Source organism: Echeneis naucrates, chromosome 24, assembly GCF_900963305.1.
Source record: "Echeneis naucrates chromosome 24, fEcheNa1.1, whole genome shotgun sequence".
NCBI classification, from domain to species: Eukaryota; Metazoa; Chordata; class Actinopteri; order Carangiformes; family Echeneidae; genus Echeneis; species Echeneis naucrates.
Window position 1 is genome coordinate 1,564,060 of NC_042534.1, and position 105,007 is coordinate 1,669,066.

The 105,007-nt window shown below is 44.2% G+C and overlaps 9 protein-coding genes across 11 annotated transcripts; all 9 read left to right on the forward strand.

The window, feature by feature from the left end:
* The first annotated feature begins 8,163 nt into the window (after positions 1-8,163).
* On the forward strand, positions 8,164-17,041 carry LOC115037328 (NACHT, LRR and PYD domains-containing protein 12-like). Its single transcript, XM_029495779.1, has 12 exons — positions 8,164-8,284; positions 10,108-10,192; positions 10,285-10,389; positions 10,828-10,938; positions 11,326-11,436; positions 12,099-12,177; positions 12,318-12,534; positions 12,822-14,610; positions 14,710-14,883; positions 15,247-15,420; positions 15,506-15,552; positions 15,875-17,041. The coding sequence occupies exons 2-12, from the start codon at positions 10,122-10,124 to the stop codon at positions 16,447-16,449; spliced, it is 3,453 nt and encodes a 1,150-aa protein (XP_029351639.1). The 5' UTR covers positions 8,164-8,284; positions 10,108-10,121; the 3' UTR covers positions 16,450-17,041.
* A 2,155-nt stretch (positions 17,042-19,196) lies between these two features.
* Positions 19,197-34,744, forward strand: LOC115038197 (uncharacterized). Its single transcript, XM_029497070.1, has 19 exons — positions 19,197-19,337; positions 20,856-20,999; positions 21,499-21,601; positions 21,797-22,174; positions 22,273-22,348; positions 22,847-23,051; positions 23,155-24,940; positions 25,040-25,213; positions 25,913-26,086; positions 26,246-26,419; positions 26,497-26,543; positions 26,866-27,387; positions 27,962-28,022; positions 30,591-30,922; positions 31,019-32,831; positions 32,924-33,097; positions 33,257-33,430; positions 33,746-33,792; positions 34,162-34,744. The coding sequence occupies exons 3-19, from the start codon at positions 21,513-21,515 to the stop codon at positions 34,716-34,718; spliced, it is 6,783 nt and encodes a 2,260-aa protein (XP_029352930.1). The 5' UTR covers positions 19,197-19,337; positions 20,856-20,999; positions 21,499-21,512; the 3' UTR covers positions 34,719-34,744.
* Positions 34,745-34,887: 143 nt separating this feature from the next.
* Positions 34,888-39,483, forward strand: e2f6 (E2F transcription factor 6). The gene is made up of 9 exons (XM_029495780.1): positions 34,888-35,506; positions 36,131-36,406; positions 36,619-36,665; positions 36,791-36,846; positions 37,002-37,188; positions 37,663-37,818; positions 38,074-38,188; positions 38,522-38,684; positions 38,944-39,483. The coding sequence occupies exons 1-9, from the start codon at positions 35,390-35,392 to the stop codon at positions 38,958-38,960; spliced, it is 1,134 nt and encodes a 377-aa protein (XP_029351640.1). The 5' UTR covers positions 34,888-35,389; the 3' UTR covers positions 38,961-39,483.
* A 480-nt stretch (positions 39,484-39,963) lies between these two features.
* tiam2b (TIAM Rac1 associated GEF 2b) lies at positions 39,964-70,171 on the forward strand. Its single transcript, XM_029496766.1, has 25 exons — positions 39,964-40,045; positions 50,863-51,045; positions 51,963-53,063; positions 53,981-54,449; positions 54,657-54,829; positions 56,243-56,467; positions 58,106-58,291; positions 58,365-58,511; positions 60,330-60,389; positions 61,554-61,619; positions 61,868-61,940; positions 62,021-62,110; positions 62,204-62,422; positions 62,666-62,724; positions 65,173-65,361; positions 65,502-65,570; positions 65,642-65,767; positions 65,852-65,960; positions 66,039-66,218; positions 67,171-67,289; positions 67,371-67,479; positions 67,571-67,629; positions 67,712-67,802; positions 67,894-67,981; positions 68,241-70,171. The coding sequence occupies exons 3-25, from the start codon at positions 51,969-51,971 to the stop codon at positions 68,788-68,790; spliced, it is 4,551 nt and encodes a 1,516-aa protein (XP_029352626.1). The 5' UTR covers positions 39,964-40,045; positions 50,863-51,045; positions 51,963-51,968; the 3' UTR covers positions 68,791-70,171.
* Positions 70,172-74,685: 4,514 nt separating this feature from the next.
* LOC115037877 (claudin-20-like) lies at positions 74,686-77,071 on the forward strand. The gene is made up of 3 exons (XM_029496638.1): positions 74,686-74,729; positions 74,985-75,029; positions 75,417-77,071. Exon 3 carries the CDS (start codon positions 75,492-75,494, stop codon positions 76,311-76,313), a length of 822 nt encoding a protein of 273 aa, XP_029352498.1. The 5' UTR covers positions 74,686-74,729; positions 74,985-75,029; positions 75,417-75,491; the 3' UTR covers positions 76,314-77,071.
* A 2,357-nt stretch (positions 77,072-79,428) lies between these two features.
* On the forward strand, positions 79,429-82,351 carry LOC115038026 (interferon-induced protein 44-like). The gene is made up of 8 exons (XM_029496839.1): positions 79,429-79,597; positions 79,790-79,872; positions 79,968-80,001; positions 80,135-80,333; positions 80,683-80,832; positions 80,942-81,113; positions 81,250-81,350; positions 81,479-82,351. Exons 2-8 carry the CDS (start codon positions 79,791-79,793, stop codon positions 81,653-81,655), a joined length of 915 nt encoding a protein of 304 aa, XP_029352699.1. The 5' UTR covers positions 79,429-79,597; position 79,790; the 3' UTR covers positions 81,656-82,351.
* A 2,274-nt stretch (positions 82,352-84,625) lies between these two features.
* On the forward strand, positions 84,626-86,317 carry LOC115038198 (interferon-induced protein 44-like). The gene is made up of 6 exons (XM_029497071.1): positions 84,626-84,646; positions 84,786-84,980; positions 85,347-85,496; positions 85,607-85,778; positions 85,915-86,015; positions 86,141-86,317. The coding sequence occupies exons 1-6, from the start codon at positions 84,626-84,628 to the stop codon at positions 86,315-86,317; spliced, it is 816 nt and encodes a 271-aa protein (XP_029352931.1).
* Positions 86,318-88,311: 1,994 nt separating this feature from the next.
* On the forward strand, positions 88,312-92,859 carry LOC115037316 (interferon-induced protein 44-like). The gene is made up of 9 exons (XM_029495764.1): positions 88,312-88,453; positions 90,335-90,472; positions 90,589-90,631; positions 90,727-90,760; positions 90,894-91,092; positions 91,455-91,604; positions 91,714-91,885; positions 92,021-92,121; positions 92,247-92,859. Exons 3-9 carry the CDS (start codon positions 90,592-90,594, stop codon positions 92,421-92,423), a joined length of 873 nt encoding a protein of 290 aa, XP_029351624.1. The 5' UTR covers positions 88,312-88,453; positions 90,335-90,472; positions 90,589-90,591; the 3' UTR covers positions 92,424-92,859.
* Positions 92,860-93,041: 182 nt separating this feature from the next.
* Positions 93,042-102,627, forward strand: LOC115037317 (interferon-induced protein 44-like). Of its 3 annotated transcripts, XM_029495766.1 has the most exons (9): positions 93,114-93,283; positions 100,101-100,238; positions 100,355-100,397; positions 100,493-100,526; positions 100,660-100,858; positions 101,225-101,374; positions 101,485-101,656; positions 101,792-101,892; positions 102,021-102,627. In XM_029495766.1, exons 3-9 carry the CDS (start codon positions 100,358-100,360, stop codon positions 102,195-102,197), a joined length of 873 nt encoding a protein of 290 aa, XP_029351626.1. In that variant the 5' UTR covers positions 93,114-93,283; positions 100,101-100,238; positions 100,355-100,357; the 3' UTR covers positions 102,198-102,627. The 3 variants fall into 3 exon arrangements, with proteins under 3 accessions (XP_029351627.1, XP_029351626.1, XP_029351625.1); XM_029495765.1 differs by lacking the exon at positions 100,101-100,238 and having other exon boundaries at positions 93,115-93,283; XM_029495767.1 differs by lacking the exons at positions 100,101-100,238; positions 100,355-100,397; positions 100,493-100,526; ... (3 more) ...; positions 101,792-101,892; positions 102,021-102,627 and adding an exon at positions 93,943-98,276 and having other exon boundaries at positions 93,042-93,283.
* The last annotated feature ends 2,380 nt before the right edge of the window (positions 102,628-105,007 follow it).

Consider the following 105,007-nt stretch of genomic DNA (forward strand, 5'->3'; position numbering starts at 1 on the left):
ATTGGAGAAGAGAAACTGGTGACTGTGTGAATTGAAACAAACATGGAACATCGGAAATGTTTCATTTTTCCAGGAGGAGGCGGCGGCTCATTCTACTGTGGAAACATCACACAGCTGGAATGAGATCACAGAGAATATTTTAGCATCTCAAACAACCGTAAAGTTGCAGCAATTAAAGAAGGAAATCAGCTGCTGAAGGGCTGAAGCTGACGAGGACGGCGTTCTTTCTTTGTGTTTACAGTGAAATGTCTCCGACTCAGAGGCGTCTGTATGAGCAGAATAAGGTAGGAGCTGATTTTAATGCTGGGAATCTGGACTTTTGGACCTTTGAACCACGCTGGTGTCAGACTGGAGTTCATCTGGGGGACAACGACGTTCTCACTTCTTGTTGCCCAGCGCTCCTCTTGGTTCCTTTGGATTACTTTAAATGGAAAACCTTTTGAGAGGCTCCGTCTGGTCTGGTGGCTTCACTTCTGCTGCTTCTCTGGCCCGGCCTGTCTTTCTGTTTTTAATTATAGTAATTAGTTTGGTGTATAATCATACTCCTCTGCTATAGTCCTTTATTTTGGGCCTTGTCTTGGACTTCCTCTCCTCATATTTTGGCATCTTTGATAAACCAGAAAAAAAAGGACACACTCTAAAATCATGAGTATTTTTCTTTTGCGACATTTTCTCAAACAAACTTGACACTTCTCATAAACTGTCATCCTCGTTTTGTTCTCTCTGTCTGCAGTTTCTTGGCACATTTCAGGGCTCAAAGTCAAAGTGTTAGATATCAGAAGATGAGCTCTATTTATCTGAGTCCGGTCTCAGAGTAGACCTGTCTGGAAGAGCCTTAGAGCTGCATTCCCCCGAATGACCACTGGATGTGAGAAAGGGCAGATTGTATTGAAGTCTATGGGAAAAAGGCCCTAATTCTCACTTGATGTATTCTCCCGGTAAACAATTTCCTCATAGATTTATGGTTTCAGCTTTTAGTATGAAATCTATTTAATTTTAAAATGATTTTGTAAATTACAAATGTCAAACTGGAGGCTTTAAAATGGGCGACATCACCACGACAGTCCTGGACTGACGCGGCAGCATTTCTTCAGAATGATTAAAAAACTACATGTTAAATTTGCTGAGACGTGAACAGCAGCAGTTAAATATTTGGACCTGTCCTCTGGGGAAGGTTATTCCAAACGTCTGACTGCTGCTGAATATCATCGTGTGTGCTCAGGGAGAGAGCAGCTAACAGCTCCTCTCACCGCTGTTGGTTTCAGCAGAAACTTCAGGGTCAGATTCTAAAAATGCATCAGCATCAGTTTAGCAGTGTGTGTGACCTCTGCAGGTTTATGCTTCTGTGTCTCCAGCTATCCATCTCCATCTTCCTGTTTAAATAAGCCTCCATCTCTTATTCATACAACAGACCTTGCAGTCTTCCAGCTGGCCTTCTGCCATGAACCCCCACCAGCAGACTTTTCTCATAAATAAAAAGAAGAAGTTGGAGCGGGGTGGAGAGGGGGGAAGGTTGGGAAGGCCTAAGAGTGGCAGAAACCGGAGACACTCTGACGAAATATGAAATGATAAGAGCAAAAGTCCGGCCTGGCTCCGTATCGTTTTGACAGACTTTTACTTTCCGTGAGTGACTTAATGCAGTTTCAAAATAAAGCTCCTGTATTGGGAGCTGCACAGTTCAGCGGCTACCAAGTTTTGCAACTCAGGGCCTGTTTGGAAGTCTCAAAAAATACCAACGTGCCCAATCCGCCTCCTCAGAGAACTGTTGTACAAATAATGAAACATTCAGAACCAAAAGAGGCTTCACTTTATTTTGTTACCCTCCTAAATGCTAGCCAGCTTCTCACATTCCCATTGTAGCTGCTCTGGTTGGGAAATGGTTCTGGACTTCGCAGTGAGATACAAACAGTGTGTGAGTCTCCTCGAACCTCCGAGGATATGAAGTGTAAAATCATTCTTCACAGTTTCATAGTAAAGTGACTTTCGGAGGATGGTGGAGAATTCTCCATATTCTCACTGCAGGTTTGCACTCTGAAACCTGCCACTTCCGATCTCACATGGCAGGAAGCCATCACAACGATGGGCCCTTGTAATGGCAGGCTGATGTTGATCTGTGTTTGATTAAACAGCTCAGCCTGCCCGAATCAACAGGATACACATCGAGCTTTTATATTTTTAATAAACCTCACCTGGAGCGTGCCTTCATGCATGACCTTCTTTACACTCCGATAACTGTTTCATTTTCAAATGGAAATTGAAACAGAACACTGAAAAACAGATGAGCAGCAGAATATAAAGCAGCTTTCACCATGAAGTTACCTGGAGTCATCTCATGGAGTAACTCAAACAGGGCAGACTGTCGGAGGAAGAGCTGCAGGTCTGACACTCACGAACGTGGAGGATTAGTGGCAGTTCTACTGCACTTTAGACAAAGTAGCTGCTCAGGGAGGGAGTCAGGGATTACATCTGATCAGTTTATCTGGCTCTGCAGCCTGATTATCATCATCTGCTGAAGTAAATAATAAAGCCACTGTAAACCCAAAAGCAGGAACCAGAAGAGACTAAAATAAGTATAAATGTTTCATCATACAGATCGTTAAACTGAATCTGCTGTCTCTCAGACAGGAGGATCATTAACCAGCGCTGGCACGCTGACTCAACGAGCATCTTAACAAACAGAGATAATCCCATCTATTCAGGCACGGCCCCAACCTGCACTCATCCATCCCTTCTTTATCACCTCTCTGCTTTAAACCCTCACGTCCATCTGCCACCAGGTGACAGATTCTCATTCATTTAACACTTCCGCTGATGGATCACCCTCAGAGGCCCATCTGCACTAAAAAGTGAACTAGAAACATCATTGTGGTTTCTGCTTCTCCGTGATTCAGCGTAAGTGTCTGAAGATTCAGGTTTTTAATTCTTAAAAGAAGAAACTAAAAGAAAAAGCCCAACGTGGATGATCATTGAGCGTCACCATCACTCAGCGTAGACGGGTGCTTCCCTTTCTGCGAGCTGAGGACAGTTAGAATGAGCCTGACATATTTGGCATCTCTGCACACTTAAATATATAATAATGAGCCTCAGACGCTGAATGTAAATAAAAGATCCATCCGGCTGCTGGATCTCGAGGGATTTATTTGCAGGTGAGTCTCTGACTTTCATCAAACTGATCTGAGGAGAATCCAGCTAATAAAACCTTCCACAGTCCGAGCTCACCTCCTGTCAGACTGCAGTTCCTCTGACTCCATCAGTGAGTCGCAGCACAATTAGAAATTTAACAGCTGATTTACAACTTCGACGGACTTCTATGTTATTCTTTTTCAGGCTTAAAGTTCTACACGGCTCGGCCCATTTTTGGAAGACTTATTTGGATTCAGGTCCATCCATTTTTAAATATGGTCCATAGTGTGAAGGTGCAGTTGGAAGTCCTCGCAGCGATGATGGGATGGTGTCCCGTGGAGTTTGGCCTCATGAACACCGTATCAGAACAACACATACTGCGTTTGAGGCGATAAAATGATCTGGAATTTTTTTTTCCCATTTAATTTTTACCTTCCTATCTGTCAGGCTCGTGAGGGGTGCTGATGTCGATCCCAGCTGGCAGAAAGAAAGTTAGAAAGTGAAGAATAAAGGCTGGTATTTTATCTGTCTGTTTATAGTTTCTGTGTGTTTTAAGCACAAACCTGCAGCTACAGGCAAGATTTTCTGTCTGAGCATAAACTACAAATATTTGGGAAATGAGCCAGAGCAGTGTGGGAGGTTTTGAATAATGAATGGAGGCTGTGCAGTCTGGGTTTGAAGCTGCGCTGACACCGGTTGGTCTGAGCAGGCGGTTCCTCCGAGACCTGCACATTTCACTGCACACATCGAAGCCAGCTTCTCCGGGAAACGTTTGTTTGTTTCTTTGTGAAGAAACGCAGACACTGCTGCACCCGTGTTCTGGCTGTGAAGTGTTTGTTTGATCATATGTTGACCACACAGGTCAAGTTCAAACACACAGTCATCATCACATGATTGCTTCTGAAAATGGCTCCTTAATAACCCCTCTGACCGGGTCAACCTTCTGATCAGAGTCCTCATGTCCTCAAACTCACTCATCTGGCGTGTTCTCTCGGTTTTTCTGTCCCCATCAGCTGCTGCACTGATGCATGGATCGTGGTTATGAAGGAAGAACTAGGCAGACAAGTAAGAAGCATCGTTAAAGTTGTGCAGGCTGTGAAGGGAAACTGTTATCTGCCGACCTCGGGTGTCTGTCGTCCATCTCGTCCTCTCACTGCACACGTCTCCAAAGAAGAATCTGAACCGGGTCCAGCCGTCATTACAGCCTGACTGTGCAGCAGAGAGGTAATCCCTGCACACAGCAGCAGGCCAATTAATTAAGAGTCACCAGCTAAGCGAGGCGAGCATGGTAACTCCACACAGAGAGCCCTCAGGATCACTGATGGGACTCCTGCTCTTTTTATATTCGTCGTGCGTCTCTAAATTCAGACTGTCTGGGAGTGTTTGTGTGATTGAATCACATCTCATCTGCCAAAAAGCATTTTGCATCATTCATTCCCTGGACTAAAGCATTAACCCTCTCACTGAGTTACTCTTTCCTCAACCTGCAGCCAACATTTGATTTGTGACATCATCTTCATTTGATCTGAACTTTTATATGAAAAACTGGAGGTCCATCCCTCAAACTCACCGTCTCAGTATCTAAATTTCAGTCTTCGTTATCTTATTGTGTTGTTCCAACCTCCGGCCACCAGGAGGAGGACTTTGGCTCAGCAGACAGCTGTTTTCAGCACAGCTGACTGAGCTCTTATGGAAGCAGTCGTGGTTGTACCTCCATCTGCAATCGCTGCGTGCAGGTGCGACAAAAAAATAAAAAGAACAACCTTTCAAGTTAAGTCATGACAGTTTTTGTTGCTCAACAACATGATCGGTTTGTAGCCAGTTCACATCAGTAATCATGCTCCATCTTGGCTGATTAAGAGCAACATCAGACTTGAACATCTTTAGATTTGGTGTCACTAACACATTCCAAGGCGTCATTACCTCAAAAAAATAAAAAGAACAACCTTTCAAGTTAAGTCATGACAGTTTTTGTTGCTCAACAACATGATCGGTTTGTAGCCAGTTCACATCAGTAATCATGCTCCATCTTGGCTGATTAAGAGCAACATCAGACTTGAACATCTTTAGATTTGGTGTCACTAACACATTCCAAGGCGTCATTACCTCCGATCCAACAGAACTGTGACAGTTTTCTGCACATCCACGATAAAAGCTCCATTTATTTCTGATGGCGCCACTTTTCCAAAACGTTCTAAAAACTTTGATAGCGTTTAGATTTAGTGCTACTTTTGGTTCAAGCAGCCAGGAGGTGCAGTCACGTCACGTGTCCTTGCTTTTTCTATGGAGGGTCTGTCCAATTTCTTCAGCTCATACAGCCATTGTAAAGGAAATATGAGATTCAGGCTGAAGGTACAAAATCTTCCCACTCGCTCACTAAAGTGCGTGTAATAGTAATGAGATTTTAGCAGAAGGGTGAAAAGAGGTGATCTGGCAGGTAAGAGGGAGAACGTTTCCTCTTCCAAGGACAGACAAGATGAAGAGCTTTTGAACAAATGCAGGCAAGGGCCTATTTAGGAAGTGTCGGAGTGCTGGAGGTCAGGGCCGGAGTTTCGTTTTCTCTGACAGGAGAGGAGGCTGCCTTGGAGAGACCGCCGCATCATCGCAGTAGAGTTACAGTCTGAGCTGTGTTCCTGACAATATACATCCATATTATTTCACTTTCATTCTCACCTCATTTTAGGTGTTCAGCACATTTCACAATCAACTCACAGCACTCGTTCATATTCTGTTCATGCAGACGCACACACGTGCAAACATTTCTGCAAACTGACAACAAACCTGCTATCTGTGTCAGTTGAGATTAAAGGAGACAAAAAGGAGAAGGAGAATGTGACACACTGAAATTGAAACGGGAGGGGAAAAAAGGGAAAAGATACCGAGACGAGAAAATTAAAAAGGCTGATTGAAAGTCATAATGTGACAGAAATGCAAAGGTGGAGACAGACAGGAAAAGGACGGTGAGAAAAGGAAAGCGAATGGATCAGAGAGCTGCAGCCTGAAACCAGACAGACGGATCGTGTTCAGATCTACAGTCACAGGAGGATATTTTCTCTTATTTGAGTCCCACATCTTCAATATGTCTTTTTCACCCAGCTGGTTGATGCAGAAATCTTCCTTCGTGTGATGTCAGACTTTGTTCAGCCTTTTTAACAGGTGTCAGGAAACACAACACAGGGCCCACATGAGGCGCTGCTCACAGAGATTTAGAGAGTCTGGATCTGGGCCACGATTTTATTTCCATCTCAGGCCGCCAAAGTCAAAGATTTGTGTTTAGGAAACTCACTAAGTTACAGACGCTGGTGAAGAAAATTAATGTTCAGGCCTCGACAGAAGAGCAGAGCAGATGTGATGCAAAGAAATGTTTTGAATTAATATGCAGACCACAGTGGATGCTGGGAAAGACACAAAAATGGAAATCAGAAGAACGACATGAATGCAAAAGGGAGATGAAAGGCGAAAGGGACATACAGCGTCTGAATGAGGGTGTGTGGTTCAGAAGTGATAATGCTCCGGCTGCCTGGAAAAATCATCTTCACACGTTTCTGTTATTGCTCAAAGTGAATGGTAAATATTCTGAAAGGATTTTTTTTTTCCACCAAATGGCTGGAAAAAAGAAAAAAATCCAGCGTTCAGTCAGAAGCAGGAAAGAAAGACTGACAGAAACCAAACTGGGGAGAGCAGGGACATCAGAATAAAGTCTGTCCGGTTACTGAGAGCAGAGAGAAGACTTTAACAGCAGCTGCTCACTCCTGGGAAACTTTTCTTCTGACAGATCACAGCGGCCTCAGATAGATAGACTGAATCAGTACCAGACCGGAACAGGACGTTTTGGGTTTCTGAAGGATCGAACGCAGGATCGACATACAACCTGTGTGAATGAAACCAAAGCTGAAGAGCCTTCAACCTGCATACCTTGTCCCATTTCCCATCACTCCCCTAAATTTATCAATTTAAACGGTCCACAGTGTCCTCACACGTGTATGCTGTGTTCCTTTAAGCTACCAAAGTCTGACGAGATGAGCTGTTTGCTTACAGACTGAGCTTTTGTCTCTTTCCTCTGGACTCTGATGGTGAGTGTGTAATGACTGGGAGGTCCACGGTTAGGTACACACAGACACACACAGACACACACACATCCAGTCTGAGCTGATGGGTCTCTGCTGCCACCAGCTGATCAGCTACATATTTATATACACACACTTCAAACTCCTTCCTGTTTACAGACTTCCTTCGCCTTGTTGAAGGAGGCTCAGCTACTTGAATTAGATGAAGGATTGTTCATCAGCAGTTTCAGCAGCGTAATCATCATTCATGATGCTACACATGCTTTTCATTGCTGAGGCGTCAGCTGGGTATTTTCCTGGTGAATCATTTGGTCTATTTAAAGTCAGAACAGAGTGAGATGTATCATCCATCATCATTCTGAGCCCCATCCAGTATTTTTCTTTAATGAAAGTTTAGTGTTTGGTGCAGAGCTTCAAGAGGCTGGAACCAAATTACCTTTAATACTCAGGACCAAAAATTGGCTGATATCCATTTCCTGAAGAGAAGAAACAGACAGATCTGCTCTGATGTCCTCAGTCACTCTGTGTGTATGCGTATGTAACATATAGAAATCTCTCTCCTCTTCCTCTGTGACAGTCTCAGATTGAGACAACATTAATTTGGTCAGATTTTATCGGGCCAAGTTCTGGACTCAGAAGAACCTCTGATGTTTACAGAAAAATACGGGCTGAAATTTTAAGTTTGGGCTAAAATGTTATTTGATGCAAGTTTCTGAGCTCTGCTGTTGGTCAGAAATTACAGAAATAACAATATAATAATAATAATAATAATAATAATAATAATGAATGGGTTCAACTCAGATATTCAGTGCATTACATGTTTAGTTTCTACCATCTAGTGGAGAAAACACAGAACTAACCAAAGATTCCTCTGGCACAGATTTGGTTTCTGACACAGGTGAGACCGGTTTTTACGTCACTGTGGTTTATTGTTTTATACGTCGACTATAAAGTTATGAGGATGTGGCTCACCCTCAGATCAAACTTTAAGAGAGGACTGAGAAGTGAGAACGAGCAGCCTCCTCTCTTCAGATATTTTCTTCACACCTGAAGATGGAAAGTGTCTGCAAGTCGACCTGAAGTGAGTTCAGCAGGTGAGAATCTGTAAATGTCTGAACAGGATCACTGTGATCACATTGTGTTGTTTCACTGTTTGACAGGACAGCAGAACTTTCCTTGATGCTGATTGGATAGTTTAAGATCTGTCAAAATATTCTTAATGTTCTTTACGTGTTTTGGAATCACAAATTTTGAAGGAAAACGACGTGAGGATCATTTGCATTAATGTTGTTGGTTCAACAAGTCATTAATGTTGAGTCTGAGTGGAGAGAGTTTAATGACAGAAGTGGTCAGACAGCTCAGATAATGACTGGGGCGTTGTTTCTCTTCCGAGAACAACAACAACAACATCAATTATCACTGATGCTAACTTTATCTGAAACTATTTTGTTTCATGTCTCAGTATCAGGGTAAGTAAAGTTAAATATATCTATCATTTTCTATCAACACAGTTGTACTGGTATTATAAAGAAATATAACTTTTTGCATAATTCGAACACATTTAGGATTATAAATGAAGAACTAACACATTTTAGAGCTGTTCTCACAAATTAAGATTTTCCTTGGCACCTATTTCTTCCATGTTGATGAGGCGTAGGAGAACTGGTGTGTGTGATGTTGGACGTTAGTGAGAGTCGGACAAATCTGACCATCGCTAATAAAGATGATCACACTGTGAAACTGTAAACTATGTTGTACTTTTGCGCTCTGTTCGAGGACAAAAGTATTCCATGTGAGTCTTCAGCAGTTGGGTACAGATCATTACAGGAATATGTAGTTCGTCACAACTTGGACCATCTTCACTGTTGCTATTCCAAGTATTTTGTACCGTGTGACGACAATAATTGTTGATGCACAAACATGGCCTCCAATTGCCTGGAGGCAAAATTAGCCTTTTTTTCTTTACCAATGATTTTTCCCATTTCATACAATCAGCACATGTATTTAAATTCCAGGTATGAGAAAGGAAAACTGCCTTCAGCCTGATTCAGTAATGCTGAGCATTAATCTGGATCATTTATATTTCAGCTCACTAATGTTAGCCAGCTGATGGTGCTCCTTCTCATTTTCAGTGTTGGCGAGGTATTGTGTGGTTTCGTTGATTTATTCTTTCACCTTTTTGATATGATTTTCATTCCAAACATCTTATCATCAAACATCAAACATCTCTGACTGAACAACATTAACGTGCATGTGAGCTGAAGTCGTTGTATAAGTAGTGAGTAGTAAAGCCATTAGTTCTCCTGTTGAAATTGTCAGGTATTTGTGCATTATTGGAGTGTTTGTGTTTCTGAAAAGATCACAGAGTGACTGCAGCAGTCAAATTAAAATCAGGGTTTATTCCAGCAGGTCAATCAAAACAAAGAAACAAATCCAGTTTCTGTTTGTTATTACATCACTCCAATTAAGTTATTCTTCATTGGTCGAACAAAATGTCAATCTAAATTAATAAAATGAATGCATGGCTCCTATTGGCCAGCCAGAACAAGCCCCGCCTCTAAAGTTGACACATCGACTGCAACCAAATTAGCCGCGCTAAAAGAGTGAATTTTCAGTGAGATGAGGAGAAAAATGTCGTATGGATAATAAAATTACCCCAACAGAGCGTATTTTCGGGGACAAGCGGCGAACAGAGGAGCCAGAATTTATTCACCTTTGGCGGCGCCAAAGTCAGCGAGTCAGCGGAGTCCGTGCTAACATAGCTAGCGACGGTTAGCTTCCGTTAACAAAGATGGCGCCCTGTCAATCGTGTGTGTTCTTTTATATTCTGACTATTCTGAATAGTTTATAGTTGGACTCGTCTTACTGACATAGCTAATGTGTCCTGTGATGTAACTCTTGTTGTGTTTGTGTGAAGGTGGAGGCTCAGCTATGGATCAGTGTGAGGTCGGAGTGGAAAACAATCTGTGGGGGAAACTTGAGAGTCAGGATGAAACTCAGAGGTGAGATGAGGACCTGTAGCTGTCCACGACTCTTCTCCAGGGCAGTAGGAAGGTTAGAATAAACTTTTACATGTCTCCTTGGTCTGTATCAGAGAACAGCAGCAGAGCCCAGACTGTCCTGGACCCAGCAGTGAATCCATTAACAGTGAGGGGTCACTGCACTGTGATCCATCCTTCAAACATCCTACTGATGAAAGGTAAGACTGCCACAGTCCATCCTCTGTCAGTCAGCCCGGACCAGAGGCTCGAATCTTTGACAACATCTTTGCCTCTTTTGTGATTTAACAAATCACTGAAATGTGAGACTACATGAGTCATTTTGTCTGTAATGTCAGAAATTTAGGTGCAGCAGTTGGTTCATAATGTGGCATTTTGGATATGTTGGATTCAGGGGAGAGGGCAGAAAGTCTGGATGTTAGCAGAGCTGTCAGGTTTTTACAGTTCTACTGTCAGGAATTGTCTACAGTTTGCCCCCAAGAAGAGAACTGAAATGAGAAGTAGTGATTTTCACCATCATTTGGGTGTTCGGTGAACTAAGAGCCAGACAGATTAGTCAACTGATCAATTAAGATGAGGTCAGGTGAGGTCTGTTTTTTAGGTTCAAATTCTTTTTATTTCTCATTGGTCTGTATCAGAGAGCAGCAGCAGAGACGAGAATGTCCTGAACTCAGCTGTATCTCCATGAAGACTGATGGGTCACTGCAACGTGATCCATGCTTCCAATCTAAACATCCTACTGATGAAAGGTAAGTCCATCCTCTGTCAGATCAAATCACTGAAATTTGAGACTACATGAGTGATTTTGTCTGTAATGTCAGAAATTTAGGTGGAGCAGTTGGTTCATAATGTGGCATTTTGGATATGTTGGATTCAGGGGAGAGGGCAGAAAGTCTGGATGATAGCAGAGCTGTCAGGTTTTTACAGTTCTAGTGTAAGCCTGTCAATGTTAAAAGAATTGTCTACAGTTTCCCACCAGGGACAAAAATAAAATGAGAAGAGTGATTTTCACCATCTTTTGGGTGTGCGGTGAACCAAGCACCAAACAGATTAGACAACAGATCAATTAAGATGAGGTCAGGTGAGGTCTGTTTTTTAGGTTAAAATGATTTTTGTTTCTCATTGGTCTGTATCAGAGAGCAGCAGCAGAGCCCAAACTCTCCTGGACCCAGCTGTGTCTCCATGAAGAATGAGGGGTCAATGCAACGTGATATACACGTAAACTCAGAACAACCTGCTGATGGAGGGTAGGAATTTAAAACCAAACTTTAATATCTGACTCTGGAGAAGATGAATCATGTTTGGGACTCTAATCATCTGTTTCAGCACTTAACTGCCTGTTTGTAGTTCTTTACCTTCCTGTCTAAAGAGAACTGGACTCCACAACAGTTACAGTATAAAGAAAGTCAGAGGGACATGAGGGCAGTGAGGCTTTATACAGGTCAGGAAGTCTCACTTCTCCACAGCGGTTAGCTGAGTACTGACCTGCTGAATAATTTAATGAACAGCAGATGTATTTTACTGTGGTCAGAGATTCAACCAGAGCTCCTGACTGGTTGGTCAGACACATGGGATTGGGTGCTATCTAAAGAGAAGTGAACATTTACCATGTGTCTGTCCATCAACAGGACCACAAGGCTGGTTCTTACTGACTTGTTGCTCATCCTTGTCCAAACCCTGGACTGCTCTTGTGTGGTGAGGTTGATCAAAGTCCTAGTTGGGGCCTGTTCCTCATTGGCTTTGGTGATAGAGCCTCTGCACTGTCTCAGCTTTGCCATCTGATTTAGCCCATTGCTGAAGGGGACACTATAGACATAGTGTCACTCTGAGGAGGAAGTTTCTGTGTTCAGATTGAGGTCTTGGATCTCTCAGGAGGTCAGTTTCCTTAAAGTTGAATTTTTCTCCTCAGACTTAAAGAAGAGAGCTCAGAGGTCCACAGTGATCAGTCTGCCCAGCAGCATCAACCAGACCTGGACTCCGTATTTATGGTCTGTACATGAACTGTTAAACTCCATCAAACACAGATTAAATCCAGACTTTACTTTCAAATCCTAACAGTCTTCACACTAACATGTGAATCACATGTTATTCACTTTAAGTGAAATCTTAAATTTATTATCTGTTCCAGCTGCTGGAGGAGAACATCGTCACTTTTGTGAAGAACGAGCTGAAGAGAGTCCAGAGGAACCTGAGACCAGATTACCCAGAATCCTTAGAGAGACGGATGGAGGATGAGGACTGTGAGGATGAAGAGCAGAGGAGGAGCAGAGAGGCATTTCTGAAGATCACAGTAAACTTCCTGAGGAGGATGAAGCAGGAGGAGCTGGCTGACTGTCTGCAGAGCAGTAAGAGGATTTAACATTGTGGATTAACTTGAATGCCTCAGGATCCCCCAGTCAGAGCTGGTTGATGTGGCCGGGAAAGGGAAGACTTGTGCTTCCTACTGAAGTTGCTACTCCCACGACCCAACCTCGGATAAGCAGATGAAGATAGATAGATGGATCAATTTATTTAGAGATTGTCTAGTCATATAATACTCATTCTTTAAGGGATGAAACATTGAAAGACCATCTTTGAAGTTATTTATTAATGTGCCTGATGAGTCTTTTTGTTGTTGTTGCTGGTCTTTTAGAAACTTGTGCTCCAGTTTGTCAACGTAAAGTCAAATCTAACCTGAAGAAGAAGTTCCAGTGTGTGTTTGAGGGGATCCCTAAAGCAGGAAACAGAACCCTTCTGAATCAGATCTACACAGAGCTCTACATCACAGAGGGAGGAACTGGAGAGGTCAATGAGGAACATGAGATCAGACAGATTGAAACAACATCCAGGAAGCTGAACAGACCAGAAACAATCATCAGACAAGTAGACATCTTTAAAGTCCCACCTGGAAGAAGTGGACCAATCAGAACAGTGATGACAAAGGGAGTGGCTGGCATCGGGAAAACTGTCTTAACTCAGAAGTTCACTCTGGACTGGGCTGAAGACAAAACCAACCAGGACATAGAGTTCACATTTCCCTTCACCTTCAGAGAGCTGAATGTGCTGAAAGAGAAGAAGTTCAGCTTGGTGGAACTTGTTCATCACTTCTTCACTGAAACCAAAGAAACAGGAATCTGCAGCTTTGATCAGTTCCAGGTTGTGTTCATCTTTGACGGTCTGGATGAGTGTCGACTTCCTCTGGACTTCCACAACACTGAGGTCCTGACTGATCCTACAGAGTCCACCTCAGTGGACGTGCTGCTGACAAACCTCATCAGGGGGAAACTGCTTCCCTCTGCTCGCCTCTGGATAACCACAAGACCTGCAGCAGCCAATCAGATCCCTCCTCAGTGTGTTGACATGGTGACAGAGGTCAGAGGGTTCACTGACTCCCAGAAGGAGGAGTACTTCAGGAAGAGGTTCAGACATGAGGAGCAGACCAGCAGGATCATCTCCCACATCCAGACCTCACGAAGCCTCCACATCATGTGCTACATCCCAGTCTTCTGCTGGATCACTGCTACAGTTCTGGAGGAGAAGTTGAAGACCAAAGATGGAGGAGAGCTGCCCAAGACCCTGACTGAGATGTACGTCCACTTCCTGGTGGTTCAGTCCAAACTGAAGAACGTCAAGTACTTTGGAGGAGCAGAGGCTGATCCACACTGGAGTCTAGAGAACAGGAAGATGATTAAGTCTCTGGGAAAACTGGCTTATGAGCAGCTGCAGAAAGGAAACCTGATCTTCTATGAATCAGACCTGACAGAGTGTGGCATCGATATCAGAGCAGCCTCAGTTTACTCAGGAGTGTTCACACAGATCTTTAGAGAGGAGACGGGGCTGTACCAGGACAAGGTGTTCTGCTTCGTCCATCTGAGTGTTCAGGAGTTTCTGGCTGCTCTTCATGTCCATCTGACCTTCTTCAACTCTGGATTCAATCTGTTGTCAGAAGAACAAACAAAGGTGTTTAGAGGCTCATCTGAACCTCTAACTCTCTACCAGAGAGCTGTGGACGTGGCCTTACAGAGTCCAAATGGACACCTGGACTTGTTCCTCCGCTTCCTCATGGGTCTTTCACTGCAGACCAACCAAACTCTCCTACGAGGCCTGGTGACACAGACAGGAAGTAGCTTAGAGACCAATCAGAAAACAGCCCAGTACATCAAGAAGAAGATCAGTGAGAATCTGTCTGCAGAGAAAAGCATCAATCTGTTTCACTGTCTGAATGAACTGAATGATCATTCTCTGGTGGAGGAGATCCAACAGTCCCTGAGATCAGGACGTCTCTCCACAGATGAGCTGTCTCCTGCTCAATGGTCAGCTCTGGTCTTCATCTTACTGTCATCAGAAAAAGATCTGGACGTGTTTGACCTGAAGAAATACTCAGCTTCAGATGAGGCTCTTCTGAAGCTGCTGCCGGTGGTCAAAGCCTCCAACAAAGCTCTGTATGTGCCGATAAATCCATCTACATCAACTGAATCTTTTTCTTTAGCTGACACCAAAAACATGTTTTTATAAGTTTTATTTCTCCAATTCCTCTTCAGACTGGGTGGCTGTAACCTCTCAGAGAGAAGCTGTGAAGCTCTGTCCTCAGTCCTCAGCTCCCAGTCCTCTAGTCTGAGAGAGCTGGACCTGAGTAACAACAACCTGCAGGATTCAGGAGTGAAGCTTCTGTCTGATGGACTGAAGAGTCCACACTGTGAACTGGAGACTCTCAGGTCAGGACTCAGCTCTGTGTTGAGAGGTCCTATATTTTTTCATGAGCTTGTATTAAATGAGGTAATAATGAACTGAAAAGGTTTGTATATTTGGGAAATCATCAGAATAAAAATCTGCTGCAGATTGAATCACTGATTTAATGGAGAACACACTGAGGTAAACAAATTAAGCACACATCATGTTGCTCAGCCAGCAATTAATTCCTGCAGATCATCAGTGCTTGCTGTTCCTGCTGCAGCATCTGTGGACCTGATTATATGTTATGGATCATTTATTTGAGTTATTTCCTGTTTCCTGGTTAACTGTAGTCGAAGGTGCACTGAAGAAATTGGTTGTATTTTTCATAACGTGTCTGTCTTCAGTCTGTCAGGATGTCTGGTCACAGAGGAAGGCTGTTCTTCTCTGGCCTCAGCTCTGAGCTCCAACCCCTCCCATCTGAGAGAACTGGACCTGAGCTTCAATAATCCAGGAGACTCAGGAGTGAAGCTTCTTTCTGCTGGACGGGAGGATCCAGGCTGGAGACTGGACACTCTCAGGTATGGACAGATGGACAGACAACAGCAGCTCTCACTCTGTTTCTCTGTCTCTCTGACTAACTGAGGACTCTGTTTCTTCCTCCAGGGTGGACCATGGTGGACCACAGAGAATGAGACTTGGTCTGAGGAAGTGTGAGTGTGTTTTCACTTTGATTCATGTTACAGTAGACTGAAGTACAAAGATGAATTTCTCCAGTTTCATTCAGCATCAACACTCCATGTGTTTATTGATGTGGATCTCCATCAGCCGTCATCTTTGGCTCCACAGCAGAAACAAAGCAGAACATTGCTGCCATCTTGACTCTCATGTTCAGTAATTGTTGATGTTCTAACTGGGTTTTTGGTTTTAATTTTAATGTAGTCAAACATTATTCACAGCTGATGAAATGGAAGTTTGAATGATTCACTGATAAATCAACAGATGATAAACTGAAGCTGTTGTTCTCTCCATCAGATGCCTGTGAACTGGAACTGGATACAAACACGGTGTACAGACACCTGAAACTGTCTGACAACAGGAAGGTGACATATGTGACAGAGATACAGCTGTACCCTAATTATCCAGACAGATTTGACTTCTGGCCGCAGCTGCTGTGTAGAAATGGTCTGACTGGTCGCTGTTACTGGGAGGTCGAGTGGAGCGGAGAAGTCCGTATATCAGTAACATACAAAGGAATCAGAAAGAAAGGAGGCAGTAAAGACTGTGTGCTTGGAAAAAATGATCAGTCCTGGAGTCTGAAATGCTCTGATTCTGGTGGTTACTCTTTCTGGCACAACAACAAAAAAACCTCCATCTCCTCCAACTCTTTCCCAAACACAGTAGCAGTGTATTTGGATTACCCAGCTGGCTCTCTGTCCTTCTACAGAGTCTCCTCTGAGTCACTGATCCACCTCCACACCTTCAATGCCTCGTTCACTGAGCCTCTGTATCCTGGGTTTGGGTTTGGTTACTTCTCACCAGGATCCTCAGTGACCTTTTCTTCTCTGAAGAAGGCAGCATCTTTCAGAAGACACAGCAATCTGCAGTGACCAAGGTGATCTGCTGATATGCTGAAGATGTGTTTCACCAGATAAATTAACAATTGTTATTCCAGATCCATATGTTAGTTTTATACTGCCATTTCTAATCTTAGAATTGTATTTATTCTGTAGCTCATCTTCATATTAGATGGAAATATAACTTTAAAACTGGGCCAATGTGTAACCATAGTGTCTAATAGTATAAAAAAAAAGGATAATTTATTCTGTCTGTTTAATGTATTCGGTCTGTGATAATGTATTCGGTCTGTTTGTGATTGACTTTAATTCATTCCAAAGTTCATAGCTGTTCTGGTATCAGATTTTCCGATCAAGTAATTCTCAGTTTTACACAGACATCTGAGACTTTGTTTGGATCAGCAACTTTTTAAAAGCTCCTGCTGTCAGAGATACATGTATATATTGTTTTTAGTTTTTTCATGGATGTTCACCTTCACTCATCAAATTCATGAAGATTACTTCATTTTTCAATTATTCAATCATCAGTTAATGTAACCACCTGCTTTCATCATGGTTGTCAGTGACTGTTTAACTGATTTAAAAATTGTGATTGTAAAGCCAATAAAATGTAAATATCAAAAGATTTTGTTGTATTGATGTATAAAATACTCAGCTTCACTCCTTCTGCCTCGTAAAACTAAAAAAGTGACTATATATAATGGGATATTTGAAAACTGACAGTTTGATGCTCATATCTGGTGTCTTGATGGTCATTTTCAAACAAGAGGAGCTAACTGAGATTGGCTCTTTGATGCCATGTCAAGAACGTGAGATAAACAAAATAATAGAAACACAAACTAGTTATTTCTGTTCAATGTTAACTATTAAATGAAATTGATGTATATATTTAAATGTTGCAGTCATTTAATGCTTTAAAGATGAAGATCATTAGCAAACGAGCTAACAGCTCACTGTTCAGTTTCCATAAAAAGATGGTCTGTTATGGACGATGTGGTTTATTAACAAGATCTCTGAAAATGTTTGTGATCAAGACATGAACTCTTAGAATCACTGTTGAAAACATCTGCATGATTCGATATTTTCAAGATTAATTTCTGCTAGTTAAAAGTCAAGTATTTAAGTATTTATTTCCTCTTTACAAGACATTGTCCTCAGATAAGAAATTAAACATGAGACCTGAATGTTAAAATAATGAAATCAGTTCCAAGTGACATAATGCTTCATATGAGTCAAATGAAAAACATTCAAACAGTCAAAAATTATGCTTATCCTCATTTAAAATAATACATAAAACAAATAAAAACACTTCTGATTCTTGACTAAACTCATAAAAACTTCCATATTTTAATTAGTTTTTCTAAAAAATATTTTCCCGCCAGTTCTGTTGTCTGCAGAAACCGGAAGTAGCAGATTCTCCTGAGCCAAGCCAAGCTGATCTTATCACAGAAAAAAGGGAAAAGCTGATGTTTTTGTTTTTTTTTTTTGAAATGGTAAATCAACCAGAAGCCAAAGTTTGATATTATGATTAATTTATTAAAAAAATACATATATTTAAATTTCTATTTCGACGATTTTTCCCGAATCTCGCGTAACCTCGCAGACTCCTGCCGGTCCCTTCGCGGTCAAGATGGCGGCTGAGCGGGAAAAGGTGCAGAGCAGTCAGTCGGTGAGTCGGCGAGTTTTAAAACAGAAAGTTTTAGTTCGGAGTGTTTCCGGCTCCATCAGCCCGACTCCGTGTGTGTTTGTCCCGGGGCCGGTCCGGAGGAGAAGCCCGAGGCTGAGTTAGTTTCCCGGTCCGACTCTGGAGCCGACACCGGTCTGTCTTCACCGGGCGGAGCAGCCTAGAGCAGCTAAAGGGCTCCATTTGGACTCCGGCCGGACTTCCTTCAGCTTCAGCTGCAGTGAAACACTGACTGAGGATTTCCCTCCACATCTGGACCATAAAGCATTAATTCACCGGAAGCAAAGCTTCTAATAAATAAACCAGATGAATGATGTTTGGCTGCAGGCTGAGGTTCACCGGGCCGTTTAATTGACCCTGTGATAAGATTTTAATGAATTATTCAGATCAACAAAGACAGAAAAAGTAAAAAGAAATTGGCCATAAATGACTGTAAAGGCATTAGATATGTGGGCTGCTCACTCTGTTTTTCAGGCAGGTGCAGGATGAGTTGATGTTTGTTCAACAGCATCATCTGCTGGAAAAGCTGCAGAACAGCTTGAACCACGGCGGCACGGTGGATCAGTGGTTTGTTCTGTTCCTCACAGCCCGAGGGCTTCCTGCAGGTGAGACAGTGAACAGCTGTTATGGACACTGACCCATCCACGGTGAGCCGGTCCTCTCCAGCCAGGACTGGGTCCAGACCCCTGCAGGTATGAGCAGCACAGATTATGATCAGTGGATGGATGGATGGATGGGGACCAGACTAGTTTGGCTGCTGTGGAGACAGATTCCAACAACAACATCATTCCTGCTCATCATTTTATGGCTGATCAAGCTGACCGTTCACAGCAGAGGACAAAATGATCCAGTTCTCTGTCACTGGTCCTCAGTCTATAACCGGTTCCTACAGTTATCAGTCATGAACCCGTTGATTGTTGTTTTAAATTTCATCAACACTTATGAATCTACAGAGCTACACTGAAGGACATTAGATGATTTGTTGCTCCATCTGGTGGACAAACAGCAGAACTAAATCATCTGATTTTATGTTCTGTCACTGACTCGGTTTCTGTCCAGGTCAGACCGGTTTTGATGTCACTCTGTTTTTTTATAGTTATGAGGATGTGACTCTTCTTTAGATCAAACTCTCAGACAGGACTGAGGAGGGAGAACGAGCAGCTTCCTCTCTTCACATGTTTCCTGAACACATGAAGCTGAAAAGTGACTGCAAGTCAACCTGAAGTGAGTTCAGCAGGTGAGAATCTGTAAATGTCTGATCAGGATCACTGTGATCACACTGTGTTGTTTCAGTGTTTGACTGGTGAGCAGAACTTTTTTACCTCCTACCTACTTTCCTAGCTTTTGTCTTTCCTTCGTATTTACAGACTTGTTTTTCTAATCTATCGTCATTAGATCCAGAATCAGTACTGAATAGTTTTTTCACTTTGCTCTTGTCTCTGAGTAAAGATGCAGGATATTTTAATAAGATTTAAAATAAGCAGACAAATAGATTTAACCTTTTTAAAGGTTTTAAATGGTCACTACATATTAATCTTGACTGGAACAGAAACACCTTAACATTAAAAATGAAATATTGTTTGGTGATTTCCTGGAACAGGTGTGCAGAGTTTCTGAGAAGTCAGAACAAAAATAATCCAGAACTGGTCTGACGGGTTGAATTAATTTGGCTGAATGAATTTAACTCTCACTTCTAATGGTCTCAGTATTTCCTGATACAGTGAATCATAATAAACACAAATTTGGAAATCATGAAACAAATGTTTTAAAATCCATCCATCCATCTTCATCTGCTTATCCGGGATCGCAGATGTTTTAAAATGTTTAAATAAATGAGTTTGTGTCATTTTACTGACGGAAATGAGAATCTGAGCAATTCTTTTATCATTGTACATTTTTAAGTCTGTTCTTATTTAAATGAATGCCCTCTCTGTCATGGGACAGGTAATGTGACACTGAACTTCCTGACAGAAATTTGAAGCCAACACGAGGGTGGACTTCAGTGTGTTTAGCTTCAGGCTCAAATACAGAACTATTTAACAGAGAACAGTAAAAGAGAAATCCTTCGATGGCCACGTTTGATTAATAATGTGACACACATTAAATCGCAGCTCCATCAACACATCCCACCGTGGATGGTCAGTGAGCACCACTGAGTGTTCAGAGGGAAGAAGCAGATCTGAGATAAATGTCAGACTGCTTTCTGAGGAAACGCTGGTGTTTTTTAGCCTCTGATGTTATGAGGCTGTGACCTTTCCTGAGCTCAAACTCTGAGAAAGGACTGAGGAGGAAGAGTGAGCAGCTTTTCTCGTCAAATGTTTTGACACATGAAGCTGCACCCTCTGATTTTTTTTTAAACAGGTTTATCTGGTTTTGTGGTGGCTGATGTTTACTTTAGATTTGGACTTTCCGAAGGTGTGACATTTTCTTCAAGTAAACATCAATAAAATGTCTTAAAATTCCCCCCCTGAATCTTCCCAAACTGATTTTGTTATGATTTTAACTGTAAGAATTTCACAGTTCTGCTTTCATCACAGGCTGTATGTGATGGTTTCATTTTTATAGCACTATGTACAGGTTAAAGGCTGCACTCCTTCTTTTACTGACATAAAATCAGTCACCACGAGGATGTTTCAGGGTCAAACATAGAACTATTTATTAGATACAGTAACAGAAAACTGTAAATTTTCACATTCTGTTTGATCAGGTCATGAGATGCTGATGTTGTTTTGTTTTGTTTTGTTTTTTGACTCAGAACTTTTGAGGATGTGATTCGTCCTCAGATCAAACTCTCAGACAGGACTGAGGAGGGAGAACGAGCAGCTTCTTCTCTTTAGAAGTTTCCTGATAACAAGAAGCTGGAAAGTGACTGCAAGTCGACCTGAAGTGAGTTCAACAGGTGAGAATCTGATCAGAGAAATCTGTATATTCCATTGTGAAGTTAAGTTTCTGACTTGATGTGTGGATCAAAGAAGCTGTTTCAGCTGTACCATCTATTGGACTAATTCTTTTTTTTTTTTGTGATCCTGCTCCGTTTTGCCATGACTAATGTTTTTATTTAAACTTTCACTCTGAATTTATTAGGTTGGAACAGTTCCTCAAATTAAGTGTAATGTAAATGTTTAACAATTTCTTAAACTCAGATTTTTGTTGGATCTTAAATGTATTTGAGCTTCACAGTTCAGATATTTTTCCCATTAAATGGATGTAATTCATAATATAGTGTTGAAGTTTCAGATTAATATGAATACAACTGTTTTTAATATTTTCTCTGGTGTCAGTCAGAATCTGTTAAAATGAAACAGTTTTTTGTTGTTGGCAGTTAAAGGGCTGAAGTTTGTGACATATTAGTGACAGTGATGAGAAAGAATGTGTCCTGTTGTTGTGTTTGTGTGAAGGTGGAGGCTCAGCTATGGATCAGTCTGAGGACAGAGAGGACGAAGGCCCCCCCTCTAAAACCAGTCTGAGGGGGAGAAGAAAGAGTCAGACCAAAGCTCAGAGGTGAGATGAGGATCTCTAACTGTCCAGGACTCTTCTCCCTGTCAGAGCTCAGCTCTCAGATCACTGCTCCATCATTATCCACACTCACTCACACTTTTACTTGTTGCTCCTGAAATATTTCTGTTCTAAAATCTGGAAGTTTCTCCTTGGTTCCCTGTTCATCCATTCTTTAACTGTCAACTCTGTTTCTACCAGCAAACTGAAGGAGAGACCAGATCCTCCTGACCTGAGCTGTGTGTCCATGAAGAGCGATCGGTCTATGGGTCCTCCCTCTAACTTTAAGGATGGACAACAGCCTGCTGGATCCAGCTGTGTGTCCATGAAGAGCGATCGGTCTATGGGTCCTCCCTCTAACTTTAAGGACGGACAACAGCCTGCTGGATCCAGCTGTGTGTCCATGAAGAGCGATCGGTCTATGGGTCCTCCCTCTAACTTTAAGGATGGACAACAGCCTGCTGGATCCAGCTGTGTGTCCATGAAGAGCGATCGGTCTATAAATCGTCCTATTCACTTTAAGGACGGACAACAGTCTGTGAGTGATCCTTCTGTGGATCATCTTATCAAAGAAAAAAGGTAAAAGCTGATCATTTTCACTTTGACTCAGAAAAGTCATTTTCTCCGATGTTGACAAACAACACCTGGAACAAACTGTGTTTGTCTTTTCTCCTCAGAGTCCAGGAGGACTCAGAGAATCCCAGAGTCCAGTCCGACAAATGTCATCACTCAGACCTGGACTCCATATTTATGGTGTGTAAATGTTCCTCTGATGACTGTACTGCTGACAACAGGACACACAGAGCTGTAGAGCTTCAGTCTGTGACAGACTGGACTGAACAGTTTGGGGGTAGGAGACAGTTGGAGAGGACTGAGGGTTGTAATGAACTGAAGCCCATTAGTTCACTATAGAACAGTAATCCATCAGTGAACAGTTCAGGTGGTCTGATCCATCTTCAGCTTCAGTCTCAGTTAATACTCCTACGTTCCTACGTTGTGTTGAAGGGCTGTATCAGTTTGATGAGGATCTCTGTGCTGTCAGATTTAAAGCTCAAACTTACAGTTACACCAGAGAGGCAGGCAGCCAGCCTAACCTAACCCTGAAGTCAGCAGGTCTGAATAACGGCTCCACGTCTCTCTGTGTAACTCAGGAAGGAGACTGATGGAACAGCAGCAGCTGAAGTTTACTCTGCTGACTGATGATCAGATGGTTTGATCCATGAGTTTATACTGGATGTTGTTGTGTTCCAGCTGCTGGAGGAGAAACTCTTCTGTTTTATGAAGAACGAGCTGAAGAAAATCAAAAAGAATCTGAGTCCAGATTACCCACAATCCGTCAGTACTGAAGGTGATGATGATGAAGAGCAGAAGAGGAGCAGAGAGGCATTTCTGAAGATCACAGTGAACTTCCTGAGGAGGATGAAGCAGGAGGAGCTGGCTGACTGTCTGCAGAGCAGTAAGAGGATTTAACATGATGGATCAATGAAACATTTACTGAAATCTGAGGTATCAAAGAGAAATGTGATCATATTCACAGAATTTGTGTTTTGTTTATGCAGAAAGTCGTGCTCCAGTTTGTCGACGTAAATTCAAATCTAACCTGAAGAAGAAGTTCCAGTGTGTGTTTGAGGGGATCCCTAAAGCAGGAAGCAGAACCCTTCTGAATCAGATCTTCACAGAGCTCTACATCACAGAGGGAGGAACTGGAGAGGTCAATGAGGAACATGAGATCAGACAGATTGAAACAGCATCCAGGAAACAGAACAGACCAGAAACAATCATCAGACAAGAAGACATCTTTAAAGTCCCACCTGGAAGAAGTGGACCAATCAGAACAGTGATGACAAAGGGAGTGGCTGGCATCGGGAAAACTGTCTTAACTCAGAAGTTCACTCTGGACTGGGCTGAAGACAAAACCAACCAGGACATAGAGTTCACATTTCCCTTCACCTTCAGAGAGCTGAATGTACTAAAAGAGAAGAAGTTCAGCTTGGTGGAACTTGTTCATCACTTCTTCACTGAAACCAAAGAAGCAGAAATCTGCAGCTTTGATCAGTTCCAGGTTGTGTTCATCTTTGACGGTCTGGATGAGTGTCGACTTCCTCTGGACTTCCACAACACTGAGGTCCTGACTGATCCTACAGAGTCCACCTCAGTGGACGTGCTGCTGACAAACCTCATCAGGGGGAACCTGCTTCCCTCTGCTCGCCTCTGGATAACCACAAGACCTGCAGCAGCCAATCAGATCCCTCCTGAGTGTGTTGACATGGTGACAGAGGTCAGAGGGTTCAATGACCCCCAGAAGGAGGAGTACTTCAGGAAGAGGTTCAGACACGAGGAGCAGACCAGAAAGATCGTCTCCCACATCAAGACCTCACGAAGCCTCCACATCATGTGCCACATCCCAGTCTTCTGCTGGATCACTGCTACAGTTCTGGAGGAGATGTTGAAGACCAAAGATGGAGGAGAGCTGCCCAAGACCCTGACTGAGATGTACATCCACTTCCTGATGGTTCAGTCCAAACTGAAGAACGTCAAGTATGATGGAGGAGCAGAGACTGATCCACACTGTAGTCCAGAGACCAAGAAGATGTTGAAGTCTCTGGGAAAACTGGCTTATGAGCAGCTGCAGAAAGGAAACCTGATCTTCTATGAATCAGACCTGACAGAGTGTGGCATCGATATCAGAGCAGCCTCAGTTTACTCAGGAGTGTTCACACAGATCTTTAGAGAGGAGACGGGGCTGTACCAGGACAAGGTGTTCTGCTTCGTCCATCTGAGTGTTCAGGAGTTTCTGGCTGCTCTTCATGTCCATCTGACCTTCTTCAACTCTGGAGTCAATCTGATGTCAGAAGATGAATCCTGGGCTACTCAACGTTTATCTTCTCTGTTGAGTATCTTTAGAGGAAAGCTTAAACCAACAAGTCTCTACCAGAGAGCTGTGGACGTGGCCTTACAGAGTCCAAATGGACACCTGGACTTGTTCCTCCGCTTCCTCGTGGGTCTTTCACAGATACAGACAGGAAGTAGCTCAGAGACCAATCAGGAAACAGCCCAGTACATCAAGAAGAAGATCAGTGAGAATCTTTCTCCAGAGAAAAGCATCAATCTGTTTCACTGTCTGAATGAACTGAATGATCGTTCTCTGGTGGAGGAGATCCAACAGTCCCTGAGATCAGGACGTCTCTCCACAAATAAAATGTCTTCTGCTCAATGGTCAGCTCTGGTCTTCATCTTACTGTCATCAGAAAAAGATCTGGACGTGTTTGACCTGAAGAAATACTCAGCTTCAGAGGAGGCTCTTCTGAAGCTGCTGCCGGTGGTCAAAGCCTCCAACAAAGCTCTGTATGTGCCGATAAATCCATCTACATCAACTGAATCTTTTTCTTTAGCTGACACCAAAAACATGTTTTTATAAGTTTTATTTCTCCAATTCCTCTTCAGACTGGGTGGCTGTAACCTCTCAGAGAGAAGCTGTGAAACTCTGTCCTCAGTCCTCAGCTCCCAGTCCTCTAGACTGACAGAGCTGGACCTGAGTAGCAACATGCTGAAGGATTCAGGAGTGAAGTTTCTGTCAGATGGACTGAAGAGTCCACACTGTGAACTTAATGTACTAAGGTTAGTGTTTGTTTTTATGAGGTCTAAGTGACAATTATTAATTGATAAGAATGGTGTAAAAAGCTTAACAATAATGATCAATTAGTATAACGTGGAACAAAAATAAGAGGGGTAATTGGGTGATTTTAATATATCAACCATAGCAGCATTCAGATTATACTTTGTGATTCCTGGTGCTCCTCCTGTTGTACGATATCCCGGTCTTGGAGGGCTGACTCAGCCTGCTAAGTTGCTGCCGATGGAGTCCACTTCCTTCTTGTGTTCAGGATCGGAGCTGTTGGCCACACATGGGTCCCATCATTCTGTCAGAGTCATGTCCAATCTGAGTTCGGCACACAGCTGATCCTCTGAAAGGCTGAAGATGGAGAGTATCAGAACGCCTTTTCCAGTAAAGCCTCTGCTGCTCCAGTTTGTGTGACACATACATGAACTCTAAAGGCGTGACCATGAGGAGACAGAAATGACCTGTGATTATGTAAATAAGATCAATAACACAAAACTATTTAATTTGTCTGATTAAAAGCAGGTGGTATAGACCAATTCTGTAGGAAAATAACCTTAAATGAGTTCTACTGTGATCTGGTGCTATAAAAAAAAAAAAAAAAAGTTAACTTGACCTTCAAGGTGTGCCTTTTGGGAGGAGGGGCTCTTCCCTCATAGAACGGTGGGCAAATATTGTTTTCTGTATCCTGTTTTCAGACTGAGTGGCTGTAGCCTCTCAGAGAGAAGCTGTGAAGCTCTGTCCTCAGTCCTCAGCTCCCAGTCCTCTAGTCTGAGAGATCTGGACCTGAGTAACAACAACCTGCAGGATTCTGGAGTGAAGTTTCTGTCTGATGGACTGAAGAGTCCACACTGTGAACTGGAGACTCTCAGGTCAGGATTTGATCTTATCTCAGGGGTTTTTATGTAACAGCTCTTTTAATTCAGTCAACTATCCGGATGGTGAGAAACTCCAAGAAGACCTGATGTTTGAATAATCACAGATCAGTCTGCCTTCTTCTCATCAACACTGGTTGTTTTGTCTGTCTTCAGTCTGTCAGGATGTCTGGTCACAGAGGAAGGCTGTTCTTCTCTGGCCTCAGCTCTGAGCTCCAACCCCTCCCATCTGAGAGAACTGGACCTGAGCTTCAATAATCCAGGAGACTCAGGAGTGAAGCTTCTTTCTGCTGGACTGGAGGATCCAGGCTGGAGACTGGACACTCTCAGGTATGGACAGACAACAGCAGCTCTCACTCTGTTTCTCTGTCTCTCCGACTAACTGAGGACTCTGTTTCTTCCTCCAGGGTGGACCATGGTGGACCACAGAGAATGAGACTTGGTCTGAGGAAGTGTGAGTGTGTTTTCACTTTGATTCATGTTACAGTAGACTGAAGTACAAAGATGAATTTCTCCAGTTTCATTCAGCATCAACACTCCATGTGTTTATTGATGTGGATCTCCATCAGCCATCATCTTTGGCTCCACAGCAGAAACAAAGCAGAACATTGCTGCCATCTTGACTCTCATGTTCAGTAACTGTTGATGTTCTAACTGGGTTTTTGGTTTTAATTTTAATGTAGTCAAACATTATTCACAGCTGATGAAATGGAAGTTTGAATGATTCACTGATAAATCAACAGATGATAAACTGAAGCTGTTGTTCTCTCCATCAGATGCCTGTGAACTGGAACTGGACACAAACACGGTGAACAGAAACCTGAAACTGTCTGACAACAACAGGAGAGTGACATATGTGACAGAAGAGCAGTCGTACCCTGATCACCCAGACAGATTTGATAAGTGTCCTCAGCTGCTGTATAAAAATGATCTGACTGGCCGCTGTTACTGGGAGGTCGAGTGGAGTGGAAAGGTTCATATCTCAGTGAGTTACAGAGGAATCAGAAGGAAAAAATCCACTGAGGAATGTTTATTTGGAAGAAATGATCATTCGTGGTGTCTGAGATGCTCTGATGATGACGGGTACTCCGTCTGTCAGAACAACAGCAAAACCTCCATCTCCTCCTCTGTCTCTCACAGAGTAGCGGTGTATTTGGATTATTCTACCGGCTCTCTGTCCTTCTACAGAGTCTCTGACTCATTGATCCACCTCCACACCTTCAACACAGCATTCTCTGAACCTCTGTATCCTGGGTTCTGGATCACTTCCGGTTCCTCAGTGTCTCTGTGTGGTCTGTAGGTCAGAGTCTCTCCTGATTTTCATTCAGTGTTGCTGTCAGGATCCGATGAGCAGCATCCAGCTGTTTTCAACATGTCCAACTGTCCACATTAACAGTGTCTCTGTCTTTGGAAGAGACACCAGCTTTTATTTCTTTTGACTTGTGACATGAGTGTGTTCTTTTCTAAAATGACAGTTGTGCCAGAGAGCCATGAACACTCACAGAGATTACTGAAGGTAACCATCAACTGTTGAAGTGTTTTAAAATAATACATCAGCCTGATGCTGAACTCTGGAAGGGGGGCTAATAAAAAACCAGAATACACGAAGCGTTGTTTAAAAACAGGCGGGTTATACAAACCTTTGCTGTATGTTTCTTGACTAAACAAAATCTTGAGTGTTTTAGTTTTCTTCATTTTTGTTTCCTGCCAGTTGTTTCCATAAAAGGTGGAAGTAGAAGGCAGCTGATCTGATCTTATCAGAAAAAAGGGAACAGCTGATGATTTTATGTTTAAAAACGATTAATCAGCCAGAAGACATTAAATTCTACTCTAAATAGATCAATTTTCCCCAAATCTCGCGATACTTCGCAGACACCTGTTGGCCCGCCGCGGTCAAGATGGCGGCTGAGCGGGAAAAGGTGCAGAGCCGTCAGTCGGTGGAGCTTTAAAACAGAAAGTTTTAGTTCGGAGTGTTTCCGGCTCCATCAGTCCGACTCCGTGTTCACCGGCTCTGTGAGTGTCCGGCCGGACTTCCTTCTCCTCGGTGTGTCGGTAAGTTGATGCTCCGTCATGTTACATTCTGTTTCCATCAGGGAGCAGCTCCGCTAGCATGCTAACGTTAGCTAACCGGCTGCTGTCAGGCTAACGATTCTATCGCTAGCTGGATGAGCTAACGGTTGGAGCTGTGACAGTAATTCTAAATGAAAAGAAACTAAATTAATACGATATCAACAGCATTTCCAGTTCCAGATAATAGATGAATTCACTAAAGTGTGGAGTCCCAGACAGCCTGTGTGAAGTCTCCATGGACTTCCTGTAAACTCAGTTATTGCTCAGTGATCTGGACTTTCTTTGGTACTTTGTGATTTTTCCTGTTTTCAGTTTGGCAGCAGCTGCTTCACAGTCAGGACCTGAAGCACAGACTGAAATTTTTAAAACAGGCAGAATAACTGTGGGCAGCTTTTTGGGTTTTAAAGCTGTATGGAAACAGCAGCAGCCACTGACACATCCTGAGAAACCTATTTAATCTGCCAGTCTTTGTTCTGTGGATTTCTCTTAAAGCTGCCTGAACTTGTCAGACTGACCTCCAGTTATTAGCTGTATTAAGTTTGATCAATCAGAAAAATATATATCCCCATTATTTCACCTCCTTTAAATCTTCTCCTGAGCTGAAATTCAGCACATTAGAGGATTTGTTGTTCCATCTGCTGGACAATTAGTAGAACTTTATAATCTCTGTGTTCCTTTGGCACAGACTGTTTACTCTCCAGGTTAGACTGGTTTTGTTGTCAGTCTGAGGTTTTGTTTTTTCTATAAGTGGACTCTGCAGTTCTTGAGAATTTGACTCATCCTCTTGTCATTTCATGTCCAATCAAACTGACAGTTCAAAGTGCAGAAAAAATTCCCTTGAGGCAGCTGGGAAATGATCCAGTTCTCCATCAGGCAATCAGTCGCTGGTCTTCAGTCCATAACTGGTTCAGTTACACTCCAGTCAGGTTCAAGATTGTCAGCAATGTCCAGTGTCCAAGTTTTTGGAACAGTTCACCTGTAATACTGGACCTCCAGTTATCAGTTATGAGCCCATTGTTTGTTTTTTTTATTTCTTCAAGACTTAGAAGTCCACATTGTTGCAGCACATTCACATCTTTTTCTGCTGAGTTGAAACTGAAGGGGATTAGATGTGAATTTACGCCATCTAGTGAACAAATAGCAAAATCACACCAACTCATCAAAGCGACCTCTGGCACAGACGGTTTCTAAAACAGGTTGGAATGGTTTTAATGTCACTGTGATGTTTTTTTTTTTTTTTTTTTAACTTGGACTCTGAAGTTATCAGGTTGTGGCTTTTCCTCAGATCAAAGTCTCACAGAGGACAGACGAGGGAGAATGAACAGCTTCTTTTCTTCAGAAAAACCTAAAATGAGTTCAGCAGGTGAGAATCTGGAATTGTCTAAAGCCGCACTCTTTGTTCTACAAACATACATTCTAAGTCAAAGTGAGGATGCAGTGTGTTTTGTTTCAGGCTCAAACACAGGACTGTTCTTTAGAACACAGTAAAATACAGTGGTATCACATCTTATTTCATCAATAATGTCACATGATTCAAATCACTGCTCCATCAGCACATCCTACTGATTTTTCTGGTACTTGACGGTTACTAACAGATCAGACTGGTTTCTGATGAGATGTAGATGTTTTTTTTAAGAAGTGACTCTTTTCTTTTCAGAAGTTTCCTGAACACATGAAGCTTCAAAGTGTCTGTGAGTCGACCTGAAGTGAGTTCAGCAGGTGAGAATCTGATCATTCTGTGTATTCCATTGTGAATTTAAGTTTCTGACTTGATGTTTGGAGCAAAAAAACTGTTTCAGCTGCCCCATGTAGTGGACTAAATTTTTAACGCTGCTCAATCTAGTTTTGTCACGAATAATGTTTTTGTTCAGACTTGCACTCTGTTATTAGGGTGGAACAATTCCTTAAAGTAAATGTAATGTAAGTCTTTTATAATCTTCCTAAACCTAAAACCCTCATGCTGTCTTCACTTTCTGTATACACGCTGTGTCCTCAAGGTCAAAAATGACCCACCTTCACTAAACCCCTAAAATACAGCAGCTTAATTGAATTTTTAAGTCTCAAATCTATTTTGCACGATGAAGCAACCTGTCATTCACCACGAACTTTGTGAATATCTGGGTTTTGTCTCTTCATGCTGCAGAAAGACTGCATTAAACAGGGGACACCATTCGTTGTTATTCCAACACACCTTTCATAATAAGTACATGTTACAGCCTGCCCAGTGTTACAGCTCTGTTTTTCTCGCTCTATTCAGACTGTTAATGTTTGGAGAACTCAGAATCCTGCAAATATTTTTATTTACTGGAACCGATAAACCAGTTTCAGCTGCTGATTAATGGTTCTGCTTCAACTACTTTTATTCATACACATTTAGTGTCTTTTTTTTTTTTTTTAAGTACAGTTTTGTTTTTCTTTTGGATCTTGGCAGGGAAAAGATGGCAGCACCTAAAGAGATCCTCTTGCAGAAGTTGCAAGATTTAGGGAAAGAAGAATTTGAAACATTCAAATGGTACCTGCAGAACCAGGAAGACTTCCAACGAATCCCAAAGAGTCAACTGGAGAATGCAGACAGGTTGATCACGGTGGATCTAATGGTCCGAACCTACAGTAGAAAATTTATTGAAGTCGCTAAAGTGGATTTGGTGAAGATGAATCGTAATGATCTTGTGGAAGATCTCCCGGACTTCAGCACACAAATCAGAGGTGAATTATGGAAAGATCAATGCATTTTGAATGAGATGCAGGAAAGACATGATCAAAGTAAGATGGAATTGTTTAAGGAAATGGACCTCTTGACTTTATACAGATGGTTGTTTCTATAATCATGTCTATGCCATTGGTTCTTTATTTGTTCAGAGATTGCCACCACCCCCAAACATGAACTCAAATCTAACCTGAAGAAGAAGTTCCAGTGTGTGTTTGAGGGGATCCCTAAAGCAGCAAACAGAACCCTTCTGAATCAGATCTTCACAGAGCTCTACATCACAGAGGGAGGAACTGGAGAGGTCAATGAGGAACATGAGATCAGACAGATTGAAACAACATCCAGGAAACAGAACAGACCAGAAACAATCATCAGACAAGAAGACATCTTTAAAGTCCCACCTGGAAGAAGTGGACCAATCAGAACAGTGATGACAAAGGGAGTGGCTGGCATCGGGAAAACTGTCTTAACTCAGAAGTTCACTCTGGACTGGGCTGAAGACAAAACCAACCAGGACATAGAGTTCACATTTCCCTTCACCTTCAGAGAGCTGAATGTGCTGAAAGAGAAGAAGTTCAGCTTGGTGGAACTTGTTCATCTCTTCTTCACTGAAACCAAAGAAACAGGAATGTGCAGCTTTGATCAGTTCCAGGTTGTGTTCATCTTTGACGGTCTGGATGAGTGTCGACTTCCTCTGGACTTCCACAACACTGAGGTCCTGACTGATCCGACAGAGTCCACCTCAGTGGACGTGCTGCTGACAAACCTCATCAGGGGGAAACTGCTTCCCTCTGCTCGCCTCTGGATAACCACAAGACCTGCAGCAGCCAATCAGATCCCTCCTCAGTGTGTTGACATGGTGACAGAGGTCAGAGGGTTCACTGACTCCCAGAAGGAGGAGTACTTCAGGAAGAGGTTCAGACATAAGACCCAGGCCAGGATCATCTCCCACATCAAGACCTCACGAAGCCTCCACATCATGTGCCACATCCCAGTCTTCTGCTGGATCACTGCTACAGTTCTGGAGGAGATGTTGAAGACCAGAGATGGAGGAGAGCTGCCCAAGACCCTGACTGAGATGTACGTCCACTTCCTGGTGGTTCAGTCCAAACTGAAGAACGTCAAGTACTTTGGAGGAGCAGAGACTGATCCACACTGGAGTCCAGAGACCAAGAAGATGTTGAAGTCTCTGGGAAAACTGGCTTATGAGCAGCTGCAGAAAGGAAACCTGATCTTCTATGAATCAGACCTGACAGAGTGTGGCATCGATATCAGAGCAGCATCAGTTTACTCAGGAGTGTTCACACAGATCTTTAGAGAGGAGACGGGGCTGTACCAGGACAAGGTGTTCTGCTTCGTCCATCTGAGTGTTCAGGAGTTTCTGGCTGCTCTTCATGTCCATCAGACCTTCGTCAAGTCTGGATTCAATCTGATGTCAGAAGAAAAATCTTGGGTTCCTCGAGTTTTATCCTTTCTGTGCAGGATATTTGGACAAAAGCTTGAGCCAACACGTCTCTACCAGAGAGCTGTGGACGTGGCCTTACAGAGTCCAAATGGACACCTGGACTTGTTCCTCCGCTTCCTCCTGGGTCTTTCACTGCAGACCAATCAAACTCTCCTACAAGGCCTGGTGACAGAGACAGGAAGTAGCTCAGAGACCAATCAGGAAACGGCCCAGTACATCAAGAAGAAGATCAGTGAGAATCTGTCTCCAGAGAAAAGCATCAATCTGTTTCACTGTCTGAATGAACTGAATGATCGTTCTCTGGTGGAGGAGATCCAACAGTCCCTGAGATCAGGACGTCTCTCCACAGATGAGCTGTCTCCTGCTCAATGGTCAGCTCTGGTCTTCATCTTACTGTCATCAGAAAAAGATCTGGACGTGTTTGACCTGAAGAAATACTCAGCTTCAGAGGAGGCTCTTCTGAAGCTGCTGCCGGTGGTCAAAGCCTCCAACAAAGCTCTGTATGTGCCGATAAATCCATCTACATCAACTGAATCTTTTTCTTTAGCTTGTTTTTTAATCACTTTCTCCTGTTTTGTTGAATCCTCTTCAGACTGGGTGGCTGTAACCTCTCAGAGAGAAGCTGTGAAGCTCTGTCCTCAGTCCTCAGCTCCCAGTCCTCTAGTCTGAGAGATCTGGACCTGAGTAACAACAACCTGCTGGATTCTGGAGTGAAGCTTCTGTCTGATGGACTGAAGAGTCCACACTGTGAACTGGAGACTCTCAGGTCAGGATTTGATCTTATCTCAGGGGTTTTTATGTAACAGCTCTTTTAATTCAGTCAACTATCCGGGTGGTGAGAAACTCCAAGAAGACCTGATGTTTGAATAATCACAGATCAGTCAGCCTTCTTCTCATCAACACTGGTTGTTTTGTCTGTCTTCAGTCTGTCAGGATGTCTGGTCACAGAGGAAGGCTGTTCTTCTCTGGCCTCAGCTCTGAGCTCCAACCCCTCCCATCTGAGAGAACTGGACCTGAGCTTCAATAATCCAGGAGACTCAGGAGTGAAGCTTCTTTCTGCTGGACTGGAGGATCCAGGCTGGAGACTGGACACTCTCAGGTATGGCTTGAGAACAAGAATTCAAATTGTCAATTGTCCTCTGATCTTAATTCTTTTCAGAGAAGTGAGTTGGTTGTAATTAGCAAACACGTGGATCTCAACACGTGCTTTGTTGGATAAAGACGTCCCTTCAATAGAGCGCACAAATTTTTTACCTTGAGGATACTAAAGTTTGGATGCGTGTATGACTGAGCAGGTTCACACTGTAATGTGTCAACCACAACAAATATGTAAACAAATTTTACCTGAAAAGATTAATCCTCTGAGGATCATAAAAGATGTGCTAACATTCTGTAAACTGTTCATTTATTCCAGGAGGCAGCCTTGTGGAGAGCGCTGGTTAATGCCTGGCCTCAAGAAATGTAAGTGTGACCTTCATTACCAACTGCACACTCTCAGGTTACCTTTAGAGGTCGAGCAAACAGTACTGGAAAAAGCTATTTGAACGCCACCTCAGTAAGTACTGAAACGCTGGTGGACTCAAGCATCTTATACAGAGAGCATGAATATCAGTGTTCATGAAGCCACAGTAAGGTCCACTCGATCACAACTGTTTACTCTGCCTTTAAGTACACTGTTGATAGTTGTGGTATTCATTCAATCAAACTTTGATGGCAAAGTCTGGAAAAAAGGTGTCATTGATTAGCTCAACAATAAAGAACCATATCATGAAATTATCACACAATAAGACAATCAACTTCAGCTTTGTTGTGTCATGTTCTCTCCATCAGATGCCTGTGAACTGGAACTGGACAGAAACACGGTGAACAAAAAGCTGAAACTGTCTGACAACAACAGGAAGGTGACACATGTGACAGAAGAGCAGTCATATCCTGATCACCCAGACAGATTTGACTTCTGGTATCAGGTGCTCTGTAGAAACTGTCTGACTGGTCGCTGTTACTGGGAGGTCGAGTGGAGTGGAAAGGTTTGGATCTCAGTGAGTTACAGAGGAATCAGAAGGAAAGGAGGCAGTAAAAATTGTCAATTAGGATGGAGTGATAAATCCTGGAGTCTGAGATGCTCTGATGTTGACCGTTGTTACTCTGCTTTTCACAACAACAGAGAAACACCCATCTCCTCCTCTGTCTCTAACAGAGTAGCAGTGTATGTGGACTGTCCTGCTGGCTGTCTGTCCTTCTACAGAATCTCCCCTGAGTCACTGATCCACCTCCACACCTTCAACACCTCGTTCACTGAGCCTCTGTATCCTGGGTTTGGGCTCTGGTCACCGGGCTCCTCTGTGTCTGTCTTAGGAAGTGAACCCAGCTTCAGCCCTTTGGTTTAAATATTAAATGAGATAATGTTTTTATATCTTCTGTTTGAATCTCCTGTGTTGTCACCAGTGAAAATGAATGTGCTAAATCTGATTATTCTCTAGGTTTTTGTCGGACAGCATCTTTTAACTTCTGATGTTTTATACTTTTCATTTCATTCATCAAAGCTTAAGTTGTTAATTTGAATTTCTATCCAACCAGGAATATTTTCATAAATCTGTTCTTACTGGAAACAAGAAGGAGGAAAATATTGTCACAGGTCTCAACTACATATCAGGATCAGAAATAGTTTTATTTCCAGGTTTGTGTAAACATCATAGGAATTTAACTTAAATGTTTCAATGTTTGACAAAGAACAGGCAGAAATAAAAATAAAGGAAATATAGAAATAAAAGTACTTTATAATCGAGATGAAAATGAAGAGAAACTGAAGAGCTGTAACTGGAAGTTTAGAATAATCGAGTCCAGCTGGCGGCAGCAGTTCACCTTTCAGGCACCAACGAAGAAGAACGGCAGCTCCTCCTTCTCACTTCCTGTTTGTTTTACATCCGGGTCATCCGTCCCGTCTGCTTCCGGTGTGAAAAAAGTCCAGGGAAACGCGACCCGGACCGGACTCAGACCGGGTTCGTGGTGTTCCGGAGTCTTCCCGGAGGAGTCCGGGTCTGGGCGACACACCGGCGGGATGGTCAAGTGCGTCGTCTCCGGGTGTCCGAACCGGATGGTGGGCGCCAACCGGGGGATCCTCAACCGACCTCTGAAGCGGTTCTTCAACTTCCCCGAAGACCCGACCCGAGTCAAGGTAGGTCTGGACCGGCTCTGGGCGCTCCAGGGATTCTGGACGGGGTGTGTGAGGTTCCAAAGGTTCATGAACGTTCTTCCTAAAAGTCGTTTTTGTCCGATTTTTGTCCGGTTTTGTCTTCGGACGTGATTGAGAACCGAAATCCCGTTTTTTAAAAAAGTTACCATCAGGTGACATCGCGATAGCTGACGTCACCGATACGGCTGACTTCCTTTTTCCGAGTTTAATATTTAAGAAAATAAAATGTGTTGAAATTAAACGTAAAGAAGCTGTTCTTGTTCCTTCTTCAAATTAAAGCTACTTAACTTCTGCTTTAATTATGAAGAACTTACGAACTATGTTAGATTTTATATTTTGAGCTGAAAAGCTGTGAGAATGTTTTTTTAATTTCATTTCCTCTGTTGACTGTTTCTGTTTTTGTGTTTGTGCAATCATTTTTCTATTCTGTTCCAATATGGTTATTTATATTCTATTCTGTTCTCTGTGAGTTCCAAATATATTTTCATCATATCAATATCAATTCTGTGTTGTTTTATTCTGAGATGCTTGTTGGTGTTTGTGGTGTTAACACAATACCACACTGTTCCACTTCCTTGTCCTTCCAACGCCGCTGGTCTTCCTCAGGTATGGCTGGCAGCGCTGAGGGAGACGGACAAGCAGGACCTGACTGAGCAGCATTTGATCTGCGAGGACCACTTCCTGCCGGAGGACATCTCCTCCAATGGGGTGAACAGCGACGCCATTCCCATCATGCCTCCTTGTCTGGAGGGGTCGCTGAGCCTCACCAGCCCCTGGAGGGCCGAGTCCTCATCAGAGGAAGAGCAGGAGGAGGAGGGAGAGGTCCGGTGGCCCATCAGAGGTTGTGATGATGACGGTCCTGCACGAAAACTGCCACAGCAGGTCTGAAAACAGGTTTTATACCTTTTATGTTTCCTGTTGGATGCTTTTTTTTTTTTTTTTTTTTTTTTTTTTTTTTTTTTTTATCACCAAAGCAGCTTTTATGAGACACAATTAAACCACATTTTATTTCTGGTCTGTGATGCAGCAGGAAGAGAAGACGATTTAACAAGTGACTGTGAATCACACTATCTTTGTTTCTTTCTGATCTCCAGGTTTCACATAGAAGTTTGAGGAATCCTACAGTGATGGAGAAGCCCAGGTAACAAATATCTTCGCTTTAGCTTTCATATTTAAAGTAATATTTTGAGGCGTGTTTATTTAACTCTTACTTGTTGTGAAGAAACAGTTTAAAGATATTTTGTCATTTTGTCTTTTTCTACCCAGCGCCGCCCGGTCAGACAGCAAACAGTCAACTTCACCCAAGAAATTTTCCAGACAAGGTGAGCAATGATTCTTTTAAACAACAAATATTGTCCGGTTTAGCGTCTCTAGCTTTTCCACTGTTAGTGAGAGAAAACAAAATATTGTCTCAAAGTTTTCCCATTTTAATCTGATTGGTGATGATAAATTTGGGAGCTGTTCTTGTTGCGCTCAGATGTGTCTCTGGGTTGGCTGACTCGGGGTTTCCTGGAGCTGCTGCTGGCGTCGCCGGATGGCTCGCTGGACCTCCGGCAGGTCGCCGTTAGCCTGAATACCCGCAAACGCAGAATCTATGACATCACCAACGTCCTGAACAGCATCCAGCTCATCCAGAAGGAGTCGACCAACAGGATCAAGTGGATGTGAGTACTGCGAGGAGGATGTCCTGTTGACGCTACATGTTGTAGCTGATATGGCTATATGTTTGTTTTCCTGGACTCAGTTGTAGTCACTCAGTGAACTCAGTAAACTCCAGGTCTGTCGTATGAAACAGACTTCACTGAGGTTGTATGTGTGTGCAGAGTTCTCAGGATCCTTAAATGTGGATTTCTTCTCTTGATAAATTAATATCTGATTTATATTGGACAACAACGGTCACGGAGACACCACCGTCTCCACACAGCTGTTAAAACGGAGGAAAAATATTTGTATGATGAAGTCTGTATCGTCTTCAGATTTGGTTGAGAAACAGACAACTATAGTGGTATGATGTCATCATTGACTCAGCAGGCCTGCTGTGTCTCAGCGTCATGCTGGATTCATCCAGATCAGCTGTGAGCTGAACTCTGAAACTAAACCGCAGTCGGGGGACTCACGCTTTGACTCTTTCACCGCAGTGGGAAAAGTCCCATCTCCCACTTTCTGTGGAAGAACCAGCAGAGGTTACAGAAAGAGCTGGACAACCTGAAGCTGGTGGAGGACACGTTGGACGGCCTCATCAAAAGCTGCGCCCAGCAGCTCTTCGACATGACGGACGACGTGGAAAATTCTGCATATCCTTTAACACCAGGCAGAGGCACCACTGACGTAGTTTCTGTCCGCTCAGCTGTTCATTTCTCCAGATGTTCAGGCCTTCAAAGTGAATGAAGTCAAGCAGCTAAAGCCAATAAATTAAAATTCAGCTCATGTTGAATAATTTATCATAAATGATGTTCAAAGAAAACAGGATGAAGTCTTTGAGCGACTCGCTGTTGAAGTGAAGGGGAAGTTTCTCACGGAAAAGCACTTTTTCTTTAACTTTCCTTTACATCAGCTTACGTGACCCACGAGGACATCAGTCGGCTCAGAGACCTTCAGGAGCAGACGGTGATCGTCGTCAAAGCTCCAGAGGAAACTAAACTGGAGATCCCTGCACCCAGCGAGGTAAAGAGGCGAGCTGACCGTCCAAACAGTGATTCTCTGCGTGAACACGTTCTCACTGGCACAATTACACAGAAATCACATAGCTTCAAACGCAAAGCAAGAGAAACTTATTTTGGAATCAAAATCATTTAAAGTTTCTCTCTTTAAATGTGACATTTCAACAGGTTCAGAAGAAAAATGAATCACCAACTATCAGATGTGTTACATCTTTATGAACTGTTGGACAAACCGATTTTCAGGAACAATCAATCAGTTAACCAAATTGAATTTAGATTTCAGTAAGTTAAAAGATTTTATTTCCTGTGGTTGAAATCTGACGATGTGTGGACACAGGACAGCATCCAGGTCAACCTCAAAGCGGGGAAGGGTCCCATCATGGTGGTGACCTGTGAGGTGGGCTCAGAAGGCGCCGTGACCTCTGACCCCGGAGAGAGCAGGAGGGGCTTCTTTCTGACGCTGGATGAGAGTCGGATCAGGACGACCACGCTGCACACAGGTACAAATAATGTCTTATTTCAGCTGCAGGATAAAGAGACCTGCCACCTTTTACATCTTTTAAATGTTTGGAAGTATTTATTGGTATTTCTTTCACCTTAATTTACCTTTTTGGTTCCCATTTAATTTCAGTTTTTTGTTACTTGAAGGAAAAAAACATTTTGACTTTCCTGGTTGATTCAGCTGACGCACACACTGAAACTACAATCTCTTGTTGAATCTTCTTGGTTTAATTTTATTTCTGGCTGTTCTTGTTGCAGAGTCTCCTGGTCCTTAGAAAAGAGACCGCACTGCCACCAGTCGACCTCCAGGAGGCGCCGTCCCTCCTCAGACACAAACAGAAGCCTGAATAGATGTGCAGGTGTGTCCGATAAAACACAACACTTCCTGAAGCAATTTGGAGATTCCCACTGAGGAAAGATTCCAATCAGACTAAACCGCTGTAGCCAAGAAACCAGAGTCAAACCGGCCGAATGTGAAAGCGCTACGTTTATTTTTCATTTGCACAATTAACCCAGTTTTCCTTTGAGCTGGGAGGAGTCCAGTTGGTCTGCAGAAACGGCGTGATCAGGACTTTGTTTTCATCACAAAGTTCCAACACACAGCTGTGCATTTCTGCAGACTCTGTATTATACTGTACATTATCTTCAAGTCCTGACCGACAGTCAGCGTCAGATATTTTACTGTTTTTTTGTTGTTGTTGTTGTTGTTTTTTTCCGTTTGGCTGTAAAATGTTTTCTTGTTTTCACACACCTCAAAGATGAGATGAGTAATAAAAACAATAACTTGTATAAACCTGGGAAATGTCCTGAAGGTTGCTGGTTTGAATCCCGGTGTTGAGTATTGGTGCAGTTTTTTCCAGGTTTCTAAAAGCGGCTGAGGGGATTTGAGGACCTGCACCAGGTGAGTCCAGACCGCGGAGGCGGGTGGTCCTTCAGGTTTGCCCCGACTCAGCAGCCAGGGGGCAACAGCAGGCTGTGAGGCCTCGAACCAGCAGCAAGAAACAGATAATTATAGAAAGGATTTATTAAAGTTATTGATGTGGTCCAGAGTCTCTGCAGCCAGAAATGTGTATACAACTTTGTAGGAAAAGTACTCGTTCAAACTTCTGCACCTTGTAAACTTGGAGGAAAAACGTGACTCTCTAAATAAATCAGTGCAGTTTAAAATGTATACATGAATCAGAAAACTAGCTGTGTAAATGTACTCTGACACTGAGGTGTGGTTTACTGGATCCTGGTCCTGGTCCAGCTGATGGACCCACCCTCCTGCTGTCAGGACGGAAACATGAGACTCACATTTAACTCCACGAGCTGCAGCTGCAGAGGACAACACGGCAGACGAGGGCTGTTCCGTCTGTAGGTGAGTCTGACTCTCACTCTGCTGCTTTTTGGAAGTGTTTTGTGGTTTTGTGGTGTGAAAGTGTGTGTCAGTCTGTGCTGTGTGGTAATTGTACTCCTTCCTGTATTTTCTTGTTTCTGTCCGTCGGCTGCTGTGCTGGCAGACTGGCTGATTATGTAACTGAACAGAAGGATGACATGTTCTCCTTCAGTGCCCAAAAGAACGTGAGCTCCTGAACGCAGCGTTTGCTTCTTAGTGTGTCCTCCTCTGGGTCACATGATGATGATGAGGACGGTGGACAGCAGTCTGGGTCTTCTGTGTTGCATTGAAATGAACAGAGAAGCTGCTTTATTTTGACCAGCAGGGCCGGACCAACTACTTTTGGGGCCCTAATTGAAATTTGACCTGCAGTCAGGATGAGACCTTTGATTTTTATCAAAATGATGTTCAAGGTGGTGAATTTCCATTTTGGGAAAATGATTAACGTCCTCGTAGGTGACAGCACGACGTCAGATGGATTCTTACTCCTCTGCTGTTCTTCATTCTCTTCTGTTTAGTGTGTGTGTGTGTGTGTGTGTGTGTGTGTGTGTGTGTGTGTGTGTGTGTGTGTGTGCGCGCAGCCACAGACTGGTCTTTTAATTTTCTGTCCAGAGTTACTTCACAGGATGTTTCCCCGAATTTCACAGCAAGAATCTGGGCAGCTGTGTCTCTATTAGGGGAAGCCCTGTTAAATAATCCACAGTCAGCCCCTGTTGTGTCTTTGTTGTGTGTGTGTGTGTGTGTGGCTGAGCAAAGAGCAGGCACATTAAAGCTAAGTGGTGACCTGCAGAGCCCCTCAAACCTCCAGGGATATGAGTTCAAGACCTGAACCCCAACACACACACACACACACAGGTTTCGTTGTTGTGGTGTCACACGGTGGCCAAAAGTATGAGGACACCTGAACATTCATTCCTGAGTTATTTGTCTAAAATATAAAATAGTTTCTTCACCACACGAGAAACTCCTGGAAGGTCTGCACAGAGGCGTCCATGATGATACCTGACAGACGCTGTTTCAATCGTCCCCCGTGTTTTGGTGAGGTTCTCATCTGTTGCTATGGTTACCTTCAGCACCGCTGACCAATCAGAAAGCAGCACCTGCTGCTGCGGAGTCAAGAATGCAAAGCAGCCGAAACGGTAAACAAATCCTGAGGCCGGGTTCTCCTCGGCGTGAGGACGCGGTTTAACCTGGTTGTTGGTGTTGTAAGATGAGCAGCTCAGGGGTTGATGCGGTGGCGGTGGCGGTTGGGCGGCCCCTCCCACCCCGGCAGGTCAAACACTGCTCGTCTGTGTCCAGGAAACCTGCCTTCAGCTGGAAGCCCACAGTCATGTTATTGTTGTAACACACTGGAGTGTTTTGACAGAATTAGCTCCAGGATACATAAACATTGAGGGAAAACCTGAAGCCAGACTGACGTCTCTCTGCAGGATCACCTCAGAAAGGTCCAGAGCTGAGTCTTTGTCAGGACCCGATCCAGCCTGATCTGGTCCCATCATGATCAACATGCAGATTCCTCACTTAAACTTTCCCAGAAGGAACATTCAGAACTGTTTGTGTGGTGAAACGAACGCTGTTGTCGTTGTGAAGAGTGAAGTCCAGCAGCAGTCTGTTTGGTTTTCAGTCGTCGACACACACACACAAACTTGGTTGGTCGGACAACATGAACCACCTCAGAAAGCTCTAAAACCTGGACCAGATAGTGACGGGACTCCTCCCACAGTTTACCCCCCCGGGGGGGCACAGAGACTCTGCCAGGATAAAATAAAAGTCAACTCTGACGCTTTTCTAAGAAACCTTTTTTGTTCTGATTGTTCAGGAGATAAAACAGATGAAGTGACATCGAACCAACATCAGAAAAACGGCACCAATCACACCGCGTGGTTTCCCCTCGGAGACCGGAGGGATCAATAACGGAAACATGTGTCAGACCAACACCGACTGTGAGCTCTTTGTTCAGGGCCTCTGTGAGCGTGACGCTCCGGCTCTCCATATGTCACCTCGGAGTCAAACAGCTCGTTGGTGAATCCTCAGCGGCTCATTAACGTCTGCTGACTGTTAATGAGTCGGTTTGCACCGCAGGCCTGTTCTGTCCGCTTCTGTTTTGTGTCCACGCTTCAGATGGAAACTGAGAACTTTGACTGAAGCTGATAACTGCCTCGTCACGATGGCCGTCTTCAGTCTGTTCATTTATCTTGTGACGATCTGAATCGACCTGAAACTTGTTTCCTCTCCAACTGATCTGTGTCAGAATTGAAACTCACTCAGCTGAAAACAGTCTGACTCTCTGTGGAGGTCAGCACGCAGCATCAAACAGCAGCAGAAGAAGAAGTGACTGTGTTCAGGTGACGAACTGATGGATCTGACTCAGCAGAACACGTTTTCACCGTTTCACACTTTTACTGGCGCTCTGCTGCAGGCGGGAGCTTAAAGCAGCTCTGTTGTTGGGAGAAGAACATTTCCTGCCAGCAGAAATAGAAGAAAATGGAATATTCATCTTTTAAGATCAAACACACACACACACACACACACACTCACGTGCAGGTGAATTAAAGCCTCTTTGAGCTCAACCATCCTCAACATCAACACAGGAAGTGCCGACCAGCAAACCTTAACCTGAGTTTAACAAGGCCAGCACTGTTCTTGGCAAAAGTGTGTGTGTGGACACACACACAGGCACACACACGCTTTGTGGTTTGGCCGGTGTCGTTGTGGACACAGCTGAGCTTCAGGCAGCTGAATTTAAGACTAATTTCAAAGTTGACTTTTTTTCAGTTCAGGTGAAAATGAACGTTTATTTGTTTTCTATGAAGCACGTTTGTCGCAGAAAGAGGAAAACAAAATGTAGCAAGATGCAATTATCATTCTGTAATTCTTCCATTTCCCGCTGCATGTGAATAAAAGAGAGAAAATAAAAACACGCTCTCATCCGTCTTGCTTCGATGACTCAGCGCTCTGATAATGAGCTTTATTTGCTGCCTGCAGCGGTAATTTCAGGAGTCATCCGTCTGCAGCAGCGGCCTGAGAGGCTTCGGTTAGCCTGTTGGGCGAGGGGCTTTCTCATTCTGCAGACAGCGGTGGAAAAAGCTCGACGTGACCATGAAACGTCGGGGGAACCGCAGAGGCCGCTCTGGTGCCGTTAAGTGATGACAGCGGATGTAAATCTGGAGGCCGAGGATCGTCTAATACAGATGTCAGTCGTGGACGTTTGGCTGCATGTTGGACATAAAAAGAAACTCGAGTCTCCTCTTCCTCCACTTTCTCTGAAGTTTACTTCCAAATCAGTCTAATCTGACGTGATTTTATAATTTCTTCTCCATGTGCGGATCAAATGCACGGACGCCAACCTGCTTCACATCAGAGCAGAGGCTTTATTTTTTCCTTGGTATCGTAATATTCCAGTGATGGTTAACTGCAAACAGGAGCTGATCGAAGCTGACTCGGCTCCTTTTCCCTCCAAAAAAAAAAAAACAAAAAAACAAAAATCTGGTTTGAGTTTTGGCCAAAAGCAACATTATCTTTAAAGATGCCGTCTCCCACAGCTCCACGTTCAGAACTACTAATCTAAACACGAAGACAATAACGATGTCAGATATTCACCATTAATAATCTGTTTGATCTGGATGTGTCGTCTGTGTGTTGTGTTGTGTTGTGTTGTGTAGTTGTGCAGGCTGAGTTACGTCATCCTGCTGTTTTCAGAGCAGCTTCCAAACCGACCAACAACCAACCAGGATCCGTGTTTCCTCCAGCAGCTGCTTCCAATTACTCCCATAATAATGCCCCCCTTCTCTCTCTCTCTCGCTCGCCCCCCGGCTGTTTTGTTTCTGAGCCATCATTTTGTTTTCATTTTCACGTGAATGTGAACCTGAAGAAATGTTTCTCTCTCTGTTTTACACTTTTTCTTCATTTCTTCCTCATTTTAATAACATTTTTTTGCGGCCGTCTGTTAAAGTGGATTTGCTCGGATTGGAAAACACATTTCCGGTTACATCCCGGATCTCCGTCCGTCCCTCCAGCTTCGGTTCTTCAGGGAAAATCACTCCTGATGTGTTGCTTTTGGTTTCCATGGCTTTTTCCATTGTTGCTCGTCTGGTTCTGGACTCAGTTTGGTTCAGGCCGGCTCACCAGGAAACTGCAGAGCGTCCCTTCATCCTGTTCAAACACAGACGACAGGAAGTCCGTTCTGCCTTTTGCAAAAAGATTCTTCACAATAAAACCTTTGCAGCTGAAGACTTTTACTTTGAAGGAATTTTTATTTTCTGGAGTGATTTTCAAGCTTTAACTGTGAAGCCACAATAGACTGATTATAAAGATGGTTATAAACTCTGGTTGTAAAGTGAAGCCAAAAGTGAAGAGCTGTAAGGAGATTGTATTGAAGTTTATGGGAAAGTGTCCCTGATTTATTAGCTCAGTAAATGTTTTCCTGATGAGTTTATGGTCTCAGTCTCCAGTTTCAGGTCTTTCATACGACACGATGCTCATTTCATTTCCTCGGGTTCTTCCTGTGTGACCCTCCTCTTGTTCCTCACGTCACTCATCATCGTTTTCCAGCCTCACTTTCTCCAGCTGTTGTGTAACAGAAGAGAGAGAGAGCGCTGTGGTTTCAAGTGGCTCTCGCCCTCTTGGCGTTCTGTGGTGCTGCTCTTATATAAGACGTTGAGTTGATGCTGGAACAGCCAAAATGATGATGATGACTTAAAACAGGTGTGACTCCGTTCCAGATGTGTTCGTCACGTTTAGAAATGGTTTTCACTGTCGGGGGAATAAAAAGTGTCAGTCCAGTGACAGCAGGACAGGAAGTGCGTGACGGGATGTTTGACCCCTCTGGAAGTGTCTGCATCAAATGTCTCAGAGGAAGTGTGTGTGTGTGTGTGTGTGTGTGTGTGACGTTAAGTTGTTTACACCCAGGGTGGGAAATTCCTGCTTCAGCAGCCAGATGTTGCTGCAGTTTGTCTCCAGTGTTGGATCAGCTGAAAGGAAAGTTAAACTGTCAGTTTTTGTTTTTTGTGTTTTGATTTACGAACCGATGAGGCTGAAAAATCATCTTCAGAACTGATTCGGTTCACGTGTTGGTGTGAACTCGCCTCATCTCATCTGACCCGGCCTCGCAGCTTTGGACCTACCTGTCTGATCCAGGAGCTGTGTGATCCGGTGGGCTCAGCAGAATTCCTGAACCGTCTTTGGTGTCGGTCGGTGTCAGAGATGTTTTGTCAGTGCCGGTCTGGCTGCTCTGTCAGATCAGGATCATTTCCACGACTCTGCCCACAAAACACACTGAAAACACAGTTTTCGGCCGCACAGTTTGTGTTTGTAAAGCTTCGTTCACCTCAGCGGCTTCGCTGTAAAAGCTCGGACATTCCTCTGGAGCTCAGCGGCTGCAGGTCCAGAGTCCGCCGGGGCTTTCTCAGGACCCGCGGCTTGTTTACAGCTGATCTTTAATCCGCTTTTTCAGGGTAACAAAGGAAACATTGTTCTCATGAAACAAAATGAAATGTGATTTGGATTGGACACAAAGAGTTGTGTTTCTTGTGTTACAGTTCTGAAGCAGAAAGGTCTGGCCTCAGAGGAAAGGTTAGGTTTAAAAAAAAAAAAAAGAAAAGATGTACGTCACAGCTCCAGTGAAACAATGCGAGAGGCAGATTTTGGGCGTGAACCACAAACCAAACTCTGCCGTCTGGACGGGCACTTTGCTGCCTGTTGGAAAAACAGCAGCAGCCTCAGAATACACAACTGAACTCATGTCAGCACAATGAGCAACAATGAAGAAGAGTGCAACACGAATAAAGACACAGATCAAACATCCTGCAAGTCCCAGCATGCACCTGTGAAAGGAAAACCGCAGCTGGCGTTGATATTTTGGTGGCTTTAAGCTTAAATCTTCCAAAATGAGACGGAATTGTTGACATTGTTGTTACTAACAAAACCCGACTAATGCCGAACATCAGCGATGTCATCTCCAACACTAATGATAGAACCGGTCTGCGTGAAGGTATCAAAGGACAAATGATGATGCAGCATGTTTGTCGCCACTCAGTTTCTCCAGATCCAGAGCCAGATTTGAAATTTGTAACACATGAAGTCTGTTTGTTTGAGCTGCTCTGTTTACTCCGCCGTTGGCCAAAGTTTTAGGTTAACCACCAAACCCTGCTCGTGTGTGTGTGTGTGTGTGCGTGCGGGTTTAAACAGGTCTGAATAAATCTGAAGTCTGAACGAACTGGCAGGTAAAACGGCCTTCAGCGGTTCCTCCTCTGGGGGAGGGTTATTCCCGGCACATCTCGGCCCCTTGGCTCCGTCTGGACTCCGTCGAGCTGCGCTGCCAACACATGGCTCCTTTTACCCTCCGAAGTTTCTGTGACCGACGTCATTATTCTGTTTGTCGCTCGTCTCCTCGCAGTCTGCTGCTTCCTTTGAGCGTTATCGCAGCACATGTTGGTTTAATGGAAGGTTTGTTTTCCCAGAATCACCCGTTCAGGACCGTCTGTGTGTTTAAGGTTGTTGTTGTTGTTGTTGTTGTCGGTCCTCTGACTCATTTAGCTGTAAAGAAATCACAGATGCTGCAGGACGAGTCTCAGCGTCTCTGATGATGGACAGCAGTTGAACAGTTTGGGTTTCTGGAAGACGTTGAAAGTTGCTCTCTTGTAACCACGACCACGATCTTTATCTAATTCTTAGTGAGGAACATTTCAGTGAAATCTAAACAGCCCGGATGAATCACGGAGTCGGGGTTTGTTTAGATGTGGTTTCTTATGGGAGCTGAAGAAAAAGGCTGCAGTTTGGAGTTGTTTCATTTTGGACAGATCAGCAGTGTCCTCTGCTCTGACAGTGACTCTTGTGTTTTGATGGATGCTCGGGGGCCACGGGGCCCCGCGGCAGCATCTGGGGCCGAATGAAAGGACGGACGCCGGGCGCTCGTCTCTGCTTTGTCAGAGTCTCTCTCCGGGACAAAGGAGGACGATCTTCCATTCAACTCTCACACTTCAGTCACCAACAAGTTCACAGTTGTCCAGTTTAAGAAGTGACAAAAAAAACACTGAAGCCAGATAGTTTCATTTTAATGTTCTGTTTCATCATCAAACACAGATTTCTTCATTTTCTCTGACAGAAACTGTGAAGTTGCTCATAAAGAAGTAGAAACTAAAACAATTTAAGGTTCATTTAAGAATCTCTGTAGTTTTTCTGAATCCAGTTCTTTCAAAATCCCGTTCAAACTACATTTAAGAAAAGATTTGTTACATTTGGCAGGTAAATCAACGTGGTGTTGGATGTTTTGTTTGTTGGGCCGTGAATCTTCAGCAGAAAACTCTCCCCCACCACCATCATCTGCTGCGTGCCATCGATTGTCTTCGCTCTAATCTGGACTAAATTAAATGAAATGTTTGCTGGTGTCGGTGAGGCCGAGCTAAACGGAGACTAATTAGATCTGGTTGCAGGTCAGACGTGGTTTGGTTTGAGCGACAGAAGGTTGTCTGAGGGTCCGCAGTCCGGCCCCCCGGCCCCCCGGCCCCCCGGCTGCAGAGACATCATGAAATCAGCTCATTCTTTAATAAGAGCTCAGATTTCTGCAGCGGGGGGGGTCACTGAGTGTTTCTCTAACTCACGCCTCATAGTGGATCTGTGTTGGGCCCCTGAGACCAGATCCTCAGGACCAGGACCAGAGCCTCTGTAAATGCCCCCCCCCCGCCCCCCGCCCTCACACTCTCCCCTCTGGATGTTTGAGGCTCTCCAGAGGAGGAAGCAGCTGCAGGGGCCACACCAAACCCAACACTCGGCCCCACCTGAGTGTGGGGGCCCCACCCGTCTGCCCACAGTGCCAGGACAAGGACCCCAGTCAGCTGGGACAGGAAACAGACCCCCACCCCCCACCCCCAGGCCCAGGCACACTTCCTCTGATGCAGAGAAAGGGGCGGCCCCCTCCCTCCTCGTGTTGAAGCGCTGCGTTCTCATGGGGAGGAGGAGGAGCGCTTACTTTTCTACTTGGCGTCTCCCTGCAGAAGCACAACACGGCCCCCTCCCCCATCGAGCCGCACAATTAATCCCAAAGAGAACAAGAAGGAAAACTGAGTCTGCAAATCGGGTCGTGTGTCCGAGGGGAAACGAGCAGAGCAAGAAATGTTTCTTATCGCTGACGCACCAGAACACGGCTCCTCAGCTGCCATTAAAGCGAATCTGCAAATGAGCAAACGCACGGCGACATCCGCTCCAGAAAGTTTGTCATGATCGAGTAAAACACAAACACGTGCAGATTCTGACCTTTGACCTTTGTCGCAGGTCTGAATTTACCGACCTGCCCTCTCGCGCTCCGCTCCGTCGTTTTAGGTCGTGACTGTGACGCTGCACCCGTTGACCTGACGGAGTGTCTGCAGCTCCAGTTCAGCTCTGTTGAAACTGTCAGGGCGGAGCTAAAAAACACTATATTAGATTATATTGTAACACAATTAGCAAGATTTTTGTGCGAGTGCGTCATCTGGACCTGTTCGGAGGTGGACGGAGGTTCTGGACGGTTATTTGATCGGCAGGAAGCAGAGACGGAGTTTCCTGTTCAGAGACTGAGCTCATTTTAGAGTCTCGAAGTGTTGCATTGCATTCTGGGAAAGTGCGATGAGAAAAGATTGATTTTTCAGGAGGATAATGATGTAATGAATCATCTGTAATATCCAGCGCAGAGCTCTGCGGCAGGATTCTAGATAAGGAATAACAATATAGAAATGTGTGTGTTTGTGTATCTGCGGCTGCAGGAGGTGTTGTAGTTTCCTGCCATTTATGGATGATCTGGACTTCCTGTTTCCTGCGTCCACTCAGCCTCAAGACAAAAGCTCCGCCACAAAGAGCGGAGGATAAAAATTAACCTGACGAGCGATTTTAAACCGAAAGTTTATATTTTTTCTTGTTTGTTCTTCGCTGATTTTAATTATTTAAATAATTTGTACTTGATGTATTTCTTTTTTTTTTTTGTTTTTGTTTATTGGCGTTCAGTGAACGCCTCCTCACTCCGTCAGGTCCGTCTGACAGGTGCCATTCCTCCATACAAGCTCAGAGAAGTTCGTCTGCACTTTAATCAGATTCTTTTCAAAACCAAACTGATGAATTCCTTCAATATGTCGGCCTCACGCCTGCCTGGGGGGGCGATGGGGGGGTCTTTGTGTGCGAAGAATACGAGAGGTCGCCCGTGTTGGAGGCGTCCTGTGAGCCGGCAGATGGCCAATAGGACGAAGACGAGGAGACAAAAGTGGACAGCAGACTTTGTTCTTTCAGAGCTGAACGTCTGAGCTCCGAGGCACAGAAAGGCACCAGCCTGGGGGGGAGATGGGGGGAGACAGGAGGGAGACAGAGGGGAGGCCAGGGGGGGAGGCAGGAGGGAGACGGGGGGGACATGGGGGAAGGCAGGGGGGAGGCAGAGGGGAGACGGGGGGAGGCAGAGGGGAGACGGGGGGAGGCAGGAGGGAGACGGGGGGGACATGGGGGAAGGCAGGGGGGAGGCAGAGGGGAGACAGAGGGGAGACAGGGGGGGAAGGCCGGGGGGAGATGGGGGGAGACAGGGGGGAGACAGGGGGGGAAGGCCGGGGGGAGACGGGGGGGAGACGGGGGGGAGACAGGGGGGGAAGGCCGGGGGGAGACGGGGGGAGACAGGAGGGAGACATAGGGGAGGCCGGGGGGGGAGGCAGAGGGGAGACGGGGGGGGGGAGGCCGGGGGGAGACGGGGGGAGACAGCGGCCTGTTGCTCACAGTTCAGCTTTCTCAGAAAAAGAAGCAGATTTTCGTCGGTCCAGATTCCTGATGTGATTCGTTTTGTGGAGCCGCCTGTTGAATCGTCTCCTGCAGCTTCCTCGGCGACGTCGGGGAGATCCAGCTGTCGAGGTTTTGCCATCTTGTTTCAGGGAATCTGGTCGGAGGTCGGCGATGCGTTTGGGGGTCAGCGGTGCATTGTGTTGCCGCCTTCTTCCTCCCCTCCTCCACTCCTTCCTTCGAGGGACAGGAAAGGCGTCGCCCTGCCTGAGTTCTCTATCAGGGAACATTGAACCTCCAGTCCGCTGTGACCTTTGACCTCCCCACGATTGGCTCAGGAAATGAGCAGTGGCGTTCAGGCGGCCGCGGAGTTTTCTGTGCTCCTGGAGAGTGAACCAGCCAGGAAGAAAGATTTTAGTTGATGGAAAGTCCCGGAAACTGAACCAGGACAGGAACCGACTTCACTTTGACTCACTGAGCCGTTATTTGGTCACACAGCCATCGAAGGAGTTCTGACGACAGGAGTCGCCTCCCTCAGGTCTGATGTGCATGCAGGTTTCTTTTCAGTCTTTTCTTGGACTCGGTTCAGAACGGTGAATGTTTGGGCTCAAACTTCTCACAGCTTCGTGGATTTTTGTTTCCTTTCACTTTCTCCTCCTTCCTTTCCTCTTTCACGTCACATTATCAGATTAGCTGACGGTGAAAGTCGTCTCCACTTGGAGGACCAAACCCCAAAAACCTGGAACCGAACAGAGTTTCTATAAATATCTCCGGTCTGATAACTTTGAGCTGCTGGTCCCAGATCGATGCTGGATTTAAGAAAATAATAAAATCATAAAGCAGAGAGAGAGAGAGAGAGAGAGAGAAGACATAAAAGAAAATGAGGAGAAAATTGTTCAGAATTCCTGAAAACCAAAATAAACAGAAGACGGAGTGAGGTCTGGTTTTAGAAAAAAGAAAAACGCTCAGCAGAGACGTCATGGAAGAGAGTTTAGGGGGAGAGATGGGGAGGGGGGTGCAAAAGGAAAGTCTGTGTGCCGAAGCTCATGAAGCCCCTCCCTCCCTCTGTTCTCCAGCAGATGAGCCGGTGTGAAGAAAGGGGGCGAGCGACATAGACAAACATTTAGAGAGAGAGAGAGAGAGGGAGCAGCTGGAGGCGACAGAGAGAGCTTCAGTCGTGGAGAGAGAGAGCGGAGGCAGCAGGACGGAGCATGAAGGAGCCGCTGAGTTCCTGTTTCTGAAGACGAAAAGACAAAAAGGTGAAACTCTTTTTTATTCCCTCCGTCCACTTTGGTCCGTTCAAATCTAACTTTTCTTTTCATTGTTGGGAATGTTTGTTGGTCAAGTTTCTATCAGCTGTCTGTTTTGGAGTTCATATCTGCTCAGCTTTTTTATTCTGCTGATTCGCTTTCATTCATTCACCCACAGTTTGTTTGTTTTAATTTTCATTTCCGACTAAAGTCTTCTTAAATGTCAGTTTAAAGAGCAGGAAGAGATTTGAACTTCTGAAGTCTTCAGTCATCATAAAAGTGCCTGTTGAGTAAAGATATGAAACCAACTTGAACATTATTTGTGCAGTAATTTCCAAAAATGGAGCTTTTGCTTCGAGATCTCCAAAGAAAAGATATAAAGAGATGAACCTTCAGAAGTAAATCGCAGTTAGATCATTTATAGCTGATCCGTCATGAAGGCTGCATCAACCAACTGGATCAACGGGGCCCTCAGACTCTCAGGGGCCCCTCAGGATCCATGTTTGTTCATCTTATGAATCCCAAACAATTAAAATTAAGCATGAAATTGGAAATTTGGCCGCCGGGATTGAAATGTTTTCGTGGCGTTGGATCTGCAGACGTGAAACGCAGAAGCTGTTGTGTTTTCGTCCGGAGCACGATGACGAGTTTCCCCTCGCATCGGCGTAAAAGTCAAGCTGAGTCCATGAAGCGTGTCGTCAGACCTCACGTTGGCTTTGTGCTGAATCTGGACCGACAGGATGTTGAGTTCTTGTTTCCAGTTGGATTCCAGATAAGCTGATTTGTTAGCAGGCCATTTGACCCAATAAGGTCCTTCAGTTTGCAGATATCAGCAGTTCTCCGACGTTTCTCAGATCACATGAACTGGCAGAAACGGCAGCGTCTGTCTCGTGCTCATGAACTCATCCTCCTTGATCCTCCTCCAGGTTGTGATGGGAAACACAGACAGTCACAGCAGCTTCGTCTCTCCTGCCAAGCCCTCGCTCAGGTTCCCCTCCAGGAAGGAGGAGGCGCCCTCGGCTCGCAGCTGGTGGAGGAGCGGCCAGGGCGGCTGCAGGAGCCGGGGGAGGAACTCCTCCTGGCATTATGAGCCCAGAGCGGCCAGAGGAGGCTCCAGGCTGAGCGCCGGCTCTCCTCAGAGGTACAGAGGCGACTGCAGGGGGAATAACGGCGTCTGTGGCGAGCGGACGGCCCTGCAGAGCGGCGGCAGCCCCAAAGTGCTGCTCAGCAAAGACGGCAGCATGAGGGTGGAGTTCACCAACAGCCGGGGCGTCCCCGTGGAGCCGCAGGGGTTAACCGGACTCCCCGCCATCACCACCACGGCCCCCGCCGCTCCGGTCCAGGAACCCTCGCTGCGCACCAGTAAGGGCAGCTCGCTCAGCTCTGATGGCTCCTGGTACGACTCGCCATGGGGCCCCGGGGCCGAGCTGGTGGACAACGTGTTCGTCTGCGGCCAGAGCGCGGACAACAGCAGCGGATACACCACCTACTCCTCCACCCGCACAGAGGGGACGGCCACGAGCGGCGGCGGCTACAGCACCGTGTTCTCAGCTCAGGTGGACGACCTTTCACCCGGATTTAACTCCACCCTCCTCTTCCCTGCCGCACAGAGCGGCGCAGGTTACAACACCTGCTCCTCGGGCCGGACGGAGGACAGCGGCATCGGGGACTCTGTGATCCTGCAGCCGGACCTCAGAGACTTCAGCCTGATCTCCTCCTCCGCTGCGTCGCTGGACGGGGTTTACACCGGCCACAACGCGCTTCCCGCCTTCCCTACGGCGCCGGAGCCGCAGCACCGGGCCGCCTCCTCCTCCTCGGCGCTGCTGGATGACGTCATCCAGGAGGAGGAAGTGGCAGGTGGAGGCGTGGAGCAGCGGTTCTCCTCCCTGACGCTGCCCTGCCGCAGGGCCGAGCTCGTCGGCGCCGCCCCCGCCGCAGGAAACGGCCGCAAGGACTTCCTGAAAAGTCGAATCAGACGGCTGAGCGACTGGACAGGAAGTCTGAGCAGGAAGAAGAGAAGGATCCAGGTGAGAAACAGCAATCACATCAAACTGAGAAACTGTGACAGAAATAATTTGTCAAAAATTCCATTAAAATGAAAAAATATTCAGCTTTTTGACTTTCATGTGATATAAGATTCAGGACAAAATGGTTGTTCAGTTCATGTGATTTTTATTTATTTTTTATATCATTAATACACATTCTGATTCCAGAGATCATCGTCATGTTTTCCATAACAAACGTCAATAATCTGACGGTTTGGTTTCACTGTTTGTGAGCTTTGGCTCGGCTAAACGGCGCTTCCTGTTGACGTTCAGTGGGATTAGGTCACTTCCTGTCTGCTGTAAATAGGAACGGGAACTGGACTCAGACCTGGAGCGAAGCGCGACGACATTTTATATTATTTGCTGTCAGCTTCTCGTCTGTGTGTAAAATTAAGTTTTCATCAGTGTTTTCACAGGCTGAGCTTTCATACCAAACCAACGCTGAGTTTTTTAATCACGTTGTTTATAAAACATTAGAAAACTGAGAGTTTGAATTTCCTTCTGCTCAGTTTGACGCTTTCACAGATCTTCTCCATAAGAAGGCATAACTTCAGATCTGGACACAGACAGATACCGTTTAAAGCCGTCAGCTGTCCAGTAGTTTCTGCCAAACATCCGATCTTTGTGACTCTGTGGTACAAATCTTTTTTTATTCCACACAGGCCCTCAAACGTTTCACCTGAATTGTTCCCGATTACCACCAATTATCTGTAATGAAGGGGGAAGTGGTGAAAGTAACTCATAAACACACTTCGCTCTATAAACAGCAAATTTACCAAACAAATAAATACCAACAAAAACCAGATTGGAGTGAATTGGAGCTGTTTACAGTCCTGTGGGTCTGTGAGTCGATGAAAACAGCTAATTATTTAAACCTTTTCTGTGTGGTTTCTCCTCAGGAGCCGTATGGCAGCGACACCGGGCTGAGCTCCGGGCCGGTCGGCTGTGGGCCCCTCTGGGCCTCCAATCCTCTCCACGCTCTGAACCAGACCCAGTTCCCTCCGCTCCACCGCGGCTCCTCCAGGAGCCTGAACCAGAGCAGCGACGCCCAGCGGCAGAACATCTACGAGAACTTCATGCAGGAGCTGGAGACGGGCTGCAGCAGCGCGGCCGAGCGGACCGAACCTTCGGAGGGGGACGGAGAGGAAGACGAGGAGGAGGAGGAAGAGGAGGAGGGGGAGGAGGAGATGGACGGGGAGCTGGAGCTGGGCGGAGGGGAGCAGCTGGACGTCCTGTTTGAGAAGGAGCAGGGTGTGGTGCGCCGGGCCGGATGGCTCTCCTTCAAAGCCCTCATCACCGTCAGTAAGGACGGGAAGCTGGAGCTGGTCGGCCGCCGCAAGTGGAAACAGTACTGGGTCACTCTGAAAGGTGAGACACGTCAGCTGAAATCCTGCAGGTCCACGCCAAGTTCATTTCATTTCATTGTTTATTCTATTTCTTAAATTATTTAATTTCACACACAAATGACATTCAATGTGCTTTACATAAAGAAGAGAGAGTTCAGAGAGAAATAAAACGTGTCGCGGATTTGATCTGAAATAATGTTCCTTTGGTTTGCCCCTCTGCCCCCCTCAGGCTGCTCCATGCTGTTTTATGAGACGTACGGGAGAAGCGGCGGCGAACAGGAGCTCTCTCCTCGTTACGCCCTGCTGGCCGACGACAGCATCGTCCAGGCCGTCCCCGAACATCCCAAGAAGGAGCACGTCTTCTGTCTGAGCAACTCGTACGGAGACGTCTACCTGTTCCAGGTGAGAGAGCCGCTCGGCCGTCGGTCCCTGAACGCACCTCAGGGAGGCGTTTACAGACGCCAGAATGAAACCTGAGTCTCGTGTTTGTAAATTTCTGTGGTCCTGAGCCAAAGCTGCTGTGGTTTCTGGAACCAGATGCCCCCCCCCCAGTCATTTCAGCGTCGATGAATGGGACTCACTGTTGGAGAGCCTGGTGGGGTTTTTTCTCTCCAGCTCAGAAACCACCAGAATCACCACAAACATGCACAACAGCCCCACGATGCATTTCAGGATTTTCTCTGCATCTGTTTTACTTGGTGGTGGCTGAGCTGCTGTGGTCGCCCCCCCGCCCCCCTTCCACCACCATTACAGCTTTTTACTGCCTTAGTTTTTGGCCATTTCTCCAATAATAAAACGAAAACGAGGCTGTTTTGGATCCTGGAAAAGGTGCGATGAGAGCAGCAGCGTCACACGCTGGATCCATATCTGCTCTGTCAGGATCTGCTTCCTCGTCTTTTCCTCAAGTTAAATGAAAAAGAAAGACGCTCGGGAGCTAAAAACCAGATGAGTAAATCGACCTGCTGCATTGCAGGCAGCAAGCAGCAGCACTTGAGAGGGTCAAAGGTCACGGCGTGATCGCTTATCTCTTCGATTTTTTTACGAGCTCAGAATCACTCCCTCATCCCCGGGGAAACTCTCACTGCTCTCAGCTGTGAAGTGTGTTTACAGACACACAAATCACACGCCGGCCGGCCTCCGTCACGTCTCCATGGATCCCTGAAGGTGTCAAGGAGCTTTTGTCAGGAGCTGAAAGGGGCTGAAGATAGAGCGGGGGGGTGTGAAAGCCCTTTAATGGGAGCCGGCTAATTACTGACAACAAGCCCGACAGTGAGCCGGTGAATCCTGAAACACCTGTTAGTGTCATGAGATAAAAGCTGCCGGTTCACTGGCTCCACACCGAAGACCGAAGACGCTGCTGTCTCATTCACGCCTGATGTAAAATTCATTGGTGGAACATTTTACCACGTAAATCTTCAACAGCGAATGAAGTTGAAGTTGAACGAAAAGCTTCAGAACTGAAGAATATGAACGACGACAAAGTGAACTTTCTCTCTGCTGGTGGAGGCCAAACACGGAGCTGAAACAGTGACTGTCGGGATGAACCAACACTTTAAATCTGGAGACAAAAGAAGTTAAAGTCTCAAATTTTGACTGAACAACATCCAGGAACATTAAAAATGAAACGTCAGGCGGGAGCTTTATGGACATTCATTGTTTAGACCTGCAGAATCAAACAACTTGGAGAAAAAGCCTTCACTGATCTTAACGATTTGCTCGACTTGGACTTAATCCATAAAAAACCAAATCTGGAATTTCCATCTGGTCTTGTTTGCACAGTTATGAACCATTTTTCTCCTCTTGGTTTCTCTCCAGGCCACCAACCAGACCGACCTTGAGAACTGGGTTACGGCGATCCACTCGGCCAGCGCCTCCCTGCTGGCGAAGCGTCAGGGGAAGGAGGACACGCTCCGTCTGCTGCGCTGCCAGAGCCGCTCGCTGCTGCACAAGATCGACATGGACGGGAAGATGAAGAAGATGGCCGAGCTGCAGCTGTCCGTCATCAAGGAGCAGAAGAACAGGAAGGCTGTGGAGAGCCAGGTTGGTGTGGGCAGAGTGACCTGATTAGAATCATTCGCAGAGCAAAGCGTTCCAGTTTACGCTGATCGACTTCTGAGATAAAACTCATTTTGGACACAGCGAAACATTCAAAGTCCTGTTGGTTAATGTTGGAGAACCAATCGGTCATGAAAACATTCAGATAAAATGTGAAGTGAAGGAGGAGGACATTAAAGCAGTACATCCCCCTTCATTTAGGAAAAACAGTGATTCAGGCTGCTGAGTCTGAAATCCAGACTTTAAACTGAAGCGTTTCGGTGAAATCTGCACATTCTTTATTCCCCTTTTGGGTTTTGGAATCGATAACATCACACTTTAGTCTTTGCAGTAACAAAAAGCAGCTTTTCATCTCAATGTGGTTTCTCTTTGGCCCGTTGAAGATAATAAGCTGTTAAATGGAGAGACATTCTGTTCCTGAGACATCAGCGCCTGTCCGGTGAGTTTTCTGAGCTCAGGTGAAACGCTCCTCCTGCTGGTGGCGTCGGCGGCTCGGAGGGCCAGAGGAAGCTCTTTGTGTGTAACGGCCGACGTCGTTGCATAACAAACGGCCCGGAGGATGTTCTGGCAGCTGCAGAGCGCCGAAATCGTCCGCGCTCGCTCTCACGTGGAGTCGAGTTCAATATCTCTTCCAGATGTTTGGGCAGCCTGCAACAACAGGCGGCTTCCCGCTAACAGCAGAGTCGGACTGTTGAGAGAGGAAAAAAAACAAAAAACAACAAAGACAAGACAAAGTTCATCCTCAATCAGCCAGAGGAAGACACACCGTGAGTGTGAAGCCAAAGAAAGCAGACTGCGTTGAAGTCTATGGGAAAATGTCCCTCCTCCTCCTCAGTAAACGTTTTCCAGATGAGTTTATGGTCTCAGTCTCTAGTTTAGTCTTCTGAATTAAATGATGCTCCATTTGGAGGAAGGAGGGGAGGGGTTAGGGGGCGGGGCTACTGTGTGACTGACAGGCTGAACCAGACAACCATCAAACACAAAGAAATCAGATTTCTGCAGCTGAGCATGGACGGAGATAAAAAGGGGGATTAATGGCTGACAGTAAAAACGAAGACGAGAGGACGGCTCATTTAGCAGCTGCTTAATCTCTGTGCTGTGAAACTGATCCCAGCGCTGCTGTTTGAACTCTGACTGCAGATTAGAAGCTAATCTTTCTGCTCAACATTCAATTAGACGTTTACTGCCGAGAGCTGAGTGGATCCAGGACGGTGAATTATTAAAGCTCGCTCACGGTGCCGTAAAGACGTCCAGATACTTTCATCTAGAGTTTACGTGTGTGAACTTGTAGTGGCGTGGGAAAGAGCTGAAAGGGGAGACAGGATGGAGGGACGAGGAATTCCTTTGGTTAGATTAGACTGATTGGTGATAATCACACACTGAAGGACAAAATGTCCCAACAACAGACACGAGACAGTCAGAGGAGAAAAGGGGCGTGTCCAGATATGAAGGTCATTGGCGTCCAGTTTGGGATCTGGGCGTCGGCCATCTTGGTTTTGTGAAATCGGACCTGCTCTGATTGGGTCTCTCTCTTTCAGTCGCTCTGTGTGGAGAAATAAAATATGAAATGAACTGTGAGCTTCACTGACCATGCTGATGGTTTCTGGATGTCGCCTTGTTCAGATCAAGCAGTGGGAGCAGAACCTGGAGAAGCTGCACCTGGATCTGTTCAGGCTCAAGTGCTACCTGTCCAGCCTTCAGGGCAGCGAGCTCCCCAACCCCAAGAGCCTCCTCGCCGTCGCAAGCCGGCCCTCCAAGAGCATGCTGGGACGCCTAGGAGTGTTCTCCGTGTCCTCCTTCCACGCCCTGGTAAGAGACCATCCATCAGAGAAACAAGTAACCTTTCTGTTTCCTCCCTAATGCCGGCGCTCCCCCTCCTCAGGTCTGCAGCAGAGACGAGGTGACGTTGAGGCGGCGTTGTCGCTCCCTGTCGGGAGGAAGCGGCCGGCGGAGGGGGCTGCCGTCCTCCCTGAAGGCTCTGGATGGACTGAACAGGCGCAGCAGGGAGTCCGGTCACTCGTCGTCGCAGGTATCACGCCGTGTCCTGGCTGTTGACTCTGCTGAGCTTTTGGGGCAAAGTGATCCAGATCTGAGCTGACTTCACCGACAGGTGGAGGCGCTCAGCGCTGAATTTCTCTGAGTAGTTTGAACTTGACGATGATTTGTTTTTCCATCCCTTCACCTGATTGGATGAACTGCTGCAGGTCATTGCTTCAGACGATCTGCTTGGAGCGACTCTGGATGTGTATCTGTCATTCTCCAGATTCCACCCTCGCAGATAAAACCCATCTCGTTTGTAAACTCGGCCCATCGAGCCGTCCAGCTGACGTTCCCATCATGCTCGGCTCCTGGAGGCCCCCTCTTGATAAACAGTGAGCTATTTTTGGACTCGGAGAGTCCGCAGGAGGATAAATCTGTCAGCTGCAGGTTTATGTTGGCTCGGAGCTTTGACAGTGAAAGAACGGTTTATAGAGTGAGACCGGCTCATCTCGTCGCTGACGCTCGACCGTCTGTTTGTGGACACCCTGGTTTGGATTCGGTCTGCTGTCGTGGGAAATCCCTCCGATGAGCTCCGCCTCCTGATGTTCCTGCAGCTTATTTTTTGCAGACGTTGTGGGCAGTTGGTGGATTTGAAGGGGAATTAAATGAATTTGTTACCTGCATCAGGAATCATGGCTGATGATCTTTAGCTTCCGGTTATTACATCTGAATATTTCAGGGGTGGAAAACCTGTTTGACCTCTTCAGCAGCAATCCAGAGAAACGTTCGACCTGCCGTGAGTCCGTTCGCTCAATTAGATTCCAATGAGATGAGGATCCAAAAGCTGGGTCCTGTTTAAACGGGGAGACGGATTGATCCGTCTCATCACTGGAGGACATGTGGAGTTAATCGAAGCGTCGTCTCTGTGGGAGAGTTACCGACACAGTCATGCCTCCTCCTCGCTGCTCGTTACCATAAAAAGCTTCGCTCCAAATACCAGACGGGGCTTTTGATCTCACGTCCGTCCTGGTTAAACGTTAGTGCCCATTTACAGTTTTGGTATTTCAGCTGGCGTCGTTAACTGAGTCACAGTCCGACAGAGCTACAGCATGAATTCAGCCGTTCACATCCTCTTCAGTGTCTCAGCCTCAGATCAGCTCTCATTTCCTCTTCTAATGATTTTAGATCCGGTAATTAATAGAAATGATTCTATTTTATCACATTTTATGTGACGAGTTATTTCTTTGGGTGTCCCAACATAAAACTTTAGGTGTTAAAACATGCAAATTATGATTACCTGTGTGTGATGCAGCGTTTTGGTGACCTGATGAAGACGAATCTGTGTCATTCTCACACATTTCATTATTCAAATCTAAATTTTCACATTTGAAAAAACCAATTCCACCTTTTTTCAAATTCAGAATTGGTGATTTTGTGACTCAGACTTTTAGAGACTTTCACAAAGAAGGATAAAATAGAAACCTCAGATTCAGTCCAACGTGTGAAAAGAAAAAATACAAAGTTAAAGGAAAGCAACATTTCAGGAGTTTGTGTGTTGAGGACGTGTTGCCGTGTGGTCTGTTGATGATGTGTTTACTGTCAGTCGGTGGTCCTCAGACTCCAGACTGACTGCAGCTCCTCCGCTCTGGTTTCTGCTCCCACTTCACAAACCTGTAATTTCAGCTCAGCCCCTTCATTTCTTCCCATGACTCCTCGGGTCTAATTTCGGTTTTAATCCGGAACAGATTTTTTTTTTTTCTCTTTCTTCAACAGATCGTTTTTAATTAAGTTTAAATATAAACCCATTGGGGGTATTTTTAGTTTAGTCCTGAGTCATGACTTCACTGACTCTCTCTGTGTGTTTCAGGTTTTCAGGAGTAAAGTCGCCACCATGTCTGCTCACCACGCCGCCGTCTGCAGCTCTGAGGTACAGACTCCACTTTCGCTGCAGGGGCGGAGTTCACACATTTTTGTGTTTCTTTAGAAACAGGGAATCATTTTTGTCAGCATTAAAGAAATATCACTTTTGTTTTTACGTCTTTGTTTTGCATGAATTTCCTGTGTGATTATGAGATTAAAATCACAGCAGGAAAAAGGTAAAAGAGCAAGAAGGATGCAGAAGTTTTTATTATTGATGCTGAAGCTGAACACACAGCAAACAGAGCGAACACATTCAAGAATGATCTGTCTTCACAAAAAATTACACACAACGCAATCAAATGCATGAACGAGCTGCAGATACACACAGCGGAGTGATTAACCTGGTGTTTTTATTTCACGAGTGAAAGAGATGACGTAAAACAGGCGAACAGAAAAAAGGTCAAAAGACATTTTCCCTCCATTTCTTTTGTTTGAGGCAGCATGTTCTAAAGAAAAAGGGGAAATTTGTGAGTTTGTGAGCGAAACATTCAGCAGAATAATAAAAGTAAATAGATTTTCATTGGCATTGCTGTTATATTTCCGGTTGAAGGAGTTTAAGCAGTTGAAATTTAAGTCTCGATGAGGAATTGTTCCACGAAAAGCACAAGTTAGATGAGAGTGTGTGGAGGCAGTTTGTTCAGATGGACAGATGTTGGAGACCCTGCTGGGGGGGCTGAGGATTAAAAGGTCCGGAGCCTTTTATTCTCCCAGAATTCCTTTGTCGCCTGAGTGTTAATCCGTCTTTAGAGGCAGAAAATGACTCGACCCCCAGCCCCCCCCTCCTGCTGGTTCGTGACCTTCTCCTCCTTCCTTGGCTCCTTTTCTCTCCTCTTTCAACCTCCTTCCTTCCTTGTCTTCCTCTCCACATGCCGCCTCCTCATCCGTCTACTTTGTGTCCTGCTGCTCCTCCTCCTCTTCCTCACCCTTTCGTCTTCCTCCTTTCCTCCCAGTAAATTACAAACTCATCATTAAGGTGCATTCAAGAAAGTTTCATTCCTCAGACTTCCTTTATATATATTTTTTTGTCATTTTATGTAAATAAATAAACTAAACGAAGAATCAAAGCTTGTTTTTAAAAAATAAAAATAGATAAAATAGATTAATTCTGGATTTGACTGCTGGATGGATTAAAAATAAGAGACTGTATTAAAATCAGTGTGTCCTCCTGCAGAGACTGGACTGTATGTCCAAACAGAGGGAGGCAGCGCCCCCCACAGGACGTCCTGCAGCTGTACAGGTGTGTTCACTGATTTACCTTTTAAAGGACCAGCCTGATCTGATCAGCTATTGATTTGAGTGAGCAGAAATAATCATGATGATTAATACAGATTGATAAATCAATTTTCTGCCGATCATATTTAATGTTCAGATGTTTGTTGTGTTTTGACTCGACTTTAATTTCTTTATTTAGGCCGTTGTGTTTAGCTGTCCAGCTGAATTTTTGCTCTCATAAGTAGAATAAATGAAGTGTCGTGTGTCATCCAGGGCTGCGAGGAGCTTCAGGGTTCAGTCGTTTTCTGTCTGCACGTCTGTCAACCCGACGCTGCCAAAGACTTCGGTGAGAGAAACGTCCTCCCAAAAAAACTGAGAACAAAACAAAAAGCATGCAGACTGACCCATTTCCTGTCGGCTCTGCAGGTTTCGCAGTGACGGGTCACGTGGACGGAGGCGGGAAAAGTCACATCTACGTCAGCGAGGTCGACCCGCTGGGACTGTCGGCCCGTGAAGGTCCAGAATCTGATGCTCCAGGAGATCAGGCCCAGTCCGGACCTCCTGCCGGACTAAACCCTGACCTGTGTGTGTGTTTCTGTTTCCCATCAGGCCTCAGGGCTGGAGACGAGGTCCTGACTGTGAACGGGGCTGCCGTATCCGGACTGGACCTGGACCTGATGCAGAGTCTCTTCAGCCACAGGAAGCTGCAGCTGCTGCTGAGGAGAGACGGGTCACATGACCCCAGTGAGTCCGCCGCCGCCGTGTGGCCTGAACCTGGTGACCCTGTGGACCCCTGTCCGCCTCCGAGCCTCCAGATCTGGACTCCAGGTCTGACAAGCATTTAGAAAAAGATTTTTTCAAATTTACCAAAAAATGTTGTTTTGGTTTGAAGGCTTTTATTCTGAAGGCCCAGGCTTCAGTCTCAGATTAGCTTTGTTGTCAGTAGTGATGATGTTGAGCGTGAAGTTTAAGTATTTCTTTATCTAACGGTCAATTCATTAGGAACAGTGTCATAGGTTAAAGGTCAAAGGTCACAGTCCACCCCTCACCCTCTCCTCCGTCATTTCACAGATTTTGTCTCGTCAGCCGGCGTCCTCCTTCCTCCTGACGACGGCGAGCCGATGGAGCAGGTGAGCTTCAGTCACGTTAATTCTCTCACCCAAAGGCTGTCTGTAAAAATGGACTCTATCTAACGAGCCGCAGTCAGATTGTATTGAAGTCTATCGGAAATTGTCCCTACTTCTGCTCATATCTGCTCGCTCTGAGTTTTGGATTGTCAGTCTCATTTCACATCCACGCAGATTTTCAACCAATTTCCAACAAACTCTGAACAAATGAAGGCAGTCAAGCATTTAAAAGCAAACAGATAAATATCAGATTTCATCTGAACTCTGAGGAAAAGAGTTAATGTGAATGTTTACTCCTGAACTCCTCAAACCTACCTGCAGAAATCCTCTCCCATAATCCTCTTGTTCTTCCCGAAGCTCAGACACCCTCCGTGTCACATGACCAATAATCCGGGCTAACACCTTCAGGAGTGTGTGTGGAGTGTTTGTTTGTGAAGTCGGAGCAGAGGGGAATTAATGGCGTCCGCACGGAGGACCGCAGAGAACCTGTAGATGCTCCTCCTCTGACCTCTGACCCCTGACCCCGGCCGAGGAGCCCCCCGCCGCCATGGGGGCCCTGTGCTGGGTGCTGCCGCTGGAGGAGGATTGTGAGACGCTGGAGGAGGAGGAGGAGGGAGGCGGGGTGTTCCCCGGCGTGGGCCTGGTGGAGCGCCTGGTGGGGCTGCTGGACGAGGCGGCGTGCTGCCTGAGCTGCCAGCGTCCCGTCGACGGCCTCGTGCTGCTGGTAAACAGTCAGAGCAACGCTGCAGCTCGTTTTAATTGAACGTTCCCCTCGGCTGGTTGGATGAAGGTCAGATCTAAACTCTGTGTCCGTGGGGGGGGCAGACACACTCAGTCTGTCCCACATGTTAGGAGGCTCGGAGGCTCTGAATTTATCATCCTGTCAGCAGTTTATTAGAAGATGGCAGCTCAGATTATGATGATGAACGAGGCGGCTGCTCCTTCAGGGTCGAACAGCCAGAGACCAGTAAAAGGTCTCTTCTGTTTATTGTTTCATACAGTTGGTCATTAAGGAGGAGCTGAATTAGGATTTAATCCTTCTGTTGATCCGTAGAAACCAAAATATAACCAAAGTCACAATATGATCAAGGTCGATGACATCACAGGCGCAGTGTGATATGGAGGTCAGTTTTTTTTTTTTTTTTTTCACCAAACTTTTGCAGCCTTAATTCTGTGATACATGGAGCTGTTGAATTCAGTCAGGTGGATCGAATGTTGTGGTTCTGGTCCGTTCTGGTCCGTCCTGGTCTGTTCTGGTCCGTTCTGGTCTCTCCTGGTCCGTCCTGGTCTCTCCTGGTCTGTTCTGGTCCCTTCTGGTCTCTCCTGGTCTGTTCTGGTCCGTCCTGGTCTCTCCTGGTCCATTCTGGTCTCTCCTGGTCCGTTCTGCTCTCTCCTGGTCTCTCCTGGTCCGTTCTGGTCTCTCCTGGTCCATTCTGGTCTCTCCTGTTCTGTCCTAACCTGTCCTGGTCTCCCCTGGTCCATTCTGGTCTGTCCTGGTCTCTCCTGGTCTCTCCTGGTCCGTTCTGGTCCGTTCTGGTCTCTCCTGGTCCGTTCTGGTCCGTTCTGGTCTCTCGTGGTCCGTTCTGGTCTCTCCTGGTCTCTCCTGGTCAGTTCTGGTCTCTCCTGGTCTCTCCTGGTCCATTCTGGTCTGTCCTGGTCTCTCCTGGTCTCTCCTGGTCCGTTCTGGTCTCTCCTGGTCTCTCCTGGTTCATCCTGGTCTCTCCTGGTCCATTCTGGTCTCTCCTGGTCCATTCTGGTCTCTCCTGGTCCGTTCTGGTCTCTCCTGGTCTGTCCTGGTCTCTCCTGGTCTCTCCTGGTCCGTTCTGGTCTGTCCTGGTCTCTCCTGGTCTCTCCTGGTCCGTTCTGGTCCGTCCTGGTCTCTCCTGGTCTCAGGGGTCACAGGTCTCTGTCTCCTCAGCTGTGTTTAACCTTCAGCTCGGTGTTAATCTCGCTCTGATCCTCCTGATCTCCCAGCAGCGCTGCAGCTGTCTGCCGCCTTTCACCTCAAATCCTCCGACGGAGGCTGATCTTTAAATCAGAAGGTGTGGCGGGAACGTCACCTTTGACCCCTGAGAGTCGTTTATTTCTGTGAAGTCTGCAGCTTTAGATTTATATCCTGAACATTAATGAGTAAAACATAAAGTTTGTCCTGGCAGGTGAGACGCAGCTCCGGTCCGTTATGAGCTAAAAAATCAGGAGAGCACTGGGACCTTTTTCCCATAGACTTCAACACAATGATCCCCTGATAGAATGCAGGTTTAAGAGAGTTCATCTGTTCATTCCTTTTATTTTTAAATCCAGTCTATAATCAGAAGTGATCCAGAACCAGGTGCCTTTAACGTCACTTGTTGTTTTTAGGCTCTGTGACCTCTGACCTCTGACCTCTAGGCTCACGTTGTTCTAAACATTAAAGGAGTGTTGTTTTATTCTGAACCCCTCCAACGACCTCAGAACATGGACCGGGTCTACTCCCTGTACCAAACCTTCCCAGAAGGCCAAGCTGCAGACGCCGACGTTCCCAGCAACCCGTACGGCAAAGAGGTTGGCCCGCCGCCCGCAAGCCCCGCCCACCTGAGCGTGTGTCAGCGACTGCGTAAAGTCATCCAGGAACTGGTCGACACAGAGAAGTCTTACGTCAAGGTCGGTAACAATCAGACACTTTCTCATAAATAAATGAATCATCGGAACGTTAAATTAAACATTAAAACATTAAACATTAAATTTCCATTTTCTGAACGTTTTAGCGACTTTAAAAATGTCGATGTCTTCCTGTCCGTCAGGATCTGGTCTGTCTGCTGGACATCTACCTGACTCCTCTGCAGACGGAGACGTTCCTCAGTAAAGAGGAGGTTGGTGCTTCACGTGAAACGGGCCGGCCCTCTCTCTCTCTCTCTCTGACGGCGGTGTCTCTCTCCCTCAGATGGAGGCCATGTTCGGCAGCCTGCCTGAGATGTTGGACTTCCAGAGAGTTTTCCTTCAGAATCTGGAGGAGAGGATCGCTTCCTGTCCCAACTTCGGCAGCCTGGAAACACCCGAACAGTTCAAGGTAGTTCTCAAACACAAGTCGTTTCGTTTAATCTTCACCGTCGACGCTCCTGAACTCCTCTGGTTTCTTCATCTTTGCTTCCAGACGCTCCTCTTCTCTCTGGGAGGATCCTTCCTTTACTACGCCGATCATTTCAAACTCTACAGCGGCTTCTGCGCCAACCACATCAAAGTCCAGAAGGTCCTGGAGCGAGGTGAGGACGGCGCCGTCTCCGATTTAAAGGGGTTTGTGTGCAGAAGGTGACGCCTGCTGCTCCGTCTTCTTGTTGCAGCTAAAACCGACGGAGCCTTCAAACAGTTCCTGGAGGCCAGAAATCCGACCAATCAGCACTCGTCTTCTCTGGAGTCCTACCTGATCAAACCGGTCCAGAGAGTCCTGAAGTATCCGCTGCTGCTCCGAGAACTGGTGTCCCTGACAGACCCCGAGAGTCCAGAGCACACACACCTGACAGGTACAACGCACACACACACACACACACACACACACACACCTGACAGGTACAACGCACACACACACACACACACACACACCTGACAGATACAACGCGCACACACACACACACACCTGACAGGTACAACGCACACACACACACACACACCTGACAGGTACAACGCGCACACACACACACACACCTGACAGGTACAACGCACACACACACACACACACACACCTGACAGGTACAACGCGCACACACACACACACACACACACACACACACACCTGACAGGTACAATGCACACACACACACATACACACACACACCTGACTAACAGGTACAACACACACACACACACACACACACAACTGACAGGTACAACGCACACACACACACACCTGACAGGTACAACGCACATACACACACACACACCTGACAGGTACAACGCACACACACACACACACACACACACACACCTGACAGGTACAACACACACACACACACACACACACACCTGACAGGTACAACGCGCACACACACACACACACACACCTGACAGGTACAACGCACACACACACACACACACACACACACACACACACACACACACACACACACACACACACACACACACCTGACAGATACAACGCGCACACACACACACACACCTTACAGGTACAACGCACACACACACACACACACACCTGACAGGTACAACGCACACACACACACACACATACACACACACCTGACTAACAGGTGAAACACACACACACACACACACACCTGACAGGTAAAACGCACACACACACACACACACACACCTGACAGGTACAACGCACACACACACACATACACACACACACTTGACTAACAGGTGAAACACACACACACACACCTGACTGGTACAACACACACACACACAGCTCACCTCTAATGTGTGTGCTGCGTCCCTCCGTCCAATCAGACGCTCTCAGGGCGATGGAGAAGGTGGCGAGCCACATCAACGAGATGCAGAAGATCTACGAGGATTACGGCTGCGTGTTCGACCAGCTGGCAGCAGAACAGAGCGGAGCTGAGCGGCAGGTAACGTCTGTCGGCGTGAACACATTCTGAAGGTCCGCTCAGAAAATCGTGGCCTAACTGAAGGTGGTCCCCCCCCCTCAGGTGACAGACATCTCCATGGGGGAGTTTCTGGCCCATTCGTCGGTGCTTTGGTTGAATCCTCTTCCCTGTCTGGGCCGCCTGAGGAAAGAGCCGGAGCTCACGCTGTTCGGTGAGAAACGTGTCCGCCGGTGAGCCTGGAGCTCTCTGATCCGGGCTGACAGTCCGCCTTAACACTTTGTTTCATCCTTTTGTGTCGTCAGTGTTCAAACGAGCCGTCATCCTGGTTTATCGGGAGAGCAGCAAACTGAAGAAGAGGATGGTGAGTGTCGTGTTTCTGGAGAATAAAAAAATTAAAGGCAAACAGTGCAGAACCTCAGAACTGATTTCTTTCTGATGGACAGACCGGCTCCCGCTCAGCTGATCTGGATCCCTTCAGGTTCCGCTGGTTGATCCCAGTCTCGGCGGTCCAGGTCCGACCGGCCAACATCACAGGTGAGTGAGCCGCCGTCAGTCAGTCAGCATGTCCGTCCTCCGTCTGTGATCCGGTCCTGACCCTGACGGACTGTGACCGCTGTGTTTTCAGGCTCGGAGAACCCGTGTGTCTGGGAGCTGGTCCACAGCAGGTCGGAGGTGGAGGGCCGGCCCGAGACCGTCTTTCAGCTCTGCAGCAGGTGAGTCCAGATCAGCTGAGCGGCCCGAACTGATCCTCCATGATGAGGAGGATACTTTCTCACACCTGGCCGTGTGTTTGACTCACAAGGAAAACATTTAAGGCAGCTGAACGTTTAGACCGTTTTTGGACAAATCAGGACGATCGATTAATCGATCGAATTAATCGATTAATCGATCGTCCTGATTTGTTCTTAATAAACTAAACAGATAAGTAGTAAAAATGGCTGTTGTGCTCTTCTTTGACTCTTTCTGTTTCAGCGGGTTGGAGACGAAGACCAGCGTCCTCCGGGCCCTGCGCTCCCTCCTGAGGGACCGAGGGCCCGTCGGCTCCCTGAGGAGGTCCAGGCTGTCGACGGCTGAGAGGGGCGGCTCCTGGAAGACGAGGCAGCAGCGGAGTCGTGCCGACGCCCAGAGGGCGACTCGGCCCCCTGCGGAGGAGAGCTGCAGGGCCTCTCTGGGAGAAACCTGCTCCGAGCCGCTGCTGCCCAGCCGCTCAGACGCCGACTCAGCGGGGAAGAGGACCCGACTCTGCTCCCTGACCAGCGAGCTGGAAGCTCAGCTGCAGAGGCTGAACTTCACCGACGAGGAGTCGGATCGACGAGGTACATCCCAGGACGAGGACCCCCGGGCCGCGGAGGCCAGGCGGAGCTCCAGCCTGCGCAGGAGTCCCGGCGGTGACCTGCTGGACTTCAGCAGCCTGCTGGAGAGAGACTTCAGCGTCCAGAGCATGACCTCCATGATCAACGAGGACTGCTTCTACGACAGCATGTTGGGGATTCAGGCGGCCGTTCCTTCATTACAGGGCTGACGCTGAGGCCGACCGCACACTGCCGTTCTCCAAACAGGAAACTGACGCACAAATGTGCACAAACCTCCGTCTCTCCGAGCTCACGATTCCCGGAAATGATCTCCTCAAACTTCTCAAACACGACGAAAGTCGACGCAGCTGCTGCCGTGTTCGTATTTCACACTGATCCTCAGCTTCACTTTGACAAAATAAAAACAAAATAAAATGTGCAATCTTACAGCAAATATCACCAAATTCCTCAGATTTCACATGAAATTGTAAGATAAACATCTTAATCATATATATTTCTACACTTTCTCCTGTTTATCAACGTCAGGAGTTTATTCTCATAGCTGGGCAGATTATTTGGATTTTCACCTTTTTAAAAAAAAACAACCTTTTTTTGGTCGAGCAGACGAAACTCCAGAAACAGTTTTGTTTCAGAGTGAATTTTCATTCTTTCAGCTTCAAACCAAACCGATGAAACCAGCGAGAAACATAGAAAATGGACTCTCATTAGATATTCCATCGCACAAATACCAAACAGGTGAATGTTCAGAGATTCAGAGGCTTCCTCCTCGGGACCACGTGGTCTACGGAGGACTTTTATTTTGTGTCTCGAGCCGTCACTTCCTGTGGCTGCCTGTCAAACTGGACCGTTTGACCCTCAGACAGCCGAACTGAGTCACGGAGCTTCTGGTCTCCCCGTCGGCAGCTTCACTTCAGGAGGAAGAGACGGTCTGGTTTCACCAACTGTGATGATTCAGGCTCAGAATACTGGAACATCTCAACTGAACGCGCCTCAAAGACGAACCACAAACCTCCAAAACATCTTCAGGGACAGTTCCATGAGATTTACTGATGAAAGAATATTTACATTTACAGAAAAACGATCATTTCACTCACTGTGGATTTTTGAAAAGGACCAAAAATGGAACTCGATCTTCCTGAACGACCTCAGAAACTTGACAGATTAACAAACATTTCTTGTATTTTTCTGGACGAGGACGACGAATGTTTTGTGCTTTTTACCTCCTGCTGCCTGAACTCGTTATTTTTTTTGGCTTATTTGTTGTAAATGTTTTTTCTCTGTACAGTTCATTGTAGTTTTCTGTGTGACTTTCTTTGTTCTTGACAAAAGCGGTTTGTAAACGTCTGGAGCTGCTGGATTGGATCAAGCCTTCGTAAATCTGCCAGGTTGGATTATTGTATTTATATATTTTGTCTCTTTTTTTGTTTTGTGTATTTCAGTTGTGTAACAGAGGAAGTAGAAAGATGACTTCTCACATTATTTTTTGAATTGTTAAAGTATTTGGTAATTTATTTTCTTAAATATTTGTGTACAACTTTTTAATGACTTGATGCTGTTAAAACCTAATAAATGAAAACATGTTTAAAAGACGTTATTGATCTTAAACATTTCATATTGATCTGATCTGACCATGTTGGACACAAGCAGGAAACGATTTGTTTTTTTGTCTTCTGTCAGAAAGCTGCTTTCCTTCACTTCTCTTCCTGTTTCTTACATCATTGTATTTGCTTTGTGTTTGTTTATCAACTAGCTTGTGACTAAAACGTAGAATAACCGTTTACTGTAGAATTCGCGCTGTATTAAATCTGAACACAGAACAGACAGGAAAAAAAACCTGCATGTGAAGACAATTTAGGGACATTTTATGTCCAAAATAAATCAGAAATAAATTTAAAGTGAAGCTTAACATCCAAATCAGAAACACAAAAACAAGCTGTTGGGTCGGTTTATTCCAGAGGAAGAAGAAAAAGGCTGACGTTAATAAAAGAGTCGGATTAAAGGACATGTTGAATTCGTCTGCTCCGGTCAGGGTTCCCTGGTGACCAGCAGACCCTTCGGCCCCCATCAGGAGGGCAGATGTTCCTGATTTTTGGGGGCCACAGTTTGTCCTACACAGCCGGCGTGTTGTTTGAACAGCAGGAATGTGCTGAACTCGACCTCAGCTGCTTTAAACGCACACCTGCTTTGTAGGCCAGTGTGTTTTCATTTGTGTGTGTGTGTGTGTGTCCTCAGGAACTGTCGGATGATGAACACATCACGTCTCCGTCAGCTGGTGAGTGTTTACCTTCTGATTTTATTGATTTATGTGCTCGAGGTTTTTGCCACCAAACAACATTCAGTCGAGAACAAAAATAAAAACAGGCTGCAGTTTGGCCTGAATGTTTTAAATAAACTGACGCTCTTTACATGAGTACCAGTTCAATAGTACACAACTGACTAATTTGGTTCATTTCAAAATGACATTTTGGAAAAAAAAAAACAAAAAACTACTGATTTCCTCCCAAAAAAAAATATATATATTAATTGTTCATTGAATTAAAAAAAATCTGAAATATGACACAGATTTTAGTTTTTAGCCACAGCCACCCTCCAAATCATAAAAATGTGAATAATCATTTGTCCTCTCGATTGAATCAGTTGCTGTTTTAAACTTGACTAACTTTAATTTGAGAATTTATTGTATTTCTTGAGTTAAGTTCTTTTGGTTCGTTCAGTTGCCTGGAAGCTCGTAGAAAAATAACATAAAATACATTTCTGCATTTTTTTTTACAGCCAAAGTCAGTGAACATGTAACACAAATACAACACAAAAATTATCACACATCTCACTCCACAGTAAAAAAAACTAAACAAGAAGTCTGAATTCCTGGAGATCCACGGTGACTCTGTGATCAGACAAAAGCTGAATATTTATGTTGAACACCAACACGGATTTTTTTTTTTCCATCTCAGATCTGAATACGACACCGTGACAAAAAGCAAATCAATCAAAGTGTGTGTGTGTGTGTGTGTGTGTGTGTGTGTGTGTTCAGCGGAGATAAAGCACTTCATTTATATTCCTGTCTCTCTGCTGATTGATGTCTAATGGAGCCTCGGGGGGCCGTGTGTGTGTGTGTGTGTGTGTGTGTGTGTGTGGTGGGGGGGTTGTTTCTTCCAGATGGTTTGATTCAGCTCCAAACTATTATCACTGAGGCTGTGGGGTCAAAGGTCAAACTGTTCTGTTTCAATAGGAAGCTAATTTGTGCCACGCTGGGTTAAAGATGGTGGATTTGGTCTTCATAAACGACTGAAGCGTTAAAACGAAGCGGCTCGTTCTCGTTCTTTTAGCTTTTGATCCAACGTGGCTTCACATCGAAGGTACTGAGGAATTTACAGTCACTGGATTATTACATCACATCTTTTTATTAAATATTATCATTACAGATGATTCAAACTCCAGAAATGTTTTGACCCATTTCAATTTAATTTTTTTTTTATTAAATTTTTTTTAATTAAATTTAAAATTTAAACAGTTGAATTCAGTTCCTTTACATTTTAGCACAGAATAATATTATGAGCAGAATTCTCTCTGAAAGACGGTGCAGTATTATATAAACAAAAACACAATCATCAGGAAACAGCACACAACATTTTCAGACAGATAAAATAATCTTGTTAAACTCTGACCCGCTCTCTGTTTCCTGGTCAGGTTCCTGCTGGACGGCCATCTTTGTTTGGATCCAGAATCTGAAGCACAACTTGGGAAAAGACCTGAAAAATCAGTTTTCATCCAGTGGAGGAAACACAACGGGGTAATTATTCTTTCATTTAATTCAAGATTTAATGAATGGAGCTAATCATCTTTTACCAAAACCACCAAGAGTTTTTCATTCAAACTGAATTAAACCAAAATGTCTGAAATATCGAGCAAACAAAACCTCCAAAAACTAAAAAGACAGCCGGAAATAAAAAAAAATTAATAAATAAAAAAGAATAAATTCCGAGCAGAGGACGACGTGTGAAGGAGAAAACATGAGAAATGAGAGACGTTGTGCTGCAGAGGCCTGCAGGCGTGGAGTCAACCCTCCAGAGTCTGGTCCTGATAGACACCACCTCGTTCCACATGAGCAGCCGGATGCTGCAGCAGCGTTAAAGGGCCCGTTTAATAACACACTCCGTTAATCAGGTAATCTGCAGAAAATAACTATTCTGACAGATCCATCAATTAGGGATGAAAAAAACTGAACCCAGAACTGTTTCATATCTGGATACACATCAAAGTATCATAATTATCATTAAATGTTGAATTATTATTATTATTATTACATTCAACATTTCAGCGGAAAAGATCACATTTACTTATTTTTGTGTTTAAGGTAAAATTTCACAGATGACTTTAAAACATTTATAGATGAAGTCGATAAATAAATTGCTGCTGAAAATCATTTTTTTTACATTACACTCAAATCTTTCAGAATAAAAAAGAAATCAATGCACCTCCATTAAAATGTATATATTTTAGCATAAAGCAATTGTAAAATTATGTATTTAAAATACGTAGTCATATCTTCTTTATGATTTTTATATAATTCCTGCGAAAAGCCCGAAAAGTCTTTTTTTTTTTTTTTTATGAATTAATTTCTTGGATGTTCTTTTTTTTTTTGGCTTTCTTTGGCTGCAGCAGCAGTTTTTACCTGATTTAATCGGTCGGTTCGTTTGTTTGTCGACAGGAAACAGATCAGGGAGGATCCAGATCACTCAGCCTGTCTGCCGTTTGATTTTGGCCTTGGCAGAGGCCTGAGAAGATCAAACTGAAATCTGATCAGCTGATATCATTTTATACGGAGTCCATAATGTGGAATTAATCACCTGATAGCTTTAATTCTGCGTTGGATGAACTTTGAACAGCTCTCTCAGACAACATCGTGTTTACGGATACATTTTATTATGGAATTTAAAAATCAGCATGCCAGTCTATTTCTGGGACACAAACAAATAATGAAAATTGCTATAATTATTATGGAGACACATTTTTTACAATAATCTCTTTTCTGTTGCGACTCATTTGGAGTCTCCCAGCCAAACATCAGGTACCCATAATAACAACCCCCTTAAGAAAATCATTCTTCAACACATTTGTTTATATTTCAGCATCTTCAGGCCACAAATCTGTCCTCAGTGTGAGCAGCTCGTGTTTGTCTGTCTTCGACCTGGAATGTGCTCACAGTTTCCTGTTTGTTCGTTTTAAGATGTTCTGTGAGCACAATGCAGAACTCCCATTAGGAACCTGGCCGTTTTTAAAACGCAGCCAGCCCTTCACGATGACGTCACGGCTCTTTACCTCCGGTGGGAAACGCAGTCGTCTCAACTGTGTTTTATTTGTTATGAGTTCTTATTTCGACACAACAACATTAATTAGGCAGCGATGATGGCTGAAATTACGCCAACGGGGACTTAACTGCTGTGTTTTCCCAAAGAGGAGCTGCTTGGTGAAAATGTGTGTTTATTGTTTCCAGTTTGGTGGAAGCAGCTCATGTCGGTGCAGGTCTGAGGCTGATAAGACCGAGACTGGAGGATTATGGTAATAACAGGCTGCCACCGGCTGACTGCTGGGTCCCGTCAGCGCTGAGCGGGTGGGTGGGCTGCGGACTCTTATCACCGTGTTGCAGTGGGCGATTCTTCACACAGTCACATGACGGGCGACACCTTGATTCACGCTGCAGCCGGACAAAGAACAGCTCAGCGGTTTTATCACCAAACGAAGGCGAAATGACAAAACGACCCGGACGGCGCACGTTGATTGTTTTAAAAGCATGAATGATCCCGTCAGTCGTCTGAAACGAGTCTGTTTTTTTTTATCTTTTTTAAAGCGAAGTCTACTGACCAGCAGATATTACCAATGAAAACCAGCTTTTTTACCTTCGGGCTCGTTGTCATTTTTAAGAGGAAGGGCTTCCCACAAAACTCTGTGTGAATGTGTGTCAGAAAATCCAAAGCACAAAAACGTAATCTAACCACCAACATCCAACACAACAACCAAAAAACAAACTCGTCTGCTTTTGTGTGGCCGAAGGCGACAAAGGAAACCGTTTCTGCGGCGTTCTCCACCATCAACTCATCAGATAAGAACGCTGCTCTGCGGCTCCTTCAGCAGAGCCGCTGACCTTCAGGTTAGAAACAAAAACCTGTTTCCTCAGTCGGACTCAGGTCAGTTTGGTTTGTCTGATGGTTTCCTCCATTCACAACGAGCTTGCAGGAGAAAAAAGAAAGGACAGGACGCGTGATGCATCTTTTCCAGGATGCAGAATGGGATGAAACTGTATGTACAGTTGCCAAGGAGACAGCAGACAGAGGGGTAGTTAGAGGCTGTTAACCCACACACCCTGTGTTTTCATTCACACCGCTCCTCTCTGCTCCGTCCTCAGGAATCACTTCAGGAGACGCTGCCAGAGACACAAGACGGGTCACAGGTAAGACTCCGGTTTAACTTCCCCGCTCGTTAGTTTTCTCCTCCTGCAGCAGCTGTTCGACTCCATCGCGAGCTTAGCTGAGTGAATCCGGAGAAATAAACAACTTCATCCTGATGGATATTTGGGTTTTTGCTCCGCAGGGAAAATGAAAAAACAGAGCTCAGAAGGAGTGGAGCCAAGGGACGCTGCCGCTTTAAAGGGACATAATTGAGTGTCAATGATCAGCACATCAGCTGCAGAATAACTAAAGCAGGCAATCATTGGCCCCCCTTCCCCCTAAAACAGAAATCAAAAAACAGGGAAAAAGCTTTTCCCATCAGCAGCCTCAGCTGTGCGTCCGTCACGCTCCCACGCTCACTTCACTTCTCATTTCTCCTCTGGTTCCAGCCCGCTGGAGCTCGTGCCGAGGAATTATCTGCCCTGGACGCCGCCGAGCTGGACAGGAGGTGGGGGGGCTGAGCCATGCTGTCCACCGCCATTCAGATCCTGGCGTTCGCCCTGGCGCTCCTGGGCGTCCTCGGGGCCACCGTGGCCACTCTGCTGCCCAACTGGAAGGTGAGCGTCGACGTGTGGTCCAACATCATGACCCCCATCTCGCAGATGCAGGGTCTGTGGATGGACTGCGTCTGGTACAGCTCCGGCGTCTTCAGCTGCACCATGAAGAACTCAGTGCTGTCGCTGCCGGCGTACCTGCAGTGCATGCGGGCCGCAATGGTCCTGTCCTGCATGGTGGCATCTTTTGGGCTCTGCCTCGCCTCGCTGGGGCTCAAGTGTACCCGCTGGGGGGGCAGCCACAGAGCGAAGGGACACACCGCCATTGCAGCGGGGGGCTGCTTCATCCTGGCCAGTTTCCTCTGCCTCGTCCCAGCATCCTGGTTCACCAACGAAGTCATCACCGCCTTCCTGACCACGGACCTGCCGGACAGCAGTAAATATCAGCCCGGAGGAGCTCTGTGTGTGACGTTCATCTCCGCCGGCTTCCTTCTAGCCGGAGGGGTCATTTTTTGTTTCTCGTGTCCTGGAGAAAGAACCAGGCGTCCAGAATACGTTTCCTCGGCCAACCCTCACAGAGTTGTGCTGTACCGGGACGAGCAGCGGCGGCAGGAGCTGCAGATGGAGTGCAGACACCCGAAAAAAAGACAAAACAAAACTGTCCAGCTGCAGATGGACAAAGTGAAGAAGGAGAGACCGGAACAGGACCAGAAGCAGAGACTCTTCTCATCTCCGTCCAAACTGCCTCCAAAAGACATCAAGGACAGCTACAGCCTGCAGGAATACGTTTAGCCCACATGGCTGAGCGCTGAAATGTGGAGTTTTCAACTGAGGTTTTTCTGGCTCGTGGGAAGGGGGGAGGTGAGCTGGGGGAGGTGTGTTTGAGGGGGAATAATTACCAAATGTTGGGGATGACAGATTGTGGATTCAGCCGGATGTCTCAGAACGGAGACGGAAAGCGGAGAAGGTGGACTTGGAGGAACAAATAAACTGCACAGCCACCCAAAACACTGTAAATCCTTTAAAAACTGCCCGCAAACCTGCTGCAGCTTTCACAAACCAAAGGTCTGAAGAAGAAAGAGCTGAACCTACTGATATAAAAAAAAAAAGGGGGGGGGCGAGTGAAATTGAAAAGCCATCATTTCCAGCTGTAGATGCTGTCTGCCTTCTGAGATTAACTCGTGCTCACACAGGGCCGGCCCAAAGCTTTCTGGGGGTCGGGGGGCAAGATCGAACAGCCCACCCACCCCACCCCAACCAACTCACTAACATAACAATGAAATTACACGTATAACTTTGAATTAATCCAATTATAAAACACAGTTAAGAAACGTTATTACAACACAACTCAAATGTGGAGCCAACGAGCCCTGAAAGTTGTTTTTAGGCTCAAACTTAATGATGAAAACTAAATGTCTCCTTCACTGAAGCGGGAACGTGATAACACGTTAATAACGCTGGCTTCATTTGTGGACTGCTGAGATGTTTGTTTCAAAGCAAAAGCTTAGATTCTTTAAAGCAAACAATCAGTTGAATCTTAAATTTTATAAGAAATTCATAGTTTTTTTTTTTTTTATCATTTCACAAAACGTCCTCCTGTTAAAGTGTTTTAACTAAAAGTGAATTAAATTCTAATAAAAGAATCCCTCAGCTCCTTGTCCGGGTCATGTCTGCTTTGGGCCGGCTCTGATTTCAGCAGCACATTTTGGAAATCTCTTCCAAGCGTCAGTGCATGAATGTTGTCTGTGCTTTAGAGGCTACTTGCTGCTTATATGTCGTAAAAAAGCTGCTGTTGTACCGAAGCAATAAAAGGATCGTCAAACTTTTTAAAATTCAACGCTTTTGTCATCGTTGTTGTAGACTTAGAAATCCATTCCAGATCCAAAGAGTCAGGACGGCGGCGTCCGCTCCGTCTCTTCGCGGCGGTCCTCGGGGAGGCGAGAGGTGCAGAGGAGCATGGAGGGAGGTAATGATGCTCTTTGCTTTCCCATTATCCTCTCACCACGGTTGGACGCACACTGCACATTTACACACAGCCCTCCACCTCCCACTTCCAGCTGTCAGAGAAGGACATCCAGTCATTTTCAGGATGTGACTTAAAGCCTGATGGAGACCGGAGAGTCCATCGTGTTGTGTTCATCGGGTGGACGAGGTGTCCTTTTGACCCGAGGTGAGCTGTCAATCTCACCTACCAACGCCTGTCGGGCACAAAGGAGCGCGGTGAGCTGGACGCCCACGCTGCCTCTCAGGAAAAGCCTCAAACCTGCAGAAAGAGGAACACAAAATCGATTTATGGAAGGAAATGGAGTCGATTCGTCAGCGCGGCAGCAACATTTCACAGTGACGCATTAATGTGGAGAAAAAGACTCATTGAAGCACAAACAGCCAGAAAAGTCAGCGAGAAAAACCAAAGCAAAGCTCAGCAAGCCGGCAAAAAACCACAACAGCAGAATAGTTTGTGTGCTTCTGCAGATCAGCACCGTTTGGACCAGACTGGACTCAAACTTAAAACATTGGCCTTTTTTTGTCGTTTTGGAAACAAGACACCAAGAGGCCGCCACAACTCCCAACCCAAAGCTGAGCACTTCAACGTTAGAGAAACACTGAAATTTGACTTGACTTTGTTGTGTTGCCAAATTAAATTTCACTGAAAAATCAGGAAAACTTGTGACACATTCATATAAATTGGCTGTACATCTATTCTGATATGTTAAAACCTAGAAATCCATATTGATTATGATCTTTTTATTTTCAATAAATTCTAATGTGAAAAGAAAGAAAAAGAAAGAAAACGAAACAGTACAATAGTTTTATTTCATAAAAACGGTTTTGCACACGTTGAAAAACACATTTTAATTGTTATTTTTATAAAGATCGCTGCTGTTGTTATGTTTGACTACAAATATCTCAGATAATCCGTCACAGTCTCCATATGAATGTGATGCTCAGCTCTTCAGGTCACATGACGCACAATTAAAACTGTCTGTAAACACACAACATGAATAACAACTGATTCGGGTAAACTGCCACTCCTGAAAATGGGCAGAACAGAATTCCAAAGTGAACAGGTATTAACTGAACTAAAAGAGAAACCACACCTGTTGTTTTCAGCTCTGCAGCATTTCTACCTGCGGTATTTTAAATACACGGATGAGATGATGATAGAATTTGAAACAGATTTATAGGACATTCTATCTATTGTGAAAACACAGACGATAAATTGAGCCCTGATCTGACCTGTCTGATCACAAAAGACTGAAAGCACGGTGATGGCAGCTTTAATTAAATCAACAACAGCTGTCATGTTTGACCTTTATCCACTCAAACCTGTTGGGCTTCTTTTACTTTCACATTATCTATGTAGATATATGGATGGATAGATAGATCGATCAGGGAATTGCGGTGTGACGTAAAAGCAAAACTGACATGCTGCGGTCTTCATGTGAGGCAGCCTGTGATCCAGTTCAGGTGGGAGTCCACCTTTAATGCTCGTGGCGTGAAGTTTTGATTCCAAACAAAACACTTACTAAACATCGGAACAAACATGCCATCCACCAGCACCATCTTGAATCAGTCCAGCAACAAATGATACATTGATGAAGTTTGACAAAGTGAAACTAAATGATAAACTAAGAAAATGCTGTTACTGTTAAGGTGCCCTGGTTTTGGGTTTGAACTCCGGGTTCTCCCTCAGCTTCTCCTCCCAGAGTCCAAACACACTTTAGGTTGACTGGTGACTAAAATATCTGCAGGCCGGAATGTCAACAGTTGATCATAGAAGATCATAGAAGCAACAATAATAATCATACATGTTTAGACAAACAGGTTCTGTGAAGGTGGAGACCTCTGTGTTGAGTTACAGATTTCATAAAAGTGAAAGTAAGAACAATGAAGGAAATGAGCTTCATACTACAGATGCTGACATTCACTGAGTTCTCTGCTCCGTTAACTCAGGACTGTTTAAGTTCCTTCAGGTCATTCAGACACGAAGGATCTGATAGGTTCTGTTGTCCCAGAATGACAGCAGCAGGACGGACACTTTGTTCCTCAAACTGATTCAAGAAGAGAAATTCCAGGTAAGATGGTCAGAGTAAAATCTGACTGTTAACACAGATACATTTTACAGGTACAGGTTCAGGCTCAGGTTGTTTTGTTTGTTGTTTAAGCAAATTTAATCATAAATAAAAACATTTTGAAATACTAATGCATCCATAACCCTTCAATATTTGTAATATTGAAATGTATTTATCAATTAAATTCACTGCGAGAATGTGGAATTGGTTGTTTGGACGGAAACAACCAAGCGAGTCTAAACCTGCTCCTAAACCTGCTCCCGTTCCAGAATCTCCACGTAAGTTTACTTAAAACTGTCACCTTTATTCAAACTTACATTGTGTGCAATGATGTCAACAATATTTTTTACTTTATTTGTCTTCTATCTGTCAGTTCTTGATGAACCATGGAGGGAAGTAAACTGGAGGTGAGTGAGTTTCCCTCCAAATGATTAATTTAAACACATTAAAGTGATCAGAAAGACCACAAGCTGATCTATTTAATAATCTGATGTTTACTTTAGTCTTTTTACTCTAAAGTGTGATGTCATGTTTTCTTAGTGAGGAAAAACAGAGAGATCTTCAGTATGTGAAGAACTACAAACCTCCAACTGAAGGTCAGCAGGTCCGGATTCTTCTTCATGGACCAGCTGGATCTGGAAAGTCCAGTTTCATCAACTCTGTCCAAAGTGTCTTAAATGACAGGATGTACAGACAGGCTTTGGCAGATAACATCAGCGGGTCCTCTTTCACCAAAAAGGTTTGGAAAACTTTTGATTGTGTTGATAAAGAAAGTAAAATAGTTTTCAGATGAGTGTTCCTTCATGAAAACAGCAGATTTAGAACCAGGAAACTACGTTCAGTCAGTAAAATGATCAAACAATGTTCCCACAAAGAAACAGAAACTATGGAGATTCATTTACTGACGTCACTTTGAGGATAAATGTTGATTTCAGTTTACAAGAGATGGAATTCAAATGTTAATGAGTTTGTTGTGATTGTTGTTGATAGTTTATTTGAATTTAACCGTCACGTTCTAATTGCTGATGTTGGCAGCTTTCCTCCACAGAATTCATAATAACTGTTATTTTCTCCAAACTGTCTCATAGTACACGACCTACAAGGTCCCAAAGGACAAAGACACCTTTTATCCTTTTGTCTTCAACGACATCATGGGCCTGGAATCAAGAGAACAGGGTGGTGTCCACGTGGATGATGTCAAACTGGCTTTGAAGGGACACATGAAGGAGGATTACCAGGTAAAGCTGCTGTTAAAGTCTGCAGATTAATTTTTTCTGACTGATCATTTAGTTGTATTTATTTCTAAATTGTGTGACTGTAATTTAACCTGAATTGAATATTTTTCAGTTGAATCCTCAATCCAAGCTGTCAGAGGAAAATCTGTACTACAACAAATCCCCAAAGCCCAACAACAAAGTCCAAGTTCTGGTTCTTATCATTCCTGCCGACACTTTGGCCTTCATGAAAAATGAGCTTGTTCAGAAAATTCGAGAAATCCTAATGGCAGCTGCTGACCTGGGTAAGAACTTTTTTATCCTGTATTTTATCTGCAGTGGGTTTTAAATCACATTCTGCTGGAAAAGCATCATTTTATTGTTGTCTCCGTTTGCCTTGATTGGAATATAATTATGTCAGTTTTTCTGTTTTTCTTACAGCGATTCCTCAAATTGCTTTGATCACAAAAATTGACCAAGCCTGCCCTGAAATCAGTCGAGATTTGAAGAACGTCTACAGATCAAAGTACCTGAAAAGAAAGGTTGGTTTGATTAGTAATAATATTATGATGGATTGGCAGAGAATCACATTTTAAATGTTGAGGAGTTTTTATTCATACTTTTCTGTTTTACTGCATTTGTTGTTCTGATCCATCCATCAATTATAAAGATGCAGCAGCTCAGTACAGACGTGGGAATTCCTATGAACTGCATCTTCACTGTGAAGAACTATCATGAAGAAACCAAACTCAACAATGATGTTGACACACTGATCCTGAACGACCTGACACAGATCATCACCTGTGGAGACGACTACCTGAAGTTCCTGTTGGATCAGTCTGACTGATTAATTTAAACTCGTAGTCGTACTCAAACAAAGAGAGCTGAATCCTTCAGGATGTCAGAAAATCTGTCAGCCAAACTGACCAGCAGGATTTCTGACACAATCCTTTTATGTGATCCATTTAACCTCCAATTAGTTGGCCTGTTTTAACTTAAAGCTTCTCAAAGATCCTGCAGATTTAAGAAACTGTCTCCGTCTTCTAAACTGTTTTAATCCTCCTAATACTGTTAAAATGTACAGAGCTTTAAAATACTCTCTGCTTTTCCAAAGATGGAAACCTTCAAATTAAAATAATAAAAAGAGCACTGATGTGTTTAAAGACAGAAGAAAGAAATTAAAACATTTACAGACTTTGATCAGATTGATAAAAACTGAAATTGTTGAACACAAATGAACCTTCTTCAGTTACTGGCAGGTTTTGTTGCCTTCATGGTGAGAACTTAGTCATGAAGTGCTTCCTGTTATTTTCTGATAAATTACAGTCTGAACAGTCACATCGCCTCCTCCAGACTGGAGTACATCACCGTTCAACAGACAGAAAATAACCAATGAAAAATGTGATCAACAGAAATTTAAATAATAATCTTAATTGTAATGTAAATTCTCTGATGGCATCAAAATGTATCTGTCCTTCATTGTGTCTCTGTTCAGAGTTGAACAGCTGAATTTACTCAAATTAAATAACCACATCTTATTTCAGTAATGAGTGTTGAGTGTTATTCAGCTTGTACCAAAGTTAGAAACCAGTCAACATTAATTAGCTGTAACTCAAAGCGAGCTGAACTTTAACTTAACTCAGATGTTTTGATAACATTTCATTTGTTTTATTTTAAGAATGTTAAAGTGCTTAAAAGGTAGCAGCACAGTGGTTATTGTTGTCCCACAACAAGAAGGTTGTGGGTTTGGTTCCCGGCCCGGGGCCTTTCTGTGTGGAGTCTCCATGTTCTGCCTGTCTGGGGTTCAGGTTTTCATGTTTGGGTTCTACCTGATAACACCAGAAGAGGTCAGTGATTTCTGTGTGTCCACAACAACCTCATTTTGTGTTGCACTTTAACTCTTTCGCCTTTTCTGTGTTTCTCACTTTTGGCCGTCTGGGCTTCCGTCTTAGCGGCCTGTGACCTGTTGCTAAGCGACAGCAACACACTCTTTCGGCTCCGACAAAGCCCGCGAAATTATTGGTTTGATCCGTCCACCGTTAAAGTCAGAGAGTTAAACACGAAGCAGTAATGAAACAAACACAGACGACAACATTTAGTGTTTTGGGAAGTTTTCCCTCCGACGACAGAAGAAGAGCAGGTGAGGCGGCTGTCCTGAAGAAGGAGACCGAGAACGAGCCAGGTGAGGCGGCTGAGTGAAGTTAGCATGGTTAGCTTTAGCAGGTAGCCACAGCTGCCTTTCCTCGTTCCAACCTGTTGGGCCCACTTTTGTTTGACAATCTAAACACTTTCAAACAAACAGAAAGCAAAAGGAAAAGCTGAGTAAAGCTGTAGATAGTGACCAGTTTTTTATCACACCTAAGGTAATAAAATCATGTCACTGAGTCTGGGAAGTAAAATCCTGCTGAGTTTCTTTGTCAGCACAGCTTCAGGTGGTTGTATTTGGACTATTTAGTCTGAGTTTTCAACGGTCATCATCAGTGAAAATATTTTAATTCATCACAAACACTGAATGTTCATTCTTCAATTTAGTATCATATGTTTTTTTCCTAATAATAACAGGCCTCCTGTTAATGGAATCATTACAGAAATAGAATTTGAATAAAAAGCAGCAGCAGTCTACAGTTTACAACAGTTTAATCTGTTGTCCATCTCGGTCCATCTCGGTGATGATGATGATGATAACCCTAACCCTCATTATCTGCTGGTCCAGACCAGCTGAGCTACTGATGGCAAGACTGAATGGTAACATGGGTCAGTTACAATGATGTCTGTATTTCACTGTTCTTCTTACAGGGATTCCTCAAGTCACCAAAGTCTGTTCTGAAATCAGAAATTTAAAGAATGTCTGCAGGGTCCGGTCCACCAAAGAAAAGGTTGGTTTAATTAGTAGTAATGCTGCTGTAGATTGGCTGAGAAGTCACAGTTGGAAAGTTGTATTGGTATATTTACTGAATTAGCATCTATAAACAACCTTTTCTGAGTGAAGCTACTTACCTCGGCTGTGAAGGGAATCAAAATTCAATCGGTTGAATTTTCAGCATTTTTTTCAACAGTCAGTATGAAAAAGTAATGTAGTTGGACAACAGGCATCCAGTGGCATGTGTTAATTTATCCAAATTCATGAGAAATGAACAAATCATAACTTGTTGCCGTTTGCTGTTATGACATCCACAGACACACAAGTTGGACTAATGCTCCATGCTGTGCACTCACTGTCACCTTTATTTAATTTAACTGACCTCCTTGGCATGTTTTATAAGAGTGATATAAAGAATAGGAGTGGTAGAATAACTTTATATAGTTAGATATTAATGGTTTATGGTTGTCTGTTCCAGTTCCTTCAGGTCATTCAGACACAAAGGACCTGATAGTTTCTGTTGTCCCAGAATGACAGAAGCAGGACGGACACTTTGTGCCTCAAACTGATTCAAGAAGAGAAATTCCAGGTAAGATGGTCAGAGTAAAATCTGACTGTTAACACAGATACATTTTACAGTTAAACATTCAAGTTCAGGTTGTTTTGTTTGTTGTTTAAGCAAATGTAGTCATAAATAAAAATATTTTGAAATACTAATGCAATCATAACCCTTCGGCATTTGTAATATTGAAATGTATTCATCAATTGACTTCACTACGAGGATGTGGAGTTTGTTTAAACAGAAAAAATCACAGGAGTCTAAACCTGCTCCCGTTCCAGAATCTCCACGTAAGTTTACTTAAAACTGTCACCTTTATTCAAACTTACATTGTGTGCAATAATGTCAACAATATTTTTTACTTTATTTGTCTTCTATCTGTCAGTTCTTGATGAACCATGGAGGGAAGTAAACTGGAGGTGAGTGAGTTTCCCTCCAAATGATTAATTGTTAATCACATTAAAGTGATCAGAAAGACCACAAGCTGATCTATTTAATAATCTGATGTTTACTTTAGTCTCTTTACTCTAAAGTGTGATGTAATGTTTTCTTAGCAAGGAAAAAAAGAGCGATCTTCAGGATGTGAAGAACTACAAACCTCCAACTGAAGGTCAGCAGGTCCGGATTCTTCTTCATGGACCAGCTGGATCTGGAAAGTCCAGTTTCATCAACTCTGTCCAAAGTGTCTTAAATGACAGGATGTACAGACAGGCTTTGGCAGATAACACCAGCGGGTCCTCTTTCACCAAAAAGGTTTGGAAAACTTTTGATTGTGTTGATAAAGAAAGTAAAATAGTTTTCAGATGAGTGTTCCTTCATGAAAACAGCAGATTTAGAACCAGGAAACTACGTTCAGTCAGTAAAATGATCAAACAATGTTCCCACAAAGAAACAGAAACTATGGAGATTCATTTACTGACATCACTTTGAGGATAAATGTTGATTTCAGTTTACAAGAGATGGAATTCAAATGTTAATGAGTTTGTTGTGATTGTTGTTGATAGTTTATTTGAATTTAACCTTCACGTTCTAATTGCTGCCTTTGATTCTGATCAGATGTTGGCAGCTTTCCTCCACAGAATTCATAATAACTGTTATTTTCTCCAAACTGTCTCATAGTACACGACCTACAAGGTCCCAAAGGACAAAGACACCTTTTATCCTTTTGTCTTCAACGACATCATGGGCCTGGAATCAAGAGAACAGGGTGGTGTCCACGTGGATGATGTCAAACTGGCTTTGAAGGGACACATGAAGGAGGATTACCAGGTAAAGCTGCTGTTAAAGTCTGCAGATGAATTTTTTTCTGACTGATCATTTAGTTGTATTTATTTCTAAATTGTGTGACTGTAATTTAACCTGAATTGAATGTTTTTCAGTTGAATTCTCAATCCAAGCTGTCAGAGGAAAATCTGTACTACAACAAATCCCCAAAGCCCAACAACAAAGTCCACGTTCTGGTTCTTATCATTCCTGCCGACACTTCAGCTCTCATTAAAGATGAGCTTGTTCAGAAAATTCGAGAAATCCGAACGGCAGCCAGTGACCTGGGTGAGAATTTATTTATGCTGTATTTTTATCTAAAGTTGGTTTTAAATCACATTCTGCTGGAAAAGCATCATTTTATTTTGTCTCGATTTTCCTTCATTGGATTATAATTATGTCAGTTTTTCTCTTTTTCTTACAGCGATTCCTCAAATTGCTGTGATGACAAAAATTGACCAAGCCTGCCCTGAAATCGGTCGAGATTTGAAGAATGTCTACAGATCAAAGTACCTGAAAAGAAAGGTTGGTTTGATTAGTAATAATATTATGGATTGGCAGAGAATCACATTTTAAATGTTGAGGAGTTTTTATTCATACTTTTCTGTTTTACTGCATTTGTTGTTCTGATCCATCCATCATTTATAAAGATGGAGCAGCTCAGTACAGACGTGGGAATTCCTATGAACTGCATCTTCACTGTGAAGAACTATCATGAAGAAACCAAACTCAACAATGACGTTGACACACTGATCCTGAACGCCCTGACACAGATCATCACCTGTGGAGACGACCACCTGAAGTTCCTGTTGAATCAGTCTGACTGATTAATTTAAACTCGTAGTCGTACTCAAACAAAGAGAGCTGAATCCTTCAGGATGTCAGAAAAACTGTCAGCCAAACTGACCAGCAGGATTTCTAACACAATCCTTTTATGTGATCCATTTAACCTCCAATTAGTTGGCCTGTTTTAACTTACAGCTTCTCAAAGATCCTGCAGATTTAAGAAACTGTCTCCGTCTTCTAAACTGTTTTAATCCTCCTAATACTGTTAAAATGTACAGAGCTTTAAAATACTCTCTGCTTTTCCAAAGATGGAAACCTTCAAATTAAAATAATAAAAAGAGCACTGATGTGTTTAAAGACAGAAGAAAGAAATTACAATATTTACAGAATTTGATCGAAATAATAAAAACTGAAATTGTTGAACACAAATGAACCTTCTTCAGTTACTGGCAGGTTTTGTTGCCTTCATGGTGAGAACTTAGTCATGAAGTGCTTCCTGTTATTTTCTGATAAATTAAAGTCTGAACAGTCACATCACCTCCTCCAGACTGGAGTACATCACCGTTCAACAGACAGAAAATAACCAATGAAAAATGTGATCAGCATAAATTTAAATAATAATCTTGTAATGTAAATTCTCTGATGGCATCAAAATGTATCTGTCCTTCATTGTGTCTCTGTTCAGAGTTGAACAGCTGAATTTACTCAAATTAAATAACCACATCTTATTTCAGTAATGAGTGTTGAGTGTTATTCAGCTTGTACCAAAGTTAGAAACCAGTCAACATTAATTAGCTGTAACTCAAAGCGAGCTGAACTTTAACTTAACTCAGATGTTTTGATAACATTTCATTTGTTTTATTTTAAGAATGTTAAAGTGCTTAAAAGGTAGCAGCACAGTGGTTATTGTTGTCCCACAACAAGAAGGTTGTGGGTTTGGTTCCCGGCCCGGGGCCTTTCTGTGTGGAGTCTCCATGTTCTGCCTGTCTGGGGTTCAGGTTTTCATGTTTGGGTTCTACCTGATAACACCAGAAGAGGTCAGTGATTTCTGTGTGTCCACAACAACCTCATTTTGTGTTGCAGTTTAACTCTTTCGCCTTTTCTCTGTTTCTCACTTTTGGCCGTCTTTTGGCCGTCTGGGCTTCCGTCTTAGCGGCCTGTGACCTGTTGCTAAGCGACAGCAACACACTCTTTGGCTCCGACAAAGCCCGCGAAATTATTGGTTTGATCCGTCCGCCGTTAAAGTCAGAGAGTTAAACACGAAGCAGACATGAAACAAACACAGACGACAACATTTAGTGTTTTGGGAAGTTTTCCCTCCGACGACAGAAGAAGAGCAGGTGAGGCGGCTGTCCTGAAGAAGGAGACCGAGAACGAGCCAGGTGAGGCGGCTGAGTGAAGTTAGCATGGTTAGCTTTAGCAGGTAGCTGGTTCGAACCAGCTAACCTGACCAACATTAGTGAGATCAGTGGAAGAGGGAGATACTGTGTGTGTGTGTGTGTACACACACACTGCATTAAATATATGTTCAAAATTATTATTGTGTGATATTTGTGCAGCTCTATGCCAAACAAAGGTGTTTTTTAAGTGTAGAATTTGATGTGTGTGTCAGGACATCAGCAGCATGACAATATTTATGGGACTTAAAATTTCAGAAGGTCAAATTGAGATTTTGATAAAATCTGTATTAATTGTTCAACCTGATGAAGTTTGACAAAGTGAAACTAAATGATAAACTAAGAAAATGCTGTTACTGTTAAGGTGCCCTGGTTTTGGGTTTGAACTCCGGGTTCTCCCTCAGCTTCTCCTCCCAGAGTCCAAACACACTTTAGGTTGACTGGTGACTCTAAAATATCTGCAGGCTGGAATGTCAATAGTTGATCATAGAAGCAACAACAATAATAATCATACATGTTTGTAAAAACAGGTTCTGTGAGGGTGGAAGCTTCTGTGTCGAGTCTCAGTCTTAACAAAAGTGAAAGTAAGAACAGGAAGGAAATGAGCTTCATACTACAGATGCTGACATTCACTGAGTTCTCTGCTCCGTTATCTCAGGACTGTTCCAGTTCCTTCAGGTCATTCAGACACGAAGGATCTGATAGTTTCTGTTGTCCCAGAATGACAGAAGCAGGACGGACACTTTGTTCCTCAAACTGATTCAAGAAGAGAAATTCCAGGTAAGATGGTCAGAGTAAAATCTGACTGTTAACACAGATACATTTTACAGGTACAGGTTCAGGCTCAGAGACTTCCGGTGGTGACATGTTGTAGAAGGCAGCGAGAAAAGTAGCTGTAGAAGAATTAGTTATTAACTAAAGAAAAACGACAGAAAGCAACAAAACCTATGGAACATATGGTCCAGATAGGGAACCCTGCAGAGGAGGACAGGTGCAAAGGAAAAATGTACGGAGTCGGTGGAGGGGACAAGCCCAGAGACGAGGCTGAAAGGGAACAAGACTCGGTCATATTAGAGGAATTGTGCAAATTAAGACAGGAACATGACAGGAGAGAGCGATGGCTAGACTCGAAAAGAACATAAAGAACTTATGGGAAGAACAACATCCCTGAAGAGTGGGGCACACATCGCCCTGCAGCTCTGCAGCAGCTGCGGTGGGTGCTACTGTGCGCTCATCCCAAAGCAGACGGAGCAGAGAGGAGGTCGACCCTCCTCAAAGCCGCTGCTGCTCCTGTCCTGGATGGAAATGCTGGTGGCTAAACCTGAAGACGGCGTGACTGTCAAACCCCTTTATGTCAAACAGGGGTTTGACATAAATAACAACACATTGTCTGCATATAATGAAATTTTAGTAAATTTTTCTTCCACATCCAGTCCAGCCATGACATAAATATAGCTTCTGCTAAAGGCTCAATAGTCACTGCAAATAAAATTGGACTAAAGCTTTTTCCACATCTAAGGAAATCAGAAGACCGTATATTTCCTGCTGTTCAGATAACTGGATAATATTTAGCAATCTTCTGATGTTGTAAGAATTACGGCCCTTAATAAAGCCAGTTTGATCCTCCTTCACTATAATTGGTAGAAGGCCTTCTCAGCGTCTTGCCAAGACCTTTTTGAGAAACAGTGAAATATTAGCTTCCCTTAGTGAAGGTGGGAGAGTGCCACATTCAAAATAATGATTAAACATATTCATCATAGGATCTAATAAGATATTTTGAAATTCTTTATAGAACTCGCTACGAGGAGTAGAGAAATATGATATGAATTTGTGATCTTTTAGAATTGAAGTAAAACTCGTGGGTTTCTTAGAGTTTTTTAACTGTAACATTCATATACACTGCTGCGTGATCTGATATTATGATGTTTCCAATTGAACAGGAGACAATAAGCTGAAAAAAAAAGGTGAATTCTTTATCTGCAGGGTGAAGTGTCCTATAAACATTCACATATCCAAAATCCTCACAGAAAACCAGTGATTTGTTTTGACAGGGCTAAAGCACTTAGAGGACACCTGTCCGTCAAAGGATTCAAAAGGCAATTAAAATAACCTCCTACAATAGTATTTCCCACTGCAAGATCAGATAATTTGGCAAAAGCCTCCATCAAAAAGTTAAGTGGATGACATGGAGAGCAGTAGACATTTAAGAGAGCAAGGTCCTCTCCATGTTAGCAGGCTGAAATAAGTACAAACCCACCATCTTTAAAACATTTTGACTAGATAATTTTTCCTAATGAGTATCGCCACCCCTCTGCCTTTGGTGGTGAAAGATGCAAAATAGACTTGATCATTGACCATCCTCATTATTCAGGTGTGTTTCTTGCAACATAACAATATGAACCTTTTCTTTCCTTAAAAATGAATTCCTTAAGCCTCAATGTGTCACAGGTCATAGCATTTTTTACTGAAAATATTTAAGCTTCCAAATGTATCACAACCTCCATGTAGATCCGGCACCCGACTGTAACCCATCTGAGAAACAAAAAACAAATAACAGATGTGCCAACAGCACTGTGGGAGGAACCTTCCCTACGCGGTAACCAGGGGATTACCATCACCTTCTCCATTACTCGACTCTGACTTGGTTAACTTCTCTTACAGCTTCGAACTCAAACAACACCAGCTGAGTGATAATATCCATCATGTAGTTCACCTGAGAGTGTCAACAAAAGACACTGCTTTAGCGGAGGAGTCGAAGCCTCTAGCCTCCCCACCGTGGATTATTTTCAGCGTGGCCGGGTAGAGCATCATGTATTTGGCACCAATGTCCCCCAAGCGTTTCTTCACATCATCATGATGTGAAGAAACGCTGACAAATCCTGGAAGAAATCTGATCAAAACTGTTTTATTTTCAGGAAATGGGATCAAAGGCGTCTAAACCTGCTCCAGAATCTCCACGTAAGTTTACTTAAAACTGTCACCTTTATTCAAACTTACATTGTGTGCAATGATGTCAACAATATTTTTTACTTTATTTGTCTTCTATCTGTCAGTTCTTGATGAACCATGGAGGGAAGTAAACTGGAGGTGAGTGAGTTTCCCTCCAAATGTTTCATTTAAACACATTAAAGTGATCAGAAAGACCACAAGCTGATCTATTTAATAATCTGATGTTTACTTTAGTCTTTTTACTCTAAAGTGTGATGTCATGTTTTCTTAGTGAGGAAAAACAGAGAGATCTTCAGGATGTGAAGAACTACAAACCTCCAACTGAAGGTCAGCAGGTCCGGATTCTTCTTCATGGACCAGCTGGATCTGGAAAGTCCAGTTTCATCAACTCTGTCCAAAGTGTCTTAAATGACAGGATGTACAGACAGGCTTTGGCAGCTAACACCTTTGGGTCCTCTTTCACCAAAAAGGTTTGGAAAACTTTTGATTGTGTTGATAAAGAAAGTAAAATTGTTTTCAAATGAGTGTTCCTTCATGAAAACAGCAGATTTAGAACCAGGAAACTACGTTCAGTCAGTAAAATGATCAAACAATGTTCCCACAAAGAAACAGAAACTATGGAGATTCATTTACTGACGTCACTTTGAGGATAAATGTTGATTTCAGTTTACAAGAGATGGAATTCAAATGTTAATGAGTTTGTTGTGATTGTTGTTGATAGTTTATTTGAATTTAACCTTCATGTTCTAATTGCTGCCTTTGATTCTGATCAGATGTTGGCAGCTTTCCTCCACAGAATTCATAATAACTGTTATTTTCTCCTGTCTCATAGTACACGACCTACAAGGTCCCAAAGGACAAAGACACCTTTTATCCTTTTGTCTTCAACGACATCATGGGCCTGGAATCAAGAGAACAGACTGGTGTCCACGTGGATGATGTCAAACTGGCTTTGAAGGGACACATGAAGGAGGATTACCAGGTAAAGCTGCTGTTAAAGTCTGCAGATTAATTTTTTCTGACTGATCATTTAGTTGTATTTATTTCTAAACTGTGTTACTGTAATTTAACCTGAATTGAATGTTTTTCAGTTGAATCCTCAATCCAAGCTGTCAGAGGAAAATCAGTTCTACAAGAGACACCTAGAGCCCAACGACAAAGTCCACGTTCTGGTTCTTATCATTCCTGCTGACACTTTGGGCATCATTAGACATGAGCTTGTTCAGAAAATTCGAGAAATCCGAACGGCAGCCAGTGACCTGGGTGAGAATTTTTTTATGCTGTATTTTATCTACAGTGGGTTTTAAATCACATTCTGCTGGAAAAGTATCATTTAACTTTTTCTCCGTTTGCCTTGATTGGATTATAATTATGTCAGTTTTTCTCTTTTTCTTACAGCGATTCCTCAAATTGCTGTGATGACAAAAATTGACAAAGCCTGCCCTGAAATCGGTCGAGATTTGAAGAACGTCTACAGATCAAAGTACCTGAAAGGAAAGGTTGGTTTGATTAGTAATAATATTATGGATTGGCAGAGAATCACATTTTAAACATTGGGGAGTTTTTATTCATACTTTTCTCTTTTACTGCATTTGTTGTTCTGATCCATCCATCAATTATAAAGATGCAGCAGCTCAGTACAGACGTGGGGATTCCCATGAACTGCATCTTCCCTGTGAAGAACTATCATGAAGAAACCAAACTCAACAATGATGTTGACACACTGATCCTGAACGCCCTGACACAGATCATCACCTGTGGAGACGACCACCTGAAGTTCCTGTTGAATCAGTCTGACTGATTAATTTAAACTCGTAGTCGTACTCAAACAAAGAGAGCTGAATCCTTCAGGATGTCAGAAAATCTGTCAGCCAAACTGACCAGCAGGATTTCTAATACAATCCTTTTATGTGATCCATTTAACCTCCAATTAGTTGGCCTGTTTTAACTTAAAGCTTCTCAAAGATCCTGCAGATTTAAGAAACTGTCTACGTCTTCATTGAAAAATATGTTCAAAATGATTATTGTGTGATATTTGTGCAGCTCTATGCCAAACAAAGGTGTTTTTTAAGTGTAGAATTTGATGTGTGTGTCAGGACATCAGCAGCATGACAATATTTATGGGACTTAAAATTTCAGAAGGCCAAATTGAGATTTTGATAAAATCTGTATTAATTGTTCAACCTGATGAAGTTTGACAAAGTGAAACTAAATGATAAACTAAGAAAATGCTGTTACTGTTAAGGTGCCCTGGTTTTGGGTTTGAACTCCGGGTTCTCCCTCAGCTTCTCCTCCCAGAGTCCAAACACACTTTAGGTTGACTGGTGACTCTAAAATATCTGCAGGCTGGAATGTCAATAGTTGATCATAGAAGCAACAATAATAATAATCATACATGTTTGTAAAAACAGGTTCTGTGAGGGTGGAAGCTTCTGTGTCGAGTCTCAGTCTTAACAAAAGTGAAAGTAAGAACAGGAAGGAAATTAGTTTCATACTACAGATGCTGACATTCACTGAGTTCTCTGCTCCGTTATCTCAGGACTGTTCCAGTTCCTTCAGGTCATTCAGACACGAAGGATCTGATAGTTTCTGTTGTCCCAGAACGACAGAAGCAGGACGGACACTTTGTTCCTCAAACTGATTCAAGAAGAGAAATTCCAGGTAAGATGGTCAGAGTAAAATCTGAATGTTAAAAATTTGAAGTAGCTCTAGCAGAATTAGTTATTAACTAAAGAAAAACGACAGAAAGCAACAAAACCTATGGAACATATGGTCCAGATAGGGAACCCTGCAGAGGAGGACAGGTGCAAAGGAAAAATGTACGGAGTCGGTGGAGGGGACAAGCCCAGAGACGAGGCTGAAAGGGAACAAGACTCGGTCATATTAGAGGAATTGCGCAAATTAAGACAGGAACATGACAGGAGAGAGCGATGGCTAGAAGAGTTGGAGTCATGAGAAAGACAGAGAGGAAACTGATATCAGGATAAGATTTTGTCACTCAGGATTTCACAGCACACCATAAAACAAAGAAACGTGTTTCAGGAACCTGTGACTTTTGTGACCAACAGCAAACCAGAGGGCATGTTGTACTTTACTGTCCAAAGTATGATGGTGAAAAAGAGGAAGTCATTTTGAACCTCACAGAAATTAAGCTGATATTAGATTTAAGAGATTTTACAGAGAAGTTCAAGTGAGAAATGTTATAAAGATACATTATGGGTGGAAATGGAAAAAGGGCTTATCCAAATGTGCCCTTGGAATCACCCTCTTTTTATTTTATTTATTTATGTTTTTGTTTTTTTTTGTTTTTTTTACAAAAGACAGGACCAGACTAAACAGCAATACAACAACAGCAACAACAAGCTGGGAATAGCAACGCAAAAACCCAAACAAATCAGTTCTGGGTGAATGTGGCAGGTACATTATGCAACCTATAGTGTAACACAATGGAAGCTATAGATGGAGGGAAAAAATAAAATAAAAGTAATCCATACTGCTTTTTATACAAATACTCAGTCAGTACAGCAGAAACATAAATATCGACATTAACAGTCAAGAAATGTTTTCCATATTCTTTCAAAGGCGGCGCATGGTTGTAGCGGCTTCCGGCTCTCCGTTCCGGTGCACTTTTCTTTCTATTTTCCTGTTCTTGTTTTTATTTTTCTGCCGTTTCTGTACTGCAAACTTACAGTACACCCGCCAATCGCTTTCAGACATCGGTTCCTTGCATCAGGAACCGATCACCACAGGCACAACATTCCGAACGACACGGCGAGAGCGCCGGGCTCTCCGTGGATTGTTGTCGGATCCGGCGGGCGACGCAGACCGCGGAGGGAGAGAAAGCAGAAGCGGGGCCGCAGGTCCGGTGTTATGCTACACCCCTCCCGAGCCTGTATCTCTCCAACGGTACATAAAACGGAAGCACTGGATCTACAACTCGCTGGAAACAGCTACGTTCGTGACTGCCGTGTGCCCATTATTACCGAAACCTGGCTTCACCCGGACATTCCCGATGCTAGCGTGCAGCTAGCAGGCCGCACTTTGCTACGGAGCGACAGAACCGAGGACTCCGGGAAAAACAAGGGTGGGGGGCCGTGTATCTATGTGCATGATAACTGGTGCAACAACGCGACAATCACAGAGAGACACGGTTCCCCTGATGTGGAGTACATGTCTGTAAAGTGCCTTTTTTCCTCCAGAGGGAGCTAACTGTTGTGATCATCACTGCTGTGTGCATTCCACCCGACGCCAGCGTCAACACAGCGCTCTCCCTCCTGCTGAACACCGTGAACGAACCGCTGCGGGCCCACCGACGGTGTTCACATTACTCATTAATAAGGCCAACTTAAAGGCTGTACGACCAAACTTACAGAGCCATACCCCCCCCCCCCCCCCCGGACAGTCAGACCATCTTTCCCTCCTGCTCCCCCCAGCCTACACCCCCCTCAGACGCAGAGCCATCCTGGCTGCTTCCAACAGACAGTCTGGGACCTGTTCGAGCATCATGAGCTGGAGACACACACAGACACGGTTCTGGACTATATTAAGCTCTGCATTGGTAACGTGACTGTGAAGAAAGCCATCCGGGTTTTCCCCAACCGGAAACCCTGGATGACCACCCAGGTCCGCTCACTCCTCAGGGCCCGTGACGCCGCCTTCAGGTCAGGAGACAGAGCTCTGTACGGCGCTGCCAGAGCGGACCTGAGAAGGGGAGTGAGAAGGGCTAAGGCAGACCACAGGATGCAGTTGGAGTCCCATCTGTCCAGCAACAACGCACGGGAGGTATGGCAGGGAATACATGACATCACCAACTTCAGAGGTCGTCATGCGTCAACAGCAGACCTGAGTGCACCAAAGGCAGAGAAGCTAAACAACTTCTTTGCTCGGTTTGGTTCATCCCAGCAGCACTCATCTGTTCCCGCCCTGCCCCCACCCCCATCCCCTCCTGGCTCCTGCACCACTCCACTCACTGTACAGGAGCCCAACGTCAGACAGGTGCTCCGGGCAGTGAACCCCAGGAAAGCCACCGGCCCAGACGGAGTACCTGGCAAAGTACTCAGGGCATGTGCTGACCAACACACCCCCACCTTCACCAGGATCTTCAAGCTCTCCCTGGCCCAGACAGTCATCCCATCCAGCCTGAAGACCTCCACCATAATCCCGGTGCCAAAGAAATCTTCCATTGCCAGCCTGAATGATTACCGCCCAGTTGCCCTCACTCCGGTAATCATGAAGTGCTTTGAGAGGTTGGTTCTTCAGCACATCAAGGACTACCTCCCCCAGACCTCGACCCCTACCAGTTTGCATACTGGACCAACAGATCCACAGCAGATGCCATCACCGTAGCTCTCCACTCTGCTCTGCACCACCTGGAGCAGCAGCAGAGTTACGTCCGGATACTCTTTGTGGATTACAGTTCTGCTTTCAACACAATGATCCCAGACAGACTCACCACAAAAATACACACCCTCGGCCTCCCCCCTCTCACTTGCGCCTGGATTAAGGACTTTCTCTCCAACCGTCCCCAGACTGTGAGACTTGGCCCCCACCTCTCATCCACCCGCACGCTGAGCATTGGCTTCCCACAGGGCTGCGTGCTGAGCCCCCTCCTCTACTACCTCTATACCTACGACTGCAGACGGGCCCACAAGGACAACCTTGTTGTCAAGTTCGACGACATTACAGTGGTTGGTCTAATCTCCGGCGGCGATGAGGCTGCCTACAGAGACGAGGTCCTGAAGCTGGCAGTCTGGTGCTCCGAGAACAACCTCGCTCTGAACACCAAAAAAAACCAGAGAGGTCATCATTGAGTTCAGGAGGCACAGCACTGACTCAGCCCCCCTTCTCATCAACGGTGAGTGGGTGGAAAGGGCCCCCACTTTCAGATAGCTCGGCGTTCTCATCTCTGACAACATCGCCTGGTCAGAGAACATCACCTCCATCACCAAGAAGGCTCAGCAGCGGCTACACTTCCTGAGAGTCCTCAGGAAGCACAACCTCAACTCCGACCTGCTGCTGACCTTGTACCGTTCATCCATGGAGAGCCTGCTGACATACTGCATCACAGTATGGTACGGCAGCTCCACCGCTGCCGACAGGGAGAGGCTGCAGAGGGTTGTCAAGGCAGCACAGAGGATCATCGGCTGCCCTCTCCCCTTCCTGATGGACATATACACCACCCGCTGCCTCAACGGGGCTAAAGACATAGCTAAAGACAGCTCTCATCCTGTTGCCCTCAGGGAGGCACTACAGAAATATTAAGACTAAGACAAACAGACTGAAGAACAGCTTTTTTTTCCAAAGCTGTAACTGTTCTTAACTCAGGCAGTCACTGAGTTTCCCATGTGCTTGGTAACTTTTCTGTACACTGTATATATCGTAGATATGCTCTACATTTCAAATATTCTACATTTCTGATATTTTTATAGTTTCAGATATTTTACATTTCTGATATTCAGATGTCTCTACATTCAGATATTTTTCTAGTTTCGTTTCATTTATTTATTTATTTAATTTTCTAATCTCTAAAATTTACTTATTTGCATTGATAGTGGTGGCCCCAATCTCGTTGTACTATGTATAATGACAATAAAGGCAATTGATTGATTAGTTTTGGAGTGCAGAAGACAAGTGAGAAAGTCCAGAGGTATGTATTCCATTATTGTCCTGTGCCATCCCGACACTGAGGGGGCCTTATCTTTGATCCAGTGCATAAGAATATTTTTCCAGGCACAAAATGTCAGGACATTATATAGTCTTTTCTGATACATATCAGTAACACGATTGTTTGAAAGACCCAGAAGAAGGGAAACCGGGTTGAGTTCAAGCTGTTTTTTTTTTTCAGAACCTTCTGTGTTTCAAACAAGATATCAGATATGCAGAATCTTTAATTGCATCACTTTTGTCCTGTTACAGTTATTTTCTTTGCATTATCCCAGATGTCGTCACACATCTCCTCTGTTATCTCAACACCAACTCCCTCTCCCAGACTTCTCCCAGTGTCTGAGTGCCGAAACCTGAGCAATCTCCCAGACTGGCATAAAAGGTTCTAATGGCAGCCTTGCCCTGAGAGAGAAGTACTTGTTTCTCTAACTGTGTGACATTCTAACCCTAACCCTCAGCAAGCAAAGGTGTATCTTTTATAATGAAGTCTCTGGCCTGAAAGTAATGAAAAAGTTCATTTCTTGGTATGTTGTATTTTTCCATAACCTGATTGAAGGTCATCAGGGTAGGACCAACAAAGAGATCACAGAGGGAAGCGATTCCCTTAGCTGTCCAGCATTTGAAGGCTCTGTCTAAGGTTCTTGGGAGAAAATCAGGGTTATCAGTGATCGGGGTGAAACTGACGTAAGCCCTGATCTGCCTTCCATATGTTGTGTGATTCCTCCATGCTCTGGGAACAGTATTAATTGTAACTGGGTTGCTGCAAAACTTTTTGATACATTTCAGTTTATCAATAAAGAGTAGATTTTTTAGAGGACAGCTGGATAAGGACTTCTCGATATCAAGCCAGCTGGAGCAAGCATCATCTTTGATCCAATCAGCTATATATCTTAAGTGGGCAATCACTTGGTATCGCTGAATATCTGGGAGGTACAGCCCGCCCAGAGCACTGGATGACTGCAACACTGATATCCTGATCTGTGGTCTTCGTTTACTCCAAATAAATGAGCTAAACCAACAATTGAGTTTTTTCACTATTTTATGATTGAATAAGATGGGAATCATTTGTATTGGATAGAGCAGGTGCAGAAGGACATCCAATTTCAGAAGCGAGATTCGGCCCAGGTATGATATGGGAAGATCGTTCCATCTTTCCAAATCTTGTTTAATTTTTTTAAATAGTGGATTAACGTTAGCTTGAAACAACTGATTAAATGTAGGTGTAATATATATCCCTAAGTATATGAAACCAGTCAAGGACCACTTGAATGGAAAATGATTAGGATTAGGTTTGACATAAATAACAACACATCGTCTGCATATAATGAAATTTTATGAGCTTTTTCTCCCACATCCAGTCCAGCCATGAAATAAATATAGCTTCCGCTAAAGGCTCAATAGCCACTGCAAATAAAAGTGGTGTCTGCTGCCCCTCTGGACCACAAAATTTGTGGACCTAAGTCTGTTGGTTAGAACTGCAGCCATTGGTTCCATATATAGGACCCTCACCCATCTAACAAAGTCATGACCTAGGCCGAACCGATCAAGCGTAAAAAATAAATAAGATCATTCAACGGGGTCTAAAGCTTTTTCCACATCTAAGGAAATCAGAAGACCGTATATTTCCTGCTGTTTAGATAACTGGATAATATTTAGCAATCTTCTGATGTTGTAAGAATTACGGCCCTTAATAAAGCCAGTTTGATCCTCCTTCACTATAATTGGTAGAAGGCCTTCTCAGCGTCTTGCCAAGACTTTGGAGAGGATTTTTAAATCCACATTCAGCAGCGAGATCGGCCAATATGAGGAACAATCCTCAAGTCATTTAACCTTTTTGAGAAACAGTGAAATATTAGCTTCCCTTAGTGAAGGTGGGAGAGTGCCACATTCAAAATAATGATTAAACATATTCATCATAGGATCTAATAAGATATTTTGAAATTCTTTATAGAACTCGCTACGAGGAGTAGAGAAATATGATATGAATTTGTGATCTTTTAGAATTGAAGTAAAACTCGTGGGTTTCTTAGAGTTTTTTAACTGTAACATTCATATACACTGCTGCGTGATCTGATATTATGATGTTTCCAATTGAACAGGAGACAATAAGCTGAAAAAAAAGGTGAATTCTTTATCTGCAGGGTGAAGTGTCCTATAAACATTCACATATCCAAAATCCTCACAGAAAACCAGTGATTTGTTTTGACAGGGCTAAAGCACTTAGAGGACACCTGTCCGTCAAAGGATTCAAAAGGCAATTAAAATAACCTCCTACAATAGTATTTCCCACTGCAAGATCAGATAATTTGGCAAAAGCCTCCATCAAAAAGTTAAGTGGATGACATGGAGAGCAGTAGACATTTAAGAGAGCAAGGTCCTCTCCATGTTAGCAGGCTGAAATAAGTACAAACCCACCATCTTTAAAACATTTTGACTAGATAATTTTTCCTAATGAGTATCGCCACCCCTCTGCCTTTGGTGGTGAAAGATAATAGACTTGATCATTGACCATCCTCATTATTCAGGTGTGTTTCTTGCAACATAGCAATATGAACCTTTTCTTTCTTTAAAAATGAATTCCTTAAGCCTCAATGTGTCACAGGTCATAGCATTTTTTACTGAAAATATTTAAGCTTCCAAATGTATCACAACCTCCATGTAGATCCGGCACCCGACTGTAACCCATCTGAGAAACAAAAAACAAATAACAGATGTGCCAACAGCACTGTGGGAGGAACCTTCCCTACGCGGTAACCAGGGGATTACCATCACCTTCTCCATTACTCGACTCTGACTTGGTTAACTTCTCTTACAGCTTCGAACTCAAACAACACCAGCTGAGTGATAATATCCATCATGTAGTTCACCTGAGAGTGTCAACAAAAGACACTGCTTTAGCGGAGGAGTCGAAGCCTCTAGCCTCCCCACCGTGGATTATTTTCAGCGTGGCCGGGTAGAGCATCATGTATTTGGCACCAATGTCCCCCAAGCGTTTCTTCACATCATCATGATGTGAAGAAACGCTGACAAATCCTGGAAGAAATCTGATCAAAACTGTTTTATTTTCAGGAAATGGGATCAAAGGCGTCTAAACCTGCTCCAGAATCTCCACGTAAGTTTACTTAAAACTGTCACCTTTATTCAAACTTACATTGTGTGCAATGATGTCAACAATATTTTTTACTTTATTTGTCTTCTATCTGTCAGTTCTTGATGAACCATGGAGGGAAGTAAACTGGAGGTGAGTGAGTTTCCCTCCAAATGTTTCATTTAAACACATTAAAGTGATCAGAAAGACCACAAGCTGATCTATTTAATAATCTGATGTTTACTTTAGTCTCTTTACTCTAAAGTGTGATGTAATGTTTTCTTAGTGAGGAAAAACAGAGAGATCTTCAGTATGTGAAGAACTACAAACCTCCAACTGAAGGTCAGCAGGTCCGGATTCTTCTTCATGGACCAGCTGGATCTGGAAAGTCCAGTTTCATCAACTCTGTCCAAAGTGTCTTAAATGACAGGATGTACAGACAGGCTTTGGCAGCTAACACCTTTGGGTCCTCTTTCACCAAAAAGGTTTGGAAAACTTTTGATTGTGTTGATAAAGAAAGTAAGATTGTTTTCAAATGAGTGTTCCTTCATGAAAACAGCAGATTTAGAACCAGGAAACTACATTCAGTCAGTAAAATGATCAAACAATGTTCCCACAAAGAAACAGAAACTATGGAGATTCATTTACTGACGTCACTTTGAGGATAAATGTTGATTTCGGTTTACAAGAGATGGAATTCAAATGTTCATGAGTTTGTTGTGATTGTTGTTGATAGTTTATTTGAATTTAACCTTCACGTTCTAATTGCTGCCTTTGATTCTGATCAGATGTTGGCAGCTTTCCTCCACAGAATTCATAATAACTGTTATTTTCTCCAAACTGTCTCATAGTACACGACCTACAAGGTCCCAAAGGACAAAGACACCTTTTATCCTTTTGTCTTCAACGACATCATGGGCCTGGAATCAAGAGAACAGGGTGGTGTCCACGTGGATGATGTCAAACTGGCTTTGAAGGGACACATGAAGGAGGATTACCAGGTAAAGCTGCTGTTAAAGTCTGCAGATGAATTTTTTTCTGACTGATCATTTAGTTGTATTTATTTCTAAACTGTGTTACTGTAATTTAACCTGAATTGAATGTTTTTCAGTTGAATCCTCAATCCAAGCTGTCAGAGGAAAATCAGTTCTACAAGAGACACCTAGAGCCCAACGACAAAGTCCACGTTCTGGTTCTTATCATTCCTGCTGACACTTTGGGCATCATTAGACATGAGCTTGTTCAGAAAATTCGAGAAATCCGAACGGCAGCCAGTGACCTGGGTGAGAATTTTTTTATGCTGTATTTTATCTACAGTGGGTTTTAAATCACATTCTGCTGGAAAAGTATCATTTAACTTTTTCTCCGTTTGCCTTGATTGGATTATAATTATGTCAGTTTTTCTCTTTTTCTTACAGCGATTCCTCAAATTGCTGTGATGACAAAAATTGACAAAGCCTGCCCTGAAATCGGTCGAGATTTGAAGAACGTCTACAGATCAAAGTACCTGAAAGGAAAGGTTGGTTTGATTAGTAATAATATTATGATGGATTGGCAGAGAATCACATTTTAAACGTTGGGGAGTTTTTATTCATACTTTTCTGTTTTACTGCATTTGTTGTTCTGATCCATCCATCAATTATAAAGATGGAGCAGCTCAGTGCAGACGTGGGAATTCCTATGAACTGCATCTTCCCTGTGAAGAACTATCATGAAGAAACCAAACTCAACAATGACGTTGACACAGTGATCCTGAACGCCCTGACACAGATCATCACCTGTGGAGACGACCACCTGAAGTTCCTGTTGAATCAGTCTGACTGATTAATTTAAACTCGTAGTCGTACTCAAACAAAGAGAGCTGAATCCTTCAGGATGTCAGAAAATCTGTCAGCCAAACTGACCAGCAGGATTTCTAACACAATCCTTTTATGTGATCCATTTAACCTCCAATTAGTTGGCCTGTTTTAACTTAAAGCTTCTCAAAGATCCTGCAGATTTAAGAAACTGTCTCCGTCTTCTAAACTGTTTTAATCCTCCTAATACTGTTAAAATGTACAGAGCTTTAAAATACTCTCTGCTTTTCCAAAGATGGAAACCTTCAAATTAAAATAATAAAAAGAGCATGTGTTACTTTATTTCTAAGGAATCCAATTCTTTTGTGCTATCGTACCATGAATCGGTGCAAATGTTCTCAAGCTCACTGTGCACAGGAAGATTTTGACTCTACATTCAAATCCACCTCAGGTCAAAAATGTGTTGTATTGGGACCAAAAAAAGAAAAAAAATATATATTCTTGTTTCCCCAAAATTCAGAAAGCATGAATAAATATGAAATTGAATCAATATATTATTTTGAGCAGCTTGTGTTATCAGAGAGCTCCAGCAGAGAGCAGCATTCTGTCACTTTCTGTCCATCTGTCTTCTGTCTGCTGTTTTCATCCTCTTCCTGTCAGCCATTCATTCAAAAAGTGGAAACAGTAAAACAATAAAAAACTAACGAGCTAATTCAGCACACTGAACATGTCACACCAAAACCTGAGAATAAAAAATAGTTCCTTTTGTTTCCAGTTTTCTGTCCTTTCAGAGTTACACAAACAAAAAGGGGAATGGATGTTTAATGCTCATTTCCACCTCATCCTTTGACGGCTATCAGAGCTGAAATCTGATGAGATTATAGAAGAGGAATATTTTTTAATCTGTGGAAACCTGAGTGGTTCAGAAATGCACCTGACATATTTCAGCTGCTGGCTTGAATAAGAAGTCTGGACTCTGAGGTATTAGAAGGACTGATGGGGGAAACAAAAGCAGGCTTGAAGAAGTTTGTGAGCAGGAAAGCCATCCACGCTGGACTTTCTGCTCCATGAATCCGTCTGACCCGGATTCTGCAGAGGCCTGAGCGCCGTGCAGCGTGTGATGTGTGATGTCTGTGTGGCGGTTCCAGCAGCAGAGCAGAGCTGTTCCTGAGAGCTGCTGCTGCTTTCTGACCCAGTTTCCCTGCTTGACTTGACTGGGTTGTTTCCAGTGCTGCTGTGGGAGGTCCCCGCTGGGTCCCCTTCACAAACACAAACACTGCTCAGTATGCTCTCTCATGTGCAGGCAAAGCTTCACTTTTTGTCCACGAAATCCTGCTGTAATGTGGGCCACGTTTACAGATTGGGACTGAATGTGGTGATCTGTGAGACCAGCTAACCTCATTACTATTTATTTCCTGAATACACTCAATGCACAGTCACACCACATAACCTTTCAAAGCTCCATTTGAATATTTTCCCTGTTTGATTGCGCAACATAGCCGTTTTTATCTGGAGCAGAACATCAGTGAGAACATTTCCATCTGCCTGTTTTTATGCACATTTTTAATTTGGGTGTACAACATGCACAGAACATCTGAAACGTACCAATATTGCAAAATAAAGTGGGGGAAAAAGATTTTTTACCCTTGGCTGCGGTGAAGAACCGAAAGGAAACAGACTCAGTGAGTGAGTGATGAAACAAAGAGAAATGTCAGAATGTCATCACAAAACTTTTCCACCATTTCACACCGGTTTGAACAAAGTGCATTTACCTGTTCTGTCCAGACTGGAAGGTGAAGTGAAGCACCTGTCTGTCTCTGTCTGGCTTTGTGTCGTCCAACAGGCTGATGGAGGAACTCCACCGTTCAACTACGACCTCTACCGCCGGCACACCGAGCCAGCTCGTGATTTGTAGCTTCTCATATCAGAAGGAATAGTCACCAGTGAAATGCTAAGCTAAGCTAAACTAAGCTAAGCTAAGAAGCTACTGGATGCTTTACTGAGAACAGCGTCGATCTGAATGTCAGAGAAATCGAATTACTCCCAAATTCATCCTTCGTGCTTCAGATGACGTGTTTGTTGGGAGGATGTTGTGTCTGAAAAGGGTTTTCAGACAACAATTTGAGAATCACACAATTTATCTTTATGAGTAACAAATCCACAAGGTCAAAGGTTTATTAGACACCGTAAACAGAAGTTTATGAAGCAATGAAACTGGATTTTACAGCATCACAGTCGAATGAACGTGGGCGCCTACGATTTTTTTTCTGGTGGTTCAGGTTCAGTGTGGCCTCATGCAGGGATTATCAGGTGGGTGGAGGTGTAAGAGTGCAGAACAGGGTTTGAACTTTCTTTTTCATCTTCCACACAACCACTTTTCATGTTCACAAGTAAGAACAGCAGAGCACACCCCGTCCCCGTCCTTTAACCCCTGAGTGGCAACCCTATTCTGACATGCCTGTAATCAACCGAGAGATTTGCCATCATAGTCATGTTGTGTCCCCCAGTAATGACTGCGCACTGAGCGACCAGCCTTAAAGTCCGAGGTCTGAAAACATGAAATGTCTGTTTATCAGGGAGCAGAGGATGTTAGGGAACCAGTTAGAAACCAAGCGGACAGTTTGAGCACCTTACAAGAATAAAAATAAGATAAAAACTGTGGTGTATTTTTATGTGCTGTTTTCGTTCAACAGCTGTACAAAAATAAACACAATTTGTTCTGCTGCAAATTTCCAGCAGCTTTAGCCGCTCAATGGGTTTTGGACTGTTGGTTGGATCAAAGTGAAAACTGAACGTCATCTTTGACTTAGCTGTGTTTACATTTATTAACTAGGAGAT

Excerpts from the sequence above, each read along its gene's own strand:
- e2f6 (XM_029495780.1), top strand. The coding sequence starts at position 35,390 with ATGGTCAAGTGCGTCGTCTCCGGGTGTCCGAACCGGATGGTGGGCGCC. Across the intron at positions 35,507-36,130 it reads AAGACCCGACCCGAGTCAAG|GTATGGCTGGCAGCGCTGAG; the intron begins GTAGGTCTGGAC and ends GGTCTTCCTCAG. Across the intron at positions 37,819-38,073 it reads GACGACGTGGAAAATTCTGC|ATCAGCTTACGTGACCCACG; the intron begins ATATCCTTTAAC and ends ACTTTCCTTTAC.
- LOC115038197 (XM_029497070.1), top strand. The coding sequence starts at position 21,513 with ATGGATCAGTCTGAGGACAGAGAGGACGAAGGCCCCCCCTCTAAAACC. Across the intron at positions 26,544-26,865 it reads GAGACTTGGTCTGAGGAAGT|ATGCCTGTGAACTGGAACTG; the intron begins GTGAGTGTGTTT and ends TCTCTCCATCAG. Across the intron at positions 27,388-27,961 it reads AGTGTCTCTGTGTGGTCTGT|ACACCTGTTGGCCCGCCGCG; the intron begins AGGTCAGAGTCT and ends GATACTTCGCAG.
- LOC115038026 (XM_029496839.1), top strand. The coding sequence starts at position 79,791 with ATGTGGAATTGGTTGTTTGGACGGAAACAACCAAGCGAGTCTAAACCT. Across the intron at positions 79,873-79,967 it reads TCCCGTTCCAGAATCTCCAC|TTCTTGATGAACCATGGAGG; the intron begins GTAAGTTTACTT and ends TCTATCTGTCAG. Across the intron at positions 80,334-80,682 it reads GGTCCTCTTTCACCAAAAAG|TACACGACCTACAAGGTCCC; the intron begins GTTTGGAAAACT and ends ACTGTCTCATAG.
- LOC115037877 (XM_029496638.1), top strand. The coding sequence starts at position 75,492 with ATGCTGTCCACCGCCATTCAGATCCTGGCGTTCGCCCTGGCGCTCCTG.
- tiam2b (XM_029496766.1), top strand. The coding sequence starts at position 51,969 with ATGGGAAACACAGACAGTCACAGCAGCTTCGTCTCTCCTGCCAAGCCC. Across the intron at positions 58,512-60,329 it reads CCGGTCACTCGTCGTCGCAG|GTTTTCAGGAGTAAAGTCGC; the intron begins GTATCACGCCGT and ends TGTGTGTTTCAG. Across the intron at positions 67,982-68,240 it reads GTCTTTCAGCTCTGCAGCAG|CGGGTTGGAGACGAAGACCA; the intron begins GTGAGTCCAGAT and ends TTTCTGTTTCAG.
- LOC115037316 (XM_029495764.1), top strand. The coding sequence starts at position 90,592 with ATGGGATCAAAGGCGTCTAAACCTGCTCCAGAATCTCCAC. Across the intron at positions 91,605-91,713 it reads ACATGAAGGAGGATTACCAG|TTGAATCCTCAATCCAAGCT; the intron begins GTAAAGCTGCTG and ends AATGTTTTTCAG. Across the intron at positions 91,886-92,020 it reads AACGGCAGCCAGTGACCTGG|CGATTCCTCAAATTGCTGTG; the intron begins GTGAGAATTTTT and ends TTTTTCTTACAG.
- LOC115037328 (XM_029495779.1), top strand. The coding sequence starts at position 10,122 with ATGGATCAGTGTGAGGTCGGAGTGGAAAACAATCTGTGGGGGAAACTT. Across the intron at positions 12,535-12,821 it reads GGCTGACTGTCTGCAGAGCA|AAACTTGTGCTCCAGTTTGT; the intron begins GTAAGAGGATTT and ends CTGGTCTTTTAG. Across the intron at positions 15,553-15,874 it reads GAGACTTGGTCTGAGGAAGT|ATGCCTGTGAACTGGAACTG; the intron begins GTGAGTGTGTTT and ends TCTCTCCATCAG.
- LOC115037317 (XM_029495766.1), top strand. The coding sequence starts at position 100,358 with ATGGGATCAAAGGCGTCTAAACCTGCTCCAGAATCTCCAC. Across the intron at positions 100,527-100,659 it reads TGGAGGGAAGTAAACTGGAG|TGAGGAAAAACAGAGAGATC; the intron begins GTGAGTGAGTTT and ends ATGTTTTCTTAG. Across the intron at positions 101,657-101,791 it reads AACGGCAGCCAGTGACCTGG|CGATTCCTCAAATTGCTGTG; the intron begins GTGAGAATTTTT and ends TTTTTCTTACAG.
- LOC115038198 (XM_029497071.1), top strand. The coding sequence starts at position 84,626 with ATGGAGGGAAGTAAACTGGAG. Across the intron at positions 84,647-84,785 it reads TGGAGGGAAGTAAACTGGAG|GAAAAAAAGAGCGATCTTCA; the intron begins GTGAGTGAGTTT and ends TTTCTTAGCAAG. Across the intron at positions 86,016-86,140 it reads CAAAGTACCTGAAAAGAAAG|ATGGAGCAGCTCAGTACAGA; the intron begins GTTGGTTTGATT and ends TCATTTATAAAG.